This window comes from Girardinichthys multiradiatus, chromosome 7, assembly GCF_021462225.1.
Source record: "Girardinichthys multiradiatus isolate DD_20200921_A chromosome 7, DD_fGirMul_XY1, whole genome shotgun sequence".
Lineage (NCBI taxonomy): Eukaryota > Metazoa > Chordata > Actinopteri > Cyprinodontiformes > Goodeidae > Girardinichthys > Girardinichthys multiradiatus.
The window spans coordinates 16,843,251-16,977,690 of NC_061800.1; the positions used below are offsets into that span (position 1 = coordinate 16,843,251).

Below are 134,440 nucleotides of genomic sequence, written 5' to 3' on the forward strand. Positions count from 1 at the left end.
GAACCTAGAATATAAGACATATTTTTAGTTGTTTCACACTTTTTTGTTCAGTATATAATTCCACATGTGTTAATTCATAGTTTGGATGCCTTCAGTGTGAAGCTACAATATTCATAGTCACGAAAATAAAGAAAACTATTTGAATGAGAATGTGTGTCCAAACTTTTTGTCTGTACTGTAATCTATGAACACACAACATCCCTACAGTGAAACATAGGGTGTGGCAGCAACATGCTATGGGGATGCTGTTCTTCATTAGAGATGAGACATTAGGATGGCACTAAACAAAGATAAACCACAAAGAAAATGCATTAGAAACTACCACAGAATGGATACTGGGGGGAGGTTCATTATCAAGCTGGACAACAACCCTTAAATGTACAGCCACACAAATGTCCTCTATATAACATGTAAGGTTGCGCTCCTCTGCAAAGAGGAAGGGGCAAAAATGACACTTTTTAGATGTGCAAAGATGGTATAAACATGCAGTGAAGCCTAAAATAGTTTTTACCCCTGGCAGATTTAAATTTAAAGTAATGTGTTAATTTTAGTAACATGTTTCTTCTGACTGGAAGTAATTTCAATGTATTGGAGCAGCCCAGACAGAGTCCTGAGATTAATCTGATAGAGAATCTGTGGAGTGAGCTAAAAAATTAAGGTGATGACAAAGAGACCTTTCAACTTCAAGTATTTGGAACTCATCCAAAAGATTAATTACCAACAAAATGGAAACATGCAAAATCCCGGTCAGTAATTATAAGAATGGTTTGAAGGGTGTTATTGAAATGGGTATAAATTATTTTTGACATGTCCAATTTTTGTATAAATATTAATAAGAAGAGTTTTCTTTTTCAAAATTTATACTCCTTTTACATTGTTGTATTCATCTTGGAGACATGCTTGTTTCATTTACAATTAAAATAATTTAAAGTCTAAATCTGCCAGAAGTATGACTTATTTTAGGTTTAACGAAACATTCAGAAAATCATCTATCATTTTAATTCTATTTTATATTTATGCTTTACTTTAGTCTATCATAGAAGATCCAAATAAAATACACTGAAGTTTGTTGTTGTCACGTGGCAAATGTGGAAGGATGTGAATACTTTTACAAGCCATTATCATCTGATATTGTAACCAGGCAAAAAATATTATAAAAACTTTCACATGTTATCTTATTTTGTATCTAAGCCTTTCACATCTATTGCTTCATTATCCTGAGAGGCTGCTAAAACAACACTCCTAACCCAAATAAAACTGGACCCAGGACCTTTATGACATGGAAAGCTTTCAGTGCCACAGACCTCTCACATTTCAGCCAACACAGCTAACAAGCATCAGCTTAACTGCTTTTTCCCATTCTAATTTCATTCTTCATCAAACGTCTTCTGTCATCCATTTTACTCTCGCAGTCAGTGTCAGGGTCAGGAGGTTAAAGGTTGAAGAGAAGTTCTTTTCACACTCCCATGACCTCTGCTTTCTTTTTCCACAGAGCAACACTACAGGTGCAAGGTGTCTCAAAAATTACTCCGAAGCTTTTGCTCCCCAAGGAGAAAAAAAAATCTTAATTGAACCCTGCTCGGCGTTAATGACTGGTCAAACCATTTTTTTTTTTTTTTTTTAAATGTGTTTTCTCAAGTCATGGCTCCAGACAAAGGGGTTATGAGTTCAACACAGCTTCTCTAAGACAATAACTCCTCCTGTCACCTGCTTTCATACAACAGGGGTGCTGGTGTGGTGTGAGGCTCCCACTGACACTCTTGACATCTCTGGACTAAATGAGGACTGATGGGAGCCTGTCAGCAGAGTGATGTTTTAAGCAGATTTGTCACAAATCAGCCGCGGAGTTTTATGCAAAACCGCCATTCTATTCAGAGATGACCTTCTAGTCTTCACAGGAAGTCTCGCAGATGCAAAGCAGGGATGAGTTAAGTTTTTCAAGACCGGCATGCTAAAATCCTTTGGGTCTAAACTCATACACACACACCCCACACACGCACTTCCTCTGAATTTCACCCCAAGAAGTTCAACAGCAGGATGAAGCTTAGGATTTTTAAGCAGTGAGAAACCATTAAAGTTTTGACTGATAAAGCTTACGCTGCCTTACTAATCCCTCTTGTGAATACAAAAACCCATGAAGTTTGGTACAGTAAGCACAAATGATTTGGTTTGCATGACTTAAAGTGTTGCAAACACACTCTTTGGCTTTTCTGGGAATGAAGGAGTTGGAACAATAAGAACATTTAAAGGAGTCAACATAAGAGGGGAAAATAAAAACTGTATTTTGCCTCTGTCCATTTCTTACATGCTTTGTGTATTTGCATAAGGGGTTTCTTTTCCAAAGCAACTTTTTAAACAGACAACAACAAATCCATAATTTGGTGTAGCTGTGCATCTGTCTTAAAATACCAGATGTTCAATTTATAAATGTGCAATAAGTCTAACAAAATTGTAAATGAGATGAAAATCAGTTTGAAACAGTTATTAGAATTTCCTGCAATCCCTTGTTTCTGACATGTTTGCGGCATTGTTACAAACATAAATGTAGTTTTGTATTTCTTCCTCAACATAATAATTCTTACAAGTCACTCCATTTAAACTAGCTTCAGCTCCCTAAAAAGGTCGTTTATTACCGTCAAGACTAACATGGAGTTATTTGCTCATTTGTCTGAATTGTAGGAATAATTTGTGTGAATGTGCTTTTATACCTCCCCAGTGGTCCATAAATCACAAACGGCTCTTTACGGGCCTGCAGCTGGTTGTCTTTTCTTTTTTATTATTTCACTTAAAGCACTCAAACCATGATACACGAGGAGGCACATTTGCTTCTAAAATGTATCAGATTGAATAAATATTCTTTCCTTTAAATGATCTTTGAAGATTTTTTTTCTTATCTGTCTCAGTAAGAGCTCTAACCTTTATCTACCCTTACTTGTTCAAGAATGGCAATGCACAATTTGGCCGTAGCCACTCCTACTTTAGGAAAAGTACGTCTCTTTAAGGCTCCGCTTGGTATGATGAAGGTAAACTAAAGCACATTTAAGTAAACAGTATTCATTAGGAACAATGACTGACTGAAATTTATGTGCAACCGTCAACACATTCATAGTTGAAAGAGATGAAGATATTTAAGGAGGTCCATGTTTTTATTATGCAGCTGTCTTAAAAATGGCCCTCATACTGATTCTGTGATGACATCACATACACCTGCTGCCCTTTACTGTGTCGCTAAAGGTTTTTGGAAAATATTAGGCGCATCTTCCATGTAAATCATCAATAGGTTCACTAGGCTGGCCCACAGCCATAAAACAGCCACAGGCTGCAAATCAGATTGTAATCACATTTGATTGTCTATCCGAACCTTCGCTGTCATTTGATTTGATGGGTATGGTAACAAAAATACAGTAATGGATGGAGAGGACTATACTTATGGCCCACACATGAATTTTGGAGAGATGACTTCTTCTCTGACATCAAACTAATCAAACAGACAGTGTTTGGACCGAAAACAAAAAAAAACGTTTAACACTTTCACAATTATATCACAAGTAAGCACAATCATCAGGGCCTCTTTTGTATAAATTAAAAGGTTATCCAACCCTGTTTTCTACAATAAAGTTATGATAAACTGTGTTCAATAATACAAAAGAGTTGTGCATTTTTCTGTCTTTCAGGGTCATACATTGTCAAATACTAACAACTAACAACTAAATTCCCTTGCACCGCCCCTCCTACCCCTAAAATCACGAAGTCTCGAGCTCAAAACTAGAAACCAGCCTTTTGTCCAAACCTGTTCACAGCACCCCAACATATAAACATAATCGTAATAAAATTATTCTACTTACATTTTTACCCTAAATTTATTATTAAATTACTATTTAGACAAAATAAGGTTTAACAGCAAAATAAACACTATATATAAACTTACTTAACTTGGCTCCCACATACCGGACCCTAATTTGTGACACAAACACACAATTATCAATCTAAACTTGTGGAGCCAAAGTATTCAAATGTGCGTCATACAACATAAAACAAACTTGTCAGTCTTTGTAAGTGATTACTTCAGCCTGCTTCCTGCAAAAGACAAATCTTCGTAATGGGTCTGTCCATTGTGCTCGCCTTGGTTTTGATTCTTACTTGACGCACCATTCCTGTCCTGTCTGAAATGGCTTTGATTACTTTCCCTGTACGCCAGGAGTTGCCTGGGGCTGTATCATCAACAATGAGTACGATGTCACCAACAGCAAAGTTGCGAGATGAACGGGTCCACTTTTGCCTTTCCTGAAGTAATGGCAAATATTCTCTTTCTCAACGTTTCCAGAATATTTCGGACATATATTGTACTTGCTTCCATCTCCTCCTCGCGTAAAGATCTTGCCTGTCAAACAGTCCAGGAGGAAGAGATGGTTTGGTCTTGAGGAGCAAGATGTGATTGGGAGTGAGTACTTCCAGATTGTTCGGATCACTGGACACTTTAGTTATCGGATGACTATTAAGAATGGCCTCTGCCTCACACAGAAGTGTGTGTAGGCCCTCCTCGTCCAGTGTCTGCAGCCTCAAGGTGACATTTAAGATTTTCTTCACTGACTTTATTATTGCTGCGGATTGGAGCACTTCAGGATGACATCCACACAGTTAGCAACGAAGGTACGAAATCTACTTGTTTGGTTGCGGATATATTTAAGTACCGTATTACTGTCTGACCAAAACACCGATGGCTGGAGTGGAAGGTGTAATTCTGATGTCAGAACCTTGTCCATGTGGGCTGCCATGGTTGCAGCGGTAAGTTCCATACGGGGAACCGTCATGGGCTACTTTGGGGACACTCTTGCTTTCCCCAACATGAATGCACAATGAACTTCGTTACTGCTGTTCTTCTGTATCAAGTAACTAACTGTACCGTAGCCCTCTTCGCTGGCATCAGCAAAATGTTGCAGCTGGTTGTAAACTGACTCTCCAAAGCCTACTGGTTTAAAACATCTTGGAACACTTAACCGTCATGGGCTGCACGGTGGTGCAGTTGGTAGCACTGTTGCCTTGCAGCAAGAAGGTCCTGGGTTCAATTCCCGACCGGGGGTCTTTCTGCATGGAGTTTGCATGTTCTCCCCGTGCATGCGTGGGTTCTCACCGGGTACTCTGGCTTCCTCCCACAGTCCAAAGACATGCCTGTTAGGTTAATTGGTAACTCTAAATTGACCTTAGGTGTATGAATGAGTATGGTTGTTTGTGTGTTGCCCTGCGATGGACTGGCGACCTGTCCAGGGTGTACCCCGCCTCTCGCCCATAGACTGCTGGAGATAGGCACCAGCTCCCCCGTGACCCACTATGGAATAAGCGGTAGAAAATGACTGACTGACTGACTTTATTAACCTCTCCCAAACACCTCCATGGTGGGATCCTGTGGGAGGGTTGAACATCCACTGAATGCCTTGTTGTTGTAGATGGTCTTCGAAATTGGACATGTTCCATTGATTAAGGACTCTCTTAAGTTCACGGTCTGCACCAATGAAGTTAGTTCCATTGTCAAAATGAAGTATCTTTACCTGACCTCGTCTGGCTGAGAAGCGACGAAGAGCTTGAATAAAGGAATCTGTGTCCAGTGAGGCCGCCATTTCCAAGTGTATCGCACGAGTAGTTAGGCAGGTAAAAATAACACCATACCTTTTTAATACACTCCGTCCACGTTTAATCTCGAACGGACCAAAGTAGTCCACTCCAGAATTAGTAAAGGGAGGGTCATCTGGCAGAACTCTGTCTCGAGGAAGGTCAGCCATTTGTTGCTGTGCTACAACTCCATGCGCACGTCAGCAGACAATACACTTCGAGAGTATCTGTCTTACTGCAGAGTTGGCACCAGGAACCCAAACTTTTGTTCTTAGCTTTGAGATTACATGATTACGACCACAATGCCCCAAGTTCTCATGAATTTCTCTGCAGATAAGCTTTGTGATGTGAAGATCCTTATTTAGGATTGCTGGGCGCCTTGCCTCTTCCGGTAGTGCAGCTTTACTGAGTCGTCCTCCGACCCTGAGAATGCCTTGTTCAAGAACTGGATTCAGTTTGAAAAGGCTACTAGTCCTCTTCACACCCTGACCTTTAGAAATCGCTGCGATCTCTTTGGAAAATGTCCTTGCTTGGCAAAAGCGAATGATTGCTTCTTCAGCTTCTGCAAGGTTCCCCATAGTTAGTTTGTTGGTGTCCACATGAAGCAGGCTGCACTTGAAACCTCTCATGTCCTTTTCAACTTCTGACTGAGCTTCAACTGCATTAAGCTCTTTCCTTTTGTGACACAGTTGCAGAAAAATACTCTTGACTTTAAGCATCCATGCATTCGCCTTTTTTAGTCGAAACCAGGATGAGAAGTGGTGTAGGAAACCCAACACTACATCTTCACATTCCTCAACTGTGTGAGCACAGACCAGTGTACTCTTCACCTCTGGGTCATCTGTAGTCAGGTCTCCAAAGGGGTGCATACTTTCTGGCCATTCATCCATGGATTTAACGAGAAACTCCGGCCCCTGTAACCATACATGATGATGAATGAAGCTCTCTGCCTTGAGTCCTCTTGATGCAACGTCAGCAGGATTCAAAGAGGTGTTGACATATCTCCATTGCTGCGGATTGGAGCACTTCAGGATGACATCCACACAGTTAGCAACGAAGGTACGAAATCTACTTGTTTGGTTGCGGATATATTTAAGTACCGTATTACTGTCTGACCAAAACACCGATGGCTGGAGTGGAAGGTGTAATTCTGATGTCAGAACCTTGTCCATGTGGGCTGCCATGGTTGCAGCGGTAAGTTCCATACGGGGAACCGTCATGGGCTACTTTGGGGACACTCTTGCTTTCCCCAACATGAATGCACAATGAACTTCGTTACTACTGTTCTTCTGTATCAAGTAACTAACTGTACCGTAGCCCTCTTCGCTGGCATCAGCAAAATGTTGCAGCTGGTTGTAAACTGACTCTCCAAAGCCTACTGGTTTAAAACATCTTGGAACACTTATGCTCTCCAGCTGATGGAGCTGGGTCTTCCACTCAAGCCACTTATGAGCTAGGTCTTCTGGTATGATATCATCCCAACCAATTTTCCGCCTGCAAAGCTCTTGCAGAATTTTCTTAGCTTGCAGCGTGACTGGTGATAGGATACCCAATGGGTCGTAGACAGAACTCACAATGGAAAGAAGGTTCCTCCGAGCAGGAACTTTGTCAGGCATTAAAATCTTGAATCTGAAGCTGTCAGACTGTATGCACCATTGAACTCCCAAGGCTCTCTCTATGGGAAGTATGTCCCGATCTAGGTCGAGCTCTTTAACCTCTGATGCCCTCTCCACTTCTGGAATAGCGGACAACACTGCTCTGCTATTACTAATCCATTTGGTGAGTCTGAATCCGCCTTTGTGACGTACTGCTCTCAGAGTGTGGTACAACTGCACAGCTTCATCTTCTGAGCTAAGAGACTTTAAACAATCGTCTACATAGAAATTGTTTAGCACTGTGTCAACCGCTTGATTGCTGGCCTGGTCACGGTTGTCTTCAGCACACTTGCGCAGAGCAAAGCTGGTGCAGCTTGGAGATGAAGTCGCACCAAAATGTGAACCACCATCTTGTACTCCTCCATTTTTTGAGTTATGTCTCCAGATTTCCACCAAAGGAAACAGAGAAGATCAGAATTTTCATCAGGCACCTTTACTTGGTGAAACATTGCCTCCACATCTGCCATTATGGCCACTTCTTCTTGTCTGAATCTGATAATTACTCCAAGAAGGGTACTAGTAAGATTTGGTCCTTGCAATAGCTGGCTGTTCAAGATGGTGCCCTTGTATGATGCTCCACAGTCAAAAACCACTCTAAGCTTGTGTTTCTTGGAATGGTAAACTCCGTGATGCGGCAGGTACCAAACCTTTCCATCATCATGACTAAGGTCTTCTTCTGGCACTTTCACTGCATAACCTCGGTCAATGATGTTACTCGTGAAAGCTGAGTATTCTTCGTGGAATGAAGAACTCTTCTCCAACTTCCACTTTAGGCTTAAAGCACGTTGTTCAGCCACTTTACGGTTGTTGGGTATCTGAATATGTTTGTTCCTCAATGGTAGGGCGATGCTGTAATGCCCATCCACAATGGTAGCTGTCTTTGTTGCTATCTCCAAAAAACTGCAAATCCTCCCTTGACATTTCTTTCTTCTCATTTCTTTCACACTCAGGGAAGTCACTTTTAAACTGCTGACTCCAGAGTTCTTCCAATGTGCTAACTGATATGCGATTTGATGAAAGTTCAATCAAGCCAAGTGCTGCATTTTGAGAAATGCGTCCTTGGAGGGGTTCACTGATGGTCCAACCAAGCCTCGTCTTCACAGCGTACGGACCACCATTCTCACTGGCTATAACCTGCCAAGGTTCAATAGCTTTAGGAGCATTAGTCCCGATTAGAAGTCCAATCTTTGCTTCAATCTTAAAGTAGGGCCACTTGTTCACGTAATCTTGTGAATGAATGTTGCCAACAGAAGCAGGAATATTGTTGTGACTATACATTTCTGGCAATTCAAAGAAGTTATTATTGTCTAAGCTGCTTATTTCCAACCCGGACACCATGTGGCTACTGACAACCTTTTCTTCTCCCGTTGTTTTAAGTAAAATGTTCATCTTCCTGCCAGCAAGGTTGAGCTCATGCATTTAACTCTTCAGTACAAAAACAAGCCGTACTACCTGGGTCAAGAAAGGCATACATGAGTGTCACCTTTTGACCTCTTTTAGGTTTGACTTTAACTGGAACTATCGCCAAGATGTGCTCTGTTTTCTCTGCCTCTGAAGGTTGTTCTTCCCTTTCACCTGTTTCCACTTCAGGCCTTGTCTCCTTGCTAACGCCACTGAATTTTGTCTTCATGTCTTCATCCACTGTGGAATGTGGTAGTGTACAAACCTGACAACTTGCCTTTTCTTTGCATAATTTACTCATGTGTCTCGGTTTAAGACAGCTGAAGTACAGTCCTTTAATTCGCAAGAAATCAATCTTTTCCTTATGAAGCGACTTCCTCATCCTCTTGCATTGCTCCATAGTGTGTTCTTCACCATGACAGAAGAGACAGGGTTTGAAAAATGCACACCTCTGATTTCCACTGACCTTTTGCTTTGCTTCAAAGGGAATGTCTTGTGTAGTGGTGATAGTTGCAGCTGCGGTGAATCCTTTTCTGATACCACTTCTTTGCAACCTCTCATCCACTTGTCCTTTAACTTGGACCTTTAAGGTGCTGTCCCTTATGTCACCAAACAGTGGGTGCAAAACTTCTTTGGCCTGCTTATTGATAAATTCTACCAGATCTACAAACTTAACTTTGCGCTTTTCCTTCTCCAGTATTCCACAAGCACGTGTTCTCCACCTTTCTCTCAATTTGTATGAGAGCTTGGCAATAATAGCACGCATGTTGGCTGTGTTATCCAACTCCTCCATGTACTCTACATCCATCATTGCATTACAACATCCAGTGAGATAGAGACCAAAGGCATGAAGAGCCTCTCCGTCATCAGACTTAATGGTTGGCCAATTAAGAGCCTTATTAATATATGCCACTGATATCTTGTAAGCATTTCCAAAATGTTCTTCCAAAAGTCTCTTAGCTTCTTTATAGCCACGTGTAAGTTCCATATGAAGACAACTTCTTACCAATTCCCGTGGTTGTCCACTTGTGTACTGTTCCAAGTAGTACAATCGATCTTTGTTGCTCTTTGTTTTATCCTCCATGCCATGTTCAAATGCCCGCATGAACAGCCGATACTCCAATGGGTCCCCTTTAAACAGAAATGTTCTGCGGGGGTAATGCTGCTAACTTCTGCTGCTTTGTTAGAACTTCAACAACATCCTGCAGAGTAACCGGTGTCTGTGATGACTGGGAAGAAATTGGCGTGTGTTTGTTGTACATTTTGGAGCATAATATTGTTCTGTATTTGTCCCTCTTGCGTGAGGAAAGGACTATTTGACTGCTATTGAACTAACAAATCTTCAACTTTGTGTGACGCCACGTAGGAATTCATTCCATCCCATTTGGACATACGACTGGATGCCTTGGATGTGTGACCTTCGTATTCTGACAAGATCTTGATCTTTGCCTCATTTACTGCCAGAGCTGCTTGTATTCTGCTTGTAACTCCTCTTTTTTGGCTTTGAGCTTAGCCTCTCTTTCCTCCAGCAAGCGCTTCTGTTTCAAAGATGATGCCTTAACCAACAATGCAGCTCGTTCCAACTCTGCTTTCATCCGTGTAGATGATGCTGTTGATGATGCACAAGAACCATGTTCACCACGTTTTGAGAAAGATATGTTAGATATGCTGTCGGATGGATTAATCTCCTTGTTGTATTTGTCAGCCTCTGCCGTGCCCTTAGCTTTCTCTTCAATCCAAGTCAAAGCTGTCTCAGCAAAAGCCTTAAAAGAATCAGCCTTAGGTTCAAACTATTTGTCCTGATCTGTCTTTAAATCCTCTTCTGACATCTGGTGGAGTAGCTCCTTAACATTTGTGTTCAAACCACAAAATTCTCCAAACTGCCCATTAAAATCTGTCATTAATTGTTTTGCTTCTTTTAGACTGGTATCACCTTCATTCTCCATCAGCTGACAAATCTGCTTTACTGTGCTTGTTAACTTGGCTAACTTGGCTTTTCGTAAATTAATAGCACGATGCAGTCTTTCCTCCATAGCTCTAGGTGTGACTTTAACTGCCCTAAATTCCATTGCAGCAGCAGTATCTTCCTTTTCAATGTTCATGACGTTAATTTTCCGAAACGCCACAGTAGAATCCCCCTTTAATTATCCAAAAGCATGCATGTCGACTAGAAGCCCGTTCAGCATCCACGACTCAGCATTTGTTTTTTCAAATACTTCCACCTACTCACGTTTCTTGCCGCTGCAGCAACTTGTTTTTCCTCGTTGTTGTTTGAAATCCTTCCACAGATGTTAACTAATCCACAACGAGCCAGGTTTTTCTACAAAATATAATGCCAAAAGGTTAATGTCTCCAGATTCACTCATGTCCGTTTTGTTCGAAAAAACTTTCACAGTACTCCAATGTAAAAAGAAAATAAAAGAAAAGTTTATTCCACAGTTTCACAACATCTTTTTACAAGAGCATACAAAGGCATCCCGGCACCATTTTCCTTCAGAATAAATGAACTACGGTAGAAAAACCGCACGGCTCTGTACCAAGCTGCAGCACCTACTTCTGCAATACCATCTAAATTCCCTTGCACCGCCCCTCCTACCCCTAAAATCACGAAGTCTCGAGCTCAAAACTAGAAACCAGCCTTTTCTCCAAACCTGTTCACAACAACACCCCAACATATAAACATTAACATAATAAAATTATTCTACTTAAATTTTAACCCTAAATGTATTATTAAATTACTATTTAGACAAAATAAGGTTTAACAGCAAAATAAACACTATATATAAACTTACTTAACTTGGCTCCCATAATGTCTGTGTCTCATTGTGTTTGGAGATTGAAATGATGAGGCCATGAATTTTAAACTGTCATCAAGTAATTGGGGGCAATAGGCAGTTGGGAGCAAGAAGAGGAAGATTTGCCTGACTGTAACTGTCGTCAGTGTTTTCGTCATATGTTCATAGGTAACCAAAAAACCAAAAATGATTACTGTGTTTGTGTTGTGCCAGGCAACTATCATCAAAGAAAACGTTACATATATAGTATTGGTGTTTTATGCTTGCATGCATTCTGGGTGGGTTTAGATGTTTCAGCGGATTAGTGACGGCACTTTGAAGGGAACCAAATCTTCAGAATTAGTTTATTTCAAAGAGCTGTTTAAAAGAGTGGTTGAAATGAACAATTTCTGCCAATGTACAGTACAGACCAAAAGTTTGGACACACCTTCTCATTGAAAGAGTTGTCTTTATTTTCATGACTATGAATATTGTAGCTTCACACCGAAGGCATCAAAACTATGAATTAACACATGTGGAATTATATACTGAACAAAAAAGTGTGAAACAACTGAAAATATGTCTTCGATTCTAGGTTCTTCAAAGTAGCCACCTTTTGCTTTGATTACTGCTCTGAACACTCTTGGCATTCTGTTGATGAGCTTCAAGAGGTAGTCACCTGAAATGGTTTTCACTTCACAGGTGTGCCCTGTCAGGTTTAATAAGTGGGATTTCAAGCCTTATAAATGGGGTTGGGCTCCACCCGGAGGAGCTGGAGGAGGTGTCTGGGGAGAGGGACGTCTGGGCGTCTCTGCTGAGTCTGCTGCCCCCGCGACCCGGTCCCGGATAAGCAGAAGACGACGAGTACGAGTTCTCTCAAATTTCATGTAGATGTATAATGGCATAATATTTAAAAATATCAAACTCAATATATTTAGAGAAAATTAAGAAAATTGCAGCTGTAGTGTACAGGAGGTAAGGACTGGTTACCAGTACCAAGGTGCGCCAAGATTTTAAAAAGTTATGGTTTCCCAACAGAAACATTTTCAATAATTGTCTAAAGTCTGAAGTCCTTCTAATGAGATGTCAGAGAAAGCGCTGGTGAGATGGTAGAAAGAAGGCTACTACTATTAAAAATTTGGTCCTCATTCATTCTTAGAATTATATGTACAGATGCCAAAGATTTGCAAGATTTACATCTGACAAGCGGATATAATGGGAGGCTTGAATAAAGAGTGGAAAGGGTGAACTTGATCGAGTGTGAGAGATATGTTGTAAATAAGGGACTCGTAAAAGACTTATGATGTAAAAAGGTAATTTGGCTGTTTATTTCCACTTGAGTAATTTTCTCTTTTTTGTTTAAAAAAGATATTAGAATAATTTTTTTTTCAGCTTTTGTTAAGAATTGTTGAGTAAATCTTTTAAATAAATGCATACATTTTTCCTTAAGGTTACCATATCGTAAGAACCTCATACTGGCCAATGCCTTGCAGTAAATGTGTATTTACAGCATACATAATATATACAGATGCCAAACAATTGTTTGTAGTTATAGAAAGAATTATGTGAAAAATCCTATTAATTAATGTAGTTCAAAAACAATTTCAATTCAAGATCTGCTCTTCATCTGTTAAAATAAAAGCTACTTCTGTGCTTACTAATGTTACACTGAGCTCAGCTTGTATCTGGTGTTCAGAGGTGGCATAGAGAAAAACTCAGACAAGTTGAAATCCATCATTTTGCTGAATATGCGTGCACATGTGCAGCTACATCTGTGTTTTTGTCAATGTGTTCACAAGACATAAAGAGAGAATGCTATTCCGTTTGAGCACCAGGAGTGGGAAAACAATTGTTCCTGACTGATTTTCCCTTAACCCCTTAATAAGGCCCATGTGTACGACTGGCCTTTCAACAAGCTGCAAATCTGTGCGTGGCCCGCTCTCCACTTGATTAAAGCTACGTCTCCTCACCTGCTCCTCATTAGCAAAGGGCCAGGAACAGACCCAGTTTAATAAGTTAGCACCTGTATGTTCCAATTCTGCATGCCTTCTACATGTATGTAATATTTGTGTGTGTGTTAAGCTGACAGCCATATGAATGATTGGTTGGATTTAGCCCTGGTGATGCTTGCTGCTGCTGTGTGTGCTGTGACTGTGAGAGAGATGGATGTGTTCAAGCACATGTAGAGAAATAACAGGGACATGTTCTGTGTTTTGAGATCGATGAGGGACTGGGCTTGGAAACGCTCATTACCCATAATCAGGGTCCCTAAAGGAGAGCAGATGGTGGCAGGGACCAAGGAAAATAAGAATTTGTTCATTGTATAATTTAAACATATATATATATATATATGTATATATATATATATATACATATACATATACATATATATATATATATATACATATACATATATATATATATGTATATGTATATGTATATATATATATATATATATATATATATATATATATATATATATATATAGGCAGGAATGCAATAAAATTCAGACAATGAGCCAAAGACAAAGAACACAGTCATCAAAACAACAACGTGCCTATTCCAAGGCGTGCATGATTAAACAATACATGGTTAGAACAGTGTGGATGTATGCAGTAATAAATATGCTCAGACGTGCTGGTCATTACAGAATAGGCCTACAGGGCACTGTGAGGGATCATCAGAGGACTGTTGTGTTTCTGTCTGACTCTCACAAACCAGTGACTCCTCTGACCTCTCACTGCTCTGAATAGAAGCATATTAACACTCCAGGCTCTCAGCAACATTTAACCAATTTACTAAATTATCTGTGAGGCCACTTTTATAAGGCTTTCCTGTTTTTCAGAAAGGAGGAGGGTTCAGAGACTTGGTGGAGGGACATGGGCATGAAGAATCCTGCCCCCATTTACATACATTACCAGTCCTGGTTTTTCCCAGAAACACACAGAGGAAGCACCTGTTAGTCTTTCACAATCTTTTGCCTGGGCCCCTCTGCTGTTCTTTCATCCTGCTGTGACTGTAGCTTCTTACCCTAAAACCCACACCCCTCAGAATTGCCCAACAAGCAGGTGTCCTCTGTCAAACAACCGATTGCCCTCAACCGACAAAGGAAACCCAACGAGAACGAGCTGACCGGAGGCCCTACTGGGCCAGCAAATAGGAAGCGAAGAGAACTTAGCAGTCTTACGTTAGGGGGCCCCCAAGCAGTGGCAATGCTGAACCTTGCCCAGTCCAGGTGTTCGATACGATCACTTCTTATTTACCACGAGCGGACATCCAGTTGTTCCTTGGGCCTCGACTCAAAACAAATTGCTTGAGTGGAGGGTTTGTAAAAGAGATGTCTGTTCTGTCGGCGGAGGGGTTAAAGTTAATTTGATCGGGCGTGTGTACTCTGGGCAAGAAGCAAAGAACATCTGCATTCAGTGGCATGGGCCCATTTGTTGCAATTTTGGGTCTCATTTCCATTTGCAAGAGAGATAACTGCTCACATATGGAAGCAATAGATAGAAGAGGTCAATGCAATTTCTTTTCACCGAGCAGACAAGGCAGGAAGAAATACCCTTACGCTCTGATCTGAGTTGGCATGAGAAGAATCAGAACTTCAGAGTTCTTTTACGAACCAGTAACTGTCCCACAGCCACTAAAATCACTCCGGTTATAAGCTGAGATCTGGTGACGTGATGTGGCAGGCCTCTCATCACTGCTCACATTCATGTTCCAAAACTGCATATAAATATATATATATATAGATATATATATATATCTATATATACATATAGATATAGATATATATCTATATATACATACATGAGAATATACATGGGAATTTGTGATTATTACAGTAAAACACTGGATTTACCTGTTTTATTTTGGCATGTCGTTATTTCTTTTTATGTAAATGACAAAAATGTCCTGTGTCCCTTGAAAACATAATGCATTTAAAATAATATTTTTTGTTTTATTTAATACTAATTTTAAAAAATATAGTCATTTTTAAATAGTACATTGAAATACAAAGAAAACTGAGCATGGGCAAAATTACAAAAACAAAATAATAACAATTATTATGTACTTTTAAAATATTTGAAATCAGACATTTTCAGTTAAAATGAACACATTGATTAAAATCTAATCTAGTTGTTTTAACTCTGTGGGGGGAAAGTGCATTTAAAAGATTTGTTTCCATTTAATGGTAGCATATTTAAACAATGTAATGAAGGGTTATTTTCTTTTTTCATGTCTAAAGACACATATTTAATTATGTTATAACCACATGATAATTTATGATTATATAAAAATGTGCTATAATTCTAGATTTAATTCTAGAACACTTACTGATCTGATTACCCATATTTATAGTTGTGATCTAATTGCGTAATTATTATTGCATGTAGTAAATGACAATTGGGGTTGTGCTTGTTATTGATGCAACATGCTTTTATGTTGCAAATAAAATAAAAAGATGCCTGTAAGTTGTTCAATGAAGGAATAACTGTGGTGGACTTATTTGTAAGATTAGGAAAAAGTAAGTACATATGATACGCATCAACCATCACAGAATCTATTAGCAGACTTCTGAAGGTTTGCCGTTAGCACTGAAGAACATGCTAGTTGATGGAAAACTACAAGCACAAACTGCTAACATGATTACGTTAGCCCACAACATACAAACAGTGATGAAAACAAGGACTAATATAATCTCAGTATTCTTCATATGAATCAGGTCTGCATTTTCATACCAGTCAAACTAAACTCAATTTAATATAATCCATGCAGTGTTGATAATGCCTCAATAAGGCAAGTTAAACCCTGAGCTTGCAACTGGCAGTAAGTCACCAGAGAGCAATTATGCTTTAGCTTGAAAGTTAGCAAAGGACCAGAGGAATATCTTTTTTTTCCAATAAAGCCAGGACTTCGGAGACTAATCTAATTGAGGGTCTCTTTTGGTGCGATTTTATTTATGATAAAAAATCTGGAGGAGATATCCAAAAACGTGGAGTGTTTGATGTGAATCATTGTCGTGCCTGATTAATTAGGTCCGGACGTTTAATGTCTGCTTCTGCGCGAAGACAAAACCCCTTGAAACTTTTAAATGTTCTTTGAAATTAAATTGCTTTTGGAGAACTGAGTAATGAGTGTTTCTAGCAGTAAATTATGCGCTTCATGTGGGGTTCAGACTAAGTTGTTCAATTGCAATAAAGACATTTCTTCTGCAACTTTCCTAATCAGAGATCCACAGACAGATGTGTTAGATCTTTTTTTGTCTTCACATCTACTACAGTTGTGCATTGTTTCTAACCATCCACAATTTGGCTCAACTTCATGTGTCCTTACCTGTGCCGCCAAACGTCTTCATTTCCTGTTGGGAGTTTGTCGGACTGGATAAATAACACTGTTAAAGAGCTTCTTTAGAGCCAGATATGTTCTGCTTAAACAGAGGGCCAGTTTGGACCTATGTCCATCCAACAGCAATCAAACTGACCTATTTAAACACAGTAGTTAGGAGAAAGAATTTTTTACAGCAAAAAAGTCACTGTCAAACCTACAAGACTTACAGCACTAAACACTTTCAACTAAAGCAGTTGAAGAATGATACACCTGTATGATGTTTTGGGTGTAAGTATTGTGAATCTCATGGTAAGACTGGTCCAACGAACTGAGAGAGACGTCTGTGCGTAGAAAAATATTTCATTAAAGGCACCCATGTGTCTCCTTCTTCCAATACCAACATCATTAATGGCAATTTGTATGTTTAAGGGATTTAGACAGGCTGCAGTCATGAATCCTGACACACATCGCTCTTTTATTATTAATCACATCCCAAGCAGCAAACAGACCCAAACAGAAACAGAGGCAATAAAAGAAGAATGGCAGTTGTTTTTTTCCTAATTACAAATAGGAAAGTCTAGACATTTTTTTTCAGCCTAAACAGGCTATAGTTTAAAAATATCCCAAAAATAGTGTTCAGGAGCAGGTTTAACTGACTGCTCATGAAGCTAGCTGTTCTTGAACCTTTATTATTTACTCATTTAGATGTTAAATGTCATTTATTGGCTCTTAAGTTAATAAATAGGGTGAAAACATTATGATGAAAACAGTAAGATTTCACAAATTTAGTTGTGAAGAAACTGTTGCATTTGTTAGCAAAGTACATGAACCTTACTGTTTAAGATTAGACTACAAAAGTAGAGATTTCTCGGGATAAAACTTTAGTTTGTATGCAGAATTTACTCCTTAAAAAAATAAACAATCTCTGTAATGAGTTTTTTTATGACAATTGTGCAGCATGTCACATAAAAAACAATAGTTTCCCAGCAGTGGTTCTTAATATGGTTGATTTGGCTCTCCACCTGGGATGCCTTTTTGTCTTTGAGAGGCATGAGCACTCAAAGATACCGGTTTTATACAACTGATTTATCTATCAGTACAGATTTAAACTTTTGGATTAAAATTTGCTCAGTTTTACAAAGAGCCAAAATGCTTCAGCTTGTACAATACAAAAACCTTAATTGAACGCACTACACGGCAAATAGGGTCTTCCAAATCCGATCTACATACTCACTGGAACTGTCAACCTGTCTTTGGCTTTTGGCTAAAAGTATGTGGAGACCTATCAGCATGCCTAGAGTACACAGTCCCAGTCTGCCCCTCACTTTGCCAAAATGGGGAATTTGGAAGCGAATAGATACCACGACGTGTATGGACAATTGGATTTGGATTTCATCATGAAAGTTAAATACTTTAAAATACTTCTTAAAAAAAAGAAAAGAAAAACAAAATCAGGTAGGGTTTAATTGGTATCATGCTAATACAGATTTCTCTACTGAATATTGAAAAATGTGTGATAAACCTTTCACATGCCAGTTTTTAATCACATAAAATATAAGTAAAAACATACTATCTTTCAAAATTGATACTCCTTTTAAATAGTTTTCATTATCTTTTAAAAGATCCCTGTCTCATATCTTATCAGAAACAAACATATACTTATTTAGAGGATTCAGCATTTGTATGATAATACCAAAGCAACATAAAAAGTGAGGATTTCATTTTTACATAAACAACTAATGCTAAATTAACTCCATTGCATATCTATGGGCATGCCAAACCACATTTCAGCAGCACTCAGCAACAAAAGACTGATTATAAATGGGTGAGTCTGAGTGAGGCTGTGCAACCATGCAGAAAATAAAGTAAGGAAAGAGACAGAAAGAGAACGGGTTGAGAGTAATCAGTTATCACTTGCTGTGATTTATGACCTGTTTTCACATTAAACATGTTACGTCTACAATGACAACACCCCAGTTTATTGCAAAAATACCTGCCTGCTTACAATAAAGACGTGTTCCATTTTTCCCTCTGCTGGTCTGCTGCAGGGAAGGAAATGTAATTACAGAACAATAATAACATCTAAATGTAAAAAAGGAGGACAAATGTGGGTAGTTGAAGGGGGATGAGGTGGTTAATGGGTAGCCCAGTCTGATTTTTCCTGTCTTTAAGATTCAGTGTTCAATAGATTCCAGAGCTGTCTGAATCATCGTATAGCTTAATGTCTGCATTTTTCTAATGAAGTTATTTTGCAGAACATTGGACAAGAAAGAAAAAGAATGTTAACAGCTTGTTAAGTCAAAGCACATCCTCACTAGATTCCACAGCTTCCTGAATAATGTCAATTTTAAACATATGTGCTTTTATGGTTTTGATTCTTTTGTATAGTAATATGTTTTTAATTATTCTGTAATTGCACAATCCTGGTAGACTCATTATCCATTAGGATGTTGATATGACTGAAACAATACATTGTGGATGCCCGCATTCAGGTTATTTAAAATAAAAAGAGAAGACAATGATCCTGCTGATATGATGGTTAATTGACTGCTCTGAAAAAGCAGTTTTCTTGAGACGTAGCACTTTTTAGCAACCTTGCTTATCTTGCAGTTAAAAACATTTCATATCCTTTTTTGCATTGGTCACAATACGGTCATAAAATTTTTTTATTTTTGGGGAACCAACAGACAATTTAAACAAAGATATGTATGTTTCAGTATTTCTTTCCCAATAAAAATCTGAAACTTTTAAAATGCATTTTCTATTCAGCCTACCAGGTTCAATACTTTGTAGAACCACGTTTTGCTCCAATTAGAGCTGCAGACCTTTTGGTGTATTTATCTGCTTTGCACATTTAGACTTTAGAAAACTTTAAACATGACTCTTGGTAGATTTCTTTCATCTCTGCCTTTCTTTTTGCCAAGCTCCCCTAAAGGACAGATTTGTGAAATGCATGACTAACAGCTCTCCTGTCAGCAGATTCTCCCACCTGAGCTCTGGATCTCTATAGCTCCTCCAGAGGTGAATCTTAGCAGTTTCTCTGATGAATACCATCTATGTGCAGCCTGTCAGTTTAGATGGACTCCATTGTAGACATGAGAACGGGTGTCTCATCTTGAAGGACATAATTTGATCAAGGTGAACCTACAAATAAAAATGAAGACACAAGAGGAGGTGGAGAACAACTGCAAACAGGCATGGCCAGTATCAGTAACGAAAGGATCCGATGAGGAGATACAAATCTGATTGGCTGATAACTGCCGAGGAGGTTATCAGTGACATGGAAACCAGATGATTCTAATCAACAGAATGCACTGCAGCTGTGAGGGAACATGAACTAAAGGAAGAGCTGAGGAGAAATGACGAATGAAATAGAAATAAAAAGGAACCAAAAGGACCTACTAAATCAAAAGTTTAAGACTAACACTAATTCAACCTGGAGAGACTCACACAAGATAAGAAAAGCAAAGGTGGCAATTAGAAAGATTTATTAACAAATCTTTAATTCTTTGGCGCTCGGACCCTGGCAGAAGACGTGGAAGCTGAGAATGACATGAGCTTGAATGAACATTGTAGAGTTAGGATTAGAGACATCTTTCCCCGGGATCGAGACACTGGTGGTGTAGCGGAGGCTAGAGGAGGTGAGGAAGCCGCAAGGAGCTTGCAGCATGATGGCGAAGATGGGGTGGAGGAGGGTCGAAGCTCAGCTGAAGAGCGAGAAGGTCCATGAATGGAGGTCTTTTAAGCGAAGCCTTGCAGGATGATTGGCTGAAGAGGGATGAGGACTTGACGTTGATTGGCTGAAGCAGAGGCGCATGGTGAGGTAATTAGAAGAGGCCGGAGAGGCTGAGGTGAGTCTTCCAGATTGAATTTTCATTTAAACGTCATAATACAAACTTAAACCAATACACAAAGAACCGAACTTTTGAATACTGATGAAATATCTCTCTTTACCCATTATCCCATTAACTAAATTAATAGTACAAATGAACAGGTGCCCTATTGGCTTTTACACATAGGATATGGATATATTTATATCCATTTTTATATATCTTATAACCTAACTCTGATTTGAAATTTTCCACAGCTTTATCTGTCTTTGTCTTCGTGGTTCTGTTTGTTCGCTAATGTTCTCTAAAACTCCTGAGGCCTTCACAGAACAACTGTGTTAATTTGTTTAGGGTTGTAGAGTAAATGCGGCTGAATACAAAGCACACCACACTTTTCAAATTTAATTGGTAAATGATTTTAAAACTATGTACCCATTTCTTTCCTCTTGACAATTAAGGGCTAAATTTTTTGGTCTATCACATAAAATCCCGTTAAAAATAAAAAAGTTTCTTGTTGTAATGAAATTAAATGTTTAAAAGTTAATGAATTCCTTTACCAAGCCAAGTAGAAGAATTCCCAAACAACAAAATAAATGATGAAAGACGTAAAAAAAATCATAGTAAAATCATAGTAGGTAAGATGTGATCAACTTAAATATTACCAGATTCATTATTTGCTGAAAACTGATTTTATTGCATGTAGCATGGCAATCTTAAATGGTAGAATGAAAAATAAAAGGCCAAAACACCAGTTCTATATAAATGTAAAAAAGGTAATTAATAGGTTTGACAGCACAGCAGGAAAATAAGAAAAGTTATTTGGAAGCAAATAAAACGAATTGTTGTATGTCCAGCGTCCACTGACTTAAATTTTTTTGGCTGTGCACAGTCATTTTATTTTTCCCTCAGGCAACAAGGCTCTCAAATCCAGAGAACACTGTCGCTCATGTGACTGACTGTTGCACAGTGGGACAACACTAGGGATGGACTGGAAAAAATAATCTCTATCATGTGAAAGCAGTTTATACAACTATTTAATCATAAGTGGGGCTGATTATGTGATTTAAGTGTAATGTAAATAAAAATCAAGCCCTTCATTTTAGACCCTCTTTGGTAGTTAAACTGTGGAAATGATGCAGCTGAAGTTTTTCAAAGTGGCAGCAAAGTCACAAGCAATAAGTGAACATTGATTGTACCTCTTGAGGCTGGATTTGTTTTAATTCACTAATCCTGTAATGGTGGAGCTGTGGACCTCTGGCTCAGAAGGAATGACATCGCCTAGTGGCACCCAACCTCTTGCAATGCCTTTCCTGATCTCACTGAGCCACTAACTGGTATTTGACTTCTTTAGTTCCATGAAGGTTAGGGGTGATGAGTGTGGGGTGCAGGGATCGAAGAAGCATGCAAGGCTGTCGCTGGTGTGCGGCTCGGCAGTGCTGGAGTCATCACCATGCACGTAGGGGGGAGTGGTATTTGGAGGACCCAACAGACGAGACATTCACTCAAAGAGAACATCGCCTGAACTAATGGGGAAATTATTTATGAACTATTTGCAGTGCACCTGAAAATACCTCCACTGAAATTATGTTTGGCAACCTGAACTGCTTTGAAGTCAATGGAGTGGCAATAAAAATTAGGCCTTCATTAAAGTGCTGGGCCTTTCAAACTGAGCTGGCCCAGTCTCGGCGGGTCAGGGGCATTTAGGCAGCGCTCCACTTACCCTAACTTTGGCAGCCAGCAACACATGGAAGCAATTTACCTGATTCTCTGCTGTTTTAATCATTTTCCCCTTTAATTTGTGTTCTCCCCCCACAGCACTGAGGCATTGCAAACAGATTCTTTTATGTTGCATTTCGGAAATGAACACTAACCAACAAATTACTTTGCAAATAAAAAATATGGAGCTTAAAAACGTTGAAACCAGGAGTAGCCCAAAGGCTAGTGTTCTTCGAGCGACAAAGAAATCCTTGATAGCTGCTTAGGAAAATTATCCAAGAACTTGACCTTATTTTGTCATGGGTACATAATTTTTCAGTTGGAATAAATGTAAGGCATAAATCTCCCTTGTGTGCCTTACATGTGCTGCATGTCCACTTGGGAAATAGCGCACTTAAGACAGAGGAAAAAAAGGACCACTTGAAGGGATTTGGGGGTCATTTGCAAAGTGCTTTTTAGTTTGGTCAAGCGCAAATCTCATTCACAAAAAAACAAAAAAAACAAAACAAAGGCAGCCGACTGAGGAAAAACCATGTAATCTTTAGAAAACCAGACAGACCAAAGTCCAAGGGACTGTAATCTTCAGAGATGTGAGCTAATTACTTAATCACTTACATTTGTAAATCTTATTATTGTAAAAAGAAATTGCTGCAGTGATTAAATTACTGATATTTATCTCCTAATAGCGCTGATTAGAAGGTGATGTTAATCTGTCATTTGGAAAGGGCCGATATTACGAACATCAATCTAGCAAAACAATAAACACTTAATATGAAAGAGATGTTTTGTGCACCGGGCAGGAACAGATGGCCCACTTTTGTCTGGAATGTGTACAATTTGGGCTGGCTCAGCCACATTGTTAATGATTTTAACCACAAACTGTTGACTTATTTAATTGTGTTGTTTTGCCCCATTAACCTGTTGTCTGACACAGAAGACATGTAAGTTTGGAAGGGTGATGAAAAACTATTTTTCCTTCATCCTCAACAGAAGAAATAGTTTTTACACATATTTTTTTTTAATCTGTAGCCATTTTAGACATTTTCATATATATATATATATATATATATATATATATTGTTTGACTTAAGAGTTGCAGTGTTGATTTAAACTACCTAATAGTATATTACTAAAAATGCCTCATTATCAATCTCCTAATCCATCGAAAAACCCTCTAAAGGATGAATGCTATACTTACATTGAGTTAACAAAGGAAGAAAACATTTCTGTTTTCTCAGAATTAATAAAATAATAATTAATAAAAAGGGAAAAAGTGATATGGAAAATTAATACTTTAATTTTAAAAAGGAAAAATCATGTCTAATATTACTCAGAAATGAATTTTAATATCAATCAGCAAATTTATACTCCATATAAAGGTAAATTAATAAAAATTCCACACACTGCTTGTTGAGAAAGAGTTAATCAGGAAAATGTGGCCCAACTATATTGATTTAAGCACCAAAAAGTCTTCAAGAACTTGTTGGTCTCTCAGAAGCAAATTGTTTTATTATTTATTATTATTATTAGTTATTTTATTCTGATTTTAAGCTAAAAGGAAAGAAGGGAAAAAAGGGAAAGCCACCAGGATAATCTGGTACCAGAAAAGCCAGGAATAAAACCAGAAAGTGAGCCTTGCTGATCAGATGCAACTATTTATTTCTCTGAACCAGCTTGCATTTCTTTACCTGTGGAACATTCGAGTTTCTGCTCCAACCACAGTTCGGTCAGTCTGGTAGGGTACTGATACTGGTCTGACTTCGCATTGGCTTTTTGATGTTCGAAGGCTCCTCATTTTCGTTGTACAACCAGGTGATGTGTTTAGAAAAAGTTATTGAGGGCTTAAACAGGTCTAAAATCTGATGTGAAAAACAAAAAAAAAAAGAAGCAGAGCTTCACTCAAAAATACACAAGTTGTCATGGTTTATATTGCAAACAAACTATGAGGTGAGACTTTAAATCATTAATTCAGATTATTTTTTACACCTCTCTCATTTCTCCACAACCAGTAACGATGATGCACACATTCCTGTTCAGTAGGTGGCAGTAATGCCCCTAATGTTTGTTTGGCAGCTGCAAAGAAGATGCTATGGATGTATTGAGTATCACAGTGGCTCAAGCCAACAGTATCATCTCAATGCAAAACATGTTGCTGCGAACATGGAGACCAGAGCTTATGTTAAGTTGCTACAACAGTCATACTACAGGCCAAACTAAGCAAGGTTGTGGCTGACATTGCATAAATTCACGTATATATATCTTCATCCAAAATTTCTTTGTATTGAAAAATCTATTGTTACTATGTAAAATATTGCCATTATATAATCAAGAATAATTGACGAAGCCTCTAATTAATTTGATTTAACTTTCTTAATGCATATGCACCCCACAAGGGTCAACCAATCTGAAGCGTATTTTGGTGAAACTACACCAACATGATGAAATATTGTATTTCCAGATTTGAACTATTTTTTTACAGCATCTGAGAAACAGGGAGCGTTTGCAGCTGGTGTCAGTAGGTGTCATTAGTGACTTTAATCACAGTAATTCATGATAATGCAATAATGCCAACAATGTGGAAGGCCAGAAAAAAACATTATTTTGAGAAACCAGCTTGTCATTTTGAGAGAATCTTTTCAATGGTTAAACTAAGCCTTCGATTTGACTAAGTCATTAAATCTAGCGGCTAACTAGATGCGTTGCTTGAAAAGCTTTTCCTTAACATACAAGTTTTTTTCCGCTTGCCCTAATTCTTGCATTGTCTGCTCCTTTTCCGAAAGCTTTGAAATTTTTCAAACTCTGGGGATGTGTTAAAACATTCTTCCTGGTGCTTGTTTCTATGCTCCAAAAAATTGTCCATAAATTATGTTTCAGGAATATGTATATGTATTGACTTTCATAAGACCAATTGCCAACACCAGTGTTTGTACCTGCTGAAGAATCACTAGGGTGCTTCCAAACACAAGAAACGCTTGTTCTCTCACTAATGTGCTCCTCCGAAAACTTTCAACAGGGAAAAGTGAAACAAAAAGAGCATAATTAAAATAATAAAAGCATCTTCTCTTCTCTTCTCGTCTCTTGTTTTGTTTTTGTTTTTTGTCTCCACCCTTTCTCTGTTGGAGAAATTTGAAAGACCTGTCGAGACATGTTACTGATTGTACTTTTAGATTGCAACACCTAATAAAGCCAGCACTGCATTTACTTTTACCATTTCTCTAATTTCTTTTCTTGACCAATAGTGAAGCTCCACTAAGTGTTGCTCGTTGACTCATTAACAATGACACTGACTGATGTCTGGGTTCTGGAATTTGCACAAAGATAAAATACTAAACAGGAGAAATTTCCTTATTCACTCTCATTGCCCGTCATCCATTTTTTAATCTGTCAGTGCAGGGCCCAAAATGAGGCTTACTGCACTGTGCACGTCATTTGTCAATATTTTCTAGTTTCCAACCAGTTGGCCTCTGGTGCCTTTAGATTATGAATGCTAACATGTCTTACCTTGCCCTGGGCAAGAAACAAGAGTATACTTTCTGTTTGGCCATTCTCTTCCCCAAGTCTATCTGGAAAGCTCTGACAAACATATTCATAAACTAGCACAAACACATGGACACACACTGACAGTCAGGCCGAGGTCTCACTGGCACCAGTTGTCAAAACAGAATAACTGCAGGTCCTTTCTGCGTTGTGTGCTGGCCATGCTATGCCCTTCTTGGTGAGAAGCAGGCTAAAATGCTTGTTGACACAAGAAGACAGCAAACTCGCTGCTCTGACTTGGACTCTCAGTCCCTCATGCCATTATACCACACAATCAACATTCCACATGCCAGAGCGTAGAAGAGAAGGAGGGGGGTGATAAGCAGTCTGAACTGTGAAAAGCATGAAGAACATGTCATCAAACAAAAATGCTTAGGTACATAAGCTGAAAGATGGTTGCTAAATAGAGGGGTAGGGCGTTGTTAAGATGACATCGGGGACAACCTCTCAACAGCTGCATGGGAGTGCCGCCTGTTATGGAGGATGGAAAATGGAGGGCAATACAACGAAGCACTGATAGGCTAACAGGAACAAGGAGAGTGGAGTCATCACCACTCTAAGCATGTGCTGATTGAGCCTGGCTCTTTTTAACCAGCAGGCCTTCGGAGACCTGCTAGTCAGCAGAGGGAGGTCACAGGAGTACCAGAGGAGAAATGGCACTTCAAAAGGCTCCCCATACTTTATAGAGCAACTGCACGTTGCGTGGAATGCGTTGCGCTGAGACTCACTTAGTCGTGGTGGGACCTGCTTTGATTGAGTTAACAGATGGGATATGACATCAGCCAGAATGTTGGCCATGTTTTCACTCACTGGAGCAATTCTGCTCTTAAAAGGCTCTATCAGTACCACTCTGGTGAGTTGCAGAGTTGCTTTTCATCTTTTTGGCTGTGCAATCCACCAACTGGTCAAAGTGGGATAGAGATGCCAGAGGGCTGCACTCATGAGTGCCTCATTGTCTGATGTACACAAGTTAGATGCAAGTAGTTGGATACATAAAAACACATGAACACAAACATACGCTATACAACCCCTTGCAGAAGTATTCGTATCCCTTAAACTTTGCAACATTTTGTCACATTACAACCACAAACTTATACACTCTTTATTGGGATTTTATGTGATAGAGCAAGGAAGAAGAATAGAAGAAGCAAGGAACACCCCAGACAGGTCAAGAATAAAGGTGAGAAAATGTTTAAAGCTGAGTTAGGTTGTAAAATAATATCCAAGCTTGAATATTTCACTAAGCACTCTTCAATTCCTCATCTGAAAATGGAGTACAGCACAACTGCAAACACACTGCTGTAAACCATGAGGGAGGAAATAAATCAGAGAAGCAACAATGAGGCCTATTTATAATTCTGGAGGAGCTACAGAGATCCACAGCTCAGGTGAGATAATCTGTCAACAGTACAACTATTAGTTGTGTACATGAATAAATTTGACCTTTATGCAAGAGTGGAAAGAAGAAAGCAGCTGTTGAAAGAAAACCATAAAAAGTCCCATTTAAAATCTGCCACAAGCCATGCAGGGGAAATAGCAAACATTTGGAGGAAAGTGCTTTGATCAGATGAGACCAAAGTTGAACTCTTTGGCTCACAGGCAATACATTTGTGTTTTGGGAACTAACACTGCACATCACACACACACGATCCCCACAATAAGATATGGTGGTGGCAATACCATGCTTCCTGACTTCTGCAGGAACAGGGGAACTGTTCAGAGTTTAAGAGAAGCTAGATGGACTAAATACAAGACAATACTTGGAGCAAATCTATTCCGAAAACTGTATCCTTTTCCCTTAACTTCACAATTATGCACTGTTTTGTGTTGCTCTATTGCATAAAATCCGAAAAAGCACCTGAACTCTACAGAGGATTAGTGTTTGTTGCTTCACAAGCTGAACAAAAACCCAAGTAGCAGGAATACTTTTGTAAGGCACTGTATATGAATATAAAAACTTCCCAAGACATCTTTTTTTGTGTTTGTCTCTGCCTGTGTAACTGAAACCAAAAGGCATCCGTCTTATTAATAAAAAAAAATGGCTTTCATATGTTTTGGCAACATATACCTAAACTTTGGTTTGACCTCTGCACAGGTACTTGAGGATGAATTTTCATGAGCAGTGCATGAGGTTTCATTGGATTTTTTGGATTCAGCCTCCAGTCACAGTTACCAAAAGGGGCCTCTTAAAACTGCTAAACTCAGCCTCCTCAGATCACACACTGTGATTTAGCACTTAAATATTTGCAACTAAAAAAAAATTTTTCACCCCATTTTCTGGCCAAATATCTTTCCACTGTGACACCGAGGGACCAATTGAGATAGAAAGCTATTTGCGCTGCTCTGTCGCATATGTAAGTCTGCGCTCAACAAAAAGCACACATTGCCTGGAGTGAGTAAATCACCAGCGTGGAAGAAAGAATAGGAGAAGAAAAAAACACAGGCAAAACGAAGCTACAAAGCAGCTTATCACATTTAGTATAGGCTTATTAGGACTCGTGCCTCTGCGTCGGCTGCTGAGGGATTGAGCTGAGCTATTTGAACTGGTTCAGACTGATGGTGAGTCTGGGGTATTCTGATGAAATGCAGTGACATAGTCATACTCACAAGGAGGGTCTGCTGCTTGTTTGTTTGCTGTGCATATGAAAAAAAAAAACAACACCTCCGGAAAATCTTCATCTACACAACATTGTGCAGATCAGACTTCAACGGCTGTTACAGAAGCTGCGAATTAGATTCACACCCACACTCCCTCTATCCAGATTCTTCATGTTACTCTACAACAGCTTTTATGTGTAGAAATAGAGTCCTGGTAATAGCCCTTCCATCTAGATCTATGACTTTGAAAGAAACTGAGTAAGAGTAAGCCACCAACAGCTGAAGAGTTGTAGCCATTGACAGCTTCGTTTTTAATAAATACTTTCCCTTTTTTCTGTCACTTACTTACTTTTAGGTCTCTGACCAATATTTGCACTCACTTTTTTATAGTAAACAAAAGTAAACTACAGTTTTGGATTCCATTTTTTAGATAACATACAAAAAAAAAACACAAGAAGGAATGGTACACAGTAAAAGAACAATTGGCATAATTTAGGGAGGCCTTTAAAGGCTGTTTGCAGTTTTTTTAAAGCAAGACAAAGTTTGCACATCTGGCAAAACTTGTCCTACATGCATTACTGATAAACAAAATTGCAACAACATTTGCATCAATAAGACTCGCATTTGATTAAAAGTCTCAAAGCAAAATAAGCAAAGGCAGAATTGGGAGCAGAGGCCAAAACCATTACATAAAATCTTCCAAGATGTAGATTGGTTCTATTTCACTTAGCCATTTCTTTATTGCACTTTTACTTCACTACACATATTTTGAAAACAAATACTGTACATTATACTCAACTACATTTACTCTCACGATTCAGTTGCTAGTTGGTTTAAAAATATTTATATAAAAATGAATAAATGATTGTAACAAGTCATTCAAACAACCTCTAGCAGCTAATACTTTAAAGGGGTATATGTACCACCAGGAGCAAATAGATGCAATTCCCAGCCCTGTCAGAACACCAATATGATGATTAAGTTTAACTATAGTGCCTTGCACCCATGACTTTTTACCTATTTTTGTTACATTCCAACCTGTTTTTTCATCTTATTTTATGTGATGGATCTGCACAAAATAATAAGTAAATAAAAATATGTTGAACTGAAATTATATATATATATATATATATATATATATATATATATATATAAAGGAAAAGAAAAGAAAAAAAACGTAAAATTGGAAAATCACTCCACTTAACTTTCTATAAATATGCTTGGATATAGCACTCTGTGAATAACCAGCTTCTTTAACAATGACCTTTTGTGGATTACCCTCCTCATGGAGGGAATCAATGACAGTCTTCTGCTGACTTAACATCTGTTAATCAGTCCTCCCCATGATTGTGTAGGCTACTGACCTAGACAAAGAGACCATATGTAATTAGATTGGAAATATAATTACATATTACATATTTGTTGGACATATTGGAAACATACAGGGGTTGGACAATGAAACTGAAACACCTGGTTTTAGACCACAATAATTTATTAGTATGGTGTAGGGCCTCCTTTTGCGGCCAATACAGCATCAATTCGTCTTGGGAATGACATATACAAGTCCTGCACAGTGGTCAGAGGGATTTTAAGCCATTCTTCTTGCAGGATAGTGGTCAGGTCACTACGTGATACTGGTGGAGGAAAACGTTTCCTGACTCGCTCCTCCAAAACACCCCAAAGTGGCTCAATAATATTTACATCTGGTGACTGTGCAGGCTGTGGGAGATGTTCAACTTCACTTTCATGTTCATCAGACCAATCTTTCACCAGTCTTGCTGTGTGTATTGGTGCATTGTCATCCTGATACACGGCACTGCCTTCAGGATACAATGTTTGAACCATTGGATGCACATGGTCCTCAAGAATGGTTCGGTAGTCCTTGGCAGTGACGTCCCCATCTAGCACAAGTATTGGGCCAAGAGAATGCGATGATATGGCAGCCCAAACCATCACTGATCCACCCCCATGCTTCACTCTGGGCATGCAACAGTCTGGGTGGTACGCTTCTTTGGGGCTTCTCCACACCGTAACTCTCCCGGATGTGGGGAAAACAGTAAAGGTGGACTCATCAGAGAACAATACATGTTTCACATTGTCCACAGCCCAAGATTTGCGCTCCTTGCACCATTGAAACCGACGTCTGACATTGGCATGAGTGACCAAAGGTTTGGCTATAGCAGCCCGGCCGTGTATATTGACCCTGTGGAGCTCCCGACAGACAGTTCTGGTGGAAACAGGAGAGTTGAGGTGCACATTTAATTCTGCCGTGATTTGGGCAGCCGTGGTTTTATGTTTTTTGGATACAATCCAGATTAGCACCCGAACATCCCTTTCAGACAGCTTCCTCTTGCGTCCACAGTTAATCCTGTTGGATGTGGTTCGTCCTTCTTGGTGGTATGCTGACATTACCCTGGATACCGTGGCTCTTGATACATCACAAAGACTTGCTGTCTTGGTCACAGATGCGCCAGCAAGACGTACACCAACAATTTGTCCTCTTTTGAACTCTGGTATGTCACCCATAATGTTGTGTGCATTTCAATATTTTGAGCAAAACTGTGCTCTTACCCTGCTAATTGAACCTTCACACTCTGCTCTTACTGGTGCAATGTGCAATCAATGAAGACTGGCTACCAGGCTGGTCCAATTTAGCCATGAAACCTCCCAAACTAAAATGACAGGTGTTTCAGTTTCATTGTCCAACCCCTGTATGTAACCATATGTTTCCAATATGTAACTCTTTTACAAATTCAAATTTTCTGAGACATTGAATTTTGTGTTTTCATTTGCTATAACCCATAATCATCAACATTACAAGAAAAGACTAGGGATATTTCACTCTATGTGTAATGAATCTATATATTATCTGAGCTTCATTTTTTAAAATGAGTGACAAAATCTTTTTTATTTTTTAGGATATTCTAGTATTTTTAGATGCACCTGTATCTATTATGTGTTCTTCCTGGTGCTGAGAAGGATTTTAGCCCCTTTGTGTTTCTTGTTTTTCCAATTTTAAGTTGGTTTTCTAGAAACATATCTTCTTTCCAAGACCAGTGTAATCATTTAACCTTAGACATGCAACAGGCATTCAACTCCTACTGTGGCATACTCTTTATTTTGGTGACTGTTGCGCTCATAAGTGACATGGTTGCACTGACGTTGGCTAGTGATCAGCTTCTGGCAGTGCAAAGGTAAAACCTAACAATGGAAATGCTGGAATGATGATGTATTTTAAAAACAAGAATTTAACGAGCCCCCAGGAGGGGCTTGGAGTAGAGCCACTGCTCCTCCACATCGAGGGGAGCCAGTTGAGGAGGCTCGGGCATCTATATTGGATGCCTCCTGGACGCCTTCCTTGGGAGGTGTTCCAGGCACGTCCCACCGGGAGGAGGCCCAGGGGACTGCCCAGGACATGCTAGAGGGACTATGTCTCTCGGCTGGCCTGGTAACACCTTAGGCTCCCCCCGGTTGAGCTGGAGGAGGTGTCTGGGGAAAGGGACATCTGGGCGTCTTTGCTGAGTCTGCTGAGTCTGCTGCCCCCGCGATCCGGTCCCGGATAAACGGATATGACGAGTACGCGTACGACGAGTACAAGTACGAGAATTTAACGAGCAAGTTAGAATTTATTGCAGGTTTTCTGTATTTCACACAGTTTTAAAAGTTATGCATTAAGGCCAACTAATTTTTAGATAAATGTCCCTTAGCAAAACTTTTGAAGCGACATACTTTTTGTTGGTTCCTGGCATAATTCTCACTTGACATTTAACATACTTTGCAGAAATGGTACAGTTCATTTAAATTGGTTGGATTCCTGGTAATTACCTTATTTTCAAGCATAGTCCATAAATTATCAATAGTGTTGAGGTCGGAACTATTCATAAGGTTAATCTGCGTTATCCATTTGAAAACCAGTTTTGATGGATGTCAGAGACTATTGTTCTATTAGAACATGCTATTGTGTCCAAATTTTAGTTATTTGATCCAAACTGATGTAAAAAAAACTTTTCCAGATGTTAGGGAACCAAACTAAGATCCACCAAGGCTCAAGTCTTTAGTATTAACATGGAAGACAGTGCTGACAAAGAAAGAAGCTCCAAAAACCAACATTTTTAAGTTGGACTGAAACTTGCTGCTGCCCTCATGGATAAGCCAAATGACTTCTCAGGCACGTTTTATGGTCAGAGGAGTTCAACCCATCACTCTACAATCACGCACTACCAACCCAGAACCAGAATTGATGCGTCAGTGAATGAGGAAGCGAGCTGCCATTATCATCCCCATATTTTTGTCTGACGAAGGAGTGAGGGACCGCCGTAGGCGCTGCAGTGCAACAACATCTGTACTTCGGTTCCACTCTCCTTTTTCTTCTCTTTAAAATCAAAACTATCCTTATTACTGAAAATAAAATATCGAAATTATATTCACCAAAATAAAATATCAAAATTATGTTCAGCCTTTACTGGTATCAATTAAGCAACGTAATAAATGACAAATAAACAAAGGTTCCACACTCTTACCTTAGGGTGTATGACAAACGCATCATAAATGCCTGTAATTATAGAGATTTATGACTGTAATGCAACTTCTGAACAGTATGGGACTGTTGTTCTTCAAACTGCTCTACAGGGGTACTAACACTTATAACCCTTAGAATGGTTAAGGCCTGTTGTGAATGTCTCTACAAACACAATATACTTTCCTTGTTATTTTTTTCTGCCAAAATCAACTTTAGAGTACTTGCATGTCCTTCAACCTCACTCCAATCATTTCCCCATCACATCCACTGTTGTGTAGAAAGAACAGAAAATCAAAAAAACTTACCATCAAGAATCCTTTTATTCACAATGTAATTTGCAAATAGGAAGTGAAAAAATAGGAAACAACAACGATGGATTTTGATACTGTAGGATGCTATTAACCTTTTCATTTCAAAGCTTATTAGCAAGTAATTAATTACAGTTCATCTCAGTTAAAGACGTATCCTTTTTCTCCATTATTCCTGACTTTTTTTCCAACTCCCGTTTGCAATGAAGACAGACCAAACAGGGAGAGGAAAAATGCTCCAAATATGGCTTGTTTCTTCTCCACTTTGATGTAGGGAAAGCTGTGTAAATTCACAGCACTGAGAGCAGCCCTTAGCTTGATAAACCCACCCACATAACGCCACCCTTTCACCAACAGCCTCCATCAGCCCCCAGGTTCATTAGTCAACCTTTAGCCATCGAACAACAATTAGGCGTGTCATCCGCTCGCTGACTTCACTCTGCTGACTGTGTGGGGAGGAATAGTCCCTAACTAATGATTGGCTAAAGAGACCTGACAGCATGTTCCTGCCACAGCTGTAATTGAATACAAGCTCTAACAAGCCTTTGAACAGGACGAAAGAAATATTTCATAAGCTTGATGCAATTTGGTGGGTGTATGTAATGAAAATAATGAATGCGATTCCCTCATATTTTTAACTGATATGTGAAGGTTTTTTTAGAGGCGGGGAGAAATAATAAAACAGATTTGGACAGACACATAAAGTGAGGGATCTGATTCCCTTTTCATTTTTGTGGAAAGATTAATATTTGGCATTTTCAGATCATGTTTACACACCAATTTATTCTGTTTTTAACATTTATAACAAGTCTGATGTTCTACTCTTAAAGTTTGGAAGCTGGTTTGTAGCCCATTATTTCATGGACAGTTCGTGTTCCAGTTTTTAAGCAACACAGATGCATCTGGGACCCTGGACTGCTTAGAGTTACTCCTGTCTGGCCAAGCTTGCATAGTTTGAGTTTTTTTAAGCTCTTCCCAAAACATTCACTAATCAGAGCACACCAAAGCCAAATGTTTTTATTATCTAGCTGTATTCTTATCATAATTTTCTAAATAGTATGCAAGTAATTTTGTTAAGTTGTTTTCAGGCGATGACAAACAAGCTCTGTGAAAAATTTGGAATGGAGTAAAGAGAAATTTCTTTACTAACTGCAGCCAAAAGTGGGACAAGAACAAGAAATTGGACATCAAAGGCAAACACAATATCAGAGTCCAGTAATCAGTGCATCCACATCAGATAAATGTCACCAAATCGGCAAATGAAAGGCTCATGTGATGAATTAGACCAAATTACGTAGGAAAAAAAACCAATCAAATATTAAAAGAGGGCACACAACTCTTTGACTCAGACATCAAGGGTGCAGAACGAGTAATCACACAAACGAAATGTTCATCATTGCCTCCATTTAGTGTGAGGGTAATAAAAGACATGTCAGAGCTGAGAGAAGAATCCCATCCTGGCCTCTCATTAGCCGCAGGGGACAGAGAGACTTTTGGGCCTAATAGGGACATGATTTAGGCAAATCAGGTCATTATGATAATGGGAATGCCGATAATAAGGCAGCTTTGCTGATGTTTGTTTTCTTATTTTATGGCATATTCACTCCAATGCCACCAAAACATAAATAAATAAGGCTGCATTCTAGCATTATTTTTATTTTTAATTTCTCTGAGTTGTTCACCCTTGATGTGTGCTTTGAGTTCACCACGGAGAAATTAAGGCCCAGTTTAAATTTTTAAACACTTTTTTTCTCTTCTGTGAAGGCCATCAGAGGAAGTAATAACCTGGTATATAATAGTTTTACAAACTAGGTTAGTGCCACAAAGTTGAAGGGATTCTCTAAAAGTGCAGTAAAAAGTATAAAAAAGTAGTAATAAACATTAATAAGCTGGGCATACTTTCATTCATCATGCTCTCAACCATCCCTCTCCTTTTGATCGTTTGGTCCAGTTTCAATTATTTGGTCGTAGTTTATAGTAACTGTATTTAACAAAAAGCTCATCTGTTTAATACGGCAGAGATTGTATGCTAATCTGGAATCTTAAACCACGATAATCGCTGCAAATATATACACAATCTATGCATACTCTGCAATACTTTGGAATGCTTTGAAAAAGTTGAGGTTGATTTGTGGAATGAATAGAAGCATATCAAATATTGCCGACATGGTATGGTGATGTCTTTACTCTGTTTTGATATGACTTGTTGACAAAACGGTTCCAGTTTCTCAACAAAAATTACACATTTTCCAGATTCATAGACGTAGCACCTCACTTAGAATGTCGTAAAATTTACTGAGGTGGTTAAGGTGGTGCTCTCTGCACAGTTCTCACTCACAGACAGCTGTCTGAGCACAGTGATGCAGAACAGGACACATGACAAGGAAGAGGAGCTATAAAAACTGTTAGGGAAATCAAAGATTGGTTAGATCACCAAAAGCAAAATTTACAGATGGATAATGCAAAAGCACCACAAAAAAGGTGTCCGTGTCTATGGCAAGAATTTTGAATTTAGTTTATAACTAGAAACCGCCAAAATACATCTATATTTGAGCAGAAGGCTACTCTCGAGGGACAATCAATGTCTCTGTTGGGGCAAAGGGAGGTCACTATTCTTACTGAGGCTACTATTTTGTACCTACCACCTGGCTGTCGTTTTCCTATAACCAACAACACCATTCACTGCAAGGAAGTATCATATATGCAGTTAAAAAAACGATTATCGAAGACTATACTATCGAAGTGTTATTCTAGATAAATGAATTGGAGCAAGAACTTGCATAATGTTTCTAATCAAAAATGCTATTTTTGCAAGGATTGTCACAGAAACATACTTGACCATTTAACAGAGCAAAGCAGACCAGTCAACTTTGGGCCGACATCAGTTAGAACATGAAGACAACCTTGTATGTGGTGATCATTGCCTAATGATGACCATATTCTCAAATGTTTAGAACTCGTACAGAAAACATGGAAATTAGGTAATTTCTCTATTAGTTATTCTTTATGTTTCGCAAAATAATTAGTAAATTCCAAATCAGGATTTCTTTTTTGCCCGTTACCAATTGGAGGCATTAAAGAATAGGAATTTTTAAAAACTGAGCACTTGTCTGATATTTCAACAAAATCCATGCTATGTATGTAGCTTTGAAGAGCAGTAAAGCTTTTTTTTTCTTTTGGCTTTTCCCTTTCAGGGTTCGCCAAAGTGAGTCATCTGTCTTTATCTAACCCAATCGTCAGCATCTTCTTCCCTCACACCAACTTTCTTCATGTCCTCCTTTTCTCCATCCATAAATCTCCTCTTTAGTCTTCCTCTAGGTCCCCTGCCTGGAGCCTCAGCTTCCTACCAATATATTCCCTCCTCTTGATATGTGCAAGGCATCTCACTCTGGACTCTGGCTTTGTCTCTATCACATCTTACATGAACTATCCTTCTGATGCAGTCATTCCTGATCCTATCCATCCTCACCACTCCCAGAGAAAATCTCAACATCTTCATCTCTGCAACCTCCAGCTCTGCCTTCTGTGTCTTCCTCTGTGCCACTCTTTCTAAACCATGTAACATGGCTGGTCTCACCACGTCTTTCCTTTCATTCTGGCGGATGCTCTTTTATAACACATGTTGGGGTCATCCATTTTGGGGGGATAGACTGGCTGGTTTACCGATCTTTTTAGAGTTGATCGTGGACGCGTAATCCCCCCCTTCGTTTTTCTTCAGACCTTCCCATCCTCAACCGGTGGAGATAAGAAATCAACGTCAAAGTAATTTCGTTCTTTTTCTTACATTAGAGTGAATAGGTGCATTTAGAGGTCTTGGCAGGATGAGGCATAGTTAAGGTGATTTAGAATCACCAGTAGTTAACCCAAGGCATCAACTTGTTGTATGCAATACTGATTGAAGTGTTTTATGCTGAGCTGTTTTGATTTGCTGTGCAAGTGTAGCTGAATTGTGTAGCGCAGATGTGATCAGCAAGGTGCGTGTGTTTTGTCCGGCTAATCCCAAAGCAGCCAGAAGTTAGAAGTTGGACGTTTTTCTATTCAAAGCAGCTGCGGTCTGGGCCTTGTGGCCTGACCACTCCTTTGTCTCAGTTTTATTACTGGAGTTTTTCCACTGCATTCCCGCCTCTGAGTTTTATGACACTTTGTTCGAGATGTGGGGCAATCAGATGCTAGTAGCCAAGGGCGCATCCCATTGTTTTACCAGCTGATCGTCGAAAATTGAGACAGCAGCACACCAGGAGGGCTTCTCTTTCCAAGTTAACCCAAATTGCACATATTGTCCATAAAACTGCTGGTTTGATCTTCATAGACCCTCAATGCCCATATATTTTCTTTTATTTTTATTGTTAGGCAGTCATTTTTATCCTCTTTGTGTAGAATAGTGGTTGTTAGTTAGGTGAAGGGGTTTGGACCAGAGTAGTAATTATATCAGGGCTATATGGTTTCAATACATTTTCACATATACAGTACAGACCAAAAGTTTGGACACACCTTCTCATTCAAAGAGTTTCTTTTATTTTTATGACTATGAATATTATAGCTTCACACTGAAGGCATCAAAACTATGAATTAACACATGTGGAATTATATACTGAACAGAAAAGTAAAACAAAATGAAAATATGTCTTATATTCTAGGTTCTTCAAAGTAGCCACATTTTGCTTTGATTACTGCTCCACACACTCTTGGCATTCTGTTGATGAGCTTCAAGAGGTAGTCACCTGAAATGGTTTTCCAACAGTCCTGAAGGAGTTCCCAGAGATGCTTAGCACTTGTTGGCCCTTTTGCCTTCACTCTGTGGTCCAGCTCACCCCAAACCATCTCGATTGGGTTCAGGTCCTGTGACTGTGGAGGCCAGGTCATCTGACGCAGCACCCCATCACTCTCCTTCTTGGTCAGATAGCCCTTACACAGCCTGGAGATGTGTTTGGGGTCAATGTCCTGTTGAAAAATAGATGATGGTCCAACTAAACGCAAACCGGATGGAATAGCATGCCGCTGCAAGATGCTGTGGTAGCCATGCTGGTTCAGTATGCCTTCAATTTTGAATAAATCCCCAACAGTGTCACCAGCAAAGCACCCCCACACCATCACACCTCCTCCTCCATGCTTCACGGTGGGAACCAGGCATATAGAGTCCATCCGTTCACCTCTTCTGCGCTGCACAAAGATTCGGTGGTGGGAACCAAAGATCTCAAACTTGGACTCATCAGACCAAAGCACAGATTTCCACTGATCTAATGTCCATTCCTTGTGTTCTTTAGCCCAAACAAGTCTCTTCTGCTTGTTGCCTGTCCTCAGCAGTGATTTCCTAGCAGCTATTTTACCATGAAGGCCTGATTCAAACAGTCTCCTCTTAACAGTTGTTCTAGAGATGTGTCTGCTGCTAGAACTCTGTGTGGCATTGACCTGTTCTCTAATCTGAGCTGCTGTTAACTTGTGGTTTCTGAGGCTGGTGACTCGGATGAACTTATCGTCCGCAGCAGAGGTGACTCTTGGTCTTCCTTTCCTGGGGCGGTCCTCATGTGACCCAGTTTCTTTGTAGCGCTTGATGGTTTTTGTGCCTGCATTTGGGGACACTTTCAAAGTTTTCCCAATTATTCGGACTGATTGACCTTCATTTCTTAAAGTAATGATGGCCACTCGTTTTTCTTTACTTAGCTGCTTTTTTCTTGCCATAATACAAATTCTAACAGTCAATTCAGTAGGACTATCAGCTGTGTACTGTATCCACCTCCTGCACAACACAGCTGATGGTCCCAACCCCATTTATAAGGCTTGAAATCCTACTTATTAAACCTGACAGGGCACACCTATGAAGTGAAAACCATTTCAGGTGACTACCTCTTGAAGCTCATCAACAGAATGCCAAGAGTGTGTGGAGCAGTAATCAAAGCAAAAGGTGGCTACTTTGAAGAACCTAGAATATAAGACATATTTTCAGTGGTTTCACACTTTTTTGTTCAGTATATAATTCCACATGTGTTAATTCATAGTTTTGATGCCTTCAGTGTGAAGCTACAATATTCATAGTCATGAAAATAAAGAAAACTCTTTAAATGAGAAGGTGTGTCCAAACTTTCAGACTTTGGACCAGCAAAAATTGAACACAGGACACTGTCCCACTTTTGAGGCTGCATTAAAGTGCAGTAAAATAACACTACATTTCATCAGCATTGTGTTGTCTACATTAGTGTGACTTTCTACCACACAAATCACTCCCCATTGATGTTCTAAACGTTACATTAGCCATTTTTGTGGCACTGGTGGCCTTTATTTTGTAAGTTGACCAACAGGAAATGGGGTGGAGAGAGAGAGAGAGGAAGACATGCACCTAAGGTCAACTGGCCACTGCCACACCCGACACTAGCGATTTTTCTTGACAGTGACAGATATTTCATATATTTCAAAAGGAGTTGCCATGGGACAGCTTTACATTTCTAAATATATATCTAACTCAAGACATACAGCTACCAAATAAACTCATGTCTTGCTCCTGTTTACAGTGTTTCCTACAAGGTTGTTCGCTGAATGTATAGACAAATATTAGGATGTTTACTCTCTTCTTTGATGTGACTTGAAGATAATTTGCCTCGTAACATATTTCATTGTGCAACCAGTTGATAATGTCTGAACAAAACTTGGAGAAAAACGTTGATCTCCAGCTTGATAAACTTTAGCGACAAGTTATTCAGATAGGATCTTGCAATAACCAATACAGTCTCTCTTTCACTGTGTAAAGGTGAAAATCGAGAAGGAAACCTCAAATCCAACAGATAAGCAAAATACGATGCACAGTCTATGATACAGTTCTGCAAACCCTGCAAACAAAAATAGACAGCGATATTGAAAAATTGGATGCCTGCGCTTGGTTGTTTAATGCTTTGGGTGTGGCTGACATAGCATCTCTCACCATACACCAGTTGATCTCAAGGATCAGATTAGGAAAATCCTCATTACACTAAAATTATTTTACATTTTTCATTGTTTGGTACACTTCTCTGGTATAATGAGAACCTTCTCTAAATACCTTGAAACCAATTGCTGCTGCATGTGATAAATTTTTACATGTGATACCATTGGTGTGGGTAATCCAGTTTAGGATGATCTTGAAAAAACTTTGTTTTGGTTCAGTAAATCTCCAAGTACATTAATATGACATTTTGCTCAGATTTTTTGTGAAATAAATAAAATGTAACTTAATATTTTTACTGTGAAAGCGTATGGCCATTATAGATATTTATCTATAATTATCTTTTATTGTACAATCTAAAACAGCACAAAATGTTACCTACTTTTGTTCTAAAATCAAAAAAATTCTGTCTCATGCTTTAGCAACACTAAATTTGTTAAATATTGGTGGATCTTTAACCCTTTTGAGTTTGTACATTTCTGAAGACTGAAAGAAGGAGATCATGGCAAAAAAGCATAGAACCACTGCAGCCATGGCTCCATAGAGACAATGGAGTGGAATTAATTTGACAGTGAATAAGTGACAGTCGTTCCCGTCCTTTAGTGCTGCGCTTTTTTCTCCTCTTCTATAGCATCCCAAATCAGACTTCCCTCTAATTGCACAGTGGACACCTCTGCGCACATTGGGGAATTTCTGCCACGATCTGGCACAGATTAACAGTCCCTGTCTGCTTTGTTGCTGCTTTATTTGCATGATAATTAGTTGGTGGCAGCATGTATTCTAATTTATTTATTATTTCACAAATATAGGTACACATGGAGATGGTGGGAGTTAGCTGGAGAAAAGGGGGAAAGGAAAAGAGAACAATGTGCATTAATTAAAATGATTAAAGGACTGACTGAACTTTGCCTTGATGTGTTTATTCAATTAATAAGCAAAGTGGCAGATGACTGTCTGACTTTTACAGCAATTAATTTTACAGTTTTTTTCATTTACACCTGCTCCCTTTGAACATTTTCTCCAAAAGATCATCTAATGTGTTGAGTGCAACTTGGGTGATTGCATTGCTGATTGTAAAGCTTGAAACAATTTTTATCTTCTCAGAAGTAAAAATTATTATGGAATGAGTGCACTAGTAATAATCTAAAATAACAAAAAACCTTCATAAATTTGTTAAAGAAACATTTGTCTGGGGAGCCAGTGTGTCATCAAATGCATGTTAAAAAATAAAAGAAATAGTGCATCCATATTTCAAAGCCGGAGTTATCACTCCATGTGTTCATCAAATTTATGGACACTCCCGATGTTCTTCGGTTTCAATCATCCTCGCCACTGTCATCTTGTTTCCATCAATGATGGCGCTTAGACCTTGTCTAAGCGCCAAAGGCACTCAGTGAAGAAGAGTTTAAAGTTTCCAAAATCAAAACACTTCTTTATCCTCGACCTTTGTATCCACCTTATATTGTCCAGGGGAACAAAGGGAACCATCCATTTTTCTGACAGAAGCCAATGGCTCGTAAGAGGTGTGATTTGAGTGTTGAGGATGCTATTTGCCTAGGGAAAGCCTGAGGATGAGGGCTGATCGTGCTGCCAACAGAATCGGCCTGTCAGCTGGCATCTAGCGGTAATTGCTTCCCATGGCAGGACCCTGGCGGCCAAGGGAGGGGAGAGCAGAGAGTGGAAAGTCAACGCGGGAATCCATTTCACCGCAGCCCAGTTATAATTGTTCCTTGAACACGAGGAGACTTGTTGCCAATCTGCGAGAGGGCCAAATCTCTGATTGACACTCATTGACCAGAGATGCCGGGGGATGGGGGGAGAAAGGGGAGAGGGGGGTTTGGAAGGCCTTGACAATCCCAACAGTTGTCACTCAAAGAGGGGAGGAGTAGAGTGGAGGGTAAGGTGAGACCGGAAAAAAGAGGAGAAAAAAATTTGCCTTTTTAGTTAGAGGTGGACCAATCAGGATTTTGTGGCTGATATGCGATCTTTGGTTTTTGTAGAGTTCTGACCTGCTGATACTGATTTTAGCTGATTCCGATTTCTCTTTGAGAACTATATTATAAGAAAATTTTATAGATTGTATGCATGCTTGCTTAGAATAAGGGATTGCTACAAAGTTAACCACTTAATGCTGGGCTTCCATAAAGAGATAACTTTTACCATTTGGTACTATAAACTAAATTTGACTGCATTGTATTATAACTAGGATTTATTAGGAATATGGACAACTAAACCTTTATTGCCCATGTAACTGTATTAGAATTATTAGACTATATATATCTGGAAATGAATTGGATCTGTTTGTCCTGAAACTGCCATGAGGTGATATTTGTTTTAAATCAGCTCTATATGATGTGATTGTACTGAAGTGAATTGAATATTAGGACTAGAGGCATTATAATGGCGCTGTGTCTTACAAAACAGGTGTTGAGGGCTTTATTGATATTTTAAAACAAAGAATATGGTTATGAAGTTTAGTATCATATATTGGTGATTAGCCTGATTAGCGCGACTACCATAGGTGCCTGAACAATGGAGAAAAAAGAGTAGCTACTCCCCCATCTTTGAAAGTGGTGGAGCAAGTTAATGTTTCTGAATAAATATTAGAGACAATTGCTAAATTTCAGTCCCACCCTCCTTCACCTTTGAATTGGTTTGAGCCAACTAACAGCGTACAAGTTGCTTCATCTCAATGTAATCTCCTCAGCTGGACATGGTGACAGTGTGATCAGTAGAAGTGGCAAATTTATTCTCCCTTTTTACAACATAATCAGACACCCTTGACGTCTACCATAACTAAGAGTAGTCTCCATGTGTATTTCTAAAAAATGTAGACTCTTACCTTTGAGATTTACAAAATGTCAACATTTCAAAATCCAACATTTTCCATGTAAGACAGAGTTTGAAATCTCCAGTTAGCCTTCCTGTTACCTACAAAAGGTCACACTCTCTTTCACTCTCTTGCAGGCTGAATGATAGGCAAATATGTTGAAGAAATTTGTTTCCTTTAAACGTCTTTTTTATGGAAGCCCTGAAAAGCAAGTGAAAACAATTCTACATTAAAACATTTCTGGGGTTTTTTCTGTACTGCCCTGAAAGGCAAGTGTTTGTTCTTGTAATACTTTGCTCCACCACTAGAGGAACTGGAATAAAACCACCAGGCTTCACTAACAGCTGTATTGTTCAAATGGACGGTTTCCAAGAACCAATGTCCCATTTTTTAAATGAAATTGTTGTAAAGTAAAATAAACTACATTAAAAACACACATACAGTGTATTTTGTTGGCCATGCAATGTTGTTATCATACCAAGCTTGTATATTCATGTACGATACAGAACTCCAGTATTGATCAAGGATATCTGTAGGACAAATCACAATTGCCCACCATGACTGCTCTTTCTTGGGACCAAGACTGCATCTTGCAAATGGCCTTAAAACTTGCTGTCAGTACATGCTTATCATAACTTGTCACAATAAATTACAAAGGGGTATAATAAATCACTAGTCAAAAATTTAAATATGGACCCTTTAATGATTTATATATGCATTTATTTGTTTATGTATTTATATTTTGGTGACAACAGCTGAATAAAAACTCCTTGGGAAAAATGTTTTAGAAGTGGGAAAAATTCTTTGTTTATTTTCTAAGACTTTTTTTTTGTAATACCTCTTCTGGCCACAAAAGGGGGCGCAGCCAGCTAGATGCAGGTGAGTGCAGAAACTTCTATTTTGTTTAAAGAATCTACAAGTTTGGTTTGAAAAGATGTTTTTATGTGAGAAATTTGACCTTACAATGCCGTATATGGATTCAGTCCTATAAAAATAAGCCTGGTTTTCGATTCACTATGGTGGTTTCAGAGACGCAAAGGCTCCCATCAGACGCAGGATTATGGACAGATCTCGGCAGGGCGCACTGTCATTTTATCGCTACCTGTTTAATGTTTATATTTGGTAGATGGGAGATATAAGGCTTTGTGACTGATAATTATATAGTAGCGGAATATAAAAACTACTTATTCAGTGTACATTTTTATGGAAAGAGTTAGTTATGTTATATAATACTATAATCTTTAAACACTGATACCCAAAATAGCTGTAAGTCTTCTTCACTGCAACAGCTTCCACACCCAAGAGGGTTTCAGATGCTATAACATGTTATGTGTATCTATCAGAAAAATATTAGATTTTTCTGTTTCCAATCGGCCAGGGCTGATTGAGCTATATATTGGATCAATTTGGTCAACAGCCAACTTCTCTGTGCCTCTCTAGCAGTAAGTAAGGTTTTGAATTCTTACTCATTTTCCCTTAATTTTTGGAGAATTTCCTATTTCATTATTTATATGTTTGAACTCCAACCTCCTTCCTTGGAGCATGATTACTTATACAAGTCAATAAAGTAGTGACCCTGAATAAAAAAGCACAGCTAAATGTATTGATGTTCTCTGCTCTCTACTGTACTGGGGCAAATGTATATTTTAGCATTTCCAAGATCCAAGAAAACAATTGATCAGGAATTGATAAGATAATTTCTTTAAATAGACACAAATGGCTGTTCACTTATAAGATAAATATTTAAGACTTATTAGGATTACCATATCCTCTATGACTCCCTTGTGAAAGCTTTTGGCTCCAGAGCTCTGTAAAAATGGCTTAGTTCCATTTGCTGTATGCACCCAACTTATCACTCAGCTGTCCAAAGCTAATTCTACGGAGTGTCAAGCACAAAATTGGATTTAAGAACAGGAAAGTTGCGTGGGTCCAGCTGCTGTCAGGAGGTCCCAGTGCCCCTTTCGTGTGTCACTTCGGCGCTGGGGGAACATGTTAAATTCCTAACAGGGTAAAGCACCATCACAGGGTTGTCCATGGCCCTGGGCAAATCTCTGATGACACTTTCTATTCCCCATATACCCCACTACTTTTGACCCAGGATTCCTGGGTTTCACTAAAAAGGTGGCAGTGCATTGTATTGGAGCTTGGAAGGTAGCGGATATAATTACAGTCCGACGGTGGGGGCTTCTTTACGGTCAACCAGGAGCACAGATGAGGAACTTTTTAAAATAATAGTCAGCATAGAGGAATTTATTTAGACAAACCTTTCACAAAAGCAGCTTATACATCTAGACAAGCAGACATTTGGTCTCAGCAGAGTCAGTTTGGGCATTTCAACTCTCCAAAAGCTGTGGTTGCATCCATGCGACAAGAGTAATTGGGGCCTTTTCAGGGACTGACCAGGATCAAGAGTGAGACGGCATCCTGAAATATTCTTCGCCTGAGTCGTCAGCTGTGACCTACTCACTTTTTAGCCTTTAGGCATTTAAATTGACAGGTCTCATTATGTGAGAACACCCCCTCCCCTTTCACATACCAGGGCCTGTCAGTCTCCACCTGCCTGTCCATCTCACCGTTATATCACATCAGCTCCCAAGCACTGACAACCAGTGCCTCTTCTCCAGGATTTTAAGCTGAGAATGAGGTGAAGGAGAGGAAGAGGAGGTGTGTGTTTGTGTGTGTGGGTGTAGGGAGTGCCAGGCTTTATATGAAGGACCCGGCTTTCTGATGACAGCCTGACAGGGGTCCTCTTGTAAACAAACCGCAACATTCAGTGTGAACTTAACAAAAGTGCCTTGATGCAAATTAGGAGACCACTCAAGCCTCCCACAGTCACCGATACAAGCACCTGCACAGAAATGTATGTCAGTACCTACATATAGAACCACACGTGTGGGCATGGCAGCACCTTTGCAGAATCTTAAGTACCTTGTGCAAACTGTATGTTTGTTGGGGAGGCACAGGAGGCAGAGTAGTGATGAGTGGCTCATTATGGCAACACCAGCGCTCCACACTGGGTATCGCATAATCAAAGCCTGGGGGTACGTATTAATTATCCTTTTGAATAGTGATGAAATTTTAAAAAGCTTCTCCTTAAGGCTCACATCACGGATAGATGAAACAAAGCACGGCGCAGCTTGCGTGCCGAGGCTCACATGTGTTTTTACATCTGTTCAGGATATTTCAATTTGATGCTCAACAAGCTGAGAGAGAGATTAAAGGATAATAATGTGTCATCTACTGCACAAGCAACTCTTCCACAGCAAAGTAATAGCACATCAGCAGCCAGGCAGGCAGGTTCAGCTTCTGGAGGAGCGCTAGCTAACAGCCGTCACAGGCAAAGTCGATCCAGACTCGCATGTGTATCCTGCTTGTCTCCAGTCAAGGTCGCTGAGGCACCGTTACTCTCTTTCCCCTCAAACATTCTAGTTGATTGGGAAAAAAGAATGCCCTGTTGGAGTAGAGAGGAGGGGAGGTGGGAGAGTTGTGTTGTGATTTGCTTAAAAGAAATATTTATGAGCTCTTTTTTTTCATGTAAGAGTTGTCTTTAATGAACATGTTTAAAGGTTGTTTCTCCATCTATAATTCATGTGGCAGTGCTCTGTCAAGGAAAAAGGGCTAGTTTTAGGTTGTACGTGTGAATACCTGATCAAGATGGTACCAGTGCATTCCAAACATCTGTTTCACTGGAGAAGTATGACTGGTTGACACCGCTGCGGAGTGTGGAGGGACTCCGGAGATGTGGAGGCGTCGTGAGAATGTGAATATTTGTTGATAATTTGCGTGGTGAATTGCTGATTGACATTTGGTGGTCTGAGAGAACGGGGGGTGGAGGGAAAGCGGTTTGGAAAGGCCTTGAAAACGAGTAACACTGTCACTCGTAACCAGAAAGGAAGAGTGTGAGGAGGGTATAGAAATAGCGGCTGGGACTCATTTTAAAGATCTATTGTAATTGTCTTCATTCAGTTTTTATCAAAGTTATGCTGGCCAGTTTATGGAAAGTAAGCAAGCAACATATCACTTCATCACATCATGAAGTGATGCTCTATATTGCCAAAAGTACTGGGTTACACCAATACGTTTGGTTATTCTGGTGTTCCAATCACTTCCATGGCTGCAGGTGTGCAAAGTTTGGTGTGGAGAAACTTGACTGACCCGCACAGAGTCCTGACCTCAACCTTCTTGAACTCCTTTGGGATGAATTAGAGCAGAAGCTGCAATTCTGGTTCTGTCATCTAACTATGAACACAATCCTAAACCTTGAGGAAGATGTTTACAGAACAGTTAAAGTTGCTATTGCTGGCAACAGTGGGTCCATCAACAAATTGGACCTTATGGATTAAGAAAAGGATGTCATAAAAATGTATGTACATGTAAAAGTAGACAGACAAATACTTTTGGCAATGTAGTGTATCTTTACTACATGTCCTTTACTTAAAAATGTGGAGGAATAGCAATAAAAGTCAGCTGCAAAAAATATATAATTTATTTTTAGTGTAGTGTATTTTTAAAAATTTTTTCATTTATGCAAAAGCTTTCAGTACAGCTTTCAGTACAGCCTCATTCAACTATGACCAGAGCCCTGCAGTTCTTTTTTTACTGCAAAGAGTACTAGACTGCAGTTTATATGGTCTACATGTATCTTGTGCATGTCTGGTCAGTGATACAATATGTATCTCAATACACCGCCAATGATCCAGTTCATTTGACATGGAGAACTGGAAACAGGCGACACCACAACATGTAATTCAACCCTCTATGATAATGCAGTTTGAGTCACTGAGTTTAAGGCAAACAAAGTGTGATTTGAAGCAGTGCAATTCAGTTTCTATGTAACAAGACAAAGCAAAGAAATTATGTTATTCAACTTGGTAAACCCAAATTGTTAATAAAAGGGCTACTTTTCACAGACAGGTCTCGTCTAATCGAAACAACTAGGCTCAGTGCAGCATTAGTGCAACATTAAAAAACAAGCTACTGAATGTTAAAAAATAGAGCAGCAAACATAATTTTCCGTATCACAAACCAAACAAAATTGCATTTCAAAGAGTTTTCCGTCATAACTAATTGCTTTACAGCGTCTTAAACAAGCAATGCTACTATAAACTAACACCAGTATCTCTTATAAACGTGACTATGACAGTTCAGCTGTGTTCAAGACATGAATAATATATTGATAAGTCATGTTCTCAGTTTCACTGTAAGCATGGATAGCTCCTACAAATAAAGAAGAGTATGGCATCTGTATTTTTACAGCCTCTGCCATCTTTGACCTATTCTTTTTGTTTGTAAGACATGTGCAGTTGCATTTCTGGCACTAGTTGTTGTCTGCTGTCTAACAGAGTATAAATCAGCAAGAGCAATAACCCACAAAATCAAATAATTGTGTGTATTATGTTTTTAAATAAAACACAGTATCTCATAATTAAATGTACTGAATTTTACTGATGCAAAACCATGAAAACCAATGCATCAAGATTTAAACTCCTCTACTGATGCACTTGCATCATGCACATGCAAGATCGTGTATCAGTGTGAATTGGTTAATTTTAACCTCTTCACTTTTTACTTCTCTGACACAATGCAAGATAAAAGTTCCGCCCAGATGGTGTATCAAGAACAAGCTGCAAGAACTCTCTAACCATGACTGCAAGAACATAATGATGCCATTTTCCTGCAGCCTTGGGAAAGAGAACAAATTCTCTGTTCTTGTGGAGTATGTATTGGCTTTTAGACGTAAGCTATTCAGATGCATAGCAAACTTGTTGGGAAAGTACACAACAATTTCAGCACTCCACTGTTTCTTTAAAGTGCCTGTTACATCAAATTTTCATGATAAATCCAATTACAGTTATGGAAAGCAAACAATTACAAAATATTGAAAAGTAAATTCATGGCACTGAAATGAACCGTTGTTGATTTTTGGTCATAAATTTCACTAAAAGGCATTTCCAGACTACTCCTTTGCGATTTTGTTGCTCTCTTTTATAACGTCACAGAGGAAACCCCGCACGTAAACTGACTGCTGCTACAATGGCCAGCAACACAGACAGCAGCAAAGAATCTGATATTTCTTTAGATATATTTCAGTCACTATCACAGAGAGATGCAGCAGAGTCAGGAGAAGAAAGTCAGCTTTCATCACATGGCAGAGCACAAGTGCTGCGGCATGCAGACGGTCAACTAATTCGACCAGAGTCTATTTTTGGCGGATGCCGGAGCACGGGCGGAGTCAATCATAACGGATGAATGAATCATAACGGACCACCAGGAAACAGAACGAGCACATCCTCCGGATTTTTGAAATATTTCACTAAAGACAATAAATACACACATACATTTATATATACTCGTGTATATATTAGTAGTTGTTAACATTAGGTCAATTAGATCAGTTACTAGGTTAACTAAGGTATTATTAACCAAGCAATTAAACATTAAATGCACCAAATTAAGCAACAAATATAGCTTCGCTGTACTCCGTGAACTCACCCATTGATGAGTACAATGAGTTGTTTTGGACTTACTACTGCATATATCACAGGACCGGCGCAGATACTGTGTAAATCCAGTGTTACAGGAAATATGGCAGAGTGAAACAAGCAGAGGCGAAGCTGAGCAGCATGGAGCAGTAGCAGCTGACACAAGGGATGATTCAAGGTCTGAAGACACTACCTAGTGTGTCATTTTTTTTTTTAAAACCTTTTATCAGAATCTTTAGAGAAACATTTATTTAAATATATAGTTGTTATTATTATTATTAATATTATTATTATTAATAATAATAAAATGATAATTTTTGGATTTTTAATTATTAACAATAACTGCCAATATCTAAATGTACTTTTGCAGCAAGTAATTGTGTTCTTACCTACTGAGCCTTAATCTGTTTAGCAGCAGCAAGAACATATTATTTGGCGATCTTTTCCCATCAGATATTCTGAACATTGTGGCCATAGCATCTGCTTCAACATTCTCCTTTGTCTGTAAAATATCTCGACTTCTGACATAATTTCTCTTGTGAATTCAGAGGTTTCTTGTTCAAGCAGTTTGCCGAGTAGTCCTCTGATCACAACTGGCTGTGCTTGGTGGGTGCAGCCCATCTGTCCCTTGTCAGTTTTCCAGCTCTGATCCAGGCAGCTCTGATCCTCTTCACTTCAGGAAAATAGTGCAGAGTAACGGCTGCTGCCAAAGTATATTAACGCTGCCTTTAACGCAACTTGGCTTCTACCTGAACTGTTTATCATTGACGCTCACACAATGAATGACCGGAGACTTTCCTTTGACGTCATTTCCGGACGACTTCGGACTTACAAAATTTAACATCGAAATGTGCTTGTTTTGTGTCTTTTATCGTGTCTTTAATACTAATATCATGTCAATTACTGCCCAATTCCTTCTACATTAAGATGTCTTTCAGTTTCTGCATTTGTGGGAAAAGCGTGTCACAGGCACTTTAAGATACACTATATTGCCAAAAGCTACAATTCTGGTTTTCTCATCTAACACAAAACAACAGAATTTCCACATTTTTATTTATTTTTTTCTTATTCTCTCCACATTCTGACCAACATTATCTTGTAATAGAGCAGAAAAATACTCACCAAACAAAACATCCAACATTTTTTCCTCCGAGTTAACCTAAAACACCTTTGTAGTGCTTGACCCAAGACTGGGTGTGCAAAATGTTAACTAAGAAAATATTTTAACTTGTGAGTAGCTACATTTGGTTGCGCAGCTGTTTTCCCTTTCTTCCAACGAGTAGTAATTTTTCATATGAACAATAAGGCTCTTCTTCAAGGCCACTACTGTGTCAGGGAACAACAGGAGTGTTTAAAGAAATTCAGTTTCACCCCAAACAGGTTTTTTGTTTCCTATTGGCATGTCTAGTAAATCAGAGAGGAGTGGGCACCCACTGGTGTAAGTAGTACAATACAGATGGCTGATGATGTCTGTATCTGACATAAGCTTCTGAATCACTGCTAAATTGGGCTATTTTACAGTTTTATAAAGGTTTAGAGATTCATGAAATCTTGATTTCTGTGAAAACACAAACTAAAAAAACATTTCTGCTTCTTTGGCATGAAGATAACCTTATGTGGAAATAAGCAAGAAAACAACAATATACAGTCATACTCAATAAATTAGAATATGCATTTCAATGACACTTGCTTGTCAGATTAAAAGTACCTTTTAAAAATAGCAACCTTTAAGCAGGTATTACACATACTTCTCAATAAGCCCACATTTCTGTAATAAAAATCCATTTTATTGCTCAGATGTAATATTCTATGCTTAAATGTAGTATTTTTATTAGCTGTGAGCTGAAAATCATTATAATTTACAGAAATAAAGGCATGAATTAAATTTAATAAACTTTTACAATATTAATTTATTGAGTATGACTGTATAGACAAATCAAACTGAATTACTCGACAATTATGACATATTCTTTGAAGCATCATGTGGGTTTCAAAAACCTATGGAGAAACATGTTTATTTAAAAGAAAAAGTCCAATAATTAAATCTCTTAAAAGAGGGGCTCACCCAAGGTGGCATTACAACTAAGTCATTACAAGACAAAATAGCACTTTGATTCATTCAAAATGTAATATTAATAGATTTTAATCTATTTCTTAGACCATCCATCCACTCAAAACATTGAACTAGAATCAATTCTGATTCCGAGTTTAATCATATTGAATAACTACTTGCTGTTCATGCATCTTAGAAATATTACATTATTAGCATTGTAAGGAGATAACTATCATATCAGCCATAATGCAGAGATGCCTAGCCCAACTACCCAGAGTGACCTGCCTGAACAAGTTAGTAAGCTAAAACTAAATGACAAGTGTGATCTTTAGGCCTATCTAGTTTGGGTGAAACAGTGTAATGGAAGAAATACTGGTATAAAATACCAAAAGATTATTGTCTTTATACTTATTTAGACCACAGTTCCCAATAGTTTTCTTTAAAACTACTGGGGATATTTGGAATATTTGTAAAGGGATGGCCAGATGTTGACCTCTGATAATCTTGTGGCAAACCAAAACTAACAGCCGTTACAGAATTTCAAATGTTTTCAATATAGGAGTGGATTATCAAGAGAGGCACTTTAGGGAAAGCTAAAACTGACATAAGTGATAATTAATCCATTGTCTATTCCCACCCATCTTTGCAGGGTTGGGATATTGGGCTGACATTGAGTCATCCTGGATAGGTCACTAGTCAGACAGGGCAACAAGGAGACACACAGGTCAAACAACCATGCACACACACACCCACACACTCACTCCTAACCGCAATTTACAAAGCGCGAGCACTAAACCTAACAGTCATGTTTTTGGACTGTGGGAGCAAGTCAGAGTACCTGGAGAGAACCCATGCATGATGGGGAGCAGAATGCAAGCTCCATGCACAAGTACTCCAGACCAGGATTAGAACCCAGGACTTTCTTGCTGCAAGAAAACAGTGCTAACAAGTGATTCATCGTGCCGACCATAAAAAGTTATAAATTAGACATAAATAAATTACTCTTACAACAACTTCGAGATTAATTCCTTACGTCCTAAATTAAAATTGAATAAAAAATATAATTCACATGCCTACATGTTTGGACAAGGTGGACCAGCAAAACCTGTATGTAGGAATGATCACTGAAGACCCCCTCGTCCCCTCTGTGTGGCACCACTACTTATTTTGTATGGAATCAGATGTGTGAACAGACTGTAAACATTTAGGCATTAAATATACGGAATAATAGACATCTGCCATTTTGTATTACCTGTTTTCGCTACCAGGAACATCGCTATCTGAGCCTTTTTCCTTAATATGTATATTTTTTTCTCTTGATAGATAAAATATAAAACAGTTTTTTGCAAATAAACTGTACAAAAAGTCAAGAAGTCAGCCTTCATGATAACAAGCATCAGACTTCCTTTGGTTTGGTAGAGCAGCGTTTCTCTGGATGTCTCCTTGTATGACCACGGCAGATGATGATAGCCCACTGCTGCAGATGCACGCTCCACGATGACAGCGCTGAGCTGAGCAGGTGAGGTCACAGCCAATTGTCGCTAATGGGAGTAAGATCAGCCACAGCAACTAGCAACTGTGCAGAAACTCTAACCTTATTATTTACAAAGCTGCACCTCGTTCCTCATCTATCTCAAACAGAGGTTCGCAGTCAGTACGTGCAGCTGAGCAGATTATCACAGTTAAAAAAAAAAGAAGAGAGGGGGTAAACAAGCTATACTGTAGCTGTCAAAATTTCATCCTGTCTGATTTCTCTCCTTTGCTAGTGCCTCACTATATGTAAACACAAAAACACACCCACGTAAAGACACCACATCTGAACACACAACCACAAAAAGGTACACCCCTACACACACGCACTGGTAATTTTACCCGTCAAGAATGTTGGAAAACCTGTCAGACTTTCACAAAGAGAAGCAAATATATTTATTTATTTGACTTCAGAGTAATTACCAGCGTTACTGCAGTGCGGTGTGACATCTCTTTATAAAATCAGGTGTCAGAGTGCACCATGTAGGTAGAGACATGTCAGAGAGGAAATGTGACTCTTTTTCTCTTCTAAATCTTTAATCAAATTAAAGAGGTGAGCATTTTTTCCTGCTCACACCTCATCTCTCTCTCACTATTTTCCTCTCTTGCTGTCATAAGAGATGGGTAGAATACTGAAACTGCCAAGTGTACATCTAGATGCCATGTCAGCGCAACCATAATCTTTGGTGCCTAGGAGTGCCACCATGACTGCATTAGTACACATGCACATACAGCAGCAGCTCAAGAAAAACACCAGAGCCAAGAATTCAATTGAAGGTATTTGTTTCCATTTCCGGCTATTTGGCAAAGATGAGACTAGATAAATATGTTATTCGCTCCTGCCCGAACAGAAGCAGTGGCTTCTGAGGAAACACGTTACTCCTTCCTTTTTTCTCTGACTCTAAATAATTGAACAGAGGGAAAAAGGAAAGGCCTCTGCAGGGTTCATATTGAGTTTTTACTTACTTCTTCAGCATCTGTCTTCCTTTACACATGCACACACACATGAACAGATCAGATGGAAACACGGCTGTGTGTAACGCACGACTTTGAACTTTTTCAACAAAATAAGCGAGGAGAAAGATGAGTGCAGGTACAGTATGGTCAAACTCCATTGGGTTTGCAGTTGCGCATGCTCCCCCTTCTCTTCCTCTTTCGCGTGAAAACTACCAGGCACCCTGGGGCCCTCACAGAGAAGATATGACATATTTAAAAAAAAAAAAGAAGACAGGAAAAAAATAGAAGTGGGGAATGAAAACAACTTCCCTCATAAAGAGAAAAAATCTTGTGTTTTACATCTCTCTCAACAACGACAGCTTCAGGGACAGTTTATGTGCGAGAGACAAAGACACTTTGACACTGTCAGCTTCTGTCACTGATGCTAGCACTGGTTGGCGGCGAGAGGCAAAGTTGGAGCAAAGCGGCCTGCTAGACTCGTGTCGACATGCGTGAGATGGCTCGGTCTTTTGTGTGTGATTCGATGTCTAGAGGCCTTTATGGTAATGAATGTGAGGTCTTCCCCTTGCTAAAACATATCAATAAATAAAACATAGGAGCTCCTCCATTGTGGCTGATTCACAGGCACTGCCACTTTAAGGCAGCATAGCTTAGCTGTGATACAAACACACCATCATAAACACTTAAAATGAACAATCCACCTGAGACTAAGAAAGCAGCCCTTTCATCCACAGAGAAGGAGAGAGATACATAATTAAGAGAGGAAAGTGTAAAGATGTAATTGCAACGTTGTTGATAATCTTGATTACCATTATTAAGTAGTTTTAAAAGATACATGACTCTGAGCCATATTTAGAGGATCTGACTTATTAATCATGCAGCTGTTTGCAGTGGCACTTCAGAGAATTATAGGAGGTACAGTTATAAGTCAGTGTGAGACTATGTTTATTAGTGGAGAAAATGTCCTTAATGTGAAGCTGAAAGAGTTTCACTGGACATAAAAAAGGCAAAACACTCACGGGCTCTTAAAGATCTCCTAATAAACTGAGCTGACACAAACAATTAAAACAATTAAATTCCTTTTAAAACCATGCCATATGGGCTCCCTTTTGTACATTTAGGATTTTTTCCTCTCTATCATCACAGGATGCATTAGGGGTCTTATCCTTAGGTGAGGTTAACTCACAGGTGCTGTGTACTGTTTGGGTTTAGCCCACCTCTCTCAAGACATCTCCAGGCCCCACAGCACACTCCTTAAACAAGTCTTGAAACATTAACATTAAAAAAGAATAAAACATAAGTGGATGAAAAACAAGAAAGAATAACATGAGTGATTACAACAGAAGACAAGGTGAGGTTTATTTCAAAATGTAAAAAGAAATATGCCTAAAAAGAATAGAATGAAGAATAAAGTCTAAACAGGCAGATTTCAGTGTAATAAAAATATTAACCTTTAACATGTTGTAATTTATTGTTAAACCTTAAAAAATTATATTCTAATTTATATTCTAATTTAAAAATTATATTGGTGCAATCAAATCTCTATAGTACATATACATTAGAAGATCGTAATCAACACCACCAATATTGAATTAACTAATTTACTATTTGTTCAAATACCACTACTATATATAGATATATCTATATATCTATATCTATATATATATAGATATATATATACACACACACACTACTGGTCAAAAGTTTGAGAATGCCTTTCTCATTTAACAGTTTTATTTATGTTTATGACTATTTACATTGTACTTCGATTCTCACTGAAGGCATCAAAACAATCAATGAGCACAAATGCAATTATGTAGCAAACAAAAAATTGTAAAATAACTTTAAATATGTTTTATAGTTTAGATTTCTTAAAGTAGCCGCTCTTTGCTGTGATGACTGAAATATTAACCGTTGGCCGTCTCTCAATGAACCTCTGGGAAGTTCTTTCAAGACTGTTTGGAAAACTATTTCAGGTGACCTCCTTATGAAGCTCATGGAGAGAATACCAAGAGAGCAAAGCAGTAATTAAAGCAAAGGGAGGCTATTTTTAAGAATCGAAAATATATAAATGTTTAGAGGTAATTCACACTTTTTGTTTACTATATAATTTCATGTGTATTCATTCACAGCTTTGTTGCCTTTGGTGAGAATCTACAAATTAAATAGTCAAGAAAATTGAGACCCATTAAGTTAGAAAGTATCTGAAACGTTTGACCAGTAGTGTGTGTGTATGTATATACGTACATATATATATATATATATATATATATATATATACACACATCTATATATACATATCTATATATATATTTATAAACATATCTATATCTATATATTTATATCTATATATATATGTGTGTGTGTGTGTGTGTATGTAAAAGACATAAACAGCATTAAAGGCCTTGCAGAAACATACCACAGATACCAGATATAGTGTGTTCATGGTTTTCTTTTTAATCTTGTAAAATATTTTACATTCATTAGCCACAATCATGATAAGGATCAAAACTTGTAAGAATGTTACATCTGAATGGCAGAAGACACAAAGTGTAATTCATAGATCATGTTCTTTATCCTCCCACAGCAGGATGTTGAACGGAACATTTTCGAGCTTAATTTGGTCTTTGTGATCAGGCTTTCTCATCGTAGTCACACTGCCCTCCATAGGTCAGATGTTGTACTGCACCAGTTGTGCAGTATGTAAAGCCAGTGGTGATAAACGTGGATTCATAGCAATTCAGGATAGCTATATATGTTTTAAAGTTTTGATGAGCTCCGAAGATTAAGGATTTGTTATGCACAGAATGTTAACTTCAGAAAATTAACATCTTGTTCCCTGTGAGAAATAAAGTTTAACTTATGTTTCTCAAATGAAGGTACAGTAGGGGGATTTGGTACAAATGCATTCAGGCCCTGGATTACAACAATAATTATGTAATTCTGGCAATAAAATTGACCAGACAACACTAATTTCCCTCTTTATGATAGAACATATGTAAGTTTCTTTCTATGTGTAACATGTTTTACAAAAGGTATTATTTAAGGAACTGTAAATCGCACAAACAGTGAAAAGAAGCTGAAAATATTTGTGGTTTTAAGAGGAACTTTTTTAATCCTTTGATCTTAGATGCTAATAAACAGCCCAATACCTGATGGAAAGATCAATGATTTTCTTCTTCCTCATTAAATGTGTAATTTTGAAATTATCAGACTCCTTCCGATGTCTTATTTCACCAAAATTATAACTATGAATACAGCAATTTAAACTAGGTCCACCCTAAACAGCAACATGCTGCTTAAATAATATTTCTTTCATATGATATTACTTAATTCTGATAAACCAATGCACAACTTTTAGTTCCATACACCCTTTGTTAAATAAAGTCCATTAAACTACCTAGTCAGGATCCGGGCAGAACTTTTTCTTAAACTGTTTTTTTTAACAAAGTAATATTCTATTGATAATTTAATTCTAACATCTAAAAGCTATAAACTCCTCCTGGACTGCCTTTAATTCAGCTCCCTGATTTACAGAGAGAAGAACTAATGAAGGAACGCATCATAATGCAATGTGCGACAAGTTTTTGCATAAAAGGTAAAGTGTAGTGTAATATCTTCAAGTGGCTCGTTCTGCTATCTAATAACAAAAAACAGAAGAAAATATGTCACTTTTTTCTCATTAAGCTGCAGTATTTACTAAAATTAATTAGAAAATGCATTTAAGTGCTCGTGGCCGGAAGGGTTTTAGGAAAGTTGCAATTTTAAATGTTTCCCCATCAGTGTCAGAATTTCTGCTTCAGACTTATGTTGCTCTTGTAGCCCAGTAAACCATTCCCATAAAACTCACCAAGTGACGCTGCTGAATGGATAGTTCTTGTTTGCTTTTAGGGGAGTATATTTGACTTTGGATAAGTGGCATAAAGACAGAGCTGAGAAGCATGTAGAACAAAAGCGGAGTGTTTTAAAGATTAACATAACAGCAAGTAATGTATGAATGAATGGTTGATTAAACTTGATTTTGATTGACATCCGTTTAGTATCCTGTAAGCTTTGCCACACCTGTTTGCACAGAATCATTATTATCAGTACATATGATGGCTGAGTTCATGTAATTCCTAAAATAGCCAGTCCACCTTCAACCCAAGCAGGAGTAAAAACAGTGTGTGTAAAGGTTTAAAAGATCAGTCTGCTGAGGACTGGGGACTGAAGCAGATTTGTTTAATCTGCTTCAAGAAGCCAAAAGGAAATGCTGAAGAGAATGGGTTTTTCTTTAAGTTACTTTGAAATAAAATAGTTTGTGGAGTTAATTTAGGAAATCCCTGGAAGAAAAATGTTTAATATTCAGGCTTCTTAAAGCTTCTAACATGTGACGCCAGCCTTTTCACTGCAGTTTGTGGTGACATTTATAAGATGTGTGATGCTGATTTAATAGCCCATCTGGCATATGTGAGAAAGACGTGTAGAATACTCAGGCCATACAGTAGCGTAATATGTTAACTGCTTTCATCCAAAACAACTGAATATCTCTAATTTCAAATATATTTAGTTATGTGGAGTTTAAAGCCTGGAGTTTTGTTGCTTATAACTAATGAAAAGTGCATCTTGTGCACATAAAAGTGTGTTTACAGTGTTTTACAAAAGTATTCGTACCATTTTAACCTTTATACAGTTTGTCATGTTGCAACACCTACTGCCAACTCAGAGTACTTCATGGGGATTTTATGTGATAGAGCAATTTAGAGTAGCACATAATTGAAAGTGGAAGGAAAGTGCACTGATTTTCAAAATGTTTTACAAAAAAATAGATCTGAAGAGTTTAGCATGCATTTACATTCGTGCCCCTTTACTCAGATACCCCTAAATAAAGTCCAATGCAACCAGATGCCATCAGAAGTCACCTAGTCCCCTTATGTGTAATTCAATCTAAGTATAAATACAGCTGTTCTATGAAGACCTGAATTTTAATGAACAGCATCATGTTAGATCAGACGCACACCATCTTTAGAATAAAACATGGTGGTAGTAGCATCATGCTGTGGAGATGTTTTTTTTCAGCAGATAGAATTGGTGGAAGGAAATCTGTTACAGGCTGCAAAAGACTTGACTCTGTGACAAAGGTCCACTTTCCAGCAGGACAACTCTAAACATACAGCCAGGGCTACAACATAGTCCTCAAGCACAGGTTTTAGATGTGTCCCTGCTTCCACACTGCTGATTTAAATGGTTGAATTACCACCCAAACATTTAATCAAGCTCTACACAAGACTGCTAATAAACCATCATTTGATTTAATGGGTATGAACCATGGAAACATCTAAAACATGCAGAATAGAAGCCCTTGAGGATTGACTTTAGACACCAGTGTTTTAGATCTAAGTCTAGTGGTGTGTCAGAGTGGTCAATGGCCAGAACTAAACCCAATTGAAAAGTTGCAATAAAATTTGAAAATTGTATTGACTGAAGGAGGCTGAAAAAAAATCCCGCCACACTTTTGAGATTTTACTAGTAAAAAAAAAAGAAAATTAAATCCATGCATTCTTTTCCTTCAAATTTACCATTATGCATCACTTTGTGTTGGCCTAAAACATAAAATCTCAATAAAATACAGTCATTATTAATACATTTGAATATTAGAGAAAAGTTAATTTGTTTTGGTAAATCAGTTCACTAAGTGAAACACATTAAATAGATTAATCACATAAAAACTGATGTTTTCAGGCCTTTATTTCTATTAATTATTAGGATTTTCAGCTTACATCTAATGAAAACACGACATTTAAGATTTGAATATTACATCTGACCAATTAAAAAGCTTTTTTAAGACGGAAATATGGGCTTAATGAAAAGTATCTTTAATACCTGCTTAAAGGTTATTTGCAAAAGGTACTTTTAATCTAACAAACGAGGCTCCTTGGAATGCATATTCTTATTTATTGAAAATGACTGTACATTGAAGTCGGGGGTTGTGTCTTGACAAGGTTCAAAGGGGTAGTTTTGGAAGACACTGCAAAGCTTGGAAACAATCTGCATTCAAATCCATTATCATTGCTCTTACGGTTTCAGTAGCATGGTATGTTTTCTGCAATTTCAGCCAGACACGAAGGATAACTGAGCAATAAAGACTGGATGAGAAATATCTCACATCACCTATCACATCTTCCTTTTCCAGCTTTGAATATTACTTCTATTGACAGTGACAGACCTAACTAGTTCCAGACGTTTCCCATCAAAGCCACTTATTTCTGTTGCTACCCATGTACAGGTTCCTGCAGCACATATATTTGAATTTACAAGCTGAACGTTAAAAATGCGAGGGTGGTATTAGTTGACATAAGAAAAGCAGGGCAACTTTCCTAAAGGTTATATTCACCTCGTTTTTCTTTTTGCCTGAAATATATACAGGTCTTCTTAAGGCTTCAACCAGAGCATGTGTTAGGTCTATTAAAACGTAAAATTAAAACAGTATGCAAAAGCGAGAAATAAATGCACCGATACAAAGTAAATTAGAGAACCGGCAATGCAAATTTCAGAGCTTAAAACAGAGCACACAGAGATCATGAAGTGAACAACAGATTTCAGTGGTGAAAATGCTGAAACTCTGTGTAGCTGTTGCAGATGCCTGACTAGAATAATGAGTGCCTAACGTCTGGGAGGCGGGTTGAGGGTAGTCTGATTTAAAAAACTGGTCATGTTTAGGATATTGTCCTGATTGAAACCAGATGGTGCTAAAAAAACATACTCGTTTTCATTTTACATTACTAACTCATTGGATAAAAGTCCTCCTAGTTTATGGCCGCACTCATTGGAGGGAGGTTTAAAACCACGTCAAGATGCCAACAATGAGTTTCTCAATGAAAACTCAGAGTGTGGAGTTTACGAGGAGCTTGGCAACACATCTAAAGCTCCCTCAACAAACCTATAAAATCTTATGAGAATGTGCTAATTTAACTTGATTCTCCTCGAGACTTTGTCGTGCTAAAGAACGCACTATTAAAACTGTCTTAAATAAATGTCTGAAACCCAGTGCCCTCTGTTAACATGTACGCCTGTGCTTATACAGTGTCGGTCCCTCAGGGCCAGGAAGACGGTTTGGCAGGGGATCACGAGGAGCAGGTCAACAAGCGGAGTAGAGGGGAAGGAAGCGAGCCAAGACAGACAGAGGAGTCAAAAGCAGCCCTTCGAAGTCTTTGAATCCGGTGGAATTCCTCTCCTCCTCCGCGGCTCCTCGGGGAGGCGTCAGGAGCCGGTGGAGGGAGCGAGGTAAGACGGGGCCTGTCAGGAACAAAGCTCCAAATTCACATGATATGTTTAGCTAAAAGGGTGAAAGAGAAATGAATCAAAGCTTGGCGGGATCAAAGAAACGCAACAATAAAGTCAAGGCGGTTGCCATGGGACCAGCAGGAGATGCATATCATTTATAAGTTGTTCTTCGGCTCTGTCAGATGTGGAGGGAATTGACTGTTATTGTTTGGAGGGGTGGACTGCCGTTGGAGGGGGTTAGGAGCAGGGGTCATCATCACGCAGTGAGAGAAATATATCTTTCTGCTTGTTTTAAACAGCAGTTGCCTGTGATCGGTGTCAGAGGCCACACCACAACCACCTTCAAGCTTGTGATAGCAGACAACAAGACAGACGCAACAACAACTCCACTCACCCCTGTAAACATCTCATCACCCAAAACCATTCAGGGGCTAAACATTGCTTTTGCATTTTACGTTATCATTGCTAATGATCTTTCTTTTTGTCTGAATGAAAAATCATAAAAATGTTAACCAAAGGCTTTAAGGTTTTTTATTCCCTCGGGGTAAAATTATGACAAAGGATGAGCATTGAATAGTCTGAGTTTAATCCTTTCCTGCATGAAACATCACTCAGCAGTTATTTCCTTAGTATTTGTTTTTTCCCTCAGTGTTTTCAGTCATCTTTCTGAGTTCTTGCATGTCAAATAAGCTGGACTACAAATGTTTAATCTTTGAAATACTTATGTGACAAACAAATTCTTAATACTACATAAGTTGTACTCAATAAATTAGAATATGCGTTCTGATGAGGCTCCTTTGTCAGACTAAAAGTTCATTTTGAAAATAGCAACCTTTAGGCAGGTATTTAACAAGTCGGCATTTCTGTAATAAAATCGTTTTCTTTGGCTGGTAAAGAAATTCTAATCTTCTAAAAAATGTTATGTAAATTTTTCATTAACTGTATTTGGAAGATCTTGAGAAATAACAGAAAGAAAGGCTGGAACACAATCTTTGTGTAATAAATTTTTTTTTTGTAGTGAACAGAGTTACTGAAAATGATGCTCAAATATAGTCCCAATTTGTTAAATACTTCTGTATATTGAGTGGAAGATATCATAATAATGTAAAGTGGCTGAACTGAAATGAAAGTCACAGCTGAACTAAATGATAGAGGTGCAAACCTTTCCAAAAAAAAGTATTTAGGGAACACAGAAACAAAGCATTGTAACATGCTCTTTTCGAGCGTCTAGGTATGTGATATTTTGTTCCCTCTGTGGCAACCTCTTTGCTTCGGCCTCATGAAAAACCAATACTCAAACTAAAGCTGATAAAAATCGAACTAATCTGCTGAAAATATTGTTATGCTTTCAAAAATGTACATTTCTAATAACAAAGAGACATTTTTTTGTTACTGGTGAAACAGTTGATGCAGCATAAGTGTTTTCAGGAATGGTATAGCCACAGTTATGGTCAAAATTTAAGGCAAGATATAGCCAGTGATGCATGATTGTCCACTAAATTGCAATTTCCTCCCAACACAAAATCAGAGCATCAACATTGTAACAGTTATGTCAATTTTATGTTACCCCAAAAGAATTCAGCTGCAAGAAATTCAAACCATTGCTGTCCCCCAATGGGTCCAATGTGCATGATAGGGAAATGTTCAGCCATGGTGATATCGTAGAGCGTAGATTTAATCCTCCTTTTAAAAAAAGACATTTCATAAAACGCAAATAAAGACAAGTTGCAATGAGTTACAAATGATCTAAATAATTGGCTATTCTTTATCAGTAGAATTACAGCATATTAGATGATGAAATAAAAAAAACTAATTTTGAAAAGTGCAGAACAAGTTTAACGTTCTGTTGTATTTAATTTTTTTAAACATTATTACATAAGTGGAAGTGTTAAGAAACGGAGCAGAACTGCCAACTTTATTCGCCAAGTTTATGCACAGAAACAAATAATTTGACTTTGCTTCCCTTTTGCTGTCAATGAAGAAAAAAATATAAATATATAAAAAAGGAAAAATATATTTTTTTTCTGTCATGCAAACATGTAAATCATGTAAAGGAAGACAAGGTTGAATAAGCGCAAATATGCATGGTATCGAACATCAGAGACAGCCTGGGGGAAGAAACTGTCTCTGTGGCAGCTGGTTTTACAAATAGTGCTCTGTAGCTCTGACCTGAAGGTAAAAGTCTAAACATCTTGTGTCCAGGATGTGTGGAGTCTGCAGAGATATTATTTTCTTGACCCTAGACCTCCACAAGTCCTGGATGGAGGGAAGGTCAGCCCTAATGATTCTTTCTGCAGACCCAATTGTTCATTGCAGTTTGGACCTGTCCTGTTTTGTGAATGAGCCAAACCAGACAGTAATGTTTTGCATATCATTAATCACGTCCAAGGTTGTGTAGTGGTTATAGCCTAGAAAATGTAAAATTTTAACCTTGTCCAAAACAGCTAAGAGTTTTTGTAAGTTCTCCTGAGAAACTGTATTATTATAATTGTGTTATGCCTTTGTTCACCTGTTCCCTCTGCTCCTGAAAGATCATTTTATTCTTGTTATCTCCTGGTCCATTCATTAGAGATTTCTTCCTAGTCTTTTTTTATTATTTTTTTTTATGTTCCACACATCAAGTATGCTTTAAATGGTAAAATATGAGTCTTATATTTCTACTTTCTTAAGTTCTTAAGTGGACAATTTCATTAGGTCCTTACAATATATCTGCAATTTGCATACTTTGGCAAAATGCTTAAATAAAAATTAGATGAGCTGCACTGACAACTTCATACTGGACCCTTGCCTAAAAAAAACAAAGTCTACACACTGAGCTCTGAGCCTGAAGGCCGATGTAATATTGAATGTTGCTTTGTTTAGCAGATAGAATACAACACAGTAATTTGTGTATATGGCTTGCTTCATGGTTCCAATGTACAAGATTGTAATTTTGGTCTTCAGGTATTTACATGTAGAAAATATTTCATACCTTGTGTTTAAGACAGAGATTCGTTGTTACATTCACTTCTACAATAGTCATTTCGTCAGTGTTTGTGATAAAACCTTAAAAATGGCCTAGGTACCATTTAGAATAAAATAAAAAATAAAGCTTATCTTCCAGAGTTAACTTTTCATGTTTTCTTGAAATTCTGTAGGCATCAATTATTCATTTAAAACCATTAGCAGCGATTTCTTTTAATCTTGCAGGGCATCTTTATGTAACATACAGCCTGACACTTCATGGAGCATATACATCCTCTGCACTGAAATATTCACGCTGTATCTTAATAACAACATATTATGTTTTACCAAGTACCCTTTTCTACAAAAAGTTAGTCGATGTGAATGACATAAGTGTGAACATCCCATTATCATCTTTTCCTTGGTATGCAAGTGCTTATTACCCTCCTCTACATCTGTATATGTGCACTCATGTAAAGATGGAACCCAATTGTCTGCTCTTTCAGACGGCAACCATGAGAAATCCTAAAATAGCAACAAAGAGCCCTCAGTGGGTTTGATAAAAGCTCAGTCACCAACCATTTCAGCTCAGAGAGTCTCTACCTCTACTGTATCACTGAAGGGCAAGGCACACCTCACAAAGAAACAGAAAGGGGTGAGATGCTTTCATATCTGACCACAACAAATTTCCCTCAACTTAATATAATCCTTGTTGATATTTTTTCACGGCTACATGGGCTTTAGTTTTTAGCAGAAAGGTAGCCTTTTTCCTACATTACTATTGATTTTTGACAAATATACATGACTGGTTTAAGTATGCTTCCTCTTTGTATGAGGGGGTGATTGAACATTATCCATATGTGAAAAAGGAAAAAAATTTACATTTGAAGATTTGATGCAGCGCTCATAGATGTGTCCCCTCAGGATAGACTGCTGTCAAAGATACAAGGCCAAATCAACAGCTAGTTGTCTCTCTCAGATTTAAAGTTGGATGAATACAAATGAGTTAGCACATTGTTTCTATAAAGAAGTGTGAAAATTTCCAACAAATGTAACTGGCCTAAAGTCTTTGTGCTTTTGCAAAGAAACATGCCTAAGTCACTGTCATAATGTTTTATCTCTTAGCAATGTTTCTATGTCTAAAATGTAACATTTCTATGTGGGTCCAAAAACAAAGAGATTAAGTTCCTTTTGTGAAATGCCATGTGCATAAAATGTGTGCATCCTTTATTATATGCTCCTATTACATTTATTGCATGTGTAGCTATTGGGATGAAGGACGTAAAATGTTTAGTGTGCAACTGTGTAAGAAAAAAACCGAGTAATTTTGCTGTGTCTTGGTCGACTCCATTTTTACAGTTTCCTTCCTTATAGCTCTTAACTGCTGTGTATGATTTTCCCCACGTGATCAAATAATTATTAGCTCAATTAACCAAACAAAGGTCAAGTCTGCTACCATCTTAGCCACTTCAAGCATTTGTCATGCAGAGGTGAGTTAATCTTCCTCATTTCAGACAGAGCACATGCATAGTGTAACATGAGGCTTGCGTCACTGTCTGGTCATTGCTATGACATTTGGACAGCAATGACACCTACTGTGGCAAAAAAACTAAAATGGTGAGTAAAAATGTAATGGCCGACTTAGTTGGGGATCAGATGTGTAGAATGTCAATGCATTACTCCTACATTAAACTGTAACTTTTCATTCATATATTGTATTTCTTAATGCTCATATTGATCAAGACTGACACAATGTGCTTTCCATTTATTTACATGAACTTGGTGTTAATTTCCATTTTCATCTCCAACAGGTAAATGAACAATTTTACATTTTACCACAATTTGTAAAATAATTACCACATGAAGAAAAGCACAAAAAGGGCATTAAAATATAATCTCCTTTAAACACCCATTACTGATGTTCCACATGCAAAAATAAAGCTACTTGAATAAGGAGTATCTAATTTATTTTACCCAGTCCCCACTACTAAAGTCCACAGTGAAAATCCCTCTGCTTTACCAAGGATGTCAGGCCAACAAGCTACAAAACAGCCCAAAAGGACTCCATTGTTATTTCCAGCTGGTAGAAGCCCTCAGGTTATTTTTCCTCTGCCTTGAAACAAATCAATGAAGCACAACTCACTTTGAACAATTGCACATTTGCTGAAATCAGATGTGGGCTGAGGAGCCAGCCGTCACGCTCATTCTTGTTTGTTGACAGAGGAGGACTTTGATAAACAAGCCTGCTCTTTGAAACAGGTGCCCAAGCATGAGTTCAGTTTTTGAAAGGCAATTCAGAAAAATGCACTGATTAGAGGATGCTTGTTATTCTGCATGCAAACATTTGGATTCTGCAGATCCTTGCTAAAGTAACTGAAAGACTTTTATAACAAACAAATAGTATTTATTTTTAAACTAAGATTTTTCAAAAATTGAAATGGGTAATTTTAAAAATTAAACATAATTATCTAATCAAATTATTAGCTTGCCATTAAAAGAAGTCTCAATTAAAAGTGGAACTTTACTCAGTAGTCAGCGCTGAACTGAGGTTTCATTTAGCCAACGTTGCCCTCAAGTGGTTTCTTTGCAAGTTGCATAAAATTTCAATTTAATGACAAAAATAAACATAATAAATATAAAACCTTGCTCTTGGTACTATCTAAAAGGCTTTGATTACATCATTCTTGATAAATGTAAAGTTTTCTTTCCTAACTGAGCCATTACCATGCACAGCATGTTATCACTGGCTGCTCCACAACATGCAGTCAAGCCAGTTCACAAACTTGGCTTTTCCTCTCTATCAACATATGGAAGTGTTTTAAGGCCCCTATCTGCTAGCAGCAAATGGTCTTAAATCAGTCATTTTAATATCAAAGCACTTAACACTAGAATGATGATTACTTGCAGGTGGATAGCCATGCTGCTTGTCAAGACTACATTTGAAGAAAATGACTGAGCTCTTATACGACACGTACAGTACAGCCAGTGTTCAATACGCAAGATCACATTACAGAAGATTACTTTGGAGTTTCAGCAATTTTCCCAAATTACACTGGCCTTTGGTCTCTGCTAAACTTGATTGACTTGAATGGTTTTCATTAGGACGCGTAGCAGAGTGTTTGCTGATGATGCCGGTACACAAGAAGAGAGGCATTTGAAGGGTGAGCGGGTGCAGCTGCAGCTGCTGGGACACTGAAAGTGGACAGATATGCAAATCCCTTTCTTGGAAATGCTTCATCGTGTTTTGAGGGGAAAACAGACTTTGCTTTGATTTTAGACACTGATCTGTATCTCAAAGGCCTGAATTTTTCCCACAACATTTAACCCATGTCCTCTCGTTTGTTTAGATGTCTGGAAACTGGCAAGCGTTCCAACCTCCAAAGTTATTCAGTCCATCCCGGCTTTTACAATGCAAGAAACACATTGCAAATATGTACGTTTCTTATGGTCCTGGTTGATATTGTCAATAAAACAAACGTCTTGTGAATTACTTTGGTGTCATGTTTGAACTTGAGTCCACCCCTCTCCTGTCTCTCCGTATTCATGCAATGAAACCTGAGAAATGGAAATCAGTTCGATGTCACAGAGCCTGAACACGAAATGACAAGAAAATAACCATGAATAACATTGACCACCCTTCTTACCCTCCTAGGAAAATACTTTAAAAAGAGATCCAAAATGAAAAGTAATCCGTGCACACTGTTTATCAATGCCAGTGATACCCCCCTACATTCCCTGCAGCTGTTTGGCTGCTTTAACTGCTGCCTCCAAACTGAAATCCAAGAAGAGTATCTGTAAGGAATTAAGGGATGGTGTCCTACCCTTCTACAGATTACAAAGCTTTGCTTCCAAACCAAATGCATACAATGCACATTAATATCCCAAACCTGCCGGCACCAACCTCAATTCTGATAGTTCTCTGTCATTCTTTATTAATTTGATCCCAGTAACAGACATGCAGCTGATGTTGGAATAAATTAATCTGTTAATTGGGATCTCCATATGTTTCTTTGTTTCTTTCAGGTACATGAATTGGTTTTTCAGCACCATCTTGAGGAATCTACTTGACACAGCAAGAAACTCAAAAACTACTTTGATGCAGGGTTCAACTTTAGCTGAACAGCTGAGGTCCATTTTTCAGATAATCACAAATATTTGCAAAGACGTGGACTGGTGCTCCCTTAGAGATAAGTGCAAGAGGGAAAATTATAATACAGTACCGTAAACACCATGTTTATGCTACATTTAAATAGTGAGGTTTTTGAAGATGTATGCATCAATAATTAAGTATAACTTTACAGTGAGGAAGTCAAACAGCTAAAGAACCGGTGCAGTGAGAAAACCTGGTGCTCAATGTGGAAAACAAGGAAGGACACGATTAACTTGTGGAGATCACGACCTGAGCACAAACCTTTCATCATCAGCAACCATTCAACAGAAAGTGGACAGCATCAAGTTCCTGTTACAGAAGACAACCTTCCCTAGTTGAAGAACACGAAGAGGATCGTGATGCGATCCAAGCAGAGACTGGACTTTCTTACGAAACTGAAACAAGCAGCACTCCCAGCCAGCACATCCACCACAGATTGGCTGTTTAGTGTGATGAAGTACTGCATGTGAATGTGATGCTCCAGCTGTAATATGGCAGACAAGAGAGCCCAGCAGAGGATAGTGAGGGGAGCTGAGAAGATCACTGGAGTGTCCCCACCCTCTGTCTAGGATTTGTATCAGTGTTCCAGAAGTAACCGATCCTGAACATTGTCACATCCTCTTCATGAAGTTCATATTAACATGAAGCACACAGTCCTGCCTCCAGCAGCAGAAGCATCAAACTGCTATGGTTTTCGTCCGCTAGCTATTTATAACACCTTTTTTATTCTTTTGAACACTTTTTTTCACAACGCTAGACTTCCCTGAAAAATGTTGTCATGTCTTGTTACATGTTTAGTTTACCACAAACGTAAAATACATCAATTTGAATGATCTTCCTTTAGTGTGTTCAACAGTAAATATATACAGTATTTTTTGTCCAAAAGCAACACAGTTTAGCTAAAGCAATAAAGTTTAATGTCAATTTATTTCATTTGACTCAGTTGTCACGAATGATCAGTTGTCTAACTGAAAGAAGCATAAAATACTAAACTGTTTAGGCCATCTAGCAAACACACCATTATGAATGATATCAATAAGAAGGCTGTATGCATCCAACATTTTTGCTATTGCAGCTATATGAAATAGAGCTAGTATGAAAGGGTGGGGTCCTGTATATTTTATGATATAACAACGATCCTAAAATACATTTAACAAACAGAATCCATCCAATTTTGGCCCAGAGTTGCAAAGGTACATTTTGAAGTACTAACTTACACAGGTCTTTTATGGAACAAATACTCAATCTCTTGATAGATCAGTTAAGTATAAGAGAAAAATATGTTAGCATACTCTTACCTTTTTTGGAATTTAAATCTTGTTTTTATGCAAAGTTCGAATAATTGGAAAACGCAGACTGCCAACTGTTCTACAAGGCCGGTAATTTTGTATGGCATTTACAGACTGACTTGTCAAAACTCAGTGTGCACCCTGTGTTTAGATAATATTTTTCATTATTCTAATAGTTACATTTTCAATTGTGTAACATGTTACCATCATTTGAATTTGCTCTAAAGACATTAAAAACCAATGCACTGATTGGACATCCAATTAATTACGCATGCATTACCAATAACAGAGGCATTGTTTCTGACATTATTAATGAACTCTATAGTATAATTGAATTAAAAGAAAAGATTACATTTCTTCAATACTCTACAGCAAATATAGCTGAGGGAAGACCTATTATGTAACAATAAAACAGATTATTGGAGGTTATTGGATATTGAAAAGCATGGTAAAAGGACATGCAGCTGTAAAATGTCTTCATATTTAGAGTTTGTAAAACAGGAGGATGTCTCTTCAAAAATCTTCAGAAGATTAAAAAATCTCTCCTACATGTACAGCACGGGAGATTTGTCAACTTTATCAGCTTTCATACCTTCACACAGAAAGTGTTAAACCTAAAATAAGGACATCTTTAACATGTTTTCATATTTAAAAAAAACCTTAGTGTTTATTGTTGGTAAAGTGTGAAGACAACCAATAGCACACACCACATTACAAAGCTTTAACTGTAGGTAAGGGTGCAGTCAGTTATGCTTTGACACACATCATTGAATCTAGAAAGTTGTTTGTGTGTTTCACTTGTACTGTTATGAAACCGTGGTCCTTTAAAATTCGACTGTACTCCACCGCACTTCGCTGTTTCCCTTCGCTCATGCTGAGAGCCTGCAGCAGCCCTCGGCTCGGACCGCTCCTGTTTTCCTCAAGAAAGATCTCGCTCAGCAGGAGGCGGCAGCCTGACAGCAGAAAGTATATGCAAACATGCAACTTTAGAGCATACTAGTAGTTAAGTATTCAGTGATGTTTTTATACTTCATCAGAGAAAGAATAAAACACTGTACAGGCAACTGGGTGTTTTAGCTTGGCTATTTTCATACACGGTCTCACAGAGCTCTGCACCGTTGTGCTATACTAACAAAGAGGCAGTTGATTTTTAGATATTTTTTTATTTTCCAACAACAAATTGCTTGGTTGAAATTATACATTTTTTTGTACCTGGAGTGCATGCATCTGAAATTTTCCTCAGCAGAATGTGCAGCTTCTCATCAGTCAGATCATGGAGAATTCTCACCAGGATGTACACGTCTGCCTTGGGCAATTCGTCTTTTAAAAAGTCTCCTGTTCGAATAGCAGGGAAAAAAGGCATTTTATAGGTACAAAGTGACTGCTCTAATCTTGCTGCATCACTAAGCAATGTAACGTGTAGTATCTAACTTACAAAAAACTCAATGATAACTAACCAGCTTTAAAAGTAACTCTTTTGTCTGCGTGCTGCCGTTGAAAAAGTTCACTTATCTCCACAACAGCAGGCAAATCAAGCACCGTTACAGACAGTTCAGGATAGACTTTAATCAACTCATATGCAATGACACCAGTGCATCCTGTAAAATTGAGAAGATCATATGTAGAGGAATGCTTTCTAATTGGAAAACAGCGTAACTACTTGCATTCATTAATTTGTTACCTCCCACGTCGCAGGCTGTTTTATAGCTCGAGAGGTCAAAGGCCGTTGCTACGTCTGTAGCTGCAACTTTAGCAGAGCTGTGCATGGCATGCATGAATCTTAGTTTCGCTTCTCTGCTGTTACAAAAAGAGTCCTATAAAGAAATGCAAACAATAAACTGATACGTTGGGCTTTTTGCTGAGGTTTTCATCTGCAATGCATGAATCAGATTCTGAACGTAAAGACGATCACCTCACTCATCTCTTTACATTTCTTGACCTTCTCACGCTGGCTGGTTCCCTCCTGCACGGCGCTATCGAGGTGGGAGAACAGGGGCCACAGCGTGTCGTTACAGTGCTGAATGTAGGCGTGCAGCGAAAAACAAGCATCTGAGCGAAGAAAATGTGAGGCCAGTTCTGTGTTCTCAAATACAGGCTTCGGGTGTCCTGCTAAAAAATAAAGAAAGAAAAAAAATCATAAAGAAACATAAAGTAAATACATCTTAATTCATGAGAATATCATTGAAACTATATGTTTCAGTTATTCAACAATAAAACTTATATTCATTAGACAGAGAGTAATGTATTTTATTATGTTGTAGCCCGTGTCTTTAATAGGTAAGTGTGTATTCTTGAAGCATTGACTACAGCTACAGTCTATGCCTTGTGAATCTCCTACATACCTTTGAAAGAACTTCATAATCTGCTCATGGCAGGTTCTATCTCTGCATCTTATGCACCTTTTTCTAGCATATATTTTTCATCCACTCAACTTTCCAATAATATACCTTGGTGCAGCACTCTGACCAACCAGCTTCTTTACCAATAACCTTTGTGAATTACTCTATGTGTGGAGGATGTCAAAGGTTTAGCTTTTTGGTCTTATGTGGTATTTTCTAAGAAACTAAATTTTAGGTTTTCATTAGCTGCCAGCCATAAATACATTTTTTATATAATTAAAAGCGGGGCAAGCCTATTGTATTAATCCAAGACGTTTCCCTAAACACCTCCAAATGGAGGAACCCAAGAGGCATCCTGATCAGATGCCCAAACCATAAGCACCATATAATTTGTTATATTTATTATTTTCATTTTTATTACCCTTTCCAAAAAACATTTTAACTAAATCATTATTACTAAATATTTTTTATTTATAATTTTGCCATTATGGATACAAATTCCCTTTGTGCTCCTGTACACCTGCACACATGCAAAGCAGATAGCATAACTATAAATGTAAATTATGAATGTATAGGATATGATTTTAGGCTTTTGGAACTAAAGTACTGGCATATATTAACTTTTCTATGACATTCTAATTGAGATGCACTTGTATCTCAATTATACAATCTAAACCTTATTAATAAAGCTGTTCAGAGAATACACAGAATTTCAGAGGAATGACTAACTTGTATCTTTGGTCCTCAACAGTCCCAGTGACACACAAGCTTCGAGCAGTGTCTCGGTCCCCTTCACAGAGGCTTTGATCTCCTGGGCGATCTGCTCCGCATCTAGCCCAGGCTTGTTGTGTAGTAGGTCAAACACGCAGAACTTGGATGCTGTAAACAGTGCCTGGAGCAATTTTTGAGAAATTCAGAAAAGATGCTTAGATTACAAGATATTATATTATTTATGAAAGTGTGGTACAGCAGGTAGACAATACCAGCAAACATCTTCAAATAAAGAAACACATCTGAAAGTACAACAAAGACTGCTCTGTTCCTGCTCAGGTATCTCCTCTACTACTTCCAACAAGATACCTAGCAAACTGATCCACAAAAGGCGAAAGACAGGAACAATGTTTTTACACTGTACATCTTGAACTAAAGTGACACTTTTTTTTTTTTTTAAAGGTGTCTATGGTCACAACTGCTTTGGTTACCAGGCAGCAGTAGGATTATGATCTACATCCCTGCTTAAAAAATGCCATCTATAAATCAGATACTGATGTCTGGATCAGTAAAACTTTTTTTTTATCAACTTCTACTGAAAACCTTCGCAAATAAAAAAGATGGCAGATCACAACTCAGAAACATATTAAGCAGTGAATATCAGGTTAGTGATTACTCTTTGTAGCGTGATGTTTGTTCTGATTGTTTTTGGAATTGATGGTCCCTGCTGTGGTTACTGTAAAATGTCCTGCACCAGTCACAACAGGAATCTGTTGCCAGATATTCTTAACAGCCATCTGTGTGCTAGAGTTGTCAAAATAATGATGTTTCAATATAATGGATAATAGAAAAGTGAATTATTCAAAGATACTCATTTGCGTCAAATTAATAGATATAAACGGACCCATTCGCATTTGGAAGAGGTGCGACAATTTGGGCAAATGACAATGGGTCAGTTTATGTTGAAATTTTAAACTCTGCTAAGATGTTGAGTACGTCAAAAAAAAAAAAAACATATGCAACCCTCCTTAGCTTAGTTTAGAACTACAAATTACTTATCTAAAATACTTTTTTACTTTAACATATTGCCTAAACCCACACTACGTAAATACATTTTATTAGAATATAAATAAGTAAAATACTGGGTGTCCTCTGACTGTAGGGCACTGTTGCCAACTTGGTGACTTTGTCACTATATTTAACAATTTTTTTGACTCCCCTCTTTGTTTCTCAAAAAAGGTGACAAGCAACCAATCTAGTGACTTTTTTCTGTTCTTGGAGACTTTGGGGACTACACGTGAAAGTATGATATCTGCATTTACATTCTGACCAGTAAAAAGAAAATTTCAAAATGACTTCAATCACATTTTGATGGATCAAAACGCCTTTCAAGATATCTCAAATTAGATCACTGAATTTCTCATTTCAGGGTCACACATTCATAATTTCAATTTAAGATGTCTCGAACTTAAATAGTCAAAACTACATTTTAAATATCTAAATTAAAAAATTGTGCATAAAGCCCCATAGTGTTGCCACTGAGCCTTCAAAACTGTTGCCTGCGGAAACAGGGTGGCGGCAATGGCGCTCGCTGTTTTTTGACAATAATTTCAGAAAATGCCACAACATTGAAACAGTCCAGCAATATGGGGAGCAGTTTGCGGAGAACGTGAACCTTATATACTCAAAGACTGCTTAAGAAACCTACAAAGAAATTCACAATACTTTCTCTCCCAATACATATCTTTTCGTGACAACCATATCTTGTGACTTAAGGAGGCCCTGTTGCTTTTTTATCCCGGAATTTGGCCTTAAAGAAGATGTTATGCCAAAAGCTATAGCAATAGTGTGGTAGAGGAAGTAGCGGCAACATATTTGACAATATTGTCCAATGCCAGGTTTTTCTCAAAAATGTCTCTGAAAACTTAAAACACAGCTTTATATCAACCGTTAAAAGAGAACACATGTACGCAATGTCTATTTATTGAACAATGTTTGCTGTTAAAATAAAATAAACAGCTGCAGCACTAAAAATCGTGTTCAAAATACGAGAATTTGAGTTCAATTGGTCTATCATTGCAGACTACTGACTAGCAAACCCAAGTAAGGCTGAAATGCCTTACATAACACCAGATAAATCTGAGATGTTTTGGTTAGACTGAATGATTATTGAAGATATCAGTAATATCATTCTGACTAGTCCGAAAGTCAAGAATACAGCTCTAGATATCTAAAAGCAAGTTTAAGATATCTTGAATAATGAGGTCAAGATATTTTTAATAGGAATTGACTGGTCAGAACAAACACTGAGATGTCTCAAGATTACTTTATGGTTTGTCATAAATAAATTGTTGATATCTGAAATATATGATTTAGATAGTAATTTATTGCAGATATATTGAATTGGAGCCTTCATACATCTTATATTCAATTCAATTCAGAAATACTTTATCAATCCCAAAGAAGGATCTCCTATAGTGCTCTGTTTAACAGTACATCTGAAGAAGCCTCTGACTGAAGACACTCCGTTGTTGTAGGACAGTCTCATGAAGAGGATGCTCAGGGTTCTCCATAATGTTCTTCATTTTATGAAGAATCCGTCTCTCCACAATGATCTCCAGAGGTTCCAGAGGAGTCCCCAGAACAGAGCCAGCATTTTTTTATCAGCTTGTTGAGCTTTTTAAGTCCTTGGCTCTGATGCTGCTTCCCCAGCAGATGATGACAAAAGAGATCATACTCTCCACAACAGACTTATAGAAGATATGCAGCATCTTGCTGCAAACACAGAAGGACCTAAGCTTCCTCAAGAAATACAGTCTGCTTTGTCCCTTCTTGTAGGTGGCTTCACAGTTGCATCTCCACTCCAGTCTGTTGTTCAGGTGAACACCGAGATATTTATAGTCCTCCGCCACCTCCACCTCTTCTTCCGTGATGGCCATTGATAGACTCTACAAATATGGCGGCAACGTCAGAACGCCGTTAAGCATTCGATAGGGCTTCTACGTATTAATGTCTATGGGTCTGAGCACGAGATATGCTGTGCAGATGCACAGTTCCTCACCACGCAACTGCAGTACGAATTAACGTAGGAAATGTTAATCAGCTGAAAGCTCAGTCAGCTGCTAAATAGCAAACCAACCAATGTGCCTCTCAGCATTACTCCTTCGTTTAAGTGTAAAGGCCTTGGAGGCTAATGTGGCCAATAATAACACAGGTAGTGGAGCCAGACGGAAGCAGAGCAGAAAGAAGTAGAAACGTATAGCTAACTACCCTGCTGCAGTAGTGGTCTTTACAGAAAATACCACAAACACAGAAATTGTACAGGGCCACTGCTGTATATATATTGCATGGACCAGATCCTTGTTTACACTGTGAAGAATATGTTTCATATATTATCTTGTCCACTGTTTTGCCAACCAGGGAAGTGACACAAGTTAGAAATAATTCTAAACAAGGGTTGAATTATCCCCAACTTACTGGTTTTGCCCTAATTAAGGATGTTAAAATATTGTCATATTATGATCAATCATATTTTTTGCTTTTAACTAGAAGGAACCCTGTTCCTTCAAAAAATGTTGCAGAGTATTTTTCTTAGTATCGATATGAAGTTGGAATTTTTTGTATCGTGGCAACCTTTTGTGTGCAATAGAGATGTGTAGAGCAGCTGAATGCCAAGTTTTTAAGATAAAAGTGTAGGGATCTTTGTGCTGACACTGAGCTCTGTTAGGTCAAACATTTTATCTCCCCATTTTCCTTCAAATTGTTAGTAATTTCTTGAATTGCACCGCTCAAGGTGGCAGCAGGTTGGAATGGCTCTGTTACTTTTCGTTCTGATTGGTTCTTTTTGGGAACTCAAATTCCTCTTGCAGTGGATAGAATTGATTTTTTTGGACGATTGTCCTCCCTGGTATCAGATGCTGTACAGCTGGAGGGATTTTTGCTGATGCTTTTTTTACTTTTAGACATTGGTTATGATGCGCCACCATGGCAACAGAGTTGTTTTTTTACAACCACGAGCAGCTAATTAATATCTCAAAGCTAAAATAATACTTCAACTACAACCCCAAATTGAAAAGGAGGTGCTGTGGATGCAGAGCAGGAGCAAAGAGAAGAGAGAGGAGGAAGTTCAAACCAATGTGAGATCGTTAGGAAACAAGTTGGATGAACTCGAAGCCCTACAAAGGACCCAGCCAGAGTATCCGGAATGCAGTATTATGTATTTCACTGAGACATGGCTGCAGGATCATATCCTTGACTCCAGCATCTCTCTGCCAGGCTTTCTGACCATACGAGCAGACAGGGATTTAAAGAGGAGCGGCAAACGCAAGGGAGGTGGACTGGCAGTACTTGTGGACAACAGATGATGTAATCCAGGACATGTTACTGTGAAGTGTTGTCTCTGCAGCCCAGATATTGAAGTGTTAGCAATATGTTTTCGTTCATATTATTTACCCCAGAGAGTTGACCAGTGTTATTTTGGCAATGGTATACGTTCCACCTTTAGCTGTTGCCGACACTGCATGTGATGCCATCAGCTCAGTTCTTGCCAAGCTACAGACACAAAACCCCAATGCGTTTGTAACAATATCTGGTTATTTTAACCATGCTTCACTCTCTGCTACACTTTCAACGTTTCAACAGTTTGTCATCTGCTCTACCAGAGAAAATAAAACATTGGATTTGTTTTATGCAAATGTCAAGAACTCATACATCTCTAAAGCAAGACCTCCTCTAGGCAATTCAGATCAATCTTGTTTTTCTCTACTTGAAATATAAGCCGCTTGTTCAGAGACAACCTGTAATAACGATAACTGAGAAAATGGAGACATCAAGCTGAAGAGGCCCTGCAAGGTTGCTTTGAGGGTACACACTGGGACGTACTGTGCCAGCCACATGGAGAGGACATTAATGCCATGACTGAATGTGTGACCGACCATATAAACGTCTGTGTGGATAACATCATCGCCACCAGAATGGTGAAATGCTTCCCCAACAACAAACCCTGGATCACCAGTGACATGAAGTACCAGCTTAAAAAGAAAAAAAAAAGCCTATAAAAGAGAGGGAGACTGGAAATTATTGTGAAGTATACAGAAGCAACTTAAAGTCAAGATAAGAGACAGCATGGAGGTGTACAAGAAGAAGCTGGAGGGCAAGCTCCAGCAAAACAATATGTGGTCAGGGATGAAGAAGATCACAGACTTCAAGCAAAAGGAAGATTGGACTGATGTATGTCTGGACAGAGCCAATGAACTAAACACATTTTCAATAGGTTCAGTTCAGAAACAAGCTCAGCATCCTCCTCTCCTGCTCACCGCCAAACAGACATCCCACCCTCCTTTGACCCACAGCTTTCCTGTCACACCTCAAACGTCTTTTCTTCCCCCTCAGCCATTGACCCTTCTGCTTCTACATGTTTGCCTTCAACTAAATCAGAAGATGCTGATGCTCCCGTTGCCTCCCCCTTCCACCTGTGTGTCTCAAGTCAGGTGAGGAGACTGAACCAGAATAAGGCTGATTGTGTCAGCCCTAGAGTCCTGAAGGCCTGTGCAGAGCAGCTCTGTGGGATTCTGCAGCACCTCTTCAACCTTAGCCTGGCCCCAAAGAAGGTTCAGTGTTGTGGAAGACCTCCTGTCTTGTTCCGGTACCAAAAAAAACTCACCAATCAGTCCCTAATAAATATAGACCTGTTGCCCTGACATTCAATTCAATTCAATTCAAAGATACTTTATTGATCCCCGAGGGGAAATTAGAATTCCAGTACAACCCATCCAAACATACATCATGACACAAGACAAGGGAGACGGGTCACCGAGGCCTTGCTGCCCACTCACAGGCACTGCCCTTGTTAGATGAGAAAAGAGGCCACATTAGGTAAGTAGAGGGAAAAAAAAAAATCATATTTCACACTTTATCCTTAGCAGGATACAGTTTGAGATTGCAAAAAAACCTCAGCACAAAGAAGCAACAGTTGACAAAACAACATCATGCCGGGAACGGTGAAGGCGGTGTGCTCAAGATATGTTTATCTTGAGCATGTGTGTGTGTGCGAGTGAGTGTGTGCAAGTAAGTCCATGAAGCACTGTCACAGAGGCCATTGTCCTTGATGGTTCGTTGGAATGTTCATCAACCGGCCACAAAGTTCTGAGCAGGTCCACAGATGTCCTCAGGGAAGGGAGGGGGGCAGAGGGAGCAGAGCGCCCTGTTTACATAACTTCCAGGAGAAGTTGAAGATAACCAGCCATCAAGGCCGCGCAGGGGAGCCAGACTCAGAAAAACAATAATTATTTGGGTTAGGCTGACTCTTAATTTTCCGTCAGCCTTGAGAGTCTTGCTGGTGCTTCACAAAGGCGAATCCAAACAGCCAAATTCCTGGTCTTTCTGCCAGATCCAAGCGAACAACTTTCTCCAAGATTTATCCCATTTCACCCCTGAGTCCAGGAACCGCAACCTGCCTGCGATCCTGTATAAGGATCACATCCAGTCTGCGATTCAGCTCACATAACATCTCAGTCTGAGTGTTGATCGCTCTGAAGATCCCATCACACATGCCAGGCAGCCTCACAATTGCCAGAACAGCTGCTGACATTCTCCAAATTTCTCGATATGCCAGGTAACCGCTGACTCCAAAAAGCAGAAATCCTGATGTCCAACATCCAATTATATACACATCTTCCACATCCTCGGCTGACATTATCGACAAACACACGATCCTCCACTTCCAGGAGTCCATCGTGTATCCGGAGAAAAATGTCCCGTCCGGGCAAGCGGGCTCTCCTGACCCCTGTTTTCTCGTCGAGAAAATTTGATCAATTGCATTGAGAGACCAGCTGACCAAATCCATATTTTGGAAGAATTTGGAAGATGTGCAAAAAGAGGCTCCAAAAAGACAAGACACAGAGCTGAAGCAGGGCAGATATGGGAGGGGTGCGGGAGACAGAGGAAAAGCGTCCACCTCCACCGAGAGCAGGAAAATAAGGTCCTAGAGACTCCTGTTAGATTTCTCCATTGCGTTTAATACAATCCAACCTGATTTGCTTTGTCAGAAACTCCAGAAGACTCAGGTGGAGGCCTCAACAATCTCCTGGATCAAAGACTACCTGACAAACAGACCACAGTTTGTGAGACTGAAGGGTTGTGAGTCTAACCAGGTAGTCAGCAGCACAGGAGCACCACAGGGGACTGTACTCTCACCATTCCTTTTCACTCTGTACACCTCAGACTTCCAGTACAAGACAGACTCCTGTGATCTGCAGAAATACTCAGATGATTCAACAGTTGTGGGATGGATCAGAGATGGACAAGAAGCTGAGGACAGGGAACTGGTAGAACGCTTTGTGGCATGTGTAGAAACAATCATCTCATGTTTTATTCACGTTCATCTCTGAACGTGAATAAAACAAAGGAGATGATTGTAGATTTTAAGAGAAACAGGAATAGGTCAAACACTATTTCCATCATGGGAGAAGTGGAGGTGGTGGAGGAGCGTAAATACCTCAGTGTTCACCTGGACAACAGACTAGAGTGGAGATGCAACTGTGAAGTTGTCTACAAGAAGGAACAGAACAGACTGTGCTTCTTGAGGAAGTTTAGGTCTCTCAGTGTTTCCAGCAAGATGCTGCATATCTTCTATAAGTCTGTTGTGGAAAATGCGACCTCTTCTACCATCATCTGCTGGGGCAGCTGCATCAGACACAGGGACTTAAAAAAAAGTCAACAAGCTGATAAAGAAGGCTGGCTCTGTTCTGGGGACTCCTCTGGAACCTCTGGAGATCATTGTGGAAAGACGGATTCTTCATAAAATGAAGAACATTATGGAGAACCCTGAGCATCCTCTTCATGAGACTGTCCTACAACAACAGTGTCTTCAGTCAGAGGCTTCTTCAGATCTGCTGTAAGACGGAGCGCTACAGGAGATCCTTCCTGCCCACAGCCATCAGCATCTACAGCTCTTTGAAGAAACCTGCATAATATGAGCTACAACAACATTTAATTTCCCTTTGCGATGAATAAAGTATGTCTTAATTTGAATTGAATTTGAATTTCATAGCAAATAGCCTCATAAACAATGAAATGCTGATTACTCTAAATTAGGGATAATGTTTAAATAATGAAATAGTAAAAGCAAATTACATGCATTGTGATGTTAAAAGCAAACATCAGGTCTGTAGATGTCCTGCTTGTTCCCTAGCTGACAACCCACTGAATGACGTGGCTACAGGATTATTAGTGATGTTTTAATTAATCAGCAAGTGATTGAAATCAGCAGAGAAATCATATATATTTTTCCCCTGATCAAAACTAAACAGTCCCACTGACTGAAGTCTGTAAACACATCAGCAAAGAGCATGTTCTTTAATGCTCTTTGGGTTTGGTGAGTTAAGAATTACACGCTTTGATGCATATAAGGGGATAATCTTGCAATATATTTTTGGATGGATTCAAACTATCAACCAACAAGCAGCTCTGAAAAGATCAGAGTTAGCATATCTAACCTTAGAAAAAAACGGAAATTGAATCATTCAAGACAAATTGTAATGCCAGGTGTGAATAATTATGTTTAACTATCTACTTTTTTCTGAATTTGCCAGAACACATGGTAGAAATAAGACTGAACGGGGGCCTAGTGCAAGTAGTGCTCTGCCTCTTTTCCATTGTACCTTTTAAGCTCAGGCTTGCCTTATAAAGTGCAAAGACATCAAATTAATTTCAACAGATATTATTTGTTAACTGCACAACTGATTTCCTCAGCAACTTGATAAGTTCTCAGAGAACTTTGCAAGCCAATCTCAGATCACTAGGATATGTGAGGAAAGCGGAAAATTGTGTAGTATTGACAAATGGTATACAGAGTCTGAACAATTGTTTTTCATAAGTGCCACTTCACAGGAACTGAGAAATAGTGAGTCTATGTGCAGTCTTTTAAACCATGAAAACTTTTTTCGTATGCTGTGTTTTCAGAACAGAAGCGAAGCACAAAAATATCCAAGACTGCCAAGGTGTTAAGTAAAACCTTAACTGACAAAAGTGAAACACTGATTGGGTAACTTACTTCTACAATGTACACTTATGACATAAGACACGTTTATGAAACAACATAGGGTTGAATTTAAAACATAACTTATATGCTGAAAGGAAATAAAAAGGAGAAGCATTCAATGAAAGTATAGAGAGTTAGGCTTGAAATAACATGCAAAGTGTTACAGGAAGCAAAAGAAGAAATTGTACAAAACTCTTGGGAAATTCTGGAGATGACATTTTACACCAACATGCAACATCTTCTTTTATATTTTGTAAATCTTTCCTGAACAACCAGATGCATTTCACTCATTCATACAGGGACACACAAATATGAATCTCATGTGTTTGATCACTATACTGAAGTTGGGTGGGCACCCTGAAGTTGCCAGGAAACAATAAAACCAAACAACAGGAAGCAGTGCAACTACAATTAAGCAAAACTGCAACTAGTAAGCCATGTACAGCCACCTGTTTGAAAACTCTCTAAAACCCCACCACTCTAATTTAGTAATAGCAAAGTTTCATAAAGAAACTATGTGATCAATGGTACTCATTCTATAGAGGTTCTCAATGAAAACAGTGAGCAGAAAATTATTATTTTACAGTAAAGTTCATGCTAGAAACACCTGTTACCTTTGAGGCTTTGAATCCATCCATCAGCTCATAAATCCGCTCCAAGTCTCGTTTTTTAAGCTCGCTGTCATTGTGCATAGCCCCGTCTCTACTCCTCATCGTTGGTGATATGGTATTTTCAGAGTTATGGAGCTTGGTCTCTCGATCATCTTGTGTAGACACACTATTGACCTTTGCCTGACTTTCTCTGCCTTTCTTCACCTGTAAGAGATTCAGTTTCTGTAGCAAAAATAACAAAAGCCCAACAGTATTTGTACACATTGTGGCATGAAAAAAACCTTATGAAGTGGACTGGCCAAAGGGCTGTTGGGTCTGGGGATAGACGTGGAGCTGTCTTTCTGCTGAATTAGAATGGAGGTGGAATGATCCTCGTTTCCGCTGAGGTATACCGACTCAGTTGTCTCAGGAGAAAAGAAAGAGCAGTGGTTGTAAATAATGTCAAGTTGTTTGCAGAAGTGGTTGAGGGGGAACCCGACAACGTTTAGGAAATCTCCATGGACGTACTCCACCAGCATGCCCCCGAGAGATTGAATGCCATAGCCACCAGCCTTGTCCCTGACACATAGAGAGAAACAATGAGAACACATTTTACTTTACAGTAATGCATGGATTCAATATACAATAGTAAACTTTGCAAAAGTATTCATACCCACTTTTTTTTCACACTACACGTGATGAACAAACGCAAAGTAGTGTTAAACCCTCTTTCCTCTAAGACCCCTGAATAAAATGTGCCTTTAGAGGTCGACTAATTTTATAGTCCACCTGAGTGTAATTTCATCTCAGTACAAATCCAGCTGTTCTTTGAAGGCCTCAGAGGGACATAAGTGAATGAACAGCATCGGGAAGAACAAGGAAAGGACCAGATCAGTCAGTGATAAAGTTGTGGAGAAGTTTAAAGCAGGAATAGGTTTTAAAACAATATTCCAAGTTTTGTACATTTTACAGAACAATGTTTAATCCAGTCAGTCAGTCATTTTCTACCACTTCTTTCATAGTGGGTCATGGGGAAGCCGGTGCCTATCTGCAGCAGTCTATGGGCGGGAGGCGGGGTACACCCTGGACAGGTCGTCAGTCCATCGCAGGGCAACACAGATCCACACAGGACAAACAACCATGCATACACTCATTCACACCTAAGGGAAATGTAGAGAAACCAATTAACCTAACATGTAGCCATCTTTTTGGACTTTGGGAGGAAGCTGGAGTACCCGGTGATAACCCACCCATGCCCAGGGAGAACATGCAAACTCCATGCAGAAAACCCCCCAACCAGGAGTCGAAACCCAGGACCTTCTTGCTGCAAAGCTACCAACTGCGCTACGGTGCAGCCTGTGTTCAATTCATCATCCAAAAATGGAAAGAGAATGCCATGTGGTTACAGCAAATGTCCAATTAAACTGACTGCCTGGCCAAGGAGAACTTTAATCAGAGAAGAGGCCGGGAGGCCCAATGGTAATTCTAGAGGAGCTGCAAAGAGCCACAGCTCAGATAGGAGAATCTGTTGAAAAGATACATTTTAGTCGTGCAATCTACAAATGTGGCTTTGTTGAAACAAAACCACAAAAACTACCATGCACATAACCCAGAACAAACCACTTTCCAGGGTGAAACTTGGTGGTGGCAACATCAGGCTGTGGGAATGCTTGCCTTCAAAGAGAACACCGAAGTTGGTAAGACTTGATGAAAGAAAAATGAAGCAAAAACAGGACGATCCTGAAAAAAATAACTGGACAACAACCCTAAACATATAGCCAGAGTTACAATAAAATGGTTTAGATTAAAGTATAGTTATCCCTTAGAAAGGCCCAGTAAAAGTCCTGACATAGAACCAGTTAACAATCTGTGGCAAGACTTGAAAGATGATGTTCAGAGATTATCTCTATCTGACTCAGCTTGAGCTTTCTTCCAAAAAACAAAAAAAAATCTCCACCACGGGATATGCAAAAACTGATAGAGAGCTATCCCAAAACACTAGCAACCAATACTAGAAGGTCGGTTCTACATGGTGGCTGTTCAACAAATGCACACCCCACATCACAGTCTCATTCAAAGTTATAAAAACAAGTTATTATTGTTCTACGCTTCAGTCTGCAAACCGGCAGTCTACTCGCCCACTCTTTCCCACTGATTTTGACACTGTGCTGCAGACATATTGATGTTGATTGAATGCTATCCGTGTGCACTTTTATCTCACTTTGTATAGTCTTTATTTCCATCAATAACAGGCCTAAAAGCACCAACAGATTGCCCTCTGAGATCAAATAACATTTTCTCATTTGAACCTACCATGTAACAATTATACAATACTTAAAGAAATACTTTTGCTAGGCACTTAAAAAGTGTTGAATGAGCCCTTTTTAAGCCTAGTCTAAATTAATGTTTAATGCCGACACAAACCATGCCAAATCAAACAAGGTAAACATAGCCCTAACAAATTTCAAAGTCTAAAAAGCAATGAGTTCATGCGCCTCACAGTGAGTTAAAAAAACAGTAATCGACAGGCTGCTTGGTGATGTTACTATGCAAAGTTCAAATTGCTATACTCACATAGGCTCACCACTATTGATGTACTCCCATAGCATGTTTTCTGACAGATCTGCAAACTTAACCTTTGTTTCTTCATAGAAGTCTATCAACTGGTAGTCCACTTCATCATCTAGGAGAGGACCAGAGAAGATTAAAAATGAGATAATCTTTTATCTGAATGTAAGATTACTTTGAGCTTTAAGTACTAAATGAAATGGCCTTAAATTATATTTTAGTATTAAATATTCTAGTTGAAAATAAAAAAACTCCTCAACTGCATTATTTTTACTTTAAGAAGCTTTAGAAATATGCTAAAACCATTATAGTGCTGAAACGTACTGTCTTTTTCATGACACAGGACAATGGCAACTCCAGTAAATACACTGTGCTCTTTCCCGCTCAAACTGAAAAAGAAAAGAATGAAATAATGTCATATATATTTTTTTTGTTTATACTGTAAATTCTAAAACAACGTAAAGTCTATACCTTGATAGCATCCTGTATGCATCATGTTTGTCCACAGGCTTTTCCAGAATCATTCCATCAACAGTCTGCAAATTATGAACAATGACCAAAACATGTAAACAGCTAGATCCAAACACAGTTAACACAACATCATGTCAGTAAATTCAGCAATGATTTTCTCATCTTACCACAATTGTGTCTGCTCCAATTACCATGTCAGGAGTCTTCAGGTGTTTCTGAACCAAATTAGGTTAAAATATGTTTATGAGACTATTGACATGGATATTTCTGAATATTATAATAAGAAAACATCTAAACTCACAATTGGCATCCTCCTGGCCACCTCCAGGGCCTTCTGCTTGGCAGTCTCAACAGCGTACTCATGAGGGGCTTTGAAAAGTCCCTTATCAAGAGTTTCTTTAAACCAAGAAGGCACCACCTCAAAACGTAAACCCTAAAATACAAGAGAGAAAAATTTTAATTTACAATGTACAAATCTCTTTCAAAATTAAATGTGTGTCTATATATATATATATATATATATATATAGACATACACACACACACACACACACAGGGGTTGGACAATGAAATTGAAACACCTGTCATTTTAGTGTGGGAGGTTTCATGGCTAAATTGGACCAGCCTGGTAACCAGTCTTCATTGATTGCACATTGCACCAGTAAGAGCAGAGTGTGAAGGTTCAACTAGCAGGGTAAGAGCACAGTTTTGCTCAAAATATTGAAATGCACACAACATTATGGGTGACATACCAGAGTTCAAAAGAGGACAAATTGTTGGTGCACGTCTTGCTGGCGCATCTGTGACCAAGACAGCAAGTCTTTGTGATGTATCAAGAGCCACGGTATCCAGGGTAATGTCAGCATACCACCAAGAAGGACGAACCACATCCAACAGGATTAACTGTCGACGCAAGAGGAAGCTGTCTGAAAGGGATGTTTGGGTGCTAACCCGGATTGTATCCAAACAATATAAAACCACGGCTGCCCAAATCACGGCAGAATTAAATTTGCACCTCAACTCTCCTGTTTCCACCAGAACTGTCCGTCGGGAGCTCCACAGGGTCGATATACACGGCCAGGCTGCTATAGCCAAACCTTTGGTCACTCATGCCAATGCCAAAAGTCGGTTTCAATGGTGCAAGGAGCACAAAACTTTGGCTGTGGACAATGTGAAACATGTATTGTTCTCTGATGAGTCCACCTTTACTGTTTTCCTCACATCCGGGAGAGTTAGTGTGGAGAAGCCCCAAAGAAGCGTACCACCCAGACTGTTGCATGCCCAGAGTGAAGCATGGGGGTGGATCAGTGATGGTTTGGGCTGCCATATCATGGCATTCCCTTGGCCCAATACTTGTGCTAGATGGGCACGTCACTGCCAAGGACTACCGAACCATTCTTGAGGACCATGTGCATCCAATGGTTCAAACATTGTATCCTGAAGGCGGTGCCGTGTATCAGGATGACAATACACCAATACACACAGCAAGACTGGTGAAAGATTGGTTTGATGAACATGAAAGTGAAGTTGAACATCTCTCATGGCCTGCACAGTCACCAGATCTAAATATTATTGAGCCACTTTGGGGTGTTTTGGAGGAGCGAGTCAGGAAACGTTTTCCTCCACCAGTATCACGTAGTGACCTGGTCACTATCCTGCAAGAAGAATGGCTTAAAATCCCTCTGACTACTGTGCAGGACTTGTATATGTCATTCCCAAGACGAATTGACGCTGTAATGGCCGCAAATGGAGGCCCTACACCATACTAATAAATTATTGTGGTCTAAAACCAGGTGTTTCAGTTTCATTGTCCAATGATATATATATGGATATATATATAGAGAGAGAGAGAAAGAGAGGAGTGCACCTATCGCAGTTTTCTGGCCGATCACTGATCTTTAAAAAAGGCTGACCTGCTGATTCCGGTTTTGGATAATACCAAGTTTTTTCTTTATAACTGACACTGTCAGGTGTTATAAGGTCACAATATACCCTCAATACTCCAATCTTATTTGAGAAACATTGAACAAAACCCATGAACAGGGGTTTGGGTTGTTGTCCTTGAGGCGAACCTGTAGACTTTTTTCATAATATCTTGAAAAGACAATGCATGTGAGGAGAATGCAATTTTATTCTCTAAATGACACACACATTATTACTCACAGATTTTCTGTCATATTTTTAACATCCTTTTTATGAATTTTGGTAACATATTTTTAATAAGACAAGTTCTTATGGTTAAAAAGTACAATTACTTTACCTGGTATACATAAAAGCACATACCGTATTGCGGAGTATTTCCAGTCTTCTAGGAGAGGAACTGGCCAACACTACCAGTTTACCAGAGAGCTTAGAAATGACTGGATTCAGCACCATGGTGGCCTTGGAGTTTAACTGACCTGAGGTGGAAAAGGGTTAAACATTACAGAGCTTATGTGGCCTCAGCTCTGCCAGAGACAGAACACTGTTTGAATAATCGATCAACATGACTTCACCATTTGCTATTACTTCGTCAATTAAAGTGAACTATAGAAGTATTTTACAGTAAAAGGTGCTTCTTTAAAGGTGGAGATCCTCGGCCTTAATACAACACCACCCTTCGTGTTTATTTGTTTTTTATTATTTATAAACACAATTTTCCAATAAATATTTTGTCACAAAAATAGCACTTTCAGCTTGATCTCACGGGTTTTCAGCACTTAAATGAAACATTTGCTCTACTGTAAGTTCTGCATAGTTTGGACTGATTATGTTTATGTGACAAGTATCTATAAGGCTCTAAATAAACAGAACATTTGCAGCCACTGAAATCAGCTAATTATAACCGCGTAGACATGATATTCAAAACATGTAGGAAAACATGCACACAAAAAAAATCTATTTTCATGGTTAAAATCTCCCTCAGTCGCCCTGTACCAGCAACACTAGTTCATATCTGCTAACTTGAGGGAAACCGTTCCAAAAAATGCATGGTTTACCTTGCAAGATCACCTTTATAAATTACTCAGTTTAGCAGACAAGAATTAGTTTTAACAATTATGTTTCACATAACCCAGTAGCTGTTAGCAGGTCTACTATCTTACCTGCCGAAGCCAGGAAACATTGGAAAGAGAAGCTTGCTAGGATAACCCGAAAGACGGCTCTTACGTGATGACGTATCCTGAAGTAGAAGGGTCAAATGCGAGCCTTTGGGTGCGCACCATTCGTCACCCGGCGTCGAATGGCGCAGATCCACCGGCGAAAGCGGCGAACTCGCCCTTCCTAGATGAAACCACTAAAGTGCTACATCCATTAACATTTACTTTACTCAGTGCTTCTTTGTTCTCTTTGTGTCTCTGCTCTGTTCTTTCAAACCTCCAGACGGTCGGATGGTGTAAGGGGGAGTCAGATTTAGCCTAAATCGGCTCAGTTATGGTTGAGGTGCAAACACACCCTCCATTTGTGCTACCTGTGCGACCCCTTCTCTTTTCCAATGGTTATAATCAGTCTAACAGAGAGAGGTCCCCCAATCCTTGGGGTTTTTAGTATAACAATGGCCACCAGTGTGCTCTAGATGGACAAACTTTATCAGTTTATTATTTTTACTTAGTACCCCTACACATAGCCCATTCTAAAATCGACAAATTCTAACACTCACTTTATTCTAACCTCCCCAACAATCCTACACCATTCCAAACCCTTTGTGAAGTGCCTTGAGACGACATGTGTTCTGAATTGGCTCTAAAACTGAATTGAATTGTTTTTAGCTGTTATTCCACCAAGAACCCAAGAAGTTGCATTGACTCTCATTCAATCAGTGCTTTCCTGGAGCTGTCTTTTGAGGAACAAGGACATGGTGTTACTTTGAACTAAGTGTATTGTTTATTTACTGTGTCAGCTGTTATTTATTTAATTATCTGACCCCCTATTGCTGTAAAAAAATGATTTTCCTTCCATTTAAGAGAAAAAAACCCTCCCTCGTTGCTTCTCTACCACTTTTACATAGAACATCCCCCAGCTCACTGTTAAGAAACACACCCACTCAAAAGTTTACTGACGAAAAAAAGCAATATTACAATGATAATGATAATACTACCAAGAGAAAAAAAAATTAACAAAAGAAAAATGGTGAAAACAGAGAAGAAATTATTTAATGTATTTTAGAAAAAGACAGGTTAATACTGTCAATTTGACACATTCATACACCACAGAACATTGCCATTTTTACAAACGTATAAAAGGACAACAACCTAAAACTAAAACATTGTGTGGGTATAATAGATAAACATAACATACATATTTTTTACATCATTTCACAGTTTTTGCATGCTACATATTTTGCAAAAAGAACAGTCATCATGTCATGTTCAAATAAAACATGACCGGTAAACCTATTTGCATTTTTAAACTGGGAAAATCTTTTTGCTTCATATAAAATAATGGAATGTTAAAAATCTTACTTTACTTTACTAGTATGTGTTCAATAACAAGTCAATGTTCTCTGCAAACTTTGAGGATCTCAATATATGTAAGTTGTTCAAAAATCTCCAGCAATTAATATTTTAAACTAATGTCGAAACAAGTCAACCACCTGGATACAGATTTTGTTTGTTGAAATTGGAGATTGGATCTTCAGCAATGACTTATACTTATGATAATCATCTGTATCATCTGTATTTATCAAGTTATAATTTCATATACCCATGGAAGATGATGGATAAACAAGCTAAATAACTGGCCCCAGTATACATCCTTGTGGCATTCCCATTGCCCAATCACTTGATTACATATAAATGGAGGAAACATACTGACTTACTGTGAAAAACATTTTCATCACTGTTTAACAGATTATAGTTTCAAAACTATTATCAATATTTTGCTCCATGGTTCAAAGGAAGAGATGTATAAATGAGTGTGCAATATCAATCAAGAATACATGTTGCAAAATCTCAAACCCCTCCTTTCTTGTAGTCACTTGTTTTCTTTCACATTTCACATCTTTTTTTGTTTTTGTATTGCTAGGGTGGTTGCAGGATAGCAAAGGCACTTGAATGTGTTTTTTCACCTTCTAATCTGCTTCTCCAGAGTACAAGGTCTCTTTGTTGTCCATCCTTATAGACTCTGCACTACTCAGGCTCTGTAGATTCATTATTTGTCTCAACTTCTGCCTGAAATCTTTTGAAGCAAAGTAATATATAAAAGGATCCAGACAACTATTCAGACAGCTAAAACAGAGGGAAAGCTTATAGGCCATGTACAAAGACTTGTTATAAAAGAGTCTCAGGACACTATGACTCAACAAGAGGATGTTGTTAGGAGCAAAGCACAGCACAAAGACCAGAAGAACGACAACAGCCAGACGTATGGCCCTTCCTTTCTGGGCTGTCTTGGAATCCCTGGACAGCTTATATATGACGCTAACATAGCAGAACATTGTGACACAGAAGGGTAAGAGGAACAGTAGGAACACCATGGTGAACAGAAAAGCCGCCCAGGCTGCTAAAGACGGGAGCATGGATTTTTTCAGCACGTCAAAGCATGTAGTGATACCAAGTTCCGGGATGTCAAAGGTCAGGTCCGTGGTCATGAGAGGGTACAGGACACCCAGAACCACACCCCACATCAGGAGGCAGCTGATGACAGCAACAGACTTTCTCCTCTTGTTCTTCCTGAAAGTCATGGGTTTCACAATGCCCAGGTAGCGGTCAATGCCGATTGCCATCATTGTCAGGATAGAACAATACATGTTGGTGTAGAAAACAAGGGTCAGGAAGCTGTAACAGGACGCAAAAAAGAAAATGTGGCATTTGATTACAGGTTTAAGGTAAGTCAGGAAAAGCTGTGACATTTTGGCAACAAATAAAACAGGCTTAATGCTTAACAGGCTGCTTTGAAATAAAATGCTTTGAAATAAAATCCAGTTACTATCACAGTACAGCTAGTTAAGAATTAGAACTACATTTTATCTGAACAAACCTTAATTATTTAAACTTTGATTATTATGGTAATAAAGTTTCACCATTTATTTTACAAAGTTTCTCTTTCAGTTTGAATACCTGCACATCTTTGGACCCAGCTTCCAGTGGTATCCTTGGAACTGGTAGGAGATCTGAAAGGGAAGGGCGAAGCCAAGTGCCAAGTCGGTGAGAGTTAGATTAATCATGAAGATGATGGTGGGAGTCTTTGGGGAGGTACGAAACAGCAGGAGCCAAATTGACAGGCCATTTCCAACCAGGTTGACGACAGTGATAACCATGTATATAGCAGAAATGACATTGCTGGTATTCACATTCTGAAACAGTGATAGGGTGGCATTATCGAGCTGCGTTCTGTTGGAATTCCCCGTCATGACTGGATGATAACGGCCACTTTTTACCTGTATTTCAAAGATCAACACAAACGTTTTTTTTAGTCATTATGGTGTCATTTTCAGTTTTCTGATAGATATCATCAAAGATATCATCAAAAATTAGGCAATGACGAGCACATCTTTTTTCATGTATGATTTACTTACTTTTGGAAAATCAGAATTACAAGAAAGAAATATCAGAAACCACAAGCACAGTGCATGCACCTGGTGTATTGCACGCAATGTTTTTTTTTTCAATGCTAAGGTGTGAAATAGATTCAGGTTCCATCAACCTGTGTTGTTTGCTTGCTAGAAAAAAGCGCATGTTTCGGGTGGAGTTTTCACACAGGAAAAGGGCATGCATGATTTGTGGTTAGGTATGCAAACTCTGGGTATAGTACAATTGCAAAGTTTAAAAATGTGTAGCGGAAAGTCACATCAGGCTCTGTTACATCTTAAACTCAGAGAAATCATTTCTTCTCAGTCCCTAAGATTGATTTAATCTCAGGATGTCAGCATTGGCAAGGTGAAAAAACACTTTCTCTCCCATGTGGTGGGTATGGTGTTGGCGGTAGTGGTAGTGGCAGTGGAGGAACCACATATAAAAGTCTTGTCAAATGACTTGAAACACATCCTTGTCATCTTTGCATATTGATAATTGTCAACAACTGTCCTCTTTGTTGCCTTAAGCATTTGCAGTCTACAGTGCCTTAAATTGAATAAAATCAGGGAATATTCCATATTCCTCCTTACAGAACAGTCCAGAAACCACACCCACCATACTGCCAAAACTGTCAAGTCAAGACATACTTGAAAGGTGAAACACATCCTTGATTCATTGTCATTTTCATGTATTGTTAAGCAATGGAAAATACCCAATTACTAAGAGAATGAGAACCCTGCAATTCATTTGGGTAGCAGGTTTTGTTTACTGAGGGTCAGTAAGTCTCCTTTTATAACAATATTAGACAATAAGTCTTGAGTTTGTTATTTTTACTCATTGTGTCTACATTGTATGGGGGTCCAAAAGGGTCACAGTTCATGAAAACAACATAAATAAATAAATGATTAAATATTTTGACTTGGAAACAGTCAGTCAGTCAGTCATTTTCTACCGCTTCTTCCATAGTGGGTCGTGGGGAAGCTGGTGCCTATCTCCAGCAGTCTACAGGCGGGACGCAGGGTACACCCAGGACAGGTCACCAGTCCATCGCAGGGCAACACAGAAACATACAGGACAAACAACCATGTACACATTCATTCACACTAAGGATAATTTAGAAAGACCAATTAATCTAACACTCATGTCTTTGGATTGTGGGAGGAAGCCGGAGTACCCGATGAGAACTAACACATGCACGAGGAGAACATGCAAACTCCATGCAGAAGGACCCCTGGCCGGGAATCGAACCCGGGACCTTCTTGCTGAAGGCATGATTTTAAAATCTAATTACTTCAATTTCTAATTAGGAATTTTACATTTTATTGTTTGTAATTATGTATTTAACAGGTATTGACCCAAAAACGTGTGTGGAGTTAGTAAGCAGCCCCCTTCCGACCTTGTCAGAATTAGGCAGGTTTAAAAAGATATAGATGGATAAATACAATATTTTTTTTATGAAAGTAGTGCAGACGTGGCTTCTATTGAAGACTTGTAGTCTTTTAAAACTGTCTTGAACAATACATACATGGAAGATAGCATTAAACTAGACCACTTTACCGACATCAAGCCTTTTAGATGTGAGACTTTAGCAGAGTGCGATGTATAAAACAAAGACAGTGACATCTTTGTTTTTCTTATACTATCCAATCACCCCTGCATCAGGCTTGTATTAATGCGTAACAATGTAATCAAAAAACAATGTTTATTGTCATAATTTCACTTCTGTGTTGTTTTTTATGTTGTGTAACTCAGCGCAAACCAAAACCATACATGTTACCAAAACTAGACTTGCTAAAGAGTTACACTACATATGAATACAATAAAATAATCTAAAGAAAACCAAAACAAAGAAACAAACAACAAATGGTGTCACTAAGTAACTGTTAATATTAATATTCAGAATCATAAGTAACAATACAGTAGGTACTGTTGAAATTGAGGTTGAAAACATACCTTGTAACCAGGGAGGCAAATAAGGCAGGTGGGCACGTGTTTGGCAGTTGGAGAATGAGGCACAGATACTCTTACTGAGGAAGGCTGGTGAGGAAATGGGGTCTGAACTTGATACAGTGCCACTGAGAGGAAATGCACCATGTGACAACCTCCTACCAACTGTAGTAACGGCCACATGCTTGATTCACACTTGGAATCTTCAGCCACAGTCATATATCGAAGACTTCCTCCACATTAGAGCTGCTCATGTAGATCACACATTCACTCATGTATCTTTACACTATTTCTCCCTCAGTGTTAAAGGTTTCCACTATAACAATCTATTCCGTTTTTTTAGCATGCCATACAAAAGTACAACACAGTGGTAGTGTATGGTGAACAACAATGGAAATGAAAGCAAACACAAATATGTGTTCTTTGGGAAATCCCACCATGCCATGGGTGTTGATTTCACTTTCTGTCAGTAGCAGCAGTTTAAATAATATAATTACAATGTGATATAATATAAATGCCTCAACAAAAGAATACAGATGTTTAGAGAAGAGTAATGGAGAAGTTATTTATCTTCTAGGCTCTATAGCACACAATACAACTAAATACAAACAAATATAACATGTGTAATATGCTGTCAGAATGCCTTCCTTTAAAGGTAAGACAGAATACAAGAGTTCAGCATGTTCACAAGATCATGACGTGTGTGTGCTCCTGGCTTCCTGTTGACTGTCATAGTTCTGCTTTATCTAGGGGAAAGTTGCTCAGACACAGTTCATGTCAAAAACTGGTTATAATATAGCACAATTAAGCAAAGAAGGTCTGTTCTTTGTAAGGCACCGGCCAGACACCATTTCATCCTTCTGGTACAATCATAAAGTGAGATGGGCAGGTCTCCTTTTGTCAATGCTAACTGTAGTGATTCATTGCTGTAATTTATTGTGCGGAATAAGCAGTTATGGAGCAAAATCAGCCTCACCCAAAAACAAATAACTGAACTATAACTAAATGTGTCTTAACAGAAGAAATTTATTTTCTCACAGTTGAACACAAAAACTGAGAGCACAAAAACAAAAATTTGTCATATACTTTTGACAGTGCTTTTTTTCTGACAGCATTAATAAAAAATAAAACAGTAAATCAATTTATTCATGTCACTATTCATTTCACTTTGACATTTGTAATTTTGACATTTGTAATTTTACTTCTCATTATTCAAAGGCTCTAAGGCTGTTCTTCTCCTCTGATACAGTGTCACCAGAAAATATTCCCATTGGTACACCTTTTCCATCTTTTGTGATGTTAGAGTTATTATAAAACCAATTTGAGTTTAACTCTCATTTACAAACTCAAAATTGCCAATTGTAACAAAGTGAAAAAATATTTTAGACATGTAAATTTCTAAAATTTAAATGTAACCTAATAGGTCCATAAACATACAGCCTGAAGACTTCTTGGGTATGTCTCTACAAGCATGGCACCCCATGCCTTCAATGCATATCCTCTCAGGCTCAGTCAGTTTGGATGGGTAGTATTGGTAGGCAATCATTTTCAGGTATTTCCACAGATATTAAACTGAATTTAAGTCCAGGCTCTGGATGGGCCACTTAAGGACATTCGCAGATTGCTACTGAAGCCACTTCCTTGTTATCTTGACTGTGTGCTTTGAGCCATTGTTGTATTGAACAATATATAGTTTTGACTGTCTTGATTGTTTTCATTTTCCGTTCAATACAGACTATTGACTCATTTTCTTCTGCATAAAAAACAAGTCATTTCTTTTACCAAGTTCCTTTTTCTCTGATGATTCAGTTGGTTCTGGCGGCCAGATCTATGGAAGGTCCTAGTGCTTCCAACCTTCTTCTGTTTCTAAATAATGGGGACCACAGTGCTTTCTAGGATGATCAAATGTTTGCCAGTTGCTGGTGCTTTCACACAACACGGTCTCGTAGGTCAACAGAAAAGTCCTGACTTCCTTGCTTGGTATCTGCTCTGCTCTGCTGAGTCATTTTGGGGACCTTGCATAGACAAGTGTGTTATATTCACAACTGTACATGCAACACAATTCATCACTATTAAATTCCAAGCTGCAGAAAGTTATTGCAGACCATCAGTTGTAATCAGATGCATCCAAGTTCTATTAATTTCATTTTAAAGGGAGGAGATACTTAGGCACCTATTATATTTAAATGTTTAGATTTTTAAAATAAAGCTACTTGTTTTAGAAAACTATCCTATAACTAAATTAAATATAGCAAACTATGAAAAACGATACAGTTTTAGAATATATCTTCAACATAACAAAATGTGGAAAAATATAACATGATGTTTATACTTTCTGGTGGCACTGTAGGTACAAAGCATTACTCACAAAATAAAAATTTGACATGGCATAAAATTTTGATTTATTTATCAGTTCTAAGTCTGGTGGTTACCATATATACAGTAAAGGACATTGTTTACCCTCCTTTTTAAAAAGACCTGTTATCTATACAACACTATGTTTATATTAATAAAAATATCCAGGATGACTAAAGACAACACAAACAGCAAAATATGCTAAATATTGGAAAGAGGTTCTCATGCAGAAGGCAAGGTTGTTGTCTTACTGATAAACTGTTCCTGAATCTCTTAATTGAGATGCTCCTTTACCACAAAGAGTGAGGGTAGAGTATCTTAACAGCTGATGAGGCTGAAAGCTGGCTAGCAGGAAGAAAGTTCAACAGTTACAATTGCATTACCAACCTACAAACAGAAACTAAGGCCTTGTACACACATAGTCGTCTTTTTAAAAACAAATATCTCCCCCGGCAAAATAAAATCACACACATGGGATTGTTTTCAGAAAGTCTTCATCCACACGAACTCGCACAAAGTCTGAACCAACATAAAAATCAGCACCTCTCTGATAGCAGTCATTTATACTACTTGGCTACAGCAAGGCCAAGTCAACAATAATGGTTGCACATGTAACATCAGCGTCACATTATTTGTCACAGACTGTGATGCGCAGGACCCCAAAATTATTTTACCCACGTACACACGCAAACACAAATACGAGGTTCTCTCAAATCTCTACTTCGGTCGGACCTTTGATAAATAATCGTTTTTGGTAATGCAAACCGGAGTTTACGTGTGGATGAAAAACCAAAACGCATAACAATTTATTCGTTTTCCCAGATATCTGGATACATGTGAACTAAGCCTAAGAAACCAGTCAGCCAATCGGAGCAGCTTCCATAAGTTTGACCTGAAAAACCAATTATTATACATCTACTACTCACTGCTCATCTTTGCTTTTCTCAAAGCCCCTCTCCATCTCCGCTGTCATGGCGACAACCTCATAACAATGCTCCGTCCTGCATTCGTGGGAATGGCCAGTGGGGAGGCAGTCATAGCCTTTATTAGTTGAACTCATACGCTTCCTGTTACGCGCGCCCGGCTGATAAAGCTGCATGGCAGGACGGTCCTGCAGGGTGGTCAGAGGAGAAATAATAACAGGCAATGTCAATAGTCACACCTGCATACAGTGTGAAATGCAAAGCTACTTGTACATCTTAAACTCTTTCTCATCTTTCACACTTGTGACCTCAAGGTTGAAGTTGAACTACATATTAACATACACCTCAGTCCAACAAATAGACAGTGAATAAAGAAAGTACCTAAACTTTTCTATAATGTCTTGCAGAAGTATTGAAAAACCCCTGAATTTCTTTTACAATATGTTGTGTTACAATCACAAACTTTAGAGTATTTAAAAAGGGTTGAAGGTGATAGAGCAACAAAAAGTAAATTTCAAGTCTTGCAATAGATTTCCAAATGTATTTAGGACTGTACATTGACTGGTTCACTCTAAGACGTGACTATGCTTTGTAAATAAACCGTTATATTGTGTCTTTCTCAGTGTGTTTGGGATCATTGTCCTGGAAGGTAAACTTCTTCCCAAATCTTTTGCAACTCCATCCATTTTCCCATTAATTCTTGCCCTCTCCCTGCTGAAGAAAAGCACACTAACAGAATAAGACTGTCACTGCCACTACTTGTAGGACTGGTGTTTGGTGTATGCCAGCATACACTTTAAATTTAGGTCACAGATAAAGGTCAGCTGACACCAAAGAGAAAATTTAAATTAAATAAATTAGGTTTTGATGTGCCAATACTAGAGCCACTGATCTTACACAGCAATTTTCAAACAACGCAGTAGAAAATGTACAACTCTGCACTAATGCCACAGATTTTATCAGTTATAACCTTTGAAAAATATGGGTTAGAAATAGTGCATCAGGAAACCAGAATCAAACACAAATTTTTGTGTAGCTTATTTCCAAAGTTTTTTTCTTGCAGTTGTTCATATCACCCCCATCATCCCCACTGATGAAAAAAAAAATGTGTGAGTCAGTGTTTGTGATCAGCATCATGAGAGACATTCGGGACCAGCTTCCTGGTAATCTCATGCTCACCTTCTCGCTCACCTTGTTTCGGAGGCGTTCCTTTCTATTGCTCAGGTCCTCCCTGTCCTCCTTTCCCATTTTATCTCCATTGTCAGGACAGTAAGAATAGCCATGATGATGACCCTCTTTCTTGGCTCGATCTTGGCAGTAGCCCTTCCCCCATTTTGTCTCATCTTTCCGACGCATGAACTTGTCAAACTCGTAGTGGTGTCGTTGCCGTTTTCTCTCTTCATCCTTACCGCGGTGATCCTTATCTCTCTGTCTGCGGCTGTGCTGCTCCCTCTGCTCTTTGTCGCTCTCAGGCTGACCTCTGCTGGTCAAATGTACATTAAAACATATATTATTGCAAACCCAGAAAAACAGACAGCTAATGCATACAATATGACAGATTAAGACACTTCAAAATAAAAAAAACAGCACTGTAGAACTTTTGGGTCAGTTTAATATATATCAGGTTCTGCAAATAAACATTATGTAATGATTAAAGATAACCTTTAGTTCTATACAAATTGTTTTCATTATTGTTTCTTGAAAACACTCAAAGTCTTTTAATTCTTATAACTGTTGTTTACCTTTGTGTATGGTCCTCCAGTCTTGAGAGAGGATATTTATTATAAACTTTAATACTATCCTTTGGCTTTTATTAGGAATAAAAAACGAACTTTTGTAAACCACTTGTTCATTTCAGTAATTAGTTTTCTTACTTTTCTTTTGGTTCTTTTGACTTCATTTGTCCACCAGCTTTCTCCCATTTGCCCCCACCTGCATCACAAGGGTCACTTTTTTCCTTCATTCGGTCTGAATCAACGTCATCATCTCTGTCACTCTTCTTTAGGAGCTGTAAATGCAAATAACACAAAATACGGAATTTGGCATCGTTTACTTATAAGGGATAAACAAAATGGTGCTAAGAAGTATTTTCTTCAGAAATGAGGAGTTACCTTAATTTTAATGTCTTTATCAGACAGCTTTTTCTGCTTCTCTGCCTCTTTTCGCTTGCGCCTCTCCTCCTCTCGCCGCTTTCGTTTCTCTTCCTCCCGTTGCCTTTTCTTTTCAAGCTCCCTTCTTCTTCTCTCTTCTCTCTTCTCCTCTCTTATCCTCTGTTAAAAATGGACACAAAGAATATGATTTTTATAAGATAATCTCTTCCCTTAACAAATCTGATCCTGTCTCACCTGCTTTTCAATCTTCTTATTTTTGATGTACTCCAGCAGAGGGGTTGTTCGTTTGGCTGAAAGCAAACAGAGAGAAAGAATAAAAATCTGGTTAATATGTTAGAGCAACTCTAACTCAAAGTCAGTTGCAAAGAAATGTTACAATTGTTTTGTAAATGTAGAACATGAGTAACTTATAGTATTTTGGATACAACAAATAAGGAGGGAGCTGGTGAGTCTATTGTTCACATGAGCTTGAATTCCTTTAATAGAGTAGATGAAAAAAGAAACTTATAATGACATAGTTGTGAAAAAATGAAAATGAAAAGTCCAGTCATTCACATAGAATTGATATGTGGATAGTAAAAATATATCTGAGTCTGTTGTAAAACCTTTAACTCATGTCTGCAATACGACTTTTCAATTCAAAGAACAAAACCTCATTCAAATAAGGAAAAATGGAGATACAAATTTTTCCAACACATATAGATCAGTTCGTTTTTCTTCGTTAGTTTTCTAACATTTAAAAATATTGTTATGCCAAAGTTTTTGTTATTTTAAAAACAACAGTTCATTGGTTGATTGCTAGTATGGGTTTAGAGAAATAGCTCCACCTCAATGGCAGTAATGCAACAAGTACAACAGATATCAAATCTGTTATATCATTATGTGACTGTTGCCTTTGAGGTACCACAAGGTTTTGTGCTGAGTCCCTAACATTTTATCTTGTACACAAGTGACACATAAATCAACAAAAAAACTGTATTACTATGGTTAAGTTTCTGATCCCCTTTTGAGTGAAGTGAAAATGGAAGTGGTAGCACTAAATTATAGCAAAGCAAATGGATAATATTTAGTAACAGGCAGATAAAGAATAATGCCAAACTGAATCTAAACTCGATGTCTGGAGATCCCCCAAAATCAGAACCAAATATGGAGAAGCAGCCTTCTGCTCTTCTTCTCTATTTATCTGGAACAAACTTCCAGAAAACTGAAACTCCGCTGAAACCCTGAATTTTTTTAAATCCAGGTGTAGAGTTTATATAGAGTTGGCTTTGACTGTTCTATTTAAACTATTAACAAAAACATCAATAATTTTAGTCTGTTGTCCAACTTTCCGTTTCCTTATTATGCCAATACAATGTACTTTTTATGTGTTTTCTTTTCTTGTGTTTTCGTCATGTAAAGCACTGAATTGTGTTGTTGCTCAAATGTACTGTACAAATAAACTTGTCTTGCCTAGATTCTTTGGGGTTTATAACTGACTAGAACCTGTGTTGTAAGCCTCGTGAACAATGTAAAAAGTCAAATGTCTAAAACTATTGCAGGATTATATAAATACAAAGATAGTTTGGAACAAACTACATTCTGTACATGTACATGTGTGTTTTGCGGCTTACTAAAAATCCAATACATGAATAACACTAAACCAAATTATATGCAGCAAAAGAACGTTATAAAAATGATGAATTCATCAGATAATTATAATTCAAACAAAAACATATTTATTTATGTATGTAACTGCATGTCTTAAAATTGTACAGTTTAGTACAGCTGATTACTGTATAAGTAATGTACAACGCATTCAATAATTTCCTTCTCCATATCTCCAACACATTTTCAGCAGTTTTTTTTAATTAAAGATATAAATAATAAAGGTTGAGCTAAGTTTTTAAAAATAACCCACCTCTGTTATGGGGTAAACGAGTGGAAGAACTGAGATAAGGAATAGACTTTGTGGTTTACCTGTGTCCTTAAAAAAAGTTGAGAAATCAGGCACTAAACAAATCTAAAGTATGTAAAGTAAATATAGTGAGATTTGATTATCATTGTCTGTTTTTTTTCTATAATAACATTATAATGTCAAAAATATATATTATTATTATTATTATTGTATTTTTGCTTGTATTTAGGTTATATTTTTTGTAAAGTGTGGTTAAAACAAGCTTTAATTCTTTCTCTATATTCTGTGTACTTGCTATTGAAATGATTTATTTTGTTGTTTAGGATCATATAGCAAATGGTAATAATGCCACAAAAAGGTGAAGATCGCAATAAAATATCAGATTATAATATCAAAATTCAAAACCCTGTACCAATGAGCTCTCTGGTCTTAGCTTCTATTTCCCCAAGAAGTGTTTCAGGATTGGCCATAGACTTCTCCTCCTCACAGGAGTAGTTCTCCAAGAATCGCCTGTATTCTGGATCTAGGGGACAATCAAATTAAAAACTTGCATATAAAATAAAATAAATAATTAGTCAATTAATTATAATTAGTTTTGTCTATGCATTCTAAATGCATGCAGGAAACATGTAAATGTCAGACAAGATCAGTACATTTTAGTTTAATCAGAATCGATCATTTTCCCTGTATTTTAGTACCTTCTTCAATGCTTCCGGCTTTAGCATCTTTTTTCTTCAGCTTCTTTTTGGAAATCTTCTGGAATGGGGCAAACTCTACTACAGCAGGATACTCCTGACCTGAATAAATATTAAAATACCAGTCAGATTAACCAGCCAATAGACCAGCTGTGAAATGGTAACAATGGCAACAAATGCTCCAATTAACGTTTATAAAAGTCAACATCTAGCTCCAAAGTTTCTGTTTCCATGTCATATAGCTGAATAAATTATGCTGTGAGTCAACATTCAAGGCAATAATAAGTACAATGTACTTTTTGTGTCTTCTTTTCTTATGTTTCAAGGCGAATTCAACACTGGCAACAAATCAAAATGGCTTGGGAAAGAATAAAAATACCCTTGTTGTCAATGAAGACATAGCCATCAAATCGATCCCTGAACAGCAGGATATCTTCTGTGCTTTTAAAGTTGATATAAGCTCGGGAGAACAGGTGGGGATAGAGACTGTAAAGACAAACAAGGTCAATAAAAGGGAATGAGAACTGTAGGAAAATGAACCATAACATTATAAAACTCATACCTTTGATCTGCTGGGAAAAACTCAAAATAGTCATACGATGGAAGAGGACTGAGATGCTCTTCCAATTGTTCCTGTGACAGATTAGGTGGGAGTCTTCGAATAACCACCTGAAAGAAAGGTGCGTTTCAACTATTAAACAATTACTTTTACAAGTAAGGTGATCAGGGTTTGGACCTCCATCGTTTGAACCTTCAGAGTTTATGTCACAAACACATGATGATCTATGCCACTAAAGTATTTCTGATGACATTCGTTGGTGCAAGCATGACTTTTAAGGTTGTTATTGAGTCATTTGATAGTGAGTCTACTGATAGAGACATGACTGAACTACATTACTATTTGTTTGATATTCATATTTTGGATTATAAGGTTTTTCACATACATAAGTTAAGATATTTAATTCTCTGCTGTTTGGAAGTCTACTATTTAGAGAACTTATAGGGCCGGTTACATTTATTGGCTCCCCTAGTAAAGATATGTAAAAAGCTCTATAATAAATAAATCAATATTTTATTTTATCTATCGAGACTGTGGAAGGGGTAACGGTCAAAGACTCAGTATGATCCAATACTGAAAAATGTTATAGGAGAACAATAAGTGCTGTCTCATTGGCAAAAGGTTGCACAAGCCATTGACAGTGAGGGTGACAATAATCATGCCACCAGGGATTTAGTTAAAAACAATTATTTCTCGAGGTTTTCCCAGCAATTTCCCAGTAATTCAAAATTTTTCAGTTTAAGATTATGTGCCTGCACTGAAAGACGATTTTATTTTAAGGCATTTCATACAGGGCTGCATAGAAGCACAGTTGTAAGCACTGTGGCCTTACAGCAAGAAGGCTCTGGGTTCAAACCCCAGCCTGAGGACTTTTTGGATGGAGTGGGCATGTTTTCCCTGTGTGTGAATCAGTGTTGCATCAATGCTACGATGTAGATACACAATATTTATTAGGGCAATGTTAGAAAAGAGCATTTTTTTTTCTTAAATGGACACAGGAAGAGCAAAAAATGAAGAGACTCAAAACGGTTAACAATATATTAATACATTTAAAATCTTCGAAAACAATAGAGTAAGTATGAAGTTTGGGCCATTCTTGATAGACAAACAACAACAAAAGAGGTTCTCATTTATATCTTGCGTGGGTCTTTAAGGGCTCCAGGGTTCCCCCTGTGGCTTAGTTTGCATATACCTCGGCCAGCTCGGGGCAGTGCAACAGAATACGATACTGTTCGCGATTTCAACATTCCTGAAATAATGGGACAAGAACTAAATAAAAGAGCCTAATATTTTATGAAGTAAGAGGAGATAAAAACTGCTGCTAACGTTTATAGGATCTTAGAACATCACACATGTTTATTTTAGCTTCATAGGAGAAACATGCTCAAGAATTGTAGTATGTGAACAAAATGAAACACAACAAAGATTAGAGGAATTTGTATTGTTTTCCCACTGGTTTCACAAAATTCCCATAATTCCGTGCGTCCCATCATGTTGCTGTCCTTGGTACTGAAACATCCCTTCCAGGCGAGTCTCCATGTCTGCAATCCGCTCATCGTAAACAGCTCGACTACGTACCTTCGTGAAAAGCTCCTTCTTCTCTTCTTTCTGCTTAGCGCTGGTGGGAACGTTTTCCTGCTCTCTTGGGACGTCTTTTAATTGTATTTCGACGATACCTTTCTCTTTACCCGCGGTCATTTGGTCCTTATCAGACCTCATTTCTTCCCATCTCCCTCAAACTCGCTTGGTGTTGATACCGTATCCTCGCGAGAGTATAACAACCAAATATCGCGAGTGGTCAGATTTCATTTTAATGATTTAGTTATCTAGTGGTACATTTCTTAATCTAATATTGTGCCTCATTTTTTTTTTCTATATTTCCATTTTTTGTAAAGAAATAATAATATAAATAAGTTAAAAAAAAATTACAATAAGAGCTTCACCTGTAGATTATATCAAGTCTAGGGTCAGTCTGTATCAGCTGGCTGGAGACTGGTGGTGCTGTGCGGCTCTCGGGTCGCACGGGAAGAGTTTGAGGCAGCAGAGCTACAAAAAGCAAGTTCTGCAGACTGGTTCACGACCCGCCAATGGGAATCTCGGCAGGGAACTGAAAAGAAAGAAGCACCATCCTTATATATAACACTACTACCTCTTTGCATTTTATCAAAACAAAAAGTCAAATTCTCTACCACTAATTTTTTCACTATAGTAACCTATACAACAACGAGCTGCTGGTTTCCTGACGCGTCCGGGATCCATCAGGTGCGGATGCCGAGCTCTTTAAGTTCGGCACAAAAGTGGAACAGGTATCCGGATCTTGGCAGATCCGATCGTGTGTGTAAATACCGGTCGACTTAGACGGACTGCAGCCCATTTCTTCTCAAACTAACTGACATGACCTCAATTGGACGCCGTTCTGCGGATAATCACTGGACATGGTAGGCAGACAGGATGGAGGAAAGTTGTCAGCACTGGCGGATTTTACATGAATGGCTCCCTGGGTGAACCCCTCCTGCTGAGCCATGCACAACTGAACACACGCCTTCTCTTCGACAAAAAAAATAAATAAAATATTGATCTGAGAAAAACTGACAGATGGGTGGATGAATTGAAAGCTAAGAATCCCACGTTTTTCCCCAAATCCCAATCTGTGCATAATGTCTGTATGATAATTCAGGTTTCACCAGTTGGTATATATTGTGCTGTCATGCTTTTTAAATCTTCCTGAACACTGGAGAAAAAAATATGCGTTTTTACGTGGTTTTCTAAGAGGTCGATTTACTTTGGGTGAGATCTTGCTAATTTAGCAAAGAACATAGCTGCAGACCATATAGTGGTTTAACGCAACTAAGCAAACATGTTTGATACTTTTTTGGAAAATAATTTGACTGGGTGGGAAGATATTTTGAGTTGGAGGTCATTTTGACTGTAAATTTCCACGTTTTCAGTTTTTAAACCAAATCCAGAATTAGTTCGAATTAAATGTTAGAAATGCTACAATCAAGAGAAATTCAATAATATTAACAAAAACTATGAAATAGAATTCAAAATGACATATCAAATTTTGAAAAACTGTCCAAGCATTTGATAAATGTTTTATGTCTGTACACAAAACAGTGAATCGTGTACAATTTAGTACTCTTTTCCATCCATCTATTTCCAAACCATCTTCAGTGCCACCAGCCATGTGCAACATTTTATTACACACTGCGAGAATGTGCCCATTCCAACATACTGGATAAGAAAGTAATACAAAACTCCTTGAACTGACAGGTAACTTTTTGGTTGTTTTCTTGAGACTCACTTTGTCACCTCCCCCAGAATACATCTAAAAACATCTACAAAAAAAGATATGCATTGCGCAGATTAACAATGTACCCACAGACACACAAAAACAAGGCCTGCTAAAGTTTTAAGAGAAATGCATGGTTTATTGTAAGAATAACCAAAATGTTAATTCACCAAATTTGATTATACTTAGCTGGCTCCTTTTTCAGAGTGAAAATCCACAGGTTTTAAGCAGCAGGGAGGATCTTGCCTCAGGCATTAGCAAGTGACTTTAAATGTCCTTGTGTTGTGAGGTGTGTGGCTGTGTTTGATCCTGCTATAGGGCCACATCATCCCAGTGTTTCTAACCCGAGGTAAAATATATTCAACCCTTGAAACAAGTCATGTGTTCACTTCCCCCTTCTTTAAAGTGCATTCTTGTGAAATTATGGTATACACCATGTGCTGTATACAAATTCAGTCACTTATGTTAAAAAAAATTTCACAAGAGCATTCTGATACAAAATAACACACATTGCGGGGAATCCACATGGTGGAGGACAGCGGCTTAAGTTGTGCGCTGACTGTCGTCCTCGGGCTTGGATACGTGTACCTATGACAACCAGTTACTTCCACAGTTCCACCACATGGCAGGATGAAATCACGTGCTGGTATCTGATAAGGTGTCCAGCATCACATCGCTCTCGTACATATCACACTCCAGAGTTAATGAGAGCCGTAGAGGCGGCTCCAGCATCATCTTTTCCTGATTGGATGCTGGGGTTTCCAGCGTCGACAAGCTAGTCTCTTCCGACCTTGGCGTAGCTTGAAGGTCATTTGTCTCTGATGTGTTCAACATCTTCATCAGTGCTGGAGTGTTCAAACTGCCTCGCACCTTGTCATTTATGTCGGTTCCTTTTGAAAAAAATCAAAAACAGTTTTTGAATCATACGTAGAGTAAATGCGAGTACAGTTTTACATGTTTACAATGTTGTCTGTTACTTATTATGGCTTTTTAAATTCCAAAACACCTGAACTATAGTAAAAACAAACTACAGTTGTTTTATTATGGTAAAAGCACACTAAACGGTTGTAATGATTTTCCCCTACAGTGTTTCAAACATATACAGGTCCTTCTCAAAATATTAGCATATTGTGATAAAGTTCATTATTTTCCATAATGTCATGATGAAAATTTAACATTCATATATTTTAGATTCATTGCACACTAACTGAAATATTTCAGGTCTTTTATTGTCTTAATACGGATGATTTTGGCATACAGCTCATGAAAACCCAAAATTCCTATCTCACAAAATTAGCATATCATTAAAAGGGTCTCTAAACGAGCTATGAACCTAATCATCTGAATCAACGAGTTAACTCTAAACACCTGTAAAAGATTCCTGAGGCCTTTAAAACTCCCAGCCTGGTTCATCACTCAAAACCCCAATCATGGGTAAGACTGCCGACCTGACTGCTGTCCAGAAGGCCACTATTGACACCCTCAAGAAAGAGGGTAAGACACAGAAAGAAATTTCTGAACAAATAGGTTGTTCCCAGAGTGCTGTATCAAGGCACCTCAGTGGGAAGTCTGTGGGAAGGAAAAAGTGTGGCAGAAAACGGTGCACAACGAGAAGAGGTGACCGGACCCTGAGGAAGATTGTAGAGAAGGGCCGATTCCAGACCTTGGGGGACCTGCGGAAGCAGTGGACTGAGTCTGGAGTAGAAACATCCAGAGCCACCGTGCACAGGCGTGTGCAGGAAATGGGCTACAGGTGCCGCATTCCCCAGACCTGGGCTACAGAGAAGCAGCACTAGACTGTTGCTCAGTGGTCCAAAGTACTTTTTTCGGATGAAAGCAAATTCTGCATGTCATTCGGAAATCAAGGTGCCAGAGTCTGGAGGAAGACTGGGGAGAAGGAAATGCCAAAATGCCAGAAGTCCAGTGTCAAGTACCCACAGTCAGTGATGGTCTGGGGTGCCGTGTCAGCTGCTGGTGTTGGTCCACTGTGTTTTATCAAGGGCAGGGTCAATGCAGCTAGCTATCAGGAGATTTTGGAGCACTTCATGCTTCCATCTGCTGAAAAGCTTTATGGAGATGAAGATTTCATTTTTCAGCACGACCTGGCACCTGCTCACAGTGCCAAAACCACTGGTAAATGGTTTACTGACCATGGTATCACTGTGCTCAATTGGCCTGCCAACTCTCCTGACCTGAACCCCATAGAGAATCTGTGGGATATTGTGAAGAGAACGTTGAGAGACTCAAGACCCAACACTCTGGATGAGCTAAAGGCCGCTATCGAAGCATCCTGGGCCTCCATAAGACCTCAGCAGTGCCACAGGCTGATTGCCTCCATGCCACACCGCATTGAAGCAGTCATTTCTGCAAAAGGATTCCCGACCAAGTATTGAGTGCATAACTGTACATGATTATTTGAAGGTTGACGTTTTTTGTATTAAAAACACTTTTCTTTTATTGGTCGGATGAAATATGCTAATTTTGTGAGATAGGAATTTTGGGTTTTCATGAGTTGTATGCCACAATCATCCGTATTAAGACAATAAAAGACCTGAAATATTTCAGTTAGTGTGCAATGAATCTAAAATATATGAATGTTAAATTTTCATCATGACATTATGGAAAATAATGAACTTTATCTCAATATGCTAATATTTTGAGAAGGACCTGTATATATTTGGAATTCTTATATAACTCAAAACTCTGCTGCCATTTAACATAATGTCAGTCGATGTGTTTACAGACTGAAATAGAGTGGAACAGCCTTTAACAAACAGGCTAATCCAGTGATGTAATCTCCAGCAATAATGTTAAACCTAAATCTATGTCTTTATCTATGTCTTATGCATCCCATCATATGGCCCAATGAAATCTATTTAATTATTATCCAAATTCCACTTTTCCCATTCTAATCATTTTAAACCACAACGTGTGTAATTGTGAGGTGAAAGAAAATAATTCACCAATTCAACAGCCAAAGAGTTTTAGCATTCAACAAGTGTTATTTAAGTGTTAGAAATATAAGCAGCAGAACACTGAGTACTTTTACAGGGTATTCAAAAGGATTTTTTAAACACAAACATTATCTGCAAAACAAAGAATCTGATGTTTTTGACATTTTGAAAAGGAAAGTCTCTTTTAAAAGTACTTTAGAGTTGAGCTCAACACCAAAATATGTCTCTAAAGAAACCTGCAAACACTAAAACCTTGTGCACACCTGCATAATGCACAGCACCTTTGTTCATTTTTATTTCTTTCACCTGTCACAGACATCTCCACTAAAGTACACAATTGTTAGAATTTTTTGTTTAGCTCTCATGTTGTGAAGATAGACTGTTTTAATGTGTGACATATTTTTATGCAGAGTATAAAATCAAATGTACTTCTGCTTGTTTAAAGTAAAATAACAGCAAACATCAGGGGTCTTAAACTCCAGTACAGAGAATCAAGGGCTTCCGACTTTTCGATCTGCCGACTCACCTGAATCAAATGGCTAAATTACTCCTCATCATGCAATCAAGTTTTAATGTCCTGCTAATGACTTAATTATGTGATTTATGTGTGATCAAGCAGAGACATCTGAAAGGACTGGAATTTGAGACCCCTTAAATAATGAAAACTAAATAAATATATCTATTAATAGCATAGCATATTATAGTATAGTTTTCTAATATAGATTGGTGGGAAATATTAAAGATATAAACCAAATATCTTAATTAATAACAATGACAACGAATGTGATAAATGCAGTTTAGGAAAACAATCTATTTTACAGGTAAATGTCCAATTCTTAATTATGTTTGTAAACAGGAATAAAAGGAGTTTAATAAATAGTTTTCCCTTTGGCGTTGAACTCGTGAAAGATATGAAGCATATTTTTTGTTCATTTTCACACCCATCTCATGTATGAGAGAAGAGCTTAAACATATAGACACAGCATGCTGAATACGACAGCCTTTTGCTTTTTCGAATAAATAAAGAGCTGCGTTTTACTTATTGATTTCACGCTATATTTTATACTGCAATGTGCATTTTTCTGGTCTTTTAATTTTGTTAAACAAAAGAACAAAATAAAATATTTACATTAAAAAGGAAAGTTTGTCTTTTAGATTGAATGGAATTGTGGAAAATATTAACAGGGAATAAAATTGTATACGTTTTGCAATTTTATTGAAATAACACAAACCTATATATGCGTCCGTGTCCCCAATGTACATCTCGATACAATGGCCAAGCATCGTCACTGAGAAAGTGTCGTCCCTTTTCAACCCGAGAGCCTGTGGTAGAAAAGAAGATTCAATCTGGCACCAAAAAAAAAAAAAATCTAATCAATCAAATCTCAAGCTAGTTTTATAATGTTAAAACTGTAACCAAGCACTAATAAAACCATCTTTGACAGTTTTATAATTCATTGGTTTATTCCTTGCCTGAAATGTTTTATTTCTCAAGTGAAAGCTGATTGGACAGCAAATTACTAGAGGTACTTTTTTCAAAATAAAGTGCTATGATTTCTGTCACGTTCCTAATGCTTCTTACACCCTTGAAAGAAAAACGCCATCTCTCATTTTAACATCAAGGAATTACCAACCATGGTGAAACCTCACATAGATGCAACGAAGCTCAGAGACTAACGCCTTTAATCTTACCGTATGAAAGTAGTCTATAGCACTTTCAAAGTCCCCCATGAGACTGTGCACATATCCTATCGCAGAATACGTAGATGCATGCTGAGGGATCAACACCAGTGCTTGACGATGGTACTCCAGAGACTGGTCGTACTTTCTACAACATTAAACACAACAATTTAGAAAGCTGTTATCCAAGGACTTAACAGAATTTAATAAACAGACATTGCAGAATGATTAACATTTCATTCCTGTTTTTATAGATCGCATGACAACAAAGCATGCCCTGAAAAGCAATGTCAAAATTAATGTTTGAGTTTATGTTTAGGGGTGCACATTTACATTGTTCTCCACAGCTTCCAAGGCTTAGCCACTAACAGCAGATTAACAATGAATCCATAGCAGGTTCCAAGGTGTTGATCTATTTATAGTCTTGAAAAGAGAAACAACCTAATACTGCTGTCCTGAAAATTATTCACATTTTAACTCTAAGGGGAAAAGAAAACTATAAAAGCATTTCCATGCATGTTGCTCACAATCCTAATCCCCAAAACAAGTGCACATATGGTTCCATTTTTCAGTGCACACACTATCCTGTATTATTTGGCCTTATCAATCAAAGTGTCCCACCCAAAAATGGCTAGGGAAAAAAAATATACTCCACTGAATTCATCAGGTATCTGTTTCAGTAAAATGAACCCACAGCAAAGGCCAGGGTGATGCTGTGAGGACAGGACATAAAAGGGTTAATTAAAAAGAAACCCACACAGTGTAAATGGTGCAACACCTACTTTAGTTTTCGGCACACATGACCCAAGTTGTTCAACAAGGGCTCCCACTTGTCCACAGTAACCTTAAATAAAATCAAGACAAATTATTAGTAACTCTTATACAGAACGTACGTTTGAAAGTCATGCACCACATTGAATCAGCTCTCACCTCATTCCCTATGGCTTTGATTTTCTCCATTGCATCCAGAAATAACCTTTCTGCCGTCTTCCAGCTGTACCAGTCGAGGAGAAAAACATGCAGATCTTCTATTAATCAACTCATGAACAACTTCTCATGCATGATGGCAATATTTCCACATCATTGTGTTCTTTTCATCAGCAGTGGTAAACAACTGCACAAAGACTAAAATGAACTTTAATAAAATTACAATATCTATTAAGAATACTGTTTTGGTTTGTTTGGAGCAATATACTCACTCTCCATTTTGAAATGCAACCACTGCCACCTCATGTATGACAAACGGGTCTTCTGGGGCGATACTAAGAGCTTGGCTGAAAAACCGCTCCGCCAGCTTGGAGTTGTTAGTTAGACCGTACTCCAGCCCAATGTAGAGCATGGGTAAATGACATCTATGGAGATCAAACAGCAAGCAATACAAAAGAAATTGGGTTTATGTCATTTAACAGGGATGATTTAAAGAAAAACATGCAGTTTTACAACAGAAAGAAAAATTTCTCAAGAAAAAAAATAAAATAACTGGGACCACAGCGATAAAAAACTTGACTCCAAATTGTTAAAAGTAACCAGAAGGATCCATTATATTAAGCCTGTATCTGACATCTTGCAGATTTGAAAACTTTTCTTATGTAAATAAGCAAAAGTTTCAATTAATCCTAAGAGACATTTCTAAATATATCTGCTTCTTATGTAACCCATGTAAAAAAAAAACTTGTGAGGTGTTTAAATTTGCTTTAAGTTGCTTTGTTGTTGTGAGCCTACAAAGAAAGATTCTCCTCAATGAACACTTTGTATAGTATGAAATATACATTCAACCGGCCATTATATTAAGTTTAATTGCTTGTTTCCTCCTTAACTCGATGCATTTAAGCATCTATCCGTTTAAACTATCCATTAGAATCAGGAAAAAAGGAGATTTGAATGCAGCATGATTGTTGGTGCCAGATTGGAGGGTCCAAGTATCTCAGAAACTGTTGACAACCATGTTAGAAAATTACCCGAAGAAGAGACAATATCCAGCGGGCACCAGTTGTTACCTACCCTTTCATTAGCTGAGCAGCAGTGAAGTATGCAGCCATGGCTTGGTCATGCTCACTTTCCACAGCAAATGAGTGACCATAGGCGATCCATGCGGGACCATAAGTTCTCTCCAGAGTGGTGGCTTTACTACAGGAAATAAGCCACACGTTAAAATTAACCTAATGAGAAATTAAGCAGGACACCATTTTTGACTTTTGACTGTAAATACCCTACCTAAGGTATCGCCTAGCATGTTCATTTTTGTTGCCAACCATGAGATAGTAGCACCCAACAGCAAACCAGGATACCTGGGAACATTTTTCTTTGGTTATAAAACAAAAAACAGGCTGGATAAAAAAAAAAAAAAAAAAGGTTATGTTAACAAAAGTAGAAAAATACTCACTGGATTGTTTGGGTACAGATCTACAAGTCTGTGTGAGAGGTAAAACAACTCTGCAGTGAGAAAAGACAAACTGATTAGTCCTAAAACGTAAACTAAATGTCCTCGGTAAATGAATGCAAATTAAACTACCATTTGCTTTTCCAAGCTCTACCAGCGTCCCTATGTGAACTGGTAAACAGTTGGCATGAAAAGGGTCTTTCACCATCACCCTGAAAAGCAAACGTTGTGTTTAACACACACACATCACAACTTCTTAATTAGATGCATAACAAACCACTGGGAAATGTTTAATGGGCCAGAGAGAAGTCAAAACTAGGAGGTTATAAACATCAACCATACTTCCAAAGTGTTGCCCCTGCTGTTTCTTCACGGCTTTTGACAATTCATTAACATGTGGTAAATGCAAATGCATAAGAAGCCCTCAGCGACTGCTAATCATCACAAATTTTCAGTGGAGCTAGGCATTTATTGCTTAACAACACCACAAATTTACTAGGAAAAAAAAACACTGGTCACCTACGTTGATGTGAGTTTGTAACACATCTTGAAATCACAGTTATAATAATGCCTCTCAGCAAGAGACACGACTACATCCAAGTTGTCTTGGAGACCATTGACCATCTCTGGCACCACCAGGTCGCTGGGCTTGTTATACTGGAGATAAACAGAGAATAACAATGTGTAAGAAGGTTTACGTCACGCATGTATGTGAAAACCACTACTAAGATTTTTATCTTAGCAAGAGCGAAAACAGGAAAAGGGATCCCGATAAAGACCTGTGAAAACAAAAATTTGAAAAGCCACATTTTTTTTTATCTAAAATGACAAGTTCCTTGGTGGCGACACAAATTAAATATTTACTCTAAAGAATATTGGAAAATGTCCGTTTCAAGTCAACACTAACACTAAATGAACATTAACAAACTCTGGGTTCTCTGATGCACTTCTTTAAAGACAGATAATTTTAAACTGGAATTTAATGCATTAAACATGTTTTCACTGCACCCAGAAATACTGTAAAACACACAAAAAAAAACACACAAATGTGTAAATCAGAGGTGCCCAACTTCAGTCATCGTGAGCTACGATCCTGCAACATTTAGATGCATCCCTTCTACAACACACCGGAATAAAATGGATGGTTTGTTTCCATGGCCCTGCGGAGCTGAATGACAAGTTGATGATGGAATCCAGCCATTTAATTCAGGGGTGTTAGAGAAGGGATGCCCCTGATACAAATCATACCTTGCTTCTATGACTACGTGTTAATTCTACTTAAAAAAAAAAAAAGGGAAAACACTATCCCACAAAAGGTCTTCTACTTTCTCAGCTGAGAAAAGATAAATATACATTTAAATTAATGAGATCAGAATCAGACAAAGTTGTCTGAATTGGATGTGACACTATATTGAAATACTAAAAAAACAGTTTTCCTTCTTTTTATTAAATGCAACAAAGATAAGAACTCCCACTATTTTCCGTCTTTAAACGCATCAACCAACACCATGTACTTGGATGAATTTTGTTCAGTTGAATAACAAACAGGTGAAGGTTAGGAATCAGTGGTGATTGCTCTAAGACTGCAAAGGAAGCTCAACTTCCCCTAAAATGTCAAAAAATAAGTGATCAAATATATACTGTTGTGTGTACATGTCATTGACTAAATATGCGCTACAACGCGCTCAACTTTTGTTCAGAATCAGCTTCTTATCACTGGTAACGACGCGGCTTTCCTCTCACTCATTCCCGCAGCTTCACAGTGCTTTAAACAATGAGTTCAATAGCGAAGCAAAAATGCTGGGCTTTGTCCCGCCCATCGGACGCTCAGCGTCTTTGGGGGTCTATGGGGCAGTGGGCTGGCCTCGGCTGGCCCGGATGCTCAGCTTCTGCATGACGATTGGATGATCTGTCTGAGGCTGAATCCCTTTTTGATTGATAGCGAAATCAGCAATCTTGAAATTGAGCTTCCCCTCATTGAAAGACCAGCATCCGCCGCTGTTAGGAATGTGTGTCTTGATACATACATGGGAATAATTTTCTGTAGGATTCAAAGCTACTACATCTACTACATCTATCAACGAACTTGCAGCCTGTTTTATCTTTTATGTGTTACTTGTTACTTCTATGTGTAAAAAAAACAAAACAAAGAAAGGAAATTGGTATCAGCCAAAAAAAAAACATGGCTGATGCATTTCTGCTATCTAAATAATGGTAACTAACATTTTTTTTTATGAAATATGCAATTTGTTGCCGGATAAATAAATGAATAAATACATTTTTATTTCGTTTTTTAAGCAAACGAGAATATAAAGCAAAACAATGTGTTTTTGCACAAAAAAGTCAATGCAGAGCCTCCTACCTTCTTTAATTTATTCTCAAAAAGGAAGTGTAACAGCTCCTCCTCTTCCTCAGTGCATTGCTGACTTAAAGGAAGCGAGTCCAGAAAGTCCTTCTCTGTTGCAGGTAGAAAATGATGTTTTATTTGAATGTAAAGTCATTATAAAGGTTGCAAAGAAATGACTGACACATGTGCTCAGTTGAAAAAATGACATTATCGCAACCTAACCTTCCTGTGCTGTCAACATGTGGTGGGACGTTAAAAGGTCAAAGGCTTCAAAGCAGTAGACATCTAGTTTCAAGGCCTCTTTGTAGCTGAAGGTGGCCAGGGGCCTGTTGTCCATGGCATCATAGATTTTACCCCGCAGGAGGCAGATAGAGCTACTGATCTGGACATTTTCAGAGAGTGGTAAGAGAAACCAGAGGGAAAAGTAAATACATGACTTTAATCAAAGTTTTATTTAACGTTTTTAGAATTCCTTTAACAACAAATTCTGACAGTCTTGCCAATCTTTTCAATAATCATGATGCTTAAAATGTTAAGTCTTTTACACTCATGTCATTATGGGGATGTACATTAACATTTCTCAATATTATGAAATTATTTTGAACAAGAACTTCAGTTCAAACCTTTAAAGCTGAAACCAGATTTGTACATACACTGTATAAAAAGACACGTAACTTTCTGTTTAAGGTCAGTTAAGATAACTAAAATGATTTCTATTAGTTAATGCCAAACATAATAAGATAAAATAAGAAGCTTACATACACCAAGATTATGTGTCTTTAAACAGTTTTAGAAAGTCCAGTTGATCATATCATGGCTTTTGTAGCGTCTGATATGCTACTTCACAACATTTGAGTTAACTGGAGGCACATTTCTAAGGCCCACCTCAGACATACTGCCTCCTTGTGAGACATCTTGGAAAATAAATCAACAGGAGGAATTTCCGAAAGTCTGGTTCATCCTTGTGTGCGATGTGTAGATACAGCTTCCGGAAGCCAACTTCTTTGCTCTAACCCCCAACTGGTCTATTCTGACATGTATTGAGTGGTATCTATGCCTGCAACCCACGGTTTTAATAGTTTTGCAATTTTCATTAGTTTTTATTTTTATTTAGTTTTGACTTCACATTTTCAATTCTATTTTAGTTTTAATTAGTTTTTATCATTTGTTTGCTAGTTTAGTTTATATTTTTTGAAAATGCTTACCGTATTTTCCGCACTATAAGGCGCACTGGATTATAAGGCGCATAGAATAGAAGCTACTGCAGTCAAACGTTTGACTGGGGTTGCGTTATGCATCCACTAGATGGAGCTGTGCTAAAGAGAATGTCAACAAAACAGTCAGATAAGTCAGTCAGTCAAACTTTATTAATACACTACAAACCAGCGTTCTGATAACTCCATTCACTCTCATGGTAAGGTCTCCTCTACATAGAATTCTATTGAATAGAGCCAACCTCACGTTAGGAATGCATTGGAGTCTATGAAGTTGAAGTTGAAATCAAACGTTAGTTAAAACGTGAAAGGGAACTTTTCCCTGATTCAGTAAACACGTAAAAGAAACAGTTTGATGCACTAAATCAAACGTTAGTACTGTTAACCTTTCCTGTTTCTGTCCCCTGACCGTAGTCTGATGACACAGGGGAGACGCTTTCTCCAGGGCCGAAGTTACTAGTTTCCTCGGGGTTAACTCCCTCACTCATACGTTGCTGAGTTGAGCATGAAGAAACAGCATCAAAACACTGAGTTGTTGACGAGATTCGGGGTTCTTTTTAATGACTTTACAGCACGTAAAAACACAGGGCTTACAGACTCATACACCGCTGCTCCGGTCGCCGTCTCTACCCACCCCACACACACAATAATACCGACGTCACTCCTTCACTCTTGATTCTCAGCTACGGCAGCACACAGCGCCACCTCTGTCCGGAGGAGTAATATCAACATCTTCCATACACACACACGAAACATACACCCCACACACTGAGCTTCTAATCACATATAGTTCAGGCAATTCCTGCAACAGTACATTCAAACGTTATACACACACAAGTGGTGTTGGACTAGGAGGAAGCACAGTACAGGTGTTTACCGCTATTACTTCGGCGACGCCCCTGACTACGGTAGCCGTAATGCTGCAAGCGGTGCGGCTTTGTAGTTTACCAGTCGTACTGAAACATTTTGACAGAGCGCCGTGTTCAACCAGTATGGATCAACCAATTAACCAATTGATCCATATATAAGGCGCTCCGGATTACAAGGCGCACTGTCATTTTTTGAGAAAATTAATGGTTTTTAAGTGCGCCTTATAGTGCGGAAAATACGGTAGTTTCAGTTTAGTTTTTATTAGTTTCAGTTATAGTTTTAACCATTTTTATGAAATCAAATCCAGGAACATTTCCAGCTATCAGTCTATTTTCCTCCTCTCTCCTCTTCAATTAGACGTTCACTATTCTAAAAGAGACATCACAAACCTCTCCAAAAACCGCATAACATACTGAAAAATTACAATTTAACAAATAAAATAGGATTTTTGTTTCAGATAACCTTTAGTAGTTGGATATTTTTGGAAACTAGGATAATCCTTTAAATATTACCTTTTCTTTCATTATTTAACTATTTACCTCACCTAATGAAATACCAAAATTGCCATATTTAAAAAAAGAAAAAAAAACTATTTTTACTTGGAGCTACAGGCTCATACAACAGTAGAAATGCACATTTAACCAGGTGATTATCTCTCCCTTCTCATCATGCTCGGTTCATGCATCTTCCCTGTTACTGACTCCTTTCAGTAACTTCCATATGTCCAAACTGAGTGGAAAACACCCCTCAACCCGAGTTCACAAATCACTATAATAAATTAGAAAACAACAAATAACCAACTCAGGAAATATAAACTAAAGAATCCTCGTTGACCCTGAAGCTCCAATTTCCCAAATCAGGGAGTTGTGCTCTTGTCTTCCTATTTGTTCTGTTCATTCATAAAAACTTGGTTTATTAACATTTGTGTCCTCACCTTTAGTAAAACAAAACACATCCAAGCCATTTGGTTTTTATTTACCTTTTTTTTTTATGTTGACAACACTAGTAACGTTTCCTACAAACCTTCATCTGCCCAGTCCAAGGCGGCACACTCAGCTCTTCTTCTACTTCGTCTGTAACGTTAACAGCAGCTCGACCAGCTACCGTAACAGCAGTTGTTGCGCTCAACATACTCACACGGGCTTTGTACCCCCGGCTACCGTGGTAAGTCTACACACAGCATTTCTCATTCACAAAACGCTAAAATCTGGGACATTTCCAGGGACAGCTTTAGCCGGGGACAGGCCGTCTAAATCGGGGACGTCTAGACACCCTACACTACAAGACATTTGGTTTTATCTAAAACACAGTCATATTCAAAGAAATCCCAATTTGGACTCTGGCGCCAAGTTTTGCTGACATGACGCTAGATGTGGACGGACCGCTCAGATGACTTGACTGACGTACCCGCCATCTGCTGGCGTAATGTGGCACAGCAAGAAAACAAACAACCCAAGACTAGACTTCATACTTATGCATGAGGTACACAAATGAAAACTAAGCACATTAGCTCCACAAATTCAGTTAATTTTAGTTAGTTTTGTGAACACTCATCACAGTTTCAATTAGTTTTCGTTTTTTTACAAAGTCTCGTTTTTATTTTTATTTCAGGTAACGAAAATGTTTTTTTACTTCTAGTTTTCGTTATTATATAACCTTGCTGCAAACTCCACTATAGTGCACTGCAATGTAGGCTGACATGTAAGAGATGTTTATGCTACGGAATATTTTCAAGTCAGCCTTAACTTACAGAAGAGGGCAACATGTCCCATTCCTTTGCAGCTTCTGTCCCGCTGTCGTCCTTTTCACTTCTATCTACTAATTTCTTGTGGACAGGCTCCTCTGCATCCAGGATATCCAAGGCTTGTTGGAACTCTTTGGCAGCATACTAAGAAAATAAAAAGAGATGCATCTGTGAGATCACCTGCAATAATACATATGCATGAAACAGTTTACAGTTTTAAACATTTTTACTTTACTTACGTGACACCTAGCAGCAAGATACTGACAAGCTCCATACAACTGTGTGAGCAAACACAAATTTTATTAAGCAGTTTATCTTTTTGAAACAAGTTTACCTTAAATTTAGAATTATGCCAAAAACTTCCAAGGACTCCTACTTTGTCAAGTTTTCTGGAACGGAGGGCATGTGAGGCTCTGTGGTACTGTGAGGTTAGGTAAAGGCACTGAGCTAGCCAGTAGATATCCTGGGGATCTTCTGCATGTCAAAAAAAGAAACAGAGTCAATACATTCTGATTGAACAATATCATTGGTGAGAGGTTTAAAAAAATACTGCTCTCATTAGAAAGTTATTGTGTTCAAGGTTTTTTATGTCATATTTCTACACCCTAAAACCAATTTTTAAACTGGAATTAAAAAGTACTTTCACAATCTATGTCATATAAAATTTCTGACTGGTGATCTGTCATCCATTCATTTTCTCTATGCCATTTTCTTTTTCCACAAATAGCCAGAGAAGAAAAGTACTCAAATTCCATGCTTTTGCTTACTTTTTTAGGCTGTATAAGAACCCTGCATTTTCTGCAGGAACAGCCGGTCTCATTTCAGCTGTGATGGTCCAAAGCAACAAGTTCTCATCAAACGACCTACACAACCTTTAATGATGTATATCACCCAAATTGGGGCAGCCATTTTGGCACAAGATGATTGATAGTAAATGTTTTTAAAGAGGATCGACATATTAACCCAAAGAATAATGACAAGCTGATATTGGCTGGTTGATTGGTCAGTCTATCTGCTCTGGTAGCTAGCCTGCAGCTGGCTGCTTAGGAGACATATTGCTCGTAGCTTGCCAGCTGTAGTTTTAGGTCGGTGATACCTTAGTAAGAGTGATGGGTGGTGCTCCTTTCTCATCCTTTCACAGCATCACTGGCCAGGTTATTTCCAAGCAGCCAAATGTATTTTCTTATCAGTAAGGAAAAGTGCAGCAGCTCTTTTCAGGCAGAAAGGGCACAGCAACAGGTACGGTAGGGACAACACTGTGTTACTTTTCCTCCATACAACCAAATAAATCTCAGGTCGTCTTCAAGTACTTGAAAAATGAAGGAATGTCATCACTGAAAACCTTTATGTTATGAAACCGCAGCTTTTAAAACCCTTCGTATAGCTTGGTACCAGTTAACCTGTGGCTATTAGTATTTGACCCCATGTGTTATTTAAAGTGACACAGCTGTTTTTTTCTTCATCTAAAACAACTTGTTTGTGATGAACACTGGCTTCATAACATCAAACAACATGCACATTCAGTATTAAATATAAATGGTTTATATTTAGGTTGAGCAACACAGTGATGGTAGCTAAATTTCACAAAATAAGAGGTTTCATTTAACAGGAGGAAGAAATCCATACAAACAAAAATGTCTAAAGAGATGGTGGGTTAGTGGACAGTGCAAGGCGCCTTTAACGTTAATACTCAAAGTTTTCTTCCCTGATTTATCAATATGTCAGTTTCAATAAGTGGATCCCACTTCTCTTTCTTTGGTCAGATCCAGCTCTGGAACTGCAAATATGCAGATAAAGCCCTGAAATCACAAACGGTGGCCAACATACTACAAAAAGTTACCAAGTTACACCACAAACCCACAAGTGAACCCGTTAGGAAGTGAAGGGCCAGTACTTTGGATTTATCACTTGACAGGGTCTGAAGGAGGAAATGTTCCGGTCGTTATAGAAATTAATATAACATGACACTACCGACTGCTACTCACCATGAGAAAGGGATGCTATCTTGTCGGCCCAAAACAGCGCACTTTGATACTGTTGCTATAAACAAACACACAAGGAACCACAGGGTTAGGCTATATACGCAGTTTTCATTTAGTTTAAAGTTTTCAATGCATTTCCAAACTGGGGAACGGTTAAGATTTTTTTGCGCTAAGTGTGCTGAGAGTTAGCATCTGCTAGCAACACAGAAACTAACAAAGGCTTCAGTTCTCTCACCTGGTCAATGTACTGCCGAACTCGTTTTCTGAGTCTGTCAAAGTTCATTTTGTTGTGTTTTTAATTCGACGGTTTGATTTTTAAAACAGTGGCATTCCCGGAGAGGGAGAAAGCTGCACGCTGAACAGTACGCGCTAACTGATTAGCTTCGGAAAATCAAATCCGCGGCTTCTCCCTGCAGCGCGTGTTCTGCCATAAAGTGTCGTAAAGAAACTTGAGTAGGACAAACAGTTCCGCCTGAATACTTTGCATTATCCATTTTTTATTATTCTAAGAATGCCAAAAGGACTTTTATACCTTTTCAAAAAAGAAACATATTCTGTCGTTATTAAGAATCAAAATTGAAACCATCGTAGTTACATACAATTTTAACCTCTATGTGCTTGTAAACATGTAACTCTAAACAGAAACTGTGATAAAAGCAACACAGGCAGAGCCCGAGACTAGCCAGACATTGAAGGGGTGATTGCTGGTCAATAATGTGCCCTCTTGCTTTGGTTTTAAATTAGTACATTTATTACATTTGACTCTGAACAGGACAAATATATTCAAATCTGGGATAGGGGACAGATATGAATAAGAAATCGTCTTTAAACAACTAAATACATATTTATCCTAAACCTTTCTACCCATATAAATTCCGGAAAACCTTGCAATATTCCTGAGATCAGTGGCTGATCGGCCCAATGATGCACTAGGTACTACACTGTAAAGATATAACAAGAAATTAACATCGCTTCCCTTTACAGACATGAGTGATTTAGCATCATGGATGTGCATTAAAACATTAGGATCACGTAGCTCTTTTTGTGGTAAAACAATTTAGTAAAAGTTCTTTGTAAACATATTTCTGGCCAATTATTTCAGATGGATATTTGCCTAAATAAAGTATGTGTGTATTACTGAAGTAGAATCAATACACAATAATAAACTATTCCTAATTATATGAAATACTCTTAAACGTAACAAACTTTATCTTTGAGATTACGGTGGTTCATAAGTGTACTTGGTACCTGTCCAACCTTTACAAAAGTTTGATGATCAAGTTTGTAGTCATATCATCAGACCTGCAGAAATAAAGTATGTCTCAGACAGTCAAGGAAAGAGAGAGGCAGAGCTGTCAATGCATCACCACCTGAAGATGTGTTAGATATGACAGAAGGCTGGGTGCCAGACAGACCTGGGAAACCCAAATGAGTGGTGAGGGTAAACTGGGAACAAGAAAATGAGCTTATCCTAGAGATGATAAACTCTCACTTCCAGGAGTTTCTTTTAATTTCCAAGTGAGGTTGGGGACATGAAATCTGAATGGGTCATGTTCAGGAGGATCATGCCTGAAGGTTGCCTAAAGGTCATTGCTGCCATGAACAGATGCAAGCAGGGGAATAACTGGTGGACACTATCAGTATTGGAAGATGTCAAGCTGAAGAATGAGGTTTGCTGACTCAGAAAGGGGAAGCAGGCACCATCCCAGACTGTGTTTAGTTTGGTAGTGGAACTGCTGACCTGGACGAAGATATTCCTGGACAGTGTAAGGAGCACTTTGAGGATCATGTCAGTTTGACCACACCTGGATTTCCCCACTGTGGGAAAATAAACAATATTTATATTCTATTTATATGTCCTTTTGTCCTCTGTGGAATAAGTAGTGTGTGAGGACCCAGAGGAAACCAAGTATATCACCAGGGCAGATGTTGCTAAGGTAGTGAAAAAGGTACTAGGGGGATGGGATTCAACCACAGATTTCGAAGGCTATGGATGTTGTGGGCCTGTCATGGTTGAGACTTATCTTCAATGCTGCATTTAAGACATCGAAGGGTCACACTTCTCAATCTGTTTGGGGTCTCTATTGTCTTTTTTGGGCACATCACACTGGGAGGAGATTGTGGGCCAGACCCAGAACCCATTGGAGTGGCACAAGAAAGCCTTGGGATAACCCAGAATGAGCTGGAGTGTGCTGATGGGAAGAGGATGTCTGGGTTTCTCTCCTAAATTCATGATCCCTCTGCCGCAAGACAAGCACAGCTCAATGGATACTGAGAGACAATAAATAAAACACTTTTTCCAAGCTGTGTTTTAAATGCTGTGGCCAATTTGAACATATTGAATAAAAATTATGGAGTTACTAACTATCAAAAGTGAAGCTGAAATAAAAAATTGGCTCAAACTGCATAACCACTGTTGACTCTTTGTTTCTGGCATCATGAATCTAAAGTCCCCTTGTAACATCTAGTCAAAGATTATTACAAACGGTTTTTAGTCTTTTAACTAGAACTGGCTTTTTTAGGTAAGTGCAATTTGATTTACATGGTTGCAATGGTGGTTGCATAAAAAGGCCTATATATAAATGGTTTCATATAGTGTGTTTATTTAGCAAAGCTCACATGGACGATCACACAAAGGAATGCAGTTAAATAAAGAAAGGAACCTTTTTAGCAAGTGACTGCAAAAATAAATGCAGTGTGAAGACATTCTTTTACAGAGCATTATCACACAGATTAAAGATTAATACAGACTAAACAAATTGGTATTTTTCAAAATTTAGAAACAATAGTTTTCCACTTCCTGCATGCAGGCTATACAAAACTCATCATCGGCCTGTTATGTATTTTACTTCAGTTGGTGCAACAGACACCACAGTGAGCTGATGGCAAGACAAACAGTGTCACTCCTCCACAATGTTGTAAAACAGTGTCTGTTCTCTGTTGTAGAAACTTGATTTGAATTACTGTGCAAAGCTAAAAATATCTGGCACAGCAGCACACTTAAAGGTAGAGGAAATACTGTTGACTGAATCTCATTGGGATAACATTTCTTGAATGAATATCCATACAACACTGGCCTCTGCTGTCCACAAGAGGCTACAACAGCACTTGGTGCAAGAAAGACAATTTCTGGAAATAATTTAAATGCCATTATAGGAAGAACAACTGAAGCACCTGTTTACAATAATAGGTCACACTTTCTACACCTAAAGTCAAATAATTGTACCTACCGTCACCCAAGAACAACCCTGCCACATTTAAAATATCCCCCTAAAAATGCAAAAACTGTGCAACCAAACTACTTTTTAGGGCTTGTTGCAGAGCTGTCATATCTTAGGATGAGTCATATTTCCAACTTCTCCTCAATGAAGCATTTCTCAATGGCTTTAAAAGCCAAATGAAATGCTTCTCACCTCCCAGCACAGCCTCTTTGCCGTTGTACAGGAAGAGCATTCATGAATGAATTATATGCAGTAAAAGGTTTCTGGTCTCATTTGTTTTTGTGTTGCATGTGAGTGATGTGTTTATGGTACACATAGAGACTGCCAGAGGAATAAAACAATGTGTCTAGATATTTTTTTCTTTTGTTTTGCCATTCAGCATGAAATGAAAGAAATACATCTATGGTTTTGAAGCCAGGAAGCCAGGAAGTGTGACATGTTGTGGCTGTTATGCTATACTTAGCATACTCCCATGGCCAAAATAGCTACATTTGAACCCCAGTGTTTTAGTAAACAGAGTAAATGGTAAATTTTAATAAAGTTTCAAATTTGGAGGCACTTGAAGAAAACACCAATTTTGTTTCTTATACATGTGAAAGAGATAGATTTTTAAGATGATGTTATTTGGGTACTTTTTATAACTTGTGTTTTATCTGAATGTTCATCTTTATTCTTAGTTTAAAGCATCATAACGTACAAAGTTTTGCTTTTAAGGCAAAAGTCTCTGAGAATATCGAATGTTTGGCCCTTGTACATAATGATTTTGAACTTAAGGTTTTCTTGTTTTTTCAGCCAGTTAAGAGTGTTAGATTAATAGGGTAAAAAGGAACAAAGGTAAATTGATGAACCAGTGTTTTATCAATGCATACATATAGCAAAGAACCTCTTTTTAATCATATGTTTTGAATCTTTACTATAAGCAGTTTTGGCCAGAATACATATTTTTCTACAGTTACAGTTTGCTGTTTTTCAGTTTTTTGTGAAAACATGGAAAATGTCAAATCACTAAATGTGATTTTTGGATAATAATACTGTTTCTTAAAACAAGAAGCTGAAACCCGAAGTGCTGGCAGCTATAAATTTGCGAAGACTAGGAAGTGAAGAAGGTAAACATTTGCTTATACAGCCCCTTGCAAAGGTATTCACACCCCTTGAACTTTTTCACATTTTGAGAACCACAAGTTTTTAGTTTTTTTTAATTGGGATTTAATGTGATAGACCAACACAAACTAGAGCATAACTGTGAAGTGAAAGAAACAGGATATATATGGTTTTTAAGTTCGTACTTGTCGTCTTCCGCTTTATCCGGGACCGGGTCGCGGGGGCAGCAGACTCAGTAGAGAAACCTAGACTTCCCTCTCCCCAGACACCACCTCCAGCTCCTCCGGTGTTCATAATGGACAATCTGTGACTAGCACAGTAGTCCAATAATGAAACACCACTCGAATTCAGATCAGGGAGGCCGTTTCACCCAATCAAGCCTCTCCAGGTGTCACTGTCATTTCCCACATGGGTGTTAAAGTCCCCCAGCAGAATAATAGAGTCCCCTGGAGGGGCACTATGTAGCACTCCCAATAGGGATACTAGGAAGGTTGGTACTCCACATTACTGCTCGGCCCAGTAGACCGAAACAACAGTCAGACCCTGTACCCGACCCGAAGGCGCGGGGATATGACCTTTTTATCCACTGGGGTAAACTCCAACACGAGACGGCTGAGCTGGGGGGCAAGCTTGTTGTTTCTAGTTGATATCTCCCGACCACCCGCACTGGCTCCTTCCTCCCCAGCAAGGTGACATTCCACATCCCTAGAGCCAGTCTAAGCATCTGGAGATCGGGTCGTCAAGGTCTGCACCTTTGTCCGCTGCCCATTCCTCTTTGCAGTGGTCCTTCATGGTTCCCCCTGCAGATGGTGGGCCCACTGGGGGATGGCCTTGTTCGGGCTTGGCCCAGTTGGGATCCATGAGGAGCAACCCCGCCACCAGGTGCTCTCCAACGAGTCCCGACACTAGGCCTGGCTCCAGGATGGGACGCGGCTCCACTGTACCGGGCAAGGTCACGTGCCTTGATTTATTGGTCCTCGTAAAGGTGTCTTGAACCGCTCTTTGTCTGACCCGTCACCCAGAGCCTGTTTGCCATGGGAGACCTTACCAGAGGCATATAAGCCCCAGACAACATAGCCTCTAGGATCATTTAAGCACTCAAACCTCTTCACCACGTTTAGGTGGCGGTTCAAGGAGGGGTTTTCAAGTTATTTATTTATATTTTTTACAAACAAGAGGCTGCATTGTTTGCCAACTTTTCTTTGCAATATAGCTCAAGCTCAGTTAGATTGAATGGACAGCATCTGTGAATATAATTTTTTAAGTCTTGCTTAAAATCTCATTTATCTTTGGTCTGAACTTCCTCAGTCTTCCTTTAACTGCGTCTATCTGACCTGTCTATTTTTCTTTTGCCACACAGAGCGTTTTGTTTGTAGACTAAAATGTTCTTTTTTGGTCACATCTAATCAGAGCACCTACAGGGGTTGGACAATGAAACTGAAACACCTGGTTTTAGACCACAATAATTTATTAGTATGGTGTAGGGCCTCCTTTTGCGGCCAATACAGCGTCAATTCGTCTTGGGAATGACATATACAAGTCCTGCACAGTGGTCAGAGGGATTTTAAGCCATTCTTCTTGCAGGATAGTGGCCAGGTCACTACATGATACTGGTGGAGGAAAACGTTTCCTGATTCGCTCCTCCAAAACACCCCAAAGTGGCTCAATAATATTTAGATCTGGTGACTGTGCAGGCCATGGGAGATGTTCAACTTCACTTTCATGTTCATCAAACCAATCTTTCACCAGTCTTGCTGTGTGTATTGGTGCATTGTCATTCTGATACACGGCACCGCCTTCAGGATACAATGTTTGAACCATTGGATACACATGGTCCTCAAGAATGGTTCGGTAGTCCTTGGCAGTGATGCGCCCATCTAGCACAAGTATTGGGCCAAGGAAATTCCATGATATGGCAGCCCAAACCATCACTGATCCACCCCCATGCTTCACTCTGGGCATGCAACAGTCTGGGTGGTACGCTTCTTTGGGGCTTCTCCACACCATAACTCTCCCAGATGTGGGGAAAACAGTAAAGGTGGACTCATCAGAGAACAATACATGTTTCACATTGTCCACAGCCCAAGATTTGCACTCCTTGCACCATTGAAACCGACGTTTGGCATTGGCATGAGTGACCAAAGATTTGGCTATAGCAGCCCGGCCGTGTATATTGACCCTGTGGAACTCTCGACGGACAGTTCTGGTGGAAACAGGAGAGTTGAGGTGCACATTTAATTCTGCCATGATTTGGGTAGCCGTGGTTTTATGTTTTTTGGATACAATCCGGGTTAGCACCCGAACATCCCTTTCAGACAGCTTCCTCTTGCGTCCACAGTTAATCCTGTTGGATGTGGTTCGTCCTTCTTGGTGGTATGATGACATTACCCTGGATACCGTGGCTCTTGATACATCACAAAGACTTGCTGTCTTGGTCACAGATGCGCCAGCAAGACGTGCACCAACAATTTGTCCTCTTTTGAACTCTAGTATGTCACCCATAATGTTGTGTGCATTTCAATATTTTGAGCAAAACTGTGCTCTTACCCTGCTAATTGAACCTTCACACTCTGCTCTTACTGGTGCAATGTGCAATCAATGAAGACTGGCTACCAGGCTGGTCCAATTTAACCATGAAACCTGCACACTAAAATGACAGGTGTTTCAGTTTCATTGTCCAACCCCTGTAGATCTACCATGGGCCAATTGGCTACTTCCTCACCTTGCCTGGTCTGTCAGTTTAGGTTAACGGCAAAATCGTAGGATTATAGTTGTTCCATACTCTTTCCTATTTAGGTGATGGATTGAACAGTGCCCAGTAAGTGGGTTACTGCTTGGAAGATTCTTTAATAACCTAACACTGCTTTTAACGACTCCATAGTTTTGCACCTGATTTCTCTGGGGTGTTTCATACTGAGATAGAGTAGTATTGGCAATGTCTATTTACTAATTAGGCAAAATTCTGTAGACTATGGGTTGCAGTAATTTTAATTTGAGTAATTCAGGATAAAGGGTGCCGAATACAAAATCATGACACACTCTTAAAAAATGTGAAAAACAACATATCTATTACCATTCACTTCACAGTGCTATGCTAGATTTTGTTGTCCTATCCCTAAAAATCTACTCAAAATACTTTTACATTTTTGGTTGTAGAATGACACAATGTGAAACAATTCAAGGAGTATGAATACTTTAGTATAGCTCCTTAAGATGCCTTTGAACTCTGTAAATTAGAAAGTTTAGGATTTGAAGCAAGAAAACGAGGTATGTGAGTCAGAAGAAACAATCCAAGCAAAGATCTTGAACCTGGCGGATTAAGTACAGAAATAGAGAACTGGTGACTGTATGATAAAATTTATGTATGACGTATGATAATCAAAATGATTAATGAATATGAATGAATATGTTATATATAATAATACTAAAATAATTATAAATAAATTCTTCTGTGCATAAATAAACAGAAGCATGAACTACATTTTCTTGAAAGCTTGATTCTGACTAGCGATAAAGGATGCATTCTTAGATGTTCGGGCAGTTGTGGTATAGCCATTAATTGCAATACAATCAGTTTTGAACATTTGGTATTTTTTCAAAGTGTGTGCCTCTGGTCTGCTTGAAAAAGGTGACAAACCTGAAATATAACCCAAGAAAAACAGAATAACCAATGCTCAAATGTTAAAGCAAAGCCTTGTGTATGCCCGAATCTCCTCATGAGATCTCACTCAGGAATAAGACTGCCAAATCAGATTGTCTGAGTTAAACTCAACAACTAAACAGAGAGTGCTTTTAATGAGCCACAAGAGACCTTTTGGTGAGGATGAATCATTATCACTAGCATTTGTAATATAGATGCCAATGAGTATGAACTATGAAAAAGCCTGGATTAATAATTGAAATCTAAGCTATAACTTAGATTTTTAATGGATTTCCAGTTCATTACGATTAGAAAATGTATTATCCTCAATTTTGAATGAATTAAGAAAAAAAAAAAAACTCTCCACCATTAACAAAAACATTTGTAGACTCTGTAGGGACCTCATTAATGGAGCTTGTTTTCATGCTCATTTCACAATGGCAGGGAATGCTGCCAGCTCCAAAAAGTCTCACTGGTGGATGTTCCATTGCACTCTTTTGGGAACAGGCGCAGAGAAACATTGGCCACTTTGGGACTGGGGAAGAACAGTAGGATCTTCTGCTTACATAAATACTACATAAAATAAATGAATGAGTGTGTATTTGCATGAAAAAAAACCATAACAATAAATACTGACATATTTTGCAATGCTTAGATTTAATAATGTATCTACCTTTATCATCACATGAAACATCATTTGATTGATCTGATGTTGATTTGTGGTTCCTTTTTACACAAAGACAGCATAGTGACTGACGTCTCTGGTTGTTGCTGTGTTTCTGCCGATTGAGGTACAACTAAATGATTGTCGCACATATTCTTTCAGCTTTCTATCTATTCCTGTTTTCCAGTCACAGTAAGATAAGCTAGAAGAGGCTATGCATCTCCCCAAGGTCAGGTTTTAATCTTTGTGATGGTTGTGACTATGGTAACAGGTCCCAGCGGAAGACTCTGTTTAGAGGTGGCTGTATTACAATTGCTCCAAAACTGCTTGCTAGGATTACAGCCTATGCACCTGCAATCCAAAATGTGACCACTATCATCTAAAACTCACTGAATCCTAAATATTGTCATGTCTCCTTTCACAAATGATTTAAAATTAGTTATTTTGTTGCTGTAAATTTGCTCAAAATGCGTGATGTTTTTTATACTTTTTGCATTAAAAAAAGTTAAAGTGAACAGATCATAATGATTATTAATTTGTGATAAGTGATTATGAATATATTATTTAATATTAAATATTAATACTTTAATATTTTATTAAATAATATTTCGGTCTGTTAAGGGTTGTCCTGTGAATACCAGCCCAATAAGGCGGTGGTATTAGGACAAAATTGAAAGGGATGAGCCAAGCTCTGACATCATTGAACAGCAAAACTCTGTACACACACGGAATGAATTCACGCAATTTCTTAAAAACTTAAAATACAAGAATTTATTAACAGATATAAGTCAACTCAAAGTCAAACATATTTCAATCAACCAACTCTTTACTATGCTAAAACAATCCAACTAAACTACCAAGCAGAATGAAAGAATAAGGAAGACTAATGGGCTATGTACAATATAAATAAGCTGATCAAAGATGGTTGAAAACCATGACCGAAAGAGTGATGCAATATTACCATGCAATGTTTATGTTTGAGAACCAAGGATCATCTTGAAGTATCTGGAATTGAAATTAAGTTAGTCTTGGAACTAATTTAGGCAATAATTGGCATACCTTTAGACAACCATTCACAATGCAAGATCAGAAAAAATATAGCAGGCAAGCACGTGTTCTTAGCTGTTAGCGGTTGGAGCTAACAAAAGAAGCTTATAGCTTATCATCAGAATCAAACACATACCTTTAAAATATCATTAAGAAAAGGGGTTAAAATGCATAAGCGTGGAGGGCGCATTATGGCCGATCTTCTGTGTTTAAAATCACCCTTTAAATAAAGTTTGTCTTAACTTAAAAAAAAAAACACAAACACAGAACACATAAACTGAGCACATGTCCTGAACAGATAATCTGCTAGCACTAAAATGGCTGAGTTTCAACACAAACAAAACCAAACGTCAAATGTTTAGATTATTTCACTCTAAACTACTTCTCTCTGCCCAAAACACTACCTCTTACGTGAACCGTGCTGAGGAAATGTTGTCCGGGGTGACGAAGTTGAAGAAAGCATCCACAGTGAACAAATGGTTAACTTGCTAATCTCCGTAGCTGTCGGGTGGGGCGGCTCGCTCTGCCAAACTGCATGTTACTGCTGTAACCATGGTGATGTGGTCCCGTTGTCCTTCCTTCTGTTAGGAATAACCTTTATTAATATGCTCATAGCTGTTTTTCCCATTTATACTATAGTGAAATTAAATATAAGTTCTAATGTTTCCCTTTTGTTAGAATAGGATAAGAATGCTCATCGACACACATTACAAGTTGAAATGGCCCAAGGATTGTCATAAATGACCTGAAGCTGGGGCACTGGGGTAGATAGTGGAGCAACCAGTATAACTGGTTTGATTAGAAAGCTATAGCACACTTAGATTAAGTATGGACACCCGCTACTACACAATCTAACAGATAGACACCACATTGGTGATACATAGTCTACTGATAATCACTGAGGGAGAGCACATCCATTGCATTGGAGTGCCAGATATAAAAACTGTATGTGACCTTCTATTGAGGCTCTTCGTCATCCTTACACAGACTGCAACGGTCCGAGACAGGAGCCTCAGCGCTGATCTCTGTAATCATTCCTCTGCCTTAATTTAGATTAAAAGCGCTAAAAGTTAGAAACTGTTTGAGAGTTGTTTCTTTAAGAGTCTTTAGGTAGAGTGGTGACTGTTTCCGGGGTCCAAGGACAGGTGGAGCTCCAAGGCGTCTGACCGCCAACAGGGTGTGGTAGCTTTGGACAAATTGGTGTTTCCGCCTGCGCCCCGGAAACGGAAACCACTTTTGGATAGGATAGGGTTGCCACGGAAGGACAACACATCACAGCAGCGGCCGCAACAGATAAGGAGATTCCTATTAAAAATCTCCAGTGTTTTTCCTGTAAAAACACTGGCTGTGTTGTTAGTTCTGAGTGAGCTGTTTTTGTAATTCTTGGAGGCAGAGAAATGGTTCAGAATAATTGTTGTGAACGTGTTAATAAGTGATAAGACGTGATAATAAGTGTTGCAATTTTAACGGTGACAGCCTGGAAGAACGGTACATTCTTCTAAAAGATAGCTAAAATCTAAGGAAGTAGGTTTTGAGTTCCTTTGTTGTATGCAGGGGAAGATCAGTTTCCCTCGCACACAACATAAAAGCTACCTTCCTGAATGAGGCACGCCATACTTAGCTAAGGTTTGAACGGGTCCTGAGTTCCGCTTAACGGAATTTGAAAGCCCCGCCAAGGGGGAGGTAATAGGTTTCGATAGCTCCTTGAACTTCTTAAAAGATTCAAAAAGCCGCTTACTTCCTTGTGAGTAAAACACGCAGAGATAAATGCGCATCCTCGGTTTAGGTTTCGATGGTTCCTGTTTGCTCTCGTGAAGAGCACAAAAGCCACCACCGAGAGGGAGTCTTGAGTTTCGATAGCTCTCTAATTTTTCCATAAGAAAAATGTAAAAGCCGCTGGCTCCTTTGTGAAGGAACAGCTGTATAAAGATAAAAGTGTAATTTCAACTGGCCAGTGTGAATGTGTGTGAGTCATAACAGTGAGCAGACTGAAGTGACGGGGGACACATTAGACTGACAGACCTTGACTGCTACATGCTAAGCTAACAGACCCTAGCTCACTGGATAAACTATACTGTGAATAAAATGTGGTGTCTGAGAGATAACAAAATAAGCTCTCATTTGGACCAGGAAACGGTGCTGTACCGCCTGGTTGGCAAGAGTGTGTGAAAGTGCGTGTGAGGTGAGAAAATGACTGAGAGAATCACTAGAAAATGAGCTCCCACCTTGCTCTTTAGGAGCAATGCTTGGAGACAGGGAGAATCAGAATCAGAATCAGAATCAGCTTTATTACCAAGTTCATACATACAAACAAGGAATTTGACTCTGGTACACTTTGCTTTTTGTTCTGTTTTTGCATTACAGAATATACAGGTCCTTCTCAAAATATTAGCATATTGTGATAAAGTTCATTATTTTCCATAATGTCATGATGAAAATTTAACATTCATATATTTTAGATTCATTGCACACTAACTGAAATATTTCAGGTCTTTTATTGTCTTAATACGGATGATTTTGGCATACAGCTCATGAAAACCCAAAATTCCTATCTCACAAAATTAGCATATCATTGAAAGGGTCTCTAAACGAGCTATGAACCTAATCATCTGAATCAACGAGTTAACTCTAAACACCTGCAAAAGATTCCTGAGGCCTTTAAAACTCCCAGCCTGGTACATCACTCAAAACCCCAATCATGGGTAAGACTGCCGACCTGACTGCTGTCCAGAAGGCCACTATTGACACCCTCAAGCAAGAGGGTAAGACACAGAAAGAAATTTCTGAACGAATAGGCTGTTCCCAGAGTGCTGTATCAAGGTACCTCAGTGGGAAGTCTGTGGGAAGGAAAAAGTGTGGCAGAAAACGCTGCACAACGAGAAGAGGTGACCGGACCCTGAGGAAGATTGTGGAGAAGGGCCGATTCCAGACCTTGGGGGACCTGCGGAAGCAGTGGACTGAGTCTGGAGTAGAAACATCCAGAGCCAGCGTGCACAGGCGTGTGCAGGAAATGGGCTACAGGTGCCGCATTCCCCAGACCTGGGCTACAGAGAAGCAGCACTGGACTGTTGCTCAGTGGTCCAAAGTACTTTTTTCGGATGAAAGCAAATTCTGCATGTCATTCGGAAATCAAGGTGCCAGAGTCTGGAGGAAGACTGGGGAGAAAGAAATGCCAAAATGCCAGAAGTCCAGTGTCAAGTACCCACAGTCAGTGATGGTCTGGGGTGCCGTGTCAGCTGCTGGTGTTGGTCCACTGTGTTTTATCAAGGGCAGGGTCAATGCAGCTAGCTATCAGGAGATTTTGGAGCACTTCATGCTTCCATTTGCTGAAAAGCTTTTTGGAGATGAAGATTTCATTTTTCAGCACGACCTGGCACCTGCTCACAGTGCCAAAACCACTGGTAAATGGTTTACTGACCATGGTATCACTGTGCTCAATTGGCCTGCCAACTCTCCTGACCTGAACCCCATAGAGAATCTGTGGGATATTGTGAAGAGAACGTTGAGAGACTCAAGACCCAACACTCTGGATGAGCTAAAGGCCGCTATCGAAGCATCCTGGGCCTCCATAAGACCTCAGCAGTGCCACAGGCTGTTTGCCTCCATGCCACGCCGCATTGAGGCAGTCATTTCTGCAAAAGGATTCCCGACCAAGAATTGAGTGCATAACTGTACATGATTATTTGAAGGTGGACGTTTTTTGTATTAAAAACACTTTTCTTTTATTGGTTGGATGCAATATGCTAATTTTGTGAGATAGGAATTTTGGGTTTTCATGAGCTGTATACCAAAATCATACGTATTAAGACAATAAAAGACCTGAAATATTTCAGTTAGTGTGCAATGAATTTAAAATATATGAATGTTAAATTTTCATCATGACATTATGGAAAATAATGAACTTTATCACAATATGCTAATATTT

At 38.5% G+C, this 134,440-nt stretch overlaps 4 protein-coding genes across 6 annotated transcripts; all 4 read right to left on the reverse strand.

Annotated features, from left to right (window-relative positions):
• Nucleotides 1-65,994: 65,994 nt before the first annotated feature.
• asmtl (acetylserotonin O-methyltransferase-like) lies at nt 65,995-88,555 on the reverse strand. 2 transcript variants are annotated; one of them, XM_047371222.1, is made up of 15 exons: nt 88,485-88,555; nt 87,685-87,800; nt 85,704-85,835; nt 85,570-85,617; nt 85,403-85,467; nt 85,256-85,320; nt 84,938-85,046; nt 82,666-82,942; nt 82,388-82,588; nt 72,752-72,914; nt 71,596-71,789; nt 71,365-71,497; nt 71,141-71,281; nt 70,896-71,018; nt 65,995-70,636 (listed from the first exon to the last, which is right to left on the reverse strand). In XM_047371222.1, exons 2-15 carry the CDS (start codon nt 87,775-87,777, stop codon nt 70,431-70,433), a joined length of 1,950 nt encoding a protein of 649 aa, XP_047227178.1. In that variant the 5' UTR covers nt 87,778-87,800; nt 88,485-88,555; the 3' UTR covers nt 65,995-70,430. The 2 variants fall into 2 exon arrangements, with proteins under 2 accessions (XP_047227178.1, XP_047227177.1); XM_047371221.1 differs by having other exon boundaries at nt 71,596-71,792.
• A 954-nt stretch (nt 88,556-89,509) lies between these two features.
• Nucleotides 89,510-97,257, reverse strand: p2ry8 (P2Y receptor family member 8). 2 transcript variants are annotated; one of them, XM_047370877.1, is made up of 3 exons: nt 97,121-97,257; nt 91,437-91,756; nt 89,510-91,154 (listed from the first exon to the last, which is right to left on the reverse strand). In XM_047370877.1, the coding sequence occupies exons 2-3, from the start codon at nt 91,727-91,729 to the stop codon at nt 90,449-90,451; spliced, it is 999 nt and encodes a 332-aa protein (XP_047226833.1). In that variant the 5' UTR covers nt 91,730-91,756; nt 97,121-97,257; the 3' UTR covers nt 89,510-90,448. The 2 variants fall into 2 exon arrangements, with proteins under 2 accessions (XP_047226833.1, XP_047226832.1); XM_047370876.1 differs by lacking the exon at nt 97,121-97,257 and adding an exon at nt 93,846-94,717.
• On the reverse strand, nt 94,848-104,140 carry upf3a (UPF3A regulator of nonsense mediated mRNA decay). The gene is made up of 11 exons (XM_047370878.1): nt 103,958-104,140; nt 102,383-102,489; nt 102,200-102,306; nt 101,824-101,922; nt 101,538-101,648; nt 99,463-99,518; nt 99,229-99,387; nt 98,992-99,125; nt 98,309-98,600; nt 97,121-97,305; nt 94,848-95,854 (listed from the first exon to the last, which is right to left on the reverse strand). Exons 1-11 carry the CDS (start codon nt 104,096-104,098, stop codon nt 95,842-95,844), a joined length of 1,404 nt encoding a protein of 467 aa, XP_047226834.1. The 5' UTR covers nt 104,099-104,140; the 3' UTR covers nt 94,848-95,841.
• Nucleotides 104,141-105,784: 1,644 nt separating this feature from the next.
• Nucleotides 105,785-121,285, reverse strand: cdc16 (cell division cycle 16 homolog (S. cerevisiae)). The gene is made up of 18 exons (XM_047369641.1): nt 121,078-121,285; nt 120,846-120,900; nt 119,237-119,334; nt 119,100-119,138; nt 118,867-119,004; nt 115,255-115,414; nt 115,048-115,142; nt 113,209-113,342; nt 112,818-112,897; nt 112,689-112,738; nt 112,520-112,593; nt 112,307-112,432; nt 111,505-111,657; nt 111,236-111,299; nt 111,088-111,149; nt 110,318-110,453; nt 109,858-109,948; nt 105,785-106,561 (listed from the first exon to the last, which is right to left on the reverse strand). Exons 1-18 carry the CDS (start codon nt 121,123-121,125, stop codon nt 106,308-106,310), a joined length of 1,857 nt encoding a protein of 618 aa, XP_047225597.1. The 5' UTR covers nt 121,126-121,285; the 3' UTR covers nt 105,785-106,307.
• Between the last annotated feature and the right edge of the window lie 13,155 nt (nt 121,286-134,440).

What these genes read in the sequence shown, in the direction of transcription:
- asmtl (XM_047371221.1), bottom strand. Translation starts at nt 87,777, where the DNA reads ATGGTGCTGAATCCAGTCATTTCTAAGCTCTCTGGTAAACTGGTAGTG. An exon ending in GCATACAGGATGCTATCAAG is followed by an intron (nt 85,321 to 85,402) that starts GTATAGACTTTA and finishes TTTCTTTTTCAG; the next exon opens with TTTGAGCGGGAAAGAGCACA. An exon ending in AAGAGTTACTTTTAAAGCTG is followed by an intron (nt 71,019 to 71,140) that starts GTTAGTTATCAT and finishes CTATTCGAACAG; the next exon opens with GAGACTTTTTAAAAGACGAA.
- p2ry8 (XM_047370876.1), bottom strand. Translation starts at nt 94,058, where the DNA reads ATGACTGTGGCTGAAGATTCCAAGTGTGAATCAAGCATGTGGCCGTTA. An exon ending in TTTGCCTCCCTGGTTACAAG is followed by an intron (nt 91,757 to 93,845) that starts GTATGTTTTCAA and finishes TTTGAAATACAG; the next exon opens with GTAAAAAGTGGCCGTTATCA. An exon ending in CTGGGTCCAAAGATGTGCAG is followed by an intron (nt 91,155 to 91,436) that starts GTATTCAAACTG and finishes GTCCTGTTACAG; the next exon opens with CTTCCTGACCCTTGTTTTCT.
- upf3a (XM_047370878.1), bottom strand. Translation starts at nt 104,098, where the DNA reads ATGAGGTCTGATAAGGACCAAATGACCGCGGGTAAAGAGAAAGGTATC. An exon ending in TAAGACCAGAGAGCTCATTG is followed by an intron (nt 99,519 to 101,537) that starts GTACAGGGTTTT and finishes GTTTGCTTTCAG; the next exon opens with CCAAACGAACAACCCCTCTG. An exon ending in ATAAAGACATTAAAATTAAG is followed by an intron (nt 99,126 to 99,228) that starts GTAACTCCTCAT and finishes TTGCATTTACAG; the next exon opens with CTCCTAAAGAAGAGTGACAG.
- cdc16 (XM_047369641.1), bottom strand. Translation starts at nt 121,125, where the DNA reads ATGAACTTTGACAGACTCAGAAAACGAGTTCGGCAGTACATTGACCAG. An exon ending in TTGAGAATAAATTAAAGAAG is followed by an intron (nt 113,343 to 115,047) that starts GTAGGAGGCTCT and finishes GTTTATCTCCAG; the next exon opens with TATAACAAGCCCAGCGACCT. An exon ending in CTATAGACTACTTTCATACG is followed by an intron (nt 109,949 to 110,317) that starts GTAAGATTAAAG and finishes TTTCTACCACAG; the next exon opens with GCTCTCGGGTTGAAAAGGGA.